We start from the raw sequence: 117,615 nt of genomic DNA on the forward strand, positions 1-117,615 counted from the left end.
ACGAAGCCGTCATTGGCTTGAAGAAGGTATCATACCGTCTACCTGAATGCATCCATCACCTGTTCCTGGATCTTTGAGGGGGGGGGCTAAGATGCTGCTGCGTTGGGTCGCTTCTTCTTCAGGCCGCCCCGTCACCCCCCGGGCGGGTCTTGAGCTCTCACGGCGCCTTGCAGATTTTCCGCGATGGAGGAAGGGAAATCTGGTCCTCCGGTCCAGATGTGCTTTTAATCCGGCGTCACATCTGCAGCGCGAAGAGGCTCGCTTGCGCCATTAGCAACCGGGAGCCCTCAGCTGGGATGGAGGAGAAGGACCAGCAGGAGGAGGAGGAGGAGGCGACACTGGGTGGGGGGGGGTGCGGTGGAGGAGGGGGGAGAAAAGCGCCCCGCTTGGCTCCAAAACAAGGCGTCTCTCCGTGTCCCCCACCCACGCGTGTTCCCTGCGCGTCAGCGGGGAGGGGCTCAGCCGGCACTCGGTGCCCGCCTCCCTCCTCCTCCTCCTCCTCCTCTTCTCTTCCTCCCTCCCCGCCCAGTGCCGGAGAGCCGGGATGGCAACGGAGTCGGCGGCCGCAGGGACAACCGTCGGAGGAGCCGCGGCGGAGAAGCCCGGAGCGCGGCGGGGCTGAGCAAGGTAAAAAAACACCACCCAGCCAGCATCAACCGGCGGGGGCGCCTCGGCTCCTGCCTCGGATTTGGCCGCCTGGCTTTTGTCCAGCCTCCCTCCCCTCTCTCCTTCCCCCCCCCTCCCCTCCTCACCAACCCCAGTGCGTGCGTTTTGTTCTCCGTCTGCGTGTGCAAAAAGCACTCCCCCCCCCTCACACACTTTGCAAAGACCACCCACCCCCCTCTTCCTTGCCCCTCAAAGACCCCGGGGGTCTCCCAGTTGCTCCTTCCGCTTTTCTTGCTCCTTCCCCCTTTCTTCCTCCTTCCCCCTTTCTTCCTCCTTCCCCAGGCCAGGTCGCCTCTCCCTAATTTCCATGCTGCCCTCCCCCCCCCCCACGTCTGACTAGCCTGCCCTGCCCTTCCCCCCCACTCCCCTTTTCCTCCTTCTCCCGACCCTCCCCGGTTGCAGGGGTTCCCTAGGGGAGCCCCTTCCCCACCTCTGGCTGGCTGGAGCCCTAATGTTATGTACAGGGGGATGAATCACACACACACACACACACATACACACACACTGCTGAATGACATCATTCTCTCCTTCCTCCCTAGACAGAAAGCTTTCCTCCCCCCCCCCCTTCCCAACCAGCCTGCCGGGCATCTTTCGGGTGGGGGGTGGGGTTAGGAGCTGCGTCTGGTTCCTTGGCTTGTCTGGAGAGCAAGACTGGGGGGGTTGTGAAGAAAAGATGGGGGGTCTGGGTTTCGTAACACAAAGGCAGCGGCGTGGTGGACGGGCCCCATGGCCAACCCAAAGAGCTCCATCTGCAGGTAAGCCAGTTCCGGTTCCCTCAGGGCTGATAGTTTATTTATTTATATTGTCGAGCATGTATTAAGCTCACAGATGCAGGATGATTAATAAATGAAATGGGTATGAATAAAGGGAACATTAGGACAGGGACGGTCTGCGCTTTTGCTAAGGCGCTTACGATGCACACCCCTTCTCTGCTCTACGCTAGCCGGGAAGGTTGGCAGGCCGATCATCTTAGAGACACGTAGCCCCCTTCAGTGTTGTGTCTTTGATTTGGGGCGGGTTATGGGATGTCTTGTCCTTAAAGGGGTGGCCGTCGGCCGGCAAACTCCTGGGCCAGAGGAGTTTTGTGAGGGAGCCTTGATCTTAAGGCTCTTCTCGAAGAGCGGCATTGCTTTGGAAGGGGCAGAGGAGCTGGCTTGGCACATTGCAGCGAGAGGCCGCGCTGATAGACATCATCCATCATGCTTTCTCTGCGGGTTGTTGTTGTTGTTGTTGTTTTAAAAAAATGTCACCACTAGCCAACGCACAAGGCAAAACCGAATCTTTCCACGCCTCATGCTGGGTCGAGCAGCTGGGTGGCACCCATGCGATGTGGTTTTGAGAAAGATGGGTCCTTGGGTCGGCGTTGTGCAAGCGGTCCGTTGTTTCCACGCAGGAACATTGCTACGGCGAACGGCTCTGCACTGCAACGTGGGGAGCCAGCTGGCGTTGACCTGCTTAGAAAATAGCTTTCTCTGTTGCTAAGAGTTTGAGCCAGCTCTCTCTCCTGGGCTTAGGCACGGAGGAGGCACTGGAATTAAGGTCAAATGAGGGCAGCTGCCAAGAAGGTGGGGGGGTGGAACTGTTGGTGGAATGGCAGGAACTCAGCTGGCTTCCCACAGGTGCCACTGAACAGGATTTGGCTAGTGTGTGTTGGATGGATTGTGTGAACCAAATCCGCTGGGTTAGGAAGCTCTCACATAGTTTTTTTTTTGTTTTTTGTTTAAAGAATGACTTACGGTTGGGCCAACACCCTCCGTCTTTGCTTCACACGTTATTATTTGGGAGAGGTTGTTTTGTTATGAACATGTCGTTTACATGGACATGGTGGCTCAGTGGCTAAGACGCTGAGCTTGTTGATCAGGAAGGTCGGCAGTTCGGCGGTTCAAATCCCTAGCACCGCATCACGGAGTGAGCTCCTGTCACTTGTCTCAGCTTCTTCCAACCTAAAAGCACATTAAAAAGAGGCAAGTAGAAAAATAGGGACCCCTTTGCTGGGAAGGGAACAGCGTTCCTCCATGCGCCTTCTGCATTTAGTCCTGCTGGCCACATGACCCACGGAGATGTCTTCGGACAGCGCTGGCTCTTCTTCAGCTTTGTAACAGAGAGGAGCACCGCCCACTAGAGCCGGAAACAACTAGCACGGATGTGAGAAGGGAACCGTCACCTTTACCTTACATGTAGTCCTCGATGTACGATCACAGTTGATCCCAACATTCCAGTGGCTAAGTGAGACATTTGCTAGCTGGGTTTTGCTCCATGTTACAACCTTTCTTGCCACCATTGTTAAACAAACCCACTGCAGTTGTGAAGTGAGTAATACAGTTCTTAAGTGGATCTGGCTTCCCACGTGGACTCTGCGTGTCAGAAGGTTGCAACGGGATCACGTGACTCCCGGGACGTTGCAACCATCATAAATAGGAGTCATTTGGTAAGCATCGAAATTTTGTTCGTGTGGCCATGGGGAGGCTGCAACAGCCGTGAGTGTGGAAAACGGTCATAAGTCACATTTTTTCAGGGGCGTTGTAACTTTGAACGATCACTAAATGAATGGTCGTAAGTCAAGGACTGCCTGTAATTGTGTCCTATTCCATAGTCAACCTACAAATACTTTCTTAGCGTCACACGAGTCTCCAAAAATAGAATATAGAATAGAATAGAATAGAATAGAATAGAATAGAATAGAATAGAATAGAATAGAATAGAATAGAATAGGAGGAATGGAATGGAATAGGAAAAATTAAATAGAATACGAATAGAATAGAAATAGAAATAGAATGGAATGGGATAGGATAGGATAGGATAGGATAGAATAAGAATGGAATGGAATGGAATGGAATGGAATGGAATGGAATGGAATAGAATAGAATAGAATAGAATAGAATAGAATAGAATAGAATAGAATAGAATAGAATAGAATAGAATAGAATAGAATAGAATAATAGAAATAGAAATGGCATAGCATGGAATGGAACGGAACAGAATAGAATAGAATAGAATAGAATAGAATAGAATAGAATAGAATAGAATATTAGAATGAGGAATGGAATGGAATAGAATAGGAAAAATTGAATAGAATAGGAATAGAATAGATTAGAATGGAATGGAATAGGATAGCATAGGATAGGATAGGAAAGAATAGAATAGAATAGAATAGAATAGAATAGAATAGAATGAGCTGGAAGGGACCTTGGAGGTCTTCTAGTCCAGCCCCCTGCTCAAGCAGGAGAACCTATACCATTCCATGAATGAATGAACGTTTTCTTCTGATCAGTCTTAACTCACTTCTACACACGAGCCCTATTGGGTGGGAGTAGTCGTGGGGGGGGGGGGAAATGTCCGTTAGGAAGTCCAAGGGGAACCTGGTGGTCTTTGTATGCCTTTCATTGAACTGACATCTCTATTCATTGACTTGAGTTGGAGGCCTAGCAGAACTCCCACTGCTATTGGCACCAGTTTCAGTGGCAAAGAGAGGGTGAATGTTTTCGATGCTGAAGTCTTGAACTGTAAAGGTGCGGCCCATTTTTCCCATAATCGCACCTTGAACTATCTGCTGGACTTTCCTCCCCTTCTCCTTCCAAAAGTAGATCTGACATCATCCCTCATTCTTTCGAGATTATATTTATTCCTTTGTGAATTACTCACATCCCACCTCTATTATTTTTTACACACACCCCCCGCAAAAAGAATCTCAAGGCAGCAAATATATCCAGCAAAACTTCCTTCTTTTATTTTCCCTACAACAACAACCCTGTGAGGTAGGTTGGGCTGAGAGAGAGGGACTGGCCCAGAGCCATACAGATAGCTTTGATGGCTAAATCAGGACTTGAACTCATGGTCTGGTCTCTCTGCTTTCTGTCTATCTCAGTGCCTTAACCACTACTAGATCAAACTGGCCGGGGAAGGAACATACTGTAAACAAATCTTTCAGATAACAGTTAGAAAGGGACCTTGGAGGTCATCTAGTCCACACACACACACCCCGCCTTAGCAGACCCTACACCATTTCTGACAAATGGCAGTGCAATCTCTTGATTGAACTTGATTGATCTATCTACAGTATGTAAAGCGGAAAAGATCGGGCCCACAGATAAAGGTCCAGTTAAATTGATTTATTGCTACTTATGCCTTTGCACAGGAATGTACTCAACGAACTGCTTGGAGTTAGATAAGGGTCAACAGAATTCAAGGGAGATTGGACGTATTGAGTTTGTGGCCATGGAGAGATTCTAGACTGATTCCTCTTTTAACTCCACCTGCAGGTCCTGCTATTCCTTCTCCCCCTCCTCTATCATCCATCCACCCACCCATCCATCCATCTATCTACCTATTTCCATGATCCATCTGATCTCCTCTTGTCTTCCTTACATCAAACCTGTCCCTCCTGCAACAAACCTGGTAAGTTCTTGGATAGGAGACTATCAGGAGACCCAAGGTCTATAGGAGCTGCTCTGCAGTGAGATGGGTGGCACATACATTTAATAAACAAAATAAAAAGGATTGATTGAGTAGTTGAAAAAAATAATCCCTTAAAAGTGATGGTTAATTCCTTCTACCCTGGGTGCAAGAATTAGGCTGATTACAGTCCCCATCATCAGTGGACCATGCTGGCTGGCATGATGGGATTTGTAATCCAACACTCCTGAAGGACATTGGGTTGGGGAAAAATAAGTTAGAGAGACGGTAAGAGTTCCTTCAATGTGGTTCGTGGTTTCATGGTAAAAACATGAAATGTTTTTAATGTCTTAATTGTAATATATTTTGAGAGATGGATGGATGGATGGATGGATGGATGGGTGGGGATGGATGATACAGACCGAGGGATTTAAACTCCTTAACACTAGTTCCAAAATGTTTTTGTTCTATGTTGAATGTCATTCTGATATCTCTTTTATGAGGTTAGAATTCAGAATTCCTGAGATTTACCATTATACATGTCTGTTACAGAAGCAGAAAAGCTAACTGGTACTTAGAAGCTCACCAAACATTCAAACCGGTTTTCTGACTTCTTTTGGAAGAGCAAGTTGCCATAAAAAAAAAAAAGAATATAACTGTGTTTTGCATTTCTGGCCATGTGAAGTGTATAGATCATTTGTTCAAAAGCCTCTCTTTGGATTACACATTCACCTTACGTTTTCTTTAAAGGTGCTTCCATAAAAAAAAAATACTATTCTTTAAAAAAAGCCTGATATTATGCAGTCTTGATAGAGGCAGGGGTTAAAAAATATACATGGATACATTGATAATTCCATTTTGTATGTTTTTAAAAGCTGAATGAGATGAAGTAAGCTGTTAGCTAGGAATCGCTTTGTATTTTAGTATTTATTTTTTAGTATTTATTTGATTTGTCAATCGCTTACAAGGTACAGGTATAAGAATAAATATAGTTTTTGAATACATGAGATAGATACTTATAAGAAAAATAAAAGAAACAATAGGACAGGGACGGTAGGCACATTGGTGCGCTTATGCACGCCTCCTACAGACCTCTTAGGAAGGGGGTGAGGTCAATAGTAGACAGTCTAAGATTAAAGTTTTTGGGGTTTGGGGAAGAAATCACAGAGTCAGGTAGAGTATTCCAAACATTGACCACTCTGCTGCTGAAGTCGTATTTCCTGCAATCAAGTTTGGTGCGATTAACCTTGAGTTTGTATCTATTGTTTACTCTTGTGTTGTTATGGTTGAAGCTGAAGAATTCATTTGCAGGTAGGACATTGCAATGTATGATTTTATATACTATATTTAGATCAGACCGGAGGCGGCATAGTTCTAGGTTGTCTAGTTCTGGAGTTTCGAGTCTGGTGGCATAAGGTATTCTGCAATTATGTGATCATAAATGCTCCCCAAAATTCTATTTTTCCCCTGTCAAATGGGCTTAGAACAGAGGCCTGTTTATTTATTTATTTTGTTCCTGAATTCTTATCACTTGAGGTCATAAGTGGCCTTGCTTGGGAGCTCCTGATTTTAACATTTATCTCTATAATCTACAGGCTTTAAATTTTTCCACCCTTGTGATTAGAAAGTTTTGAAAACAAGCCTGATCTGATAGCTACGGCTCAGCATGTTCCCGATTCTACCTGTATCTCAACTTTGTTGTAGTTTTGAGTAGGTTGCTTTTAAATTGTTTTCCGCCTCTGGCCCGAAGCATAGAGTTTCTTTTTATCCATCTTCTTTAAAAATTGACAACATGTGACATTTTTACTCTCTGGACATCAGAATTGGAAGGGACCTTGGAGATCTTCTAGTCTGTTTAGGCAGGAACCCCTATAGCATTTCAAACAAATGGTTGTCCAATTTCTTCTTCTTCCAGTGTGCGAGCATCCACAAGTTCTGGAGGCAAGTTGTTCCACTGGTTAATTGTTCTCACTGTCAGGAAATTTCTCCTAGGTTGCTTCTCTCCTTGATTAGTTTCCATCTGTTGCTTCTTGTCCTGCCTTCAGGTGCTTTGGAGAATAGCTTGACTCCCTCTTCTTTGGGGCAGCCCCTTAGATCAGAGGTCTCCAAATTTGGCAACTTTAAGACTTTTGGACTTCAACTTCAGCATAGCTGGCTGGAGAATTCTGGGAATGGAAGTCCACAAGTGTTAAAGTTCCCAAATTGGGGACCCTTGCCTTAGATATTGGAACACTGTTATTATGTCATCCCTGGTGCTTCTTATCATCAAACTAGACATACCCAGTTCCAGCAACCAAGGATATCAAAAGGAAACATCAAAACTATCATCAAAAAAGCACAACAAAGAATGTTCTTTCTGCAGCAACTCAGAAAGCTCAAACTGCCCAAGAAGCTGCTGATCCAGTTCTACAGAGGAATTATTGACTATGTCATCTGCACTTCTATAACTGTCTGGTTTGGTTCTGCAACCCAACAAGACAGACACAGACTTCAGAGAGTAATTAGGACTGCAGAAAAAAACAATTACTGCCAACCTGCCTTCCATGGAGGACCTGTATACTGCACGAGTCAAAAAGAGGGCTGTGAAAATATCTACAGACCCCTCACATCCTGGACATAAAGTGTTTCAACTCCTACCCTCAAAACGATGCTATAGAGCACTGCACACCAGAACAACTAGACACAAGAACAGTTTCCCCCCGAAAGCCATCACTCTGCTAAACAAATAATTCCCTCAACACTGTCCAACTATTTACAAAGTCTGCACTACTATTACTATTAATCTTCTCATCACTCCTTATCACTCATCCCCTCCCACTTGTGACTGTATGACTGTAACTTTGTTGCTTGTCTCCTTATGATTTATATTGACTGTTTCCTGGTATGATTTGATTTCTTATTGTACCCTATGACTATTATTAAGTGTTGTACCTTATGATTCTTGATGAATGTATCTTTTCTTTTATGTACACTGAGAGCATTTGCACTCAGTGCAAAGTTCCTTGTTTGTCCAATTCACACTTGGCCAATAAAGAATTCTATTCTATTCTATTCTATTCTATTCTATTCTATTCTATTCTATTCTATTCTATTCTATTCTATTCTATTCTACGCTATGCTACGCTATGCTACGCTATGCTATGCTATGCTATGCTATGCTATAGAGGAAGTCCATCCCCACTTCCTCAACCAATAACTGCTCTCATTCAGCCTTTTGCAAAGACTGAGGCTTGGAATGCCACTTTTCACCAACAAAATGATGATGAATCATGAACGGGAAACAAAAATTGCTATTTGCAGGAATACATATATACAAAAAAAAAATGTTTCCTGGCCTTCTGACAGGAAAAGCAATCTGTTGTTCTTTCCCAAAGTTGTTATGGTGCATTGTTTAGAAAGGATCTTTCTTTGCTTTTCTTTTCATTCCTTTTCTTTTCTTGCCTTTCCTCCCTCTTTCCTTTCCCCTTCCCTTCTTTTTCCTTTCTGTTTTCCTCCTCCTTTTCCCTTTCCCTTTTTCCTTCTTTCCCTTTCCTTTCCCTTCTCACTCCGTTATTCTGTTATTCAATCACTGGGTTCTAAGAACGATAAAGTGTTGTGCCAGGCAGAAGCCTGAAAATCCACGTACACCTCGCTATAATCAGTGACTCTAACCAGCCTAATTAATAAATCATGGTTGATGGTTAGGATTTGAGAGAGGAATCTGGAGAGCTGCAGTTTCTCTCACAATCGAAACATGTGAAAAAGAGTTGTGGAAATGGGTTACGTCTTGTTTAATGAAAAGAAGGACTAGAGGCGGCATGGTAGCAGCATTCCAATATCTCAGGGGCTGCCCCAAAGAAGAGGGAGCCAAGCTATTCTCCAAAACACCAGAACAAGAAGCAATGCGTGGAAACTAATCAAGGAGGGAAGCAACCTAGAAACAAGAACTTTCCTGACAAATGCGCACTGAAAAGAAAAACTAGGGGAAAACATGATAGTAGCAGTCCAGTTTTGGAGAGGATGCCACAAAGAGGGGGCGGGGGTCGATTTATTTTCCAAAGCACAAGAGGGCAGAACCAGAAACAACAGATGGAAACTAATCCAAGAGAGAAGCAACTTGGAATTAAGGAGAAACTTCCTAACAGTGAGGACAAATAACCAGTGGAACAGCTGGCCACTAGAAATGGTGGGTGTTTCATCACTGGAGGTTTTCAAGAGGAGACTGGACAGCCTTTTGTCTGAAATGGTATAGGGTCTCTTGCTTGAGAAGGGGGTTGGACTAGAAGGCCTTCAAAGTCCCTTCCAACTCTGTTATTTTATTATTTACACTTTAGTGCAATGCATAAAATAGGCTGCTGTGTTTGGAACGATGTTCCAAATGCTGTAGATTCAGAGCCAGTATTGGCCAGGGTGGAGTTCGGCTCCCCTGTGGGTGCCTGGAGGGGTGGTGGTACTCGGGACAAGTTGCCAGAAGAGAACAGGCGCCTTCAGGAGATCTCAGGAGAACTTCAACTTCAAGTCCCTCGGCCTTGTGCAACCCAGCAAACACCTCCAACCTTGTGAAGAAGGGGGCTGATGAAACGATCAACATTTTAAGAGGAAGAGAAGAGGACTTGAAAAGAGCTGATCCCTCTGGAGAACAGAAAGGGCTTTTGTGTGACGTGGAAAAATGTTCCTAAATCAAAAGGCAGCCTTAAGAGGGTTTGAGGTGTTCCACAGATGAGCCTCCGTCTTCCCTCCCTCCCTCCCTCCCACACCTTCTCAGGGCTCTTAGAAGTCAAGTATTCCCAAACACCCTTCTCTTTCAGCCAGTAGCTTCCTTGCAAAAGCGTCTCTCAGTCTTCACATTCGGGCTTGCCAGCAGCACTATAATTTCCCTCTGCTTTCAGTAGCAGAAGTTCAGATTATTTCAGGTAAGCGATCTATGGGTTGAGAGAGGAAGTGGAGATTTCGACACTTTCAGTCAGAAGGTTCGGGTGGTGGTTTTCCCCGTTTCAGCAAGAGCTAGTAACCTTGCCTTGTGTTTGCAGCAGGAATAAAGAGTGAATAGAGTGAATGCTATCTGTAGAAGAGAGGAACATCCAAAAACCCACCTGTGCAGGTACAGTACAGTATAGTGATGCTTCAAAACAATTTTTTCCTGGGGGGGTTCTTCTGACAGTGGAAACAGGACAGACAAAGAATATAAGTACAATGATTTGAATTGAGATGAAATAAATAAAATAAAATTAAGGAAGTTAAAAGAGGGGAGAAGCTATATAGAAAATGTAGAATAGTAATAAGATATGGAATGGAATATAAAAATGAGCATGGATTTGAATTTGAGTCTGTACGAAGAGATGTAACCCGGGATCATGCCGCTTTTAAAAAAGATGTTTGATGTTTTGTTTGTTTATGTTTGTTTTTAAAAACCAATAAAATTTTCAAAAAAATTTTTTTTTTGTTCCTGAGGGTTCTGCATCTGATCAACCAATATAATTGGGCAGCAAAATTAAATTTATCCCATTTAAGCCAGTGTTTTTCAAACCTGACAACTTGCTGGCTGTGGAATTCTGGGGAGTAAAGCCCACCCGTCTTAAAGCTGGCAACTTTGAAAAACAGTGGTTTAAATCATGCTGCCTTTCTCCCAAGCGGTCAAAGCAATCTCATGGAATATAATCACCAATAGTTGTAACTTGCTCGGTTTTATCTTTGTAAGATCTGTGGCTTACTTTATCGTGTGACTCCAACGAAGTATGGTTTTTTTTGAATAAGCCATGGATCAACGAACACTTGACTTAGTGTCGTGTGTGAATTTTATTTATACAATCATGAGAAACTAAAGGGGAAAAAGGCAGAGTTTGTGGCAGGTGGGGTGTTAGCGATATGCGCTGTGGGTATTAAAAAAGATACAACCATTGAGCTACCATGAATTATTGATTGATATTGATTGATTATATGCCATTAATTTGTTATCGCCTCCCGGTGATCACATAAATAGATTTTCTCCATGATGATCTGTCCCTAACTTGGTCCTTCAGGTCTTCCAATGGTGCCTCTGCCATCACTGAGTTCTTTCCCCTTGCTGCTATTTTTCTTTTTTCTTCTGATTCCTTCCATCTTTCCCAGCATCAGAGAACCTGGTCTTGTGTTCAAAGTTGGATAATTTGAGTCTTGTCATTTTGCACCTTGAGCGAGAACTCTGATTTGATTTGCTTGGTTTGGGCTTTTTTTTTTGGCTGTCTATGGTGTTCTTTGGCATCCTGTAACCATGTATTACACTAACCCCCAATCATGGTTTATAAATCAAAATGGCCAGTTTACACATTACAATTGTATTATGCAATAGGAACTGCTCCCCCCCCCGCTTTTTTTTTAACCTGACATGGATTCTGTGTTGATCAAATCAAGTAGGGAAGAAAGAACCTCATAATCTGTTTGGGGAATTACAGGTAGTCCTTAACTTACAACCATTCATTTAATGACAGTTCAAAGTTACGTGTCATGCCCCTGTTGGAGACTGACTCTGAGGAAGAGGAGGAACAGCCGACAGGGAATGGAAGTGTGGCTCCAGAGGTTGTGGAGGAGGCTAGGGAAGGGCAGAGGCCGGCTGGGCAGTCAGAGGAAGACCCAGGCCCATCCCCGCTCCATCCTTGGGCATGCAGGGAGGAGAGGATAAGGGAGAGACGTGAATGGCATGGTCTATGGGGGAGGAAAGGGCCTTGATCCCCTTCATGGGCTGCAGCTGTGAGAACGGCTTTTATGCAAGCCCTCTTCATCCACCTTCCCTGCATTACGTCTGCATTTAATGTGCATTATTCATCTTTGGTTCTTAATGAGACGATTGCAGCTGTTTAAACAAAGGTCTCTGCATAATTCATAAAGGTAATGGAATCCTGCTTTTCTAAGCGCGCGGTCTGGATCACAATTGTTTAGTGTTAAAACAGCCTGGCTCCTGAGCTTAAAAAAGAAATTGTGCCTTTTGTAGCCTGGGGTGGTGTTTGCATAAATCCTTAATAACCTTCTCTGGGCTCAATCTCAGGCACCTCCACATTTGACAGTTTTAAGATTTGTGGGCCTCATCCCAAGACCTGAGGAATTCTGCAAGTTGAAGTCCACAAATCTTAAAATTTAGTTTAGAGACCCCCTATTCTCCCACTTCAAGAAGGTTCAAAGCAGAGGTGGTATTCAGCCGGTTCTGACCAGTTCTGGAGAACCAGTAGCAGAAATTTTGAGTAGTTTGGAGAACCGGCAAATCCCAGCTCTGACTGCCCCCGCCCCCATCTATTCTCCGCCTCCCGAGTCCCAGCTGATTGGCTGGGTCTTCTTCTGTTGTCCTGCACAGGAGAATGGAGCTGGAAAGCAGGTTAGTAGGGTGGGGGTGGGGAATGGGGATTTTGCAGTAACCTTCCCCTGCCACACCTATCAAGCCATGCCCACAAAACCAGTAGTAAAAATTTTGAATCCCACCACTGGTTCAAATGAGATTTAACTTCCCTATTTTTTCCCCTCTAAGTTCCTTTTTCTCCAACTCTGCCCTTCCTTGCATGAGACAAAATCATAAAATTAGGTACAGTTACCGTACCTGCTTAACCACTGCCGTGGCTTACGACCATGATATGACTTATGATCATAAATAATGAACAACGTGTGACTCGGCGTTAAGATATATTAAGATATATATGGCTTGACTTTTGTGAACAGCCTTAAAGAATTGAGCCACATTCAAAGAAAGGAAATCATACAGATCTGATATGGCCTCTTTTCAAACAGAACTTTGTCCTTTGATGAGAACAAATAATATTTGTGTATTTCAACTTGCAGGGACAGTTCACTGAAAGTGACTCTTCTAGAAAAGCAGGATTTTAATAGCCATAAATTATGGCATTCACATACCTCAAAAGGCTCTTACTTTTGTCAACAATAGTATAACAGAGTTGGAAGCAATCTTAACCCTAGGCCAACAGTCAAGACCCAAACAATATCCCAATCAAGCAACTGGTAGCTTTCCTTCAGAAGTTGTAAGTGCTTCATCATTGGGGGGTTTTAAGAAAATATTGGGCAGCTATCTGCCTGAAATGGTATAGGGTCTTCTGCTTGAGCAGGGTTGGACTAGAAGACCTCCAAGGTCTCTTCCAGTTCTATTCTGATTGATTGATAGAATATAAATTGAGAGCAAACCCTACTCCTAGCATTGATGATATCACCTAACTGGGGGCAAGGACACATCTGCAAGAAAACCACCGAACCCAGAGAGCTCTAAGGACGCCACAGGTCAACCCTGAACTACAAATATTATCCGTTATCAGATTCCTTCCAAGGATGGTTCTGTTCCTAGTGGTTTTTTGCAAATGGAAACTGGATCAGAATCCTGTCTTGGCCAGTCTTCCAGAAGCACCAATGGAATTGTCCTAATGTCCAATTTTTTGCCATAACACTAATCCTCTGCAATTTAGGGAGAAATATACAATTGTGGCAGGCTTTGTTCCTCTTGCTACATCTTCAGCTTTGCCCTTAACATCTGTCAGGTTGGTATGCTTCACCTCTTTTGTCAACACAACAATGACCATCCTATAGGATCTTGGAGATGTTTCCTTTTGGTGGCCAACCTTACCCTTTGGAGATACATCTCCCTGAAACTCTTCTGACCCCAACCCTGCTGTCTTCTAGGAAAGTTTTGGCAACCTATATTTCTTTCTTCCCTGAGTTGAAGATGATTCCTGACCCTGCATCAAATAGGGAGCATTTTAATTATTTTGGTATTTCCTCTGTGTGAGCTGTTGTGTTCCTCTTTTACTTGGTTCCCTGGTGCATTTTCAAATGTTGGTACAACTGTTTGAGTTGCTTTGAGGCGAGACTGCTAAAAAAAGGAAATAAGTTAGCTGAAGGTCGGAAAAGGAGGGATGGAGGTTTAGTCGTAAGATCAATAAATAGGTAGGAAGGTTAGTGGGAAGAGATGGGCTGGTGGGCAGGTAAGCTGAATAGCAGGCAGGTTGCTTAGCAGATAGGTAGGCAAGTAGGTTGAAAGGTAGAGGGATAGGCAGGTAAGCCAGTTGGGTGGATAGGCAGGTAGGTAAGGTAAGCAGAGAAGTCTGACAGGTAATTAGATAGGGTGGCAACAGATTTCCAACTTCATTAATACTGTGGTAATTCACTTATGTAGTATAGTGTTTTGTTCTGCTACTACTGGTATAATGGGTTTAACAAATAAACCTATCCATAGCCAGGCAGCTTAGCTTAAAAGCAAAATTGCACTGCTTTGTTAAAAATTTCACAGTTAATTTAATTTAGATGAAAGAGCACTATAAGTTCTTTCTGTGTTTACCTCTCCAGTTTCAGAATATTTGAAGTGCAAATTGATCCATAAAGAGTAGCAGAGAGAGAAAAACAAAACTAAGGAAATATATAAGCCTGTTCTTCTGGCCCATAAATTATGCCTCTGGCTTGGAACACAGGCTTCCAGAAACCCTTGTCTTCCAAATCGGTAGGACTTAATCTCAGAATTCCTTAGGGGTGTGTTGAGATTCCGAGAGCCAAGAGTTACTCTGAAGAAGGACCAGCGGTCTTTTAATGTTCTTTCAAAGGAGAGGTGATGTTCCAAATGTCCTACGGTGTTTTTAATCTCTTTTTCTGGCAGCCAGACTCCTTTCTCAAGCTTAACTCCAGGTGTCCTGGACTTTTCAACAGGCCTCTCTTGGAAAAGAGATCAGTGGCTTGTTTATTTCACAGGTAGTAGAACTTTCCCCGTGGCATAAGGGATGTCCCTTTGATCAGGTTGTTTTCCTGCAGTCCAGAATGACTAGAACCGAGAGACCAAAGATGGCCAAAGACCCACCCACCCCATATCACCTCCAGATGTGAACACTGGATTGTGAAATGAAGATATGGGAGAGGAGAACGGTCTTGTTTACTCAGTAAACTTATAGCAATGTTTTCCAACCTTGGCCACTTGAAGTTGGCTGGTCTTCAACTCCCAGAATTCCTCAATTAGTTTGGCTGGGATGGAGAATTTTTGGAGATTGAAGTCCACCCATCTTCAAATGGACAAGGTTGAGAAAGAAAGAAAAGAAAGGAGGGAGGGAGGGGAGAAGGAAGGAAGGAAGGAAGGAAGGAAGGAAGGAAGGAAGGAAGGAAGGAAGGAAGGAAGGAAGGAACGGGCTCCAATCTCCAATTGCATGATTAGAGTTTCAGTGTGGGTCAGAAGAAAAGAAGGGAGAAGGAAGGAAGGAAGGAAGGAAGGAAGGAAGGAAGGAAAGAAAGAAAGAGAGAAAGAAAGAAAGAAAGAAAGAAAGAAAGAAAGAAAGAAAGAAAGAAAGAAAGAAAGAAAGAAAGAAAGAAAGAAAAAGTAAGAAAGGCTTCAATCTCCAATTGCATGATTAGAGTTTCAGTGTGAGTCAGAAGAAAAGAAGGGAGAAGGAAGGAAGGAAGGAAAGAAAGAAAGAAAGAAAGGAAAGAAAGAAAGAAAGAAAGAAAGAAAGAAAGAAAGAAAGAAAGAAAGAAAGAAAGAAAGAAAGAAAGAAAGAAAGGTTTCAATCTCCAATGGCATGGTTAGTGTTTCTATCTTGACTTAACTCCTCTGTCTGGACAATCCCCTAAAGCCGTGTTTCTCCACCTTGGGTCTCTTGAAGTTGGATGGACCAACTGCCAGAATTCCCCAGCCAGCCATTCTTGAGTGGCCAAGATCTTTATCTTTTTTTATTTATTTTATTCATTTGATTTGATTTGTCAGTCGCTTACAAGATAATAGGTATAAGAATAAAGATGAGTATGTGTTGTGGCTCGGATTCCTGAGCCTGCGTTGTTAGAGGAAGAGGACTCGGAAGATGAGGAGGAGGAACTGGGAATGCCTTCCTCCCCAGGACCTTCCTCTTCGGCAATGCCTTCCTCCCTGATAATGCCTCAGGTTTCAGCAGATAACCAAGAGGAACAGCCTGAGATTAATCAGGAGGAGGAACGGCATATCGGAGCAGCCTCTGACAGGGAATCAAGTAGACGAATGTTGGCTTGATCCTAGGCAGCGTCGTAGGAAGGAGTGTGATCAGAGAGTGAGCTGAGTCATTGAGACATACCCCACAGGGGATAAAAGTGGGTGTGTTTTCTCTGGAAGACTTTCTACGGGACAAAGTTTTACTTTTCTTTCAGGCTTGTGTTTTGTTTCTTGTGGTCTGCGTTGGAAGCTTTCGTGATTAATTCTTCTGGTTATCTTTTCGGACTTGGCAGGCAGCGTTTGTTAGAATGCCAAGGACATTATCTGTATAAAGGAATTAACTCTATAAAAGACCGAGTCTTCTTGCCTGCCTGTATTTGTTGGAGTTTGGACTCTTCATCTTTCTTGGAAAGGAGAAAGGTGAGACATAACAAGTATGAATACAGGAAATAGATATGAATAAATGGGGATAAAAGGACAGGGACGGTAGTCACGATTGTGCGCATGGTAGCAGAAATTTTGAGCAGTTTGGAGAACCGGCAAATCCCACCTCTGACTGGCCCCGCCAACCCCATCTATTCTCTGCCTCCCATTGAGTCTCAGCTGATCGGCTGGGTCTTCTTTGGTTGCCCTGCACAGGAGAACAGAGCTGGAAAGCAGGTTAGTGGGGTGGGGAGGGAATGGGGATTTTGCAGTATCCTTCCCCTGCCACGCCCATAGAACCAGTAGTCAAAAAAAAAAATTGAATCCCACCACTGGTCAGAATTTATGATGCTGGCTGGGGAATTCTGGGAGTTGAAGTCAACACATCTTAAAAGCAGCCCAGTTTGAACAATATTGTTCTCGGTGTTTTAGACCAGGGGTCTCCAAACTTTAGCAAGTCTAAGATGTATAGACTTCAACTCCTAGAATACCTCAGCTGGCTGAGGACTTCTGGGAGTTGAAGTCCACAAATCTTAAAGTTGCCAAAATTGGAGAGCCCTCTTTTAGAATTCCATCATGGAGGCTGAAGACATGTATAAAAATGATGCCCAAATGCATCAAGAAAGACATTGTCCAAACTGTTTCCCACTTTGCTTTCATTTATAAAATGAAAATGCTTTCAGTCACCAATCCTAGTCTCGGTGCAGATACATTAGCAACCAACTTTTAGAATTATAGCCTATGAGCATCATACATCACTTAAAATTGTGGTGTGGACTGATTATGATGATAATGGCGATGATGATAATTTAATAAGTTGGTGCACCTCCCGATTCCAAGCAACTCTGGGTGGTGCACAAAGTAAAAAGACAAGAGAAATAACAACATACAGTAACAATAAAGACAATGGAGAGGGAAAAAATGGAAAAATGTACCCACGCTACCAAGGAGTTTCAACCACTCTTAGAAAAACTTAGTTGAAGAGCCAAAATGCCAGTTGGGTGGTAACTGTATGGATCTTGGGTAGAATGTCATTCCAGAGAGTATGGATGAATGCTAGTGTCAGGATTCTGGCAGTTACCCCAATTAAATCATGACTCTCGAGCCAAACTTCCAAAACTTCAAAAGGATTTATTGGGAGTTAACATGTCCGGCACTGCCTGGGTGCAGCCGACTCTGAAAAATATCATTCATTGTCACCCTTGACCCTGGTTTTCCCCTCACCCCCTGGGTGTATTATAATTCATATTCTCCAATGAGACACATCCATAGCCAAGAGCCATCAATCATGCTTTCCAGTTAGAAGTTTGTGTGGCAGAAACTTTGGTCACCTAGTTACTGTCTTTGAAAACATTTATGGAATGCACTTTCAGTTTCCAAGCTGCCACGCTGCTATTTCAAACTACTTTCCGCCTTCCCTTTCTGTTGGCAACTCTAAAAAGACCATAGAAATATTTTATGAGTTGACAGCTAGCTTGGGCTAGAAAGATCCAAGGCTCCACTTGATCAAAACTGTGGAGGTGAGATCCATCTTCAGCCTGTACCAAGAACAACGTGAGTCAGTCTGGTGCAGCAATGAAAAGATCAGGCTAGAAACCAGGAGACTATGAGTTCTAGTCCTGCCTTAAGGACAAAGCCAGCTGGGTGATCCTTTCAAAGAGATGCTCCCTCTCTTTCAGCCCTAGGAAAGTAATGGCAAATCCAAATTCTCAAACCTTACCAAGAAAATCGACTTGAAGAGACCAAAAAGCGAAACAAAACCACGCCACCAAAGATATGGTGTCCATTCTCCAGATTAAGGACATTCCATAACCAGGGCACGTGTATCAAGAATGTGCACTCTCGGAACACTATATAGCAAATTCCTGGTCCATAAAGCATCTTCAAGAGGCCTTCGTTTCTACAACCTGGCTGTTAGGCAGACACAGTGGGGATAATAATCACTTGGTTCTGGTCACCTCATGTTTGGGCTACTGTAGCTCATTGTACATAGTGTCAGGGTTCCCAGTAATAACTCCACAGAAAGAAAAACTCCAAGGCAGACAAGTTCCTCAAAGAACAATTTTATTGGAGAGATCATATTGGCACAAACTGTGAAAACCAACTCCGAAAGTTCCCGCAGTTTTCACCTGATTATAAAAGGGATAGTTTCCCTTTTTCCCAAAACAATCAGTCACATTGTCCAATCAAAGTGATGGCTGGTTGCCTGGATACTGTGCTCCTCCTCTCTCCAGCCACCTGTTGGAATGTCCTTGGTTCCCACAGGAAACTATTTTGTTTTGGCTACAAACCCCCATCTAACTATGTTCTTCCTCCCTGTCTCTTCTTCACACTGTGGCAAATCCTGAAACCTTCCAAATGGCCCCAGCCAGGTTCACTTCAGAGTTGACACGTAGGGCTATCCTTGAAGATCCTCAAGAACAGAAGTCTCCAAACTTGGCAACTTTAAGAGTTATAGACTTCAACTCTAAGAATTCTCCAGCCAGATGATTTTGGGAATTGAAGTCCACAAGTCTTAAAAGTTACCAAGTTTGGGGAATCTGCTTAAGAATCTCAGAATCATCACATTGGACTCTGTCCATCTAGATACCTTTCCATCTCACATGGTGACCCAGCAGATGTATCTAAGAAGACCACAGAAAAGAAGACCAAGACTTCCTTACCTTAATTTTACCACCGCACTACGCCTAGTATGTTGAGGTAGACTGTCCCTGGGCCGTCAGCTGGAACCCGGTCATTAAGACCAGTAATCATTAACAAGGTGCTCCAAGAGAGAGCCAACTGTTGGGTATTACTTTGTCTATTATATTGCACATACTTTAACATGTTGTTTGAGTCTGGCTGGGAGGTAAGTGGTGCCTTGCATAATGTTTTACCTGCCAAATGCACCCACCTTAGCTCAAACAGCTTTTTAAAAATAATCAGGAAAGCTTGGAGAAATGCTAAATATATGTTCATATCTGATGTTTCATGTAACCAAAGTTCATGAGATGTTGATCAAAGACAGAGTAGTGGGAATAGTTAAATTTGCCACACCTGGATTCAGTTTTAATCTTGTGAAGATCGGGTTCTTTTTAGGATTAGATGTCCAGGGGACATTTTAACCTCAGTGCTGTTTATGGAAAAGTACTCACTCACAAGCACTTTGTTCCATAATCTTTCCTCTCTTTCTTCTTATCACATGTGTTTTTTTCTTCAAACACCTTATGACTGAACTTTCTTTGCTCTTCCGAGTTTGGTATTTGAAGCTGTTTCAGCTATGAAGCCTGTCTTGAACTCTTGGTAGTATTTACACATCACAATAAATTGTAGGCTGCTGAGCACATCTGAATTTTTCCATCCTGGTTCTTGAAGGTCGATGAAATACAAGTTTGGGATGTCAGCCAGAAGCAGAGTTGCTGGAGATCAGCCAGGTTGAAAGAAATCAAAGTTTAGAAAAAACAATGGGTTTCCAAGCCAAAACCAAGATTTTGGAACAAAGGTGGTGTTAAAGAAAGCAAGAAGAGGAGGAAAAATATTGTAATTTATCACCAGTGTCCAGCCTTGTAAGTTTGCAAGATCATAACTGTTGGGTAGAGACAATGTATATTCATGTGCACATACTCAGATGTTTCTCACACTAGCAATATCAAGTTCCTCCTACTGGAATTGTGTGGTGTTGCTTACTTTATTTTTGCCAGTTGCTTATGGCGGTGAGGCCGGCTTGTGTGCAGTTTATGGTTGCTTGTGAAATCTGGTGGTTAAAATTGCAAAGCTGAACTCAGGAGGAATTGGCTACAGTTAAGAACTTAGATGCGTCAGATGATTAGTTTTTGAAGGCTAACTGTATAATTCATGGGTGACTGTTTGGCCTTCTGAGTAAGAAAAAACGGGAAACAAAAGAGATCTCTTATTGGAGTAGAGGCAAAATAAGACTCTGTGTTCAGACAGAGTCAGTGCGAGAACAGATAATCTAACTGAAAGTACTATACAATGTTCTCTACTAGAACAAATGTAGCTTATGTGGAAAATGAATGCATTATGTGCTTCAGCCAAAACAATTGAATAGAAAGAGAAAATTGATTTCTGCAATGCACCAAGAGCATTTTTTCGTGTGTGTCAAATCCACAACTTAAAATTGCATCTCCTAATATTTAAAAAGTTTGAAATCATCCCACCATTAAATGGCTCTTTGATGGTGGACTGGCTTTGTAATTTTATCAATTCTGCTTTTCCACAGAATTTGAGAAAGTTGGTCCACCCATTCCAAGTGAAAAGATGGCTGTGTTACGGCAGTTTGGGCTTCTTCTCTGGAAGAATTACATCTTGCAGGTGAGTTGGTCCAGGGCCATGGAGAAATGAACAGAAAAGATATCCATAAAAATGAAAGGGTGGAAGTTAAAGCTTGTTGTAAGCCAGCCTTCTCGAATCTCCTCCAGATAGGCTGGACTTCTGTTCACCCTCAGCTTGAGGATTATGGGCGTTGAAGTCCAACACATCTGAAGAAGACATCAAAATCAAGAAGTCTGCTTATTTTTGATGTGCCTTCATTTTTGATCCTGGCTTTCATGCCACACGAGATGTTTTAACTATGGATTGTTGAATAAACGATTGGATTTGCCCAATGTTCTAGCCGCAAACCATAGTTCCAAGCCATAGTGCTGGTTTTGTTCACCCTGCTAAGCCCAACAAGCTCATATTATGGCTGAGCATAATCTGAGGGCTCTTGGGACCCTAGGAATCTTGGTTTGTCTCTCAGAAGTCTCCAAGGACTATCATTACATTGCAGTGTTTAATGTGACGAATGGTGAAAATTTATTATTAATTTATTATTATTAACGAAATGTTTTTTTTTCTTGATTCTTCCCAAAAGCTTTGAGAAAGCTTGCTTCTGCCTTTCTTGTGCAAATCCCTTACTTAACTCAAGATAGAAATCTTACAACTGATTACAAGTGTTGTATCAATCAACAATTGTAATATGCTAAAACCTTATTGTGTTTGCATTTGCGTAACCAATCTATCTTCCCCACCCTTTCCTCAGTTTACATTGTAAAGGGGCAACTTTAAGACTTTGTGGACTTGAACTCCCAGAATCCCCCAGCCAATGTGGTAGCATGGTTGACTGAGGAATTCTGGGAGTTGAAGTCCACAAGTCTTCATGTTGCCAGTTTGTTCTAAATCTAAAGCATCCCTACATATCAAATGGTGGGAAATGCTGCTCAGGAAAGCTGATGCCCCTTTATAAAATTTATAATTCGCATGTCAGACTATTGATTTTTTTTCTGTCATCATAGACCAGGGGTCCTCTAACTTGGCAACTTTAAGACTGGCTGAGGAATACTGGGCGTTGAAGTCCACAAGTCTTAAAGTTGCCAAGTTTGGAGACCTCTGTCATATCCAAAATTCAGATTTGTCTTTACACAAGAGTCCTAATATTTCAATTTTACAGGTTCTCTTAAACAGGCCTTTAGTAGCATGGGCAGAATTTATTGTAATTTATAACCTTATTTATCATTCTTATTATGCTTACTGCTGTTCTTGGTATTTTGACTCTGTCTAGACTGATTTGTAGTTTTTGAAAGGAAGTGAATATGCTGAGTCCTTTATCTCAAAAGGTTAAAAAATTTCAGACTTGTAAATTCCAGCTTGTTCATATTGCCTTTTTGTCCTCTTTTTTTTTGTTCTTAAAATATTCACTAAAAATATATTAAAAATTAAACCAAGCAGGATGTAAAGGCTACAGCAGTTGATCAATATTCATTGCCACTCAAAAGTGTGGAGGAAGAGGCGTTGTTAGCTTGACATCTAACAGACTATAGCAACAGTAAACTGAACCTTCAACAATCCATAGTTAAACATCTGCCAGTCAAGCGTGTCCACCCCCACATTCAAAGCTCCATTCCAACGTTTCATGCTCCATCATAGCTTCTCAGCCCAGTGGAACATTTTTGAGTGGGGAGATTTTTGGTTTCATAGAACGACATTATCTTGAAAAGGGTTGGTTTGTACATCAGCAAATCTTGGAATTTCCGCCAAGCCTGTTGATATACCCTCCTGAATACAGCTAGTCCTCGACTTACAACACTTCAAAGTGTTGAATAAGAAAAAAAACCCACCCCTCCCCATATATACTTAATGACAATATGATTCACTTTAATGGTTGTAAAATCGGATCCAGTCACGTGGTGCCTCAAGTTATGACCGCAGTGACTTACGTTGGAAATTCCAGTCCTTATGGTCATAACTCAAGGACTACCTGTGCACTGTTCCATTTGCCCACACACACACACACCCCAGAGCATTCTCAACGAATTAAGGGCCATTTTGGTCTTCTTGAACTGCGAACACCCAGTTGTAACTCCACCTAGTTGCTTTCGCCGAGCCTAACCTGCATCGTCTCTGTTTCCTTCTACAGAAACGGAAGGTTTTGGTGACGTTGATCGAGACTTGCCTCCCCTTGTTGTTTGCTGCCATCCTTATTGGCCTGCGCCATCGGGTCCATTCGGTCAATCACCCCAATGCCACTTTATACCACAGCAAGGAGGTGAATGAGCTGCCCAGTATCTTCCATCGACGGCATTTGGGCGTCCCCTGGGAACTGGCGTACGTCCCTTCCAACAACACGGCCGTGCAAAACATCGCCAAGAGGGTGGAGAAGGACTTGAAAATCGAAGGTCTGCACTTTGGCGCAGGGTAGTTTGTGTTCCAGGGTGTCCTCCTGGGTACGGAGGGGAGTCTCTGTGTGACGGAAGGGCTTCGCTTTGAGCTGACGGATTGAGTTTTGCAATGCTAAAAATACTGCAAGGAGTCAGCACAGAGTGTTGCAACGCTAGGAGATGCATGCACTTGAAAACAAGGGGAAGAAAATGGAGGGGAAAGCACCATCTGTTTCTCAGAATATTAGAATTTGGGGTCAGCCAGGAAAACCATTCTGATCTTCCCTTCCTTTCCTTTCCTTTCCTTTCCTTTCCTTTCCTTTCCTTTTCCTTTCCTCTTTCCTTTCCTTCTCCTTCCCTTTCCTTCATCCACTCTACTTTCCTTTCCTTTTCCTTTCCTCTTTCCTTCCCTTTAATTCATCCACTACTTTCCATTCCTTCTTTCCTTTCCTTTCCTTTCCTTTTCCTTTCTTCTTTCGTTCCCTTCCCTTCATCCACTCTACTTTCCTTTCCTTCTTTCCTCTCCTCTCCTCTTTCCTTTATCCACTCTACTTTCCTTTCCTTCCCATCCCTTCATCCACTCTACTTTCCTTTCCCTTTCCTCTTTCCTTTACTTTATCCACTCTACTTTCCTTTCCTTTCCTTTCCTTTCCTTTCCTTTCCTTTCCTTTCCTTTCCTTTCCTTTCCTTTCCTTTCCTTTCCTTTCCTTTCCTTTTGTTCCCTTCATCCACTCTACTTTCTTTCCTTCTTTCCTTTTCCTTTCCTCTTTCCTCTCCTCTTTCCTTCCTTTCCCTTCCCTTCATCCACTCTACGTTTCTTCCCTTCTCTTCTCTTCTGTTCCCTTCCTTACTCTTCCCTTCCCTTTTCCTTTCCTTTTCCCTTTCTTTTATTCTATTCTAAGTCATAGAAGCCATCAAGGCAGGAGAAGTCTACCTTACGCTTTGTAGATCAAATTCTGCATCTTGATTTCTACCCCACCCACCACCCCCAAGAAAAGCAAGTGAAATTGGAGAAAACATGAAATATTCATTGCAAGACACAGGGATAGCCAAAAGGCCTGTTACTGTAGCCTGTCTTTACCAGAGAGCTTCCACATTCATAGGCAGTCTATCGGTGTACAGGAACAAATGTACTGTTGCTTTCCTTGCCTGGCTTTCTGGTCTTCCAGAAGACCGGTTGGTCATGGTTGACTCATGGTTGGGTTCAACCAAGTCTACTTCCATCCTTCTCTAATTGGGTTGGCTGTTCTTACTGCTATAATACTTTATCTTAAATATGGATTCGCAAATAAGTTATAATTAGCTGGGTTTGCCATGGTATAATCCAATCTTTAGAATTATAGCATAGCTCATCGAGTGAAATCTTACTAAGCCCACATGGTCTTGGCAACCAACTCTCACTGGGAAAACATTGATCTCTTAGGATTTTTATGGCATACCACCTCTGGGCACCTGAGTCACCTTTTCCCACGTCCAGTTTAACTTATTCCTGCTTCACTGTGGACACCTCACTCTTGGCAACTTTATAATTCAGATAGTCCTCGGCTTATAGAAGTTCATTTAGTGGCTGTTCGAAGTTACAACAGTGCTGGAAAAAAATGACATGACTGTTTTTTCACACTTACGACTGTTGCAGGTTCACCGTGGTCTCGGGATCAATATTCAGGGGCTTGGCAACTGATTCACATTTATGACAGTTGCATACTTCTTTTGCAAACTTATAACAAGCAAAGCCAACGGGGGAAGCAAGATGCCCTCAACAACTATATGGCTAACTTTTTTTTAAACAGATTAACAGAGTTGGAAGTGACCATGTAGATCCTCTAGTCCAGTGGTCACCAACCAGTGGGCCAGGGACCACTGGTGGTCCATGCAAAAATTTTGGTGATCCGCAGAGAAATGTCACCCCCAAAGCAATTAATCCAGGCTGCACAGGAACACAAGGCTGCGCCGCCCACATGGCCCGCGGAAACACAAGGCTTGCATCGCTTGCCTTGCGAACAACATGAAGCAGTGAGGGAAGGGGGGGAAGGGTGAAGGGGGGGAACTTGCCTCATTCGCCCCACGCGCCTGGCCTGGCCACCGGGATGCTTCTTTCCGCTTCTTCTTCTGCTTTTGGCTGCACGCAAGGAAAGCGGATAAAGTCTTTGTTTCTCTCCCCAAACTCTGACAGAAATGAGTCTTTGGGACCCTGCAAGGCCTCCTGCTCCCAGAGGCTGCGCCAGCAAAGACTCATTTCTGGCGGAGTTTGGGGGAGAGAAAGAAAGACTTCTGCTGCTTCTGCTGCTTTCCTTGCATGAAGCCAAAAGTCTCTCTCTTTCTCTTTCTCTCTTTCTCTCTCTCTCTCCCTCCCTCCCTCCCCCTCTCTCGTAAAATTATGAGCTTGGTGGTCCCTCAGGTCCAAAAGGTTAGCGACTCCTAATCTAGTCCAACCTCCCCACCCAAGGAGGAAGACCCTACACCATTTCTGACAGATGGCGGTCCCGTCTCTTAGCAACTGGGACGATTCTCTTAAAAACGGTGGCAAGAACAGTTGCCAAAAGGGGGAAAAAAACCTCACCCAACCCTTAACAATAGAAATTTGGGGGGCTGAATTGTGGTTTTCAGTTGAGGATTACCTGTATTCCAGATGAATTCACGAGATTTGTGGGACTTCCCTGGAAGCCCTCTTAAGCAAAGTGCTTGGCCATTTTGGCCACCAAGAATCTGATAGTTGAGCTGGAGGTTGATTGTATTATTCCAGCTAAGCTGCTTGAAGTGACTGGGTGACGGTCAGTTGCAATGTGAACCTCTTTTGTTTCCTTTATTAATGTGGGCATCTCTCATTAAACCTCCCTCAGTTCACAGGGCTGGTTCTGCAAATAAGCAGTGGGTGAGGCCCATGAGGAAAATAAGTCATCCCTAGGTGAGGACATTGTTGAAAATATCAAGGTTAGATGGAGTAAGATTGGTTTCTGGTTGAGGAGCAAGCAGGCTCCTGAGGAGGACATCTACCATAGATCCAGAGATGCTATGGGAGATGCCTGCAACGCCTCCTTGTCAGTCTGTGTGGCACTGAATCTGTTTTTGATCCTAATTCCAGAGGAACGTTTTGGAGAAAGCTTATGGATGCAAAGATACAAGGCCATTTCCGCATATCTATGAACTAACTCGATACCCAGGCTTTGCTACGAAACTATGTGGCCGGGCTTAGTTTTGGGGGAGGAAAATAAGAGGTGGGGGAAATTCTGCCTCTGCCGACCAGCATCCCTCGGTATTCATCTGGCCAGCGTCCTGTCAGTGTGTGAGAGAGCTGAGGGCTGTTTGGAAACTGAAAGAGTATTTGCTGCGCGAGCAAGAAGTTATTCTTTTGAGTACACTTTTAACATCTTGCTTACCTGCGGAAGGTAGATTGTAATCGACGAACGAACCTGCCCGGGCAAGTCCGTGGCAGTGGAAGGAGCTATATTATGTCTTATTTTATCAAAAGCATGAAGGTTGTGACACAGAGGAAGTTTACCTTTGTAACAAACTTCCTGGGTTGTGAAGTGATGAAATCTTGTCAGTTTTTACCAGGTACACCAAACGAGGAAATGAACCCTGCAGGAAGGCTAAATTTATCTTTATTGCGAGGTTGGTTATGAAAACAAAAGAGTCTTGCAAAATCTTGTCCTCCCAAGCAGTCCTTGACTCACAACAGTTCATTTCGTGACTGCTCCAAGTTCCAACGGCACTCAGAAATGTGACTTAAGGAGCGTTGTCTCATACTTATGACCATTGCCGTATCCCCATGGTCATGTGATCAAAATTCAGAATGGGTTTCATATTTATGATGGACACAATGTCCCTGGGGTCTCCTTTTGCAACCTTCTGACAAAGCAAAGTCCCTGGGGAAGCCAGATTCACTTAACAACCGGGTTAATTAACAATTGCAGTGATTCACTTAATGACTGTGGCAAGAAAATTGGGGCCAAACTCACTTAGCAACTGTCTTGCTCAGCAGCAGAAATGTTGGGCTCCATTTTTTAGTCATACGTTGAGGACTATCTGGATACTCCAATGAATTAGGATGGCATCTGTTGAGCCATTTCCAAATACCTCTGTGATGACCCAAAGGGGCGTGGCACAAAGGCAACACAGTCAGATAATCAGTAGGAGTCCCTTTATTAGCTCCAACTTTGCCCCCAATATCCTGGTTAACTTCTGGCTAGCGAAAAACTCTCCCAGGAACAGCCTTTGGCTGCAGTGAATCAAGTCCAAAACGTGGTCAACAAAAACTGTAACTATAAGTCCAATCAAGGCAAGAGGAGGTAATTAGTCCGGCAGGACAGGAGCAAGAGTTCCAGATGTGAAGGCACAGCAATAACTCAACACGGTTGGGAGGACTCCAGGAATACAGATAACCAAAGTCAATACAAGATAAACTCACGTTTGTTCCCAGCAGCTGCTGCACTCAGCCTGTATCTCTTAAACTCTCTTCCCAGCTGTAGCTAATGAAGGGAATCAGGGCCCTTTCCTCCCCCGTAGGCCATGCAACCAACGTTGCTCCCTTCTCCGTTCCTCCCTGCATGCCCTAAGATGAAGACGGAGTGGGCCTGGTTCTTCCTCTGAACTCCCTCTCCCTGGTTCTATCTCTTCCCTGCTCTGCCCAGCCAGACTTTGTCCTTCCCCAGTTTCCTCCACAGCCGACAGATCCACACTCCCACTCCCTGTCAGCTGTTCTTCTTCCTCCTCCTCGGATTCAGACTGACAAGGGCATGACAACCTCCTTGTTCTGGACATAATAAAAAATGTTTCAGTCCCGTTTACTTGGAAAATACTCCCAGCCTATTTTCATTAAGGACAATCTGCGTTCCCAGTGCAATTACGGACTTACACGAGTTATTTATTTATTTTATTTCATTGATATATGGTATTTTAAATAAACCACCCATCTCCCTTACCGAGTGATTCAGGGCGGTGTACAAATATACATGGCTATTATAATAAAAAGGATTAAAAACAGGGAGGTGCTGTCATTTGTTTGCTCTGTGCTGGGTTGGGTTGATTATAATATTCCCCTTGGGGCCTTCTTTTCATGATACGATTTATGTTTTACTCTGTAGCTCGATGGTTTCCATCCGAAAAAGAGTTTGAACGCTACATCCGTTTTGATAACCATTCGGGCAACATACTGGCAGGAGTGGTTTTTGAGAACTGTGTGGCTAACAGCCAGGATCCCTTGCCACTCCAGGTAAGATGTTCGCTTGGTTGGTCTCTTCAAGGACACCTTCTCAAATTGGTGCATGAAATACGGTTGAAATACCTGTTGGGTGAACCAGATGAAAATGTAACATCCGGTGCGCCTGAACCAGTAGAATCCCACCCTGGGCAAGAAGTCGGGTGCAACTACTGAAGTTTTGACTACACCTTGGAGTATGTCACGGACTCTTCTTATGTCATTAACGTCAAGTCTGGTTGTGATTTGTCTCTGCAGGTTAGTTACCGGCTACGTTTCAAATACAGTCCTAGAAATGCTCCTCCGAGTGAGAGGACAGGATTGAACCCCAACCTGGATCGAGACTGGAACACCCATTACCTCTTCCCATTGTTCCAGCTGCCAGGACCCAGAGAGGCAAAAAGTGACGATGGAGGCACACCAGGTAATTTTTTTTCCCCCAATGGTTATTTTCTGCTGAAAGGTCATTTGATGACCCGGGGCACGGCACAGCGATAACACAAATAGTTGGCAGTTCAAACCGTCCCTTTATTGCACCAAATGTCCCCAAACACTCCCAGGCTTCTGACCAGTCCCAGAGCAAAGTGATGTCAAACCCTTGCGCACACCTCAAGCAGCCTCTGGCTGGCAAATAGCCCAGCCCAATGCTGTGTACCCCAAGGCTGCACGGCAATGAATCCAGCAGGGCAAATCAAGGAGTTCACAGGAAGCAAAGGATCCAGGTAATTAATGCAGAAAGCCAGGAAGAATGCAAGGACTCTTGAGAAGTTCAAACGACGGCACTCAACACTTCAGGATATCAGTGTTTGTTCCTGACAAATGACCCTCCCCACAGTGTATCCTTAAGTCTCATTCCCCAGGTGTGCCTTGTGAAGAGGGGCGGGACGCTCCTCTCCTGAGTAGCCTGCTCGGTCTATGCTGTTCTCGCCTTCTCTCCATGCTCTGTGCTCTCGGATCAGGAGGGGGTGGTCCTTGCTCCTCGCTTGAGCTCTGTCTCTCGTTCATCCTGCTCCTGTTCCTTCCTGTCTACAAGCTGTCCTAATCCTGAAAGGCCCTGGCCTGACTGGCCCCGCCCTTCCCCATTTTCCTCTGAAGCCAATGAAGCCACCGCTTAATCTCTGTTGGCTCTGGTTCCAGCTCATCTCCCCCCCCACCCCGCTCCGACAGGGGCATGACAGATCACCAGATCTTCAAGAGGACCTGGAAACACACAGAGCTGTTTTCTACTTCTGACTGGTCTTAGGTCTTTCACGTTCTGTGAAACATGAGATATTTTTTAACTGAAGGGTCTAAAATTCATGACCCTTAACAAGCCTCTAGAATCTATGCTGTCTACTGTCCTCACACCAAGGATCACTTTTGTGAAAGGCTAAGTTGGCATAAAATATGACAATGTGTCTCAAGTGGGCATCGAGGTTTGAATTCCACCCATATAGTTTTAGAAAGTGAATGGATATCTTTTGATGGTCTCTCAACCCAACATCCTTCACCATGTTGCTGTTTTGAGATAAAATGAACGTGTACAATGAAGCCACCTTGAATTAAAAATATAAATTTAATGAGGAGAACAAATAAGCCAATAAAGTCTTCAAAAACACTGAATCAATGAAGAGTCCTTCATACCTTGCTAGACTTCTGATGAGTCTGAGTCAGGATGATGTCATTTTTTTGGCAGCAGTATGAAAATGCATCCGCATATGCATTTTTCTGGGTTGTGACCTTGACTACTGTAGCTTATAGTTTTGATATTTCAGATGGTTTTCTTTCAAAATATTAACCATGCCTGATCCCACTTAGCTTCCAAATTTAGAGAAGCTTTATCCATACTAAAAAAAAAAAATCCATATACAATTAATTATCTTTTTAATTTCTAACCCCTGTTTCTGTTAGTTAACCATTGGTAAAACAAGCCCTATGTTAGGAAGGATTTTGTTTCTTCCTTTTCTTTTAAGTATTAGTCTATCCATCTCTGCACATTCTAATATTTTTTTTATAACACTTTCAACTGCAGGGATCTCTTCATTTTTCCATTGCTGTGCAAACACAATCAATGCATGCAAAATTAAAGATGTATTTCCTTTATTATACTGTTCTAAGAAGATACCCAACAAAAATATTTCTGGTTTATTACAATTGTTGATTGATAATATGAGTTATTATGTAATATAATTATATTAGCGTTTAGGAAATGGATGCACAAAACAAAAGTGGTAAACCAACAGATACACTGCTTGTAAATTTATGAAGAAGGATGATGTTTTTATGTTTTATGTTGTATGTTTTATGTTGTTTTGTTTGTTGTTAAAATAAAAAACTTTTTTTAAAAAAATATTTCTGGTTTAAAATCTATATTTTGCTTGATCGTTTTAGAGAAATCAGAGCAGCTTTATCAGGTGGGGCTACCTGTTGAAGTTCTGAATTGAACTGAGCTGACATGTTGCTCCTAATCAGTAATTGGATTTCTTTTGAAACTTGGCTCCGAGGCTCGTGAATTAATTAGGGCATCTGTTGGAACCTTGACAGCCACCTCTTTTTTACATGGCTTCCTTCTTCTTGCTTTGCTAGGGTACTTCCGTGAAGGTTTCCTTGCAGTGCAACATGCGGTGGATATGGCCATCCTTCAGTACCATGCCAACACATCTACTTCTGATCTTCCGGATCGGGTGACTTCTTCGAGATTCCACTTCTGGATTCAGCGCTTTCCTTATCCCCCTTATGACAATGACCTCTTCCTCATAGCCATTCAGAACCAGCTTCCCTTAGTACTCATGCTGAGCTTCACCTACACCTCCCTCAACATTGTCCGCGCTGTGGTGCATGAGAAGGAGAAGAAGCTGAAGGTAACGGAAGGATCTGCTCCGGGGTTTGGTAGGACAAGCCTAGCTGGTTGGCTACCCCAACCATGGGAGGAAATGGGTTCCTTGACGTGATGCGTTGTTGACGTTAGTTGTAATCAAGTCCATTTGGAATCTAGAACGCCGGCGCTTACCCTGAGAAATGTGGCATTTTTTTAAAAAAAAATGAGAAAAGAAAGAGAAAGAAGGAGCAGGAGAATAAGGGAGAAATCATGGTGTCGTTTGCAGTTAATGCTAAACTATGGTTGGTCTGCTTCTGTCTTGGTGTGATGGGCCGACTCATCTATGATGCCTTAAGGGTGATGTCAAAATAAGCAGAGTTTAACAAATTGCGCCTCAGAATTTGGTACGAACCAGGCCCTGAGGCTGCTTTGAAGAATGGCTTTATTTTAAGGCAGACAAAAACACCCACAAAACCTTAGTTGGCTTGTGGTAAGTGTGCAAACAGCTTTGAAAACCTAATGCGCCAATGGCTATATAAAAACGAGGAAAGCTCAGATGGATAATTAAAATAGGCGAATGGAATAGGGAATAGAATATAGCATAGAATAGGGTAGGATAGAATATGGAATGGGATAGAATATGGAATGAAAGGAATGGAATAGAACAGATTAGAATAGGGAATAGAGAATAGGGGATAGGATAGGATAGGATAGGATAGGATAGGATAGGATAGGATAGGATAGGATAGGATAGGACAGGACAGGACAGGACAGGACAGGACAACAGAATACTGGAATGAAGAGTAGAGTAGAGTAGAATAGAATAGAATAGAATAGAATAGAATAGAATAGAATAGAATAGAAGCTTTATTGTCACTTTAAACATAACCTAATCAGCATACATTAAAATGAGGTTTTGTTGCATTCAGCTCTCAAGATATAACCATTTTGTATATATCTACCTACACACACACACACATGACACAGAGAAAGCACAGTCTCGTCTGAATGTATACATATAAATGGCGAAAGAAAAGAGTTGACGAGACCTAAGGATCAAAGTGGTGCCAGACTCTAGCAGTCCTGCTATAGATACTCCGAAACCTCCTCTCAAAGGGGAGCAACGGAAACGGACCCTGGAGTGGGTGCGTGGAAGTACAGATGATAGGCGTTTGCTCCTCCCTGTTGCTTAGCAGGTACGTGTAATTCCATGTGGAATTTTGTGTCCCTAGGAGTACATGCGCATGATGGGACTCAGTAACTGGCTACACTGGAGTGCATGGTTCCTCCTCTTCTTCCTCTTCCTCATAGTGTCCATCTTCTTTGTGACCATCCTCTTCTGCGTCAAGGTGAGCATCCTCGTTTTCTTTCTTTTTTTATCCGACCCTTTGAAGAAGATATATAATATAAACAAAAACAGGCAGTCCTCGACTTCCAACAGTTCATTTAAGTGACCAAGATACAACGCCACTGAAAAAAAGTGACTCAGGACCGTTTCTCACACTTAGGCCCGCCGGCAACCTCCTCTCCATGGTCACGTGATCAAAATTCAACATCTTGGCAACTGACTCCTATTTATGACGGTTTCCTTGTCCACGTGGTGTCAACTAAAAAGATACTCCTTTGGTCTTTTTAGCTGCCAGCAGAAAGGGAGTGTGTGGGGAAACAGTGCATTCCTTAAGTGCCTAGATAATCGCCCTGGCAGCCCAAAGTGGTCGGAGCGCAAGAATATTACTGGAGAGCATGATGGATGACTCTTGGCTATGGATGTGTCCCATTGGAGAATACACATCCAGGGGATGGGGGGAAGACCAGGGTCAAGGGGGAAATGAATGGTGTATTTTAGCGTCGGCTGCATCCCGCTAACGCCAACGTGGTCACTTCCAATAAATCAAAGTTCTTTTCTCTGAGATGCGGCTAGAGACTTATGATTTGAATGGGGGTGGATTTCTTGGAGTCCTGACACGTGGATCCCCTTTTGCGACTTTCTGGCAAGCAGAGGCAACGAAGGAGCCGGATTCACTTAAAATAACCAAGTTATTAAATTAATAACCGCAGTGATTCCCTAGGAAAGGATGAGGCCTGAAAGAGTAGGAGAGCTTATTAACAGGCTTCCATTTTTTTTTTGCAGGTGAGCGAACAGGGGGCTGTGCTGGCCAACAGCGACCCGACTCTGGTCTTCACTTTCCTGGTGGTGTTTTGCATCTCAACCATCTCCTTCAGCTTCATGGTCAGCACGTTCTTCTCAAAAGGTGAGCAAGAGGGTTTCTACTATGGGCTTCCTGTTTAGGGTTTCCCCGTTGCCACACAATCCCGACTAAGCTGCCACCTTTCCTTATTATGTAAAAGTTTGTCTCTCGATAACTACGTGGATATTTTATTGATGTTACGGAAGGGATTTCCCTCCTTGTGTTGTGTTGTGTTGTTGTTTTCTTTCCGTGTTAGTCCTAGGAGTCTCTAGTAGACTTCCATCTGAGCATTAATCATGTTTGACCCACATTACTTTACCAGCACAGTTGGGATATAGACAGAGGCAGTATTCATTCCTGCTTACCTTATCTGAATGTCTAAACAAATTTTACTTGTCTTTCCAAAGCCAGAAGAGAATTGTGTTGTAACTTTAAAGAGGGAGGAGAGATAATGAATTTGTTTGCCACTGTTGTAAAGCAAAATGGGAATGCTTTCCTTTCCTTTCCTTTCCTTTCCTTTCCTTTCCTTTCCTTTCCTTTCCTTTCCTTTCCTTTCCTTTCCTTTCCTTTCCTTTCCTTTCTCCTTTCCTTTCCTTCTCTTTCCCCTCCTCCCCTTTCCTCTCCTCCCCTCCCCTTCTCTTCCTCTTTCCCCTTTTCCTTCCTTCCTTCCTTCCTTCCTTCCTTCCCTCCTCCCCCTCCTTATCTCTTCCCTTCTTCCCTTCCCTACCTGCACTGTCCTTTCTACTTCTTTTATCTTTTTAAATTTTTTTTTCACTTTTTATAATATTACTTTCATCTTTTATATGAAAATCTTGGAAACCAGAAGTATGGTTGTTGAGCATAATCCCAGAGGGTTATGAAAAGGGAACTGCATATTTAGTTTTACATATACTAACAGCAGCAAGGATTAGCTGTTGCAAAATTTTGTTAAAATGAACATATTCCACCAGATGAGGAGGTAATCAGAAAGATCCTAGAATGTGCTGAGATGGACAGATTAACTTTAAAAATAAAAGAAAAAGAAGAGTCAGAATACTATTTGACATGGAATACATTTTATGAGTGGCTTAAAGCAAGGAATAGAAGTTAGAGGAAGAAAAACGATGAATGTTCTTATTAAAAACGGGGGGGATACAGAACTACAATTGTTATAAATATTAAAAATATGAATGAGTTTAATAGAAAGAATGGGAACATTGTATGGGAATTGTAGTATTACTAGAGCTGTTAGTTTAGGTGTTATTATGAGTATTATTATTAGTAAACAGACAATATTTTTTACAATATTAGTTATGTTTCCTTTTTTTTTTTGTAAATAATATATCTGGGCAAAACGCTGTATTCAAAAAAAATGTTTATGAATAAAATCCCCCCAAAATATATAAATTAAAAAAAGAAGAAGTTAGCGGTGCAATGCAAAATTCCCCATCCCTGCTCAGAGTTGTCCCCTCCCTTTATCCCTCCTCCTCCCCTCTGCTCCAGCCATTCTGAGGTTGCCCCTGGTCTATCACAAATGCATTGGCTCTCCAAAGGCCACCAAGCCCCGTTGATTCTTTTTACAGTCAATATCCACTTTGTGTTTGCAGCAAATGTAGCCGCAGCTGCGGGAGGTTTCCTCTATTTTTTCTCCTACATTCCGTACTTTTTTATCTCCCCCCGCTACGACCACATGACTCACAGCCAGAAACTGTCGTCCTGTCTTATCTCCAACGTCGCCATGGCTATGGGGGCACAGCTGATCGGCATGTTTGAAGGGAAAGGTGAGCATTGCTTCCTTCAACATTGCCCCCCGCTCTGTAGGTTGGGTGCCAATGTCAGGAATATTATGCGTGTATGTATGTATGTATACAAAGTTGTCCAACTTGGTAATGTCAAATCCCAAAATTCCCCATCCAGCATGCTCTAAATCAGTGTTTCTCAACCGTGGTAACTTTAAGTTGCGTAGATTTCAACTACTAGAATTCCCCAGTCAGCCAGCCAGCCAGTCAGGGATGAATGGATAAATGATAGGTGGAAGACTGGATGGATGGATGGATGGATGGAGAAATGGATAGAAACAAAGATAGAAATATGGATGGATGGACAGAAGGACGGATGGATGGATAGATGGATGGATAGATGGAAAGAAAGATAGATAAGGTAAGTTATGATAAGGTGATGAGATGAGACATGTGTGTGTGTGTGTGTGTGTGTGTGTGTATGGATCTTTGGTTATTCAGGTTTTCTCCCGCGTAAGATTGGAAGTATCTAGGCAACATTTCGATGAAGTCTCATTCATCATCTTCAGGCTTGTGTCTTCGGCTCTGTGCTTCTCTGTGCCTCTCATCACTCTGAGAAGCACAGAGCCGAAGACACAAGCCTGAAGATGATGAATGAGACTTCATTGAAACGTTGCCTAGATACTTCCAATCTTATGCAGGAGAAAACCCAAATAACCAAAGATACTAATACCCGCGAGAACCTCAGAGAATATATATATATGAAATCCTTCTAGCATGCTATTTATTTGTTTTAAAAGTTTGCACTTCCAAATGTATATACTTTAAAAAAATTAATTTACATGGTTTTAAATTTTTAACTGCTTTTCTACTATTTATGGTCTATAAACTTCTCAGAGTCGGCTTATGGTGGAGATGGATGGCGTATAAATTTAATTAATGAAATAAATAAAGAAAAGTTTGTATTTTCCAGGCACAGGGATACAGTGGGGAAACCTGATGAGAGCTGTCAGTGTTGATGATAACTTCACAATGGCTCATGTGCTGGGTATGCTTCTCCTGGATTCTACAATCTATGGCTTTGTTGCTTGGTACATGGAGAACGTGTTTCCGGGAGAATATGGCATTCCACAACCCTGGTATTTCTTTGTCATGGTAAGCGTTGGGCCTCTCTCTCTCTCTCTCTCTCTCTCTCTTCATCTGCTCATCTATCTGTCTCTATCTCTATTTCTCTATCATCTATCTCTCTATCTAATATCTATGTACCTATCTACCCATCCATCCATCCATCCATCCATCCATCCATCCATCCATCATCTATCTGTTGAATTTTCATAGCCACCTATCTGACAAGACGTGAGTTTTTCCCTTCTCATATATGTTTGGGTTGATTATTTTAGCCGAGAGAACAAACCTACATTCCAAGCTGTGCGTTGGAAAAGGTACTTGCAATTTTAGCCGCCACTTTGTCAACATTGATATCTTGCGAAAATTTAAGCTGCCTAGATTTTATCCGTATAAAATAAATAAAAATTAAGAGACTGTCAACCAGGTTGAAGACAAATCTTCCTATAGAAAAAACTATCTATGCCATGGTCACTAAAAGTCAACACTAGCTTAATGGCAGACAATCTTAATAGACTATTAAGATTAAAAAATGCATTTTGCAATAATGTACAGTATTGGGGATTTGTGCACATCAGTGTTTGAAAAACATCTTTTTGGCTTTCTGTTTGGAAAAGTGGGTTTCACGGCCTTCAGAACTAGTTTTGCTGTCATTCACGAGGGACATTTCCTCCAGAGAGGAAGAAAACTTGTATACTTTCAAAAGAACCTTCTGGTATTCTTTCCTGGGTCACTTTTTTGGGAAAGGAATGATGGATTCTCTTTGTTTCTTTAGCCTTCTTACTGGTGTGGGAGCCCCCAGACTGTTCTGGGAAAAGAGAAGGAAGAGGAGGAAGACCCAGAAAAAGCCTTGAAGAGTCAATTCATAGAGGAGGAGCCTTCGGACTTGGTGTCAGGCATCAAAATCAAACACCTTTTCAAGGTGAGCTGCTTCTGCTGGTTGCTCCGCTTCTAAGTCCCAAACCTGTCTGTGTTTGTGGTGATGCTGGTTGTTGGGGAAGGTTTCTAATGGACAGGTGTGTGGCTCTCAGAGCACTTCCTAAGAAAAATAAACATGCACTTGTTCGAGCAAGATCAAACTTTGTAAAATCGTGTGAGATTTCCAGAAAAGGTAACAAAAGTGGCCTATTGGCAGTGAGAGCTGCAGATCTCCCGTAAAACTGGATGAGGATGTGCAAAGCTCCAGCGTTCCTTCAGAAAGGGATTCTTCTTCTTGCTTCTCTGCAAGACTCTGCTGATATAGGTAGTGTCAACTCGTAAAGCATTCCTATGCTTGTTTTTGAGTTGCCATAAGCACTAGGGGGAAAATCCTGAAGGAGCAGTACAGAAGTTAAAACCAGAAGTACATTCCACACTTATCTTACAAAGATTGTAGCTAGGCTACCGGATCTTCTGCCCAGGAAAATCTTTCATTGGATATTTGATGGATGATACCCAGCCCATGAAGGTGCTTCGTTGGAGAATCTGATTTATGACACACTGAGGGGGAAGGAGGGAAACAGGGTCACAGGTGACCATAAATCATGTGTGTCAGAGTTGGCTTCATACTGGTCAATGCTGACATGTTGCTCCTAATAAATATTTTGGATTCTTTTGAAGCTTGGCTCGAAGCTCATGATAGGGATATCGCCGGAACCCTGACAGGTAGTATCTGGAAGAGATTCCTGCATACATGTTACGGGTGCATCAAATGGGGAGGCACATGGAAAGATGTATGTCACATGAGGTGCCTCTCACGGTTTGCTCTGTATTCCTGACCCCCTTCTAAGCACTGATGATATTACCTAGTTGGGTAATCAAATGTCTTCAAGAAAATAACCACACTCGGAGAACGCTTAAGACCCCTCACTTCAACCCTGAGTTACAAATAGTCTCTTCTATCAGCACTTATCTATAAACAGAACAAACTCCACTCCCTTCTAGCTCTGATGATGTTTCCTAGTTGGGTAGTGAAATGCCTGCAAGAAAACAACTAAGTTCAAAGAGCAACAAGGACCCCACAATCCTCCTCCCTTCTCCTCCTCCTCCTCCTCCTCCTCCTCCTCCTCCTCCTCCTCCTCCTCCTCCTCCTCCTCCTCCTCCTCCTTTTCCTCCACCACCACCACTACCACCACCAGTCTGCAAATGCCAGTCCCTTCCAGCACTGATGTTGTTGCCTAGTTGGGTAATGAAATGTCCACGAGAAAACAACCGAGCTCAGAGAGCACCAAGGAGTGCATAGTCCTGCTCTTCGTCTCCTTCCCCGTCACTTCTTCCTCCTCCTCCTCCACTTCACAAACTCCGCTCCCTTCTAGCTCTGATGGTGTTCTCTAGTTGGGTAGTGAAATGTCTGCAAGAAAACAACCAAGCTCAGGGGACCCCTCACTTCAACCCTGAGCTACAAATAGTCTCTTCTATTGACACTTATATATAAACAGAGGAAATTCCACTTCCCTCTAGTATTGATGATGTTGCCTAGCTGGGTAGTGAAATGTCTGCAAGAAAGCCGCCAAGCCCAGGGAGCACCAAGGACCTCACATTTCAACCCTGAGCTACAAATATTCTCTTTAATAGGTTCAATAAGTGTTTTTGTGACCCTTCAGTCATTTGATTCTATGTGCCGTATAACTTGAATACTCCAGGGCATTTTTGCTGAATCTGTTTCAGAAAAAGGACCTTTATCTTTATCCTTTTTTTTTCCTTGCTTTTCTGCAGGTGTTCAAAGTGGGAAACAAAACCAGAGAAGCTGTGAAGGACCTGACTCTTAATATGTACGAAGGACAAATCACTGTCCTTCTTGGACACAACGGGGCTGGAAAAACCACCACTTTGTCCATGCTGACAGGTGAAGCTTGGACCTAGCTTGGATCTGGAATTCAGACCATATCATCATCATCATCATCAGATCTAGAGGTCCCGTATGAACAAAAGAAAGCACTATCTTTTAAATGGAGCTCTATGAAAACCTTAGCTTTAAGGGAGAGTAGGAAGCTGAGTTGGACCTACCATTGAGCAGCAAGCATGAAAAGGCAGAAACTTCATAGAATAGAATAGAATAGAATAGAATAGAATAGAATAGAATAGAATAGAATAGAATAGAATAGAATAGAGCAGAATAGAGCAGAATAGAGCAGAATAGAGCAGAAACTTCATAGAATAGAATAGAATAGAGCAGAATAGAGCAGAAACTTCATAGAGTAGAATAGAGCAGAATAGAATAGAATAGAATAGAGCAGAATAGAATAGAATAGAATAGAATAGAATAGAATAGAGTAGAATAGAGTAGAATAGAATAGAATAGAATAGAATAGAATAGAATAGAATAGAATTCTTTATTGGCCAAGGGTGATTGGACACACAAGGAATTTGTCTTGGTGCAAATGCTCTCAGTGTGCATAAAAGAAAAGATACATTCATCAAGAGTCAAGAATCACCAGGTACAACACTTAGTAATAGTCACAGGGTACAATAAGCAATCAAATCATACTAGGAAACAGTCAATATAAATCGTAAGGATACAAGCGACAAAGTTACAGTCATACAGTCACAAGTGGGAGGAAATGGGTGATAAGGAGTGATGGGAGGATTAATAGTAATGCGGACTTTGTAAATAGTTGGAGAGTGTTGAGGGAATTATTTGTTTAGCAGAGGGATGGCGTTCAGGGAAAAACTGTCCTTGTGTCTAGTTGTTCTGGTGTGCAATGCTCTATAGCATCGTTTTGAGGGAAGGAGTTGAAACAGTTTATGTCCAGGATGTGAGGGGTCTGTAAATATTTTCACAGCTTCTTTTTGACTTGTGCAGTATACAGGTCCTCAATGGAAGGCAGGTTGGTAGTAATTTTTTTGATGATGGGGTCATTAAAATATGATGATGAAGATGATTCTAATGTCTCTTAAATCTCCTTCTTCTATTGATTTATTTATAAATAATTCAGACTTTTATGACTTTTATGATTCTTATGTTGCCTGGAGTTATATTTCACCCTAAGCTGTGTCCCCTTTTTTTCCTTGGCTGTTTCTTAGGACTGTATCCCCCTACAAGTGGACAGGCGTACATCAATGGCTACGAAATCTCCCAAGACATGGTTCTCATCCGGAAGAGCCTGGGTCTTTGTCCTCAGCACGATGTCCTCTTTGACCACATGACGGTGGAAGAGCATCTGTACTTCTACTCTGGGGTAAAATTTTGGTCAATGTTTACTTGGACTTAAGGTTTAATTGGGCTTAGTTTTGGGGGAGGAAAATAAGGGGAAAAAATTCTAGCTCTGCCTACCAGCATCCGTGGGTCATCTGGCTAACGTTCTGTCAGTGTGTGAGAGAGCTGAGGGCTGTTTGGAAACCAAAAGAGTATTTGCTGTGTGAGCAAGAAGGAGACAACAAGGAGCCGGGGCGTGGCTTAGCTCAACTGTTCTGTACTAAAGCTGCTTGGTGCTGTGAAACTGAAACCAAAACTCCTCTCCTCTGCTTGTGTTTTGCATTTGGAACAGATTTCTTTTCAGGTGGGGAGGGGGAGTAGAACTCCTTAGCATCAGAGCATGTTAATAATAATAGTATACGAAATCCTAATGCTCTGATGGTCATTTCAAAAAATCCTTTCTTAGTGAGCCCCTAGAAGCCAAGGGGAACATAGGTGCCAAATTTCAAGTTTGTAGGCGTTGTTCAAGTTTTGGAGATTTTGTGATGATGCATGAGTGGCATTTTGCTTTTATATATATAGATGTATACAGTTTCCCAAAGCATAAACCGTAGTCACCGGCAACCAAAGGATAACCAAAGGCCCTTTGGAATAAAGGAAAGGGAAGGAGGGGCTTTCTAAGTGAAGGACACTTTAGAAGAAGCCATAGTGGGAAAATAAGTTTGCAGCAGTCATTAAGGGAATTTTGTGATCGAAAAGTGAGCTCATTAAAACCGGAAGTCAGTGCTGGTTTGGGGCAAAAACATCGTAAGAAACACAGTCACGTGACCACAGGACACTGGGAACGGTCATAAACGCAGGTCGTTGATGAGCTCTGGATGTGCAGTCACATGACTGCAACGGGGAGGAGGATTCTTGGGTTCCAGATTCAGGTCAAAACTCCCATTGTACGGTCCACTGTAACTTGGAACCTAGCACTTGTAAAACGAGGACTTCCTGGATGCAAGGCAGGGCTAGATGACCTCCAAGGTCGCTTCCAACTCATCTGTTAATCCCTAAGGCCAGGTTGAGACCTCACACCCTTTTTTTTTTCTTTTTTTTTCTCTTCCATCACAGCTGAAAGGATTTCCTGCTGAAAAATGCCCGGGGGAGATCACCCATATCCTGCACATCCTCAACTTACAAGAGAAACGGGGCACTTTGTCCAAGGCCCTTTCCGGAGGCATGAAACGCAAGCTCTCCATTGCCATCGCTCTCATCGGGGACTCCAAGGTGCGGCTCAGCCAAGCCCCTCACCCTGGTTCACCTGTGCAGGTGGTTCTGAGAGAGTCTGGTGGACTTGGTGCCTTTGCAGGGTGGATGGGGACCACCCAAACGGCAGAGGATGGAGTGGAGAGGTTGGGTGTCTCCACCATCTCGAGCTGTAGCTCTTGTTTTCCCATCAAGGTCCTTCTTTGTTTAAAATGTGAATGAAGGGTCACATTTTGTGGTACCTACGCCCTGCCATTTGGGAGGGTTGAACGGAGGGTGTGTGTGAACCTCCCGAAAAATTACAACAATCCTGGGCCCCAGACTAAGAGTGAATCATTACAGTGAGTTGGGTTCTTTGATTGAACAAGGGAGTTGAACCTAAATCTTTCCTCTTTTCTTTCTTTCTTTCTTTCTTTCTTTCTTTCTTTCTTTCTTTCTTTCTTTCTTTCTTTCTTTCTTTCTTTCTTTCTTTCTTTTTTCTTTCTTTCTCTTTCTTCCTTCCTTCCTTCTTTCCTTCCTTCCTTCCTTCCTTCTTTTTTCTTTTTCTTTCCTCCTTTCTTTCCTCCTTCCCTTCCTCTTTTCTTTCCTCCTTCCTCCTTCCCTTCCTCCTTTCTTTCCTTTTTCCTCCTTCCTCCTTCCCTTTCTCCTTCCCTTTCTCCTTTCTTTCCTCCTTCTTTCTTCCTTCCTCCTTCCCTTCCTCCTTTCTTTCCTCCTTCCTCCTTTCCCCCTTTCTCCTTCCCTTCCTCCTTTCTTTCCTCCTTCCCTCTTCCTCCTTCCCTTCCTCCTTTCCCTCTTCCCTTCCTACTTCGTTTCCTCCTTCTTCCTTCTTTCCTCCTCCCCTCCTTTCTTTCCTTCCTTCCTTCTTCCTTCCTTCCTTTCTTTCCGTCCCCCTTTCTTTCATAATAAAACTTTCATCTTCTCATTTTCAAACCATAATATCTACCACATGACCAAAATGAAAACAAAAGTGGATTTTTTTAGTCCACCTTTTAATGTTCGCATTCACATTCTTGATACAATGCATATGGTGGGGTCCTTCCAATAAGCTGACCTTAAACAGCCCAGGATGATAGAGAGGGGTGGCGAGTGGGGCTTTTCTCCCTTAGAAGGGGAATAATGACTAAATCAAACTACTTCAGGTTGCGTCCACTCCTCCCTCTTCCTTCTGGCTGTGCCGTTACGTCCACCACCTCTTTCCATTACGCTTCCCCAGTTCTCCATTCAAGACCTGAGAGGCTGGGTTCCAGCCACCTCGGGCCCACCAGATTGCAACCAATTCTCGACGCAACCCTAACCTCCCTCTTCTTTGCAGGTGGTGATGCTGGATGAACCTACCTCAGGCATGGACCCCGTTTCACGACGGGCCACGTGGGAGCTCCTGCAGCAGCAGCGGAGAACTCGCACCATCTTGCTCACCACCCATTTCATGGACGAGGCAGACCTGTTGGGCGACCGCATCGCCATTATGGCCAAGGGGGAGCTCCAGTGTTGTGGATCTTCCCTCTTTCTCAAGCATAAATATGGTGAGGAGATTCGACTTGGAATAATGTCACTGTCGCTTTGAATGCACACCAATCGGCATCCGTTGAAATGAGATTTCGTTGCTTGCAGCTCTCAGAGGGTCACCGCCTCCAATATACACTATATAAACATGACAAAATAAATAAATACAAAATTATGTATATACCCACGTATATTATATGAATACTAGCTCTATATCCGTGCTTCGCTATGAAACTATGTGGTCTGGCTTAGTTTTGGGGGGAGGAAAATAAGGGGAAAAATTTTCTGCCTCTGGTGGGTTGGTTTCCAAATGTTTCATGACCAGGATAAATAACATCTTCAGTGGAATTTAGGAGGTGTCAGTGTTCTTTTGTTTATAAGGGCTTCTGGTGTGGTTGTATCAAGTGACGGGTCAGGTGTGAGTCATCAGTGAGAGTCTTGTGACATGTCTTGTGATCGAGAGGTTACATCAGGTCAGGGTCATATAAGTTCTCCTTGAGCATAATTGGTAATTTTAAGGAAGTGTCCATATTCTTAGCAACAGCATGGAAGCGTTTTCCCATTGCTTTCTTCCAGAGAGTATTTTTTTGACTTCTGAGTCAATTCCTCAACTCTACATCCAATCCTGATGGAATTTTTCAAGTCCAACCATGGTTGGCTGTGTGTGGCCATCTCTTTAGCTCTGAAGGACATGAAAGTTAGGGGTGATGATGATCCCAAGAAAGCATCATCAGGCAATAATCCTTCTTCCTTTTCAGGTGCTGGGTACCACATGGTGATGGTGAAAGAGCCCTATTGCAACCTCGGAGAGATCTCCCACCTCATCTATCATTATGTCCCCAATGCTTCTCTGGAGAGCAACGTGGGGGCAGAATTGTCCTTCATTCTACCCAAGGAGAGCACGCACAAGTAATCCCACCCTTAATAACTACGGGGGATGCCCGGGTGGGGATTCAAGTTTGCCAAAGACTCAAAGTCTCAATGGAAGTGATGGGAGTTGGATTCAATTCACCTGGAGAACATGGAGGAGGCTTGAAGGAGGCCTCCTCCATTGTACCACCAATTTATCCCTTCAGTTTTGCTTGCATAATGGGACTTAACCATCTGTTGAACTCCAGTGCACTTCACCATGTCATAACCAAGGCCAAATTTGATCGTGGTTACCTCGGTCAAGGGCTCATTTGATTGAACCCAATTTCTGCACTCATCCTCTGCCCTGAAAAGCTCCGTGGGGTGGGTTTGAGGACCACGTCAGCCTTAAATGGAATTTGGTCGTATGGGTTGTCATATGTTGTGTGAACACACACAGCCAGAACTGAGTTTCCTAAGCTTTTGAACCTGATAGGCAGGGTTGAACAGAATAACAGGATAACAAAGCTGGGAGGGTCCTTGGAGGTCTTCTAGTCCAACCTCCTGCTAGAAGACCAGGTTATAGGTGCTCTCAGAATAGCTTAAAAGAATCTCAAACCATCTGTTTACCAGGCAGATGCACACACACACACACACACACACACACCCTCTAGCATTTCCCAATCTCTTAATTTTTGTCTTTTTTGACAGACAGGGCCAATTCCAAACAAAATTGTCACTCACTCTCCTTTTATTTTCTATGAGACCATTAGGCCTCTGTTATAGATAAAGATGACGGTAAAGGCTATGGTTTACTTCACAGCACATCTTCTCCTATATTGATTAAATTAATTACTAAGAGCCTCTTTTAAAATGAAGATTGTTACGGCTGACCTGAAGGGAGCTATCCATGGGCTTCTGAAAATCAACCTGGGTATGGCTGTGAATGTGGTGTCTGAATTCAAATCTTCTCCCTTACTTTTTCCTTCCAGATTTGAGGCTTTGTTCACAGAGCTGGAGTTACGCCGGGAAGAACTGGGCATTGCCAGTTATGGAGCTTCCGTTACTACAATGGAAGAGGTCTTCCTTAGGTAACTTTTTGATGAGCTTGCCAAGCGAGGTTGAAAGGTGGGCTTGTAAGATGAATTTGGCATGGGGTTGAAAGATGGGTTGAAAGGTGAACTTGGAAGGTGAGCGTGGGAGGTGGGTTTGGAAGGTCAGCTTGGAAGGTGGGTTTGGAAGGTGAGCTTGAAAGGTGGGCTTGGAAGGTCAGCTTGGAGGATGAATTTGGAAGATGAGCTTGAAAGATGGGTTGAAAGGTGAACTTGGAAGATGAGCTTGAAAAGTGAACTTGGAAAGTGAGCTTGGAAGGTGGGTTTGGAAGGTGAGCTTGGAAGATAAATTTGGCAGATGAGCTTGAAAGGTGGGTTGAAAGGTGAACTTGGAAGGTGAACTTGGAAGATGAACTTGGAAGATGAACTTGGAAGATGAGCTTGGAAGATGGGTTGGCCTTCTCAAGAGATCACATCCCATGAGGCTTGTTATGAGAGTAAAATTGCGGGGAGTGGGAGAAAGTAAAATTCTGAATTTGATCTTTCTTGAAGAGTTGGCAAGCTTGTGGATTCCAGCATGGACATCCAAGCCACCCAGCTGCCAGCTTTGCAGTACCAGCACGAACGGCGATCCAACGACTGGGCCACGGATGACTCCAGCAGCATGAGTGGCATGACAAACATGACCGATGACAGCGGGGCACTCATCACCGAAGATTGCTCTAACATTAAGCTGAACACAGGGGTGAGTCCCTAATACTTGCTTCCATTTGGTGGTTGGGTTCTTTTTTGGTGGAGAGAATAGCAAAGGGAAGACAGATAGTTCTCAACATACAACTACAATTGGGAGCAGAAATTCTGTGGCTAGACAAAGCGGTTGTTAAATGGGCCGCATCCAATTTGATGTCCTTTTGTTAAGTCAAACTGCAGTTGTTAACTAATCCAACTTTCCCCGCTGGCTTTGATTGTGGGAAGCTATCTGGGGTCACAAATGGTGATCACACAACCCTGGGATCCTGCAACTATTTGTAAATACATCCTGGTTGCCAAACACTTGAATTTTGATCATGCAGCCATAGGGTTGCTGCAATGGTTGTAAGTGCAAGGACCAGTCACAAATCACATTTTTTCAGTTCCGTTGTAAGTTCGAACAGTCGTTAAAAGAATGGTTATAAGTCAAGGACTCCCTGTGTTTTCGTCATGGTCCAAATTTTGAGGGGCGAATCCAGAGAACGGTTCAGTATTTGAAACAATCAGATACCAGCGGCAATAGAACTCATGATTTAAAATAAGGGGGGTTGCCTATACATTTTGATACCCTCTGGAGCCCCGAACTTGAAATCTGCAGAAATTTGGCAGCCTAAATTGCAGGAAGTCCTTGATTTATGATAGAAATGGAGCCCAGAATTCCTATTACTAACTAAGACAGTTGTGGAGTGAATTTTGCCCCGTTTTACAAACCTTTCTTGCCCCAGTTGTTAAATGAATCACTGCAGTTAGTCATCCATGGTAAAGTGAATTGGCCTTCCCCATTAATTTTGCTTGCCAGAAGGTTACAAAAAGGTTATCACGTGACTCCAGGACACTGCAAACCATTGTAAATATGAGCCGGTTGCTCCAAAGACTCTGAATTTTAATGCTGGCTGAGCGTGGCCATGGGGGGCGTGGCCTAGTCAGCCTCCTGCAACCTGGCGGGAAGGTGTTTTTGTCTCCCCGGACTCCGGAGGCTTTTCTTGAGCCTCCAGAAGGGCAAAAATGACCTTCCCGGACTCCGGAGGCTCTTTGGAAGCCAGAAACGGCCAGTTTTCAGCCTTCACAAGCTTCCTAGAGGCCTATTTTTCACCTTCCGCAAGACTCCGCGCACACCCTGCACTTACCTGCATCCAAAAGAGGCCACGTGGGAACTCCTGAGAGAGGAGGGGTGGAGTGGGTGGGGCCAGAACTTGGGGGTTCTCCAAACTACACAGAATCTTAACTAGGGGCGCTCCTGAACCCCTGCGAACTCCCAGCAGCCCAGCCCCGAGTAAAGGGGTTTGCAGAAAACTCACTCCCCTGTGTAAATCTCATCTTTTCTGCTCTCCTGTAGTTCTACCTCTGCTGCCAGCAGTTCTACGCCATGTTCATGAAGAGAGCTGTGTACAGCTGGCGCAACTGGAAGATGGTAGCAGCCCAGTTTTTGGTGCCTCTTATTTTCACTGCTTTTGCCTTGATCTCCGCCAAGACCTTCCCGGGACCGCAAGACTCTCCGTTGTTGAAGCTGACGTTAAATCCGTACGGACAAACCACGGTGCCTTTCTCCGTCTCCCAAGGCTCCAGTCTGGGCGAGAGGCTGGCAGCGCAGTACAGGGATGTGGTTGGTGCTCAGTGCCAGGAGCCGTTGGAGGTGGTAGGTCAGTGACAATCCAAAGTTTTCCTTCTAGAGCAGAACTCAGACACAAAGGGGGCGGGGGGGGGGGGTCCTTTGTGCTCATAAGAGGTCAGCCTTTCTAGGTAGACCAGATAGAAAACACAACCTGATGAGCTAAGTCTAACTTTTATTGTAAGGCTACATTAAAAAGAAAAAGGGGTACGGTGGCCTAGCAGGATGTTGGGGTTCTCATTTGGAAGATGGGCAGTTTGAGACCCAAGTGTCAGGGGTGAGCTCCCACCTAGCAGTTCGCAAGCGTGCCAATGCAAGTAGATAAATAGGTACCATTTGGTGGGAAGGTAGCCACGTTCCATGTGCTTCGGCATACAGCCATGTTGGCCGTATGATCACAGAAGCATCTTTGGTCAACAGTGTCTCCCTCAATTAAGAAACGGAGATGACAATCAACCCTTAGATTTGGGAACAACTAGACAGGGGGAACCTTTATCCTTTATCTTTACATCAAAAGAATCTAGCAAGTCTAAAAGTACAAATCTCCCACCATCTTCTTTGGAGTCTGAGACTCTGGGAAGCTTCACCCATTATGTAGCTGTGGGCTACGCCCTCTTTTATCTGGACATTCCTTTCTTTGTTTCTGTTTGCCAAGGTTTTTCTCACATATCATTCCTTAAGCCTGCCTACATCATCGCTTGACTGCTGTCAACCCCTCGAGGTAGACCAGACCAGGAAATCTGCTGCATAAGGAAGCTAAAACCTCATTTATTGAGAATGACTAGAACAACACAAGTCAGACTTGGCTAGGCCTCATCCCCTTCTTATCATCTTCTTTTAATGACCCCATAATCTCTTGTGGGGTGCAGTCTGGGTAACTGAATGGAGCTAGCAGAGTGTTTACTGGTCAGATGCCCTTCCTGTCACCAGTGTGGAGTTTTGTTCAGCAGATACATTTTCATTGTGCAGAGAAAGAGAGAGAGAGAGAGAGAAATATCTGTCTCTACCTAGGATTGAACTCCTAGCCTCCTGGTTGTGAAGCAAGAGCTCCACCTCTAGGCCACTGTACCACTGCCTCACCTCCTTCTTCTATTCCAGTAAACTAGAGAAATGTCTGCTTGAGCCATTTCTGCATGTCATCTCTTTGTTTTAGGCTTTAAAAAAATGCTTCCATTCCTTAGAACAAGGGTGTCCAAACTTGGCAACTTTAAGACCTGTGATATAACAGTTTGCAAAGATCACACAGCAAATGTAGGTTTTAATTTACTTTTACTGAAGCTGCTGTAATTTTGAACCACTGTTAAATGGACAGTTGTAAGCCAAGGACTCCCTAGAGTTCTCACGGTTAGACATTCCTTAATTATCACTCTATAAAAAGCTTCAAAGCCTTCAAAGTTTAAACAGCCTTCGAAGTTACAAAGGTGCTTTTTTTTTTTTCAAGAGGCAACTGGACATTCTGGTTTTTCTTTGAAGACGTTTCGCTTCTCATCCAAGAAGCTTCTTCAGCTCTGACTGGATGGTGGGGAAGGGAAGGACACAGACAAACCTCCAAGTGGCCTCAATGACCTTCTAAAAGGACGCAAATGACCAGCTGTCTGCAAGGAGTATAAATCCTTCCATTTCCCACCATCCTGTCAGAGTTGAAGAAGCTTCTTGGGTGAGAAGCAAAACGTCTTCAAAGAAAAAAAAACTAGAAAGTCCAGTTGCCTCTTGAAAAAGCACTTTTGGGACAACCATGACCTGGAGGACTGAGAATCTCTGTAGACCTTCAATGTTATAGTTTATGGCCCTTGTGGTTAGAAACATTAGTGTGGCCACATCCGCAATAAGTAGTGCTAATGGATGAAATGCAGGTACTAGTCAATGCGGGGGCCCTCTTGAGGACATCTTCACTCTATGAAATGGATGTCCTTTCAGGAGACTTGGAGGAATACCTCATCTCTCGAGCATCCGAAGAAGCCGGAGCCTTTAACGAGTACCACATAGCGGCAGCTTCTTTCCAAGAGACCTCGGACCAGATAGACGTCACCGCTCTTTTCAACAACCAAGCGTTTCATTCTCCTGCCACTGCGTTGCTGCTGGTGGACAATGCCTTGTTGAGGCTAATAGTGGGACCCAATGCCTCCATCACAGTGGCGAACTATCCGCAGCCTCGCAACATGACCGAGACAGCGAAGGACCAGCTCATGGAGTGAGTCCAAACTTCCTTTGTTTTTAATCTGTTTGCTTGCTTCGCGTATATCCCATCTGGCTTATGTACGCCCGTTCCTTATTTAGCAATCAAGTACCATTTCAAGGATCGGTATCAAGCAAGCTATCTCTGATTTCCCCATCCAGATCAATTGTAGTTCCACCAAAACTGAGATAAAATGTGTCAGGTAGCAATTTAAGAGCTGACCAGCTGATGCAATGATGTAACGATGGGAATGAGTCAGCAAGGTTTTGGGCTGTTATCCCTTTAAGAGCCTGTATAATAAAAAGAGGCCCTGTTAGGGCGTCTCTTTCTCTCTGTGTGTGTTCTTCCCTGCTGTAATTGCTGCTTGTTCGACCTCTGCCTAGAGTCCATGTATCTATAGTAGATATTCTTTTGTAGATAAAACCACTATTTATTATAAACCTCTGTTTGCTGTTATTGCTCCTGGGTTGTCTGACATAGTAAAGCTGACAAAATAGTTTCTGGACCTAACTTTTAAATGCAGTTTTCCAGCTAATGGTGCTTTGTCTTTGCAATATCCCGTAGAAGCCAGACAGGTTTTGCGATCGCCATTAACTTGCTTTACGGAATGGCCTCCTTATCCAGCACCTTTGCGCTCCTCCTGGTCAACGAGAGGGCCATCAAAGCCAAACACGTACAGTTTGTCAGCGGTGTTTACATGGTGAACTTCTGGCTCTCGGCGCTTCTATGGGACCTCATCAACTTCCTTACGCCTTGCACCCTCATTCTGGTGAGTCATTCCTGGATAGCCTGTGTCATGCAAGGAGCCCTGGGCGGCATAGTGGTTAGAATGCAGTATTGCAGGCTGGCTCTGTCCACTGCTCTCTGCCCTCATTTTACCCACCTCGGAAGGATGGAAGGCTGAGTCAATGTTGAGCCTGGAGAGAATTATACTGCCAAATTGCAGGTGGCCAGCAGGCAGCAGAAGTAGCCTGCAATGCTGCCTTCTAACCACTGTGCACCATAGAGGAAGAAAGGGAGGGAGGGAGGGAGGGAGGGAGGGAGGGAGGGAGGGAGGAAGGAAGGAAGGAAGGAAGGAAGGAAGGAAGGAAGGAAGGAAGGAAGGAAGGAAGGAAGGAGAAAAGGAAGAGCAATAGCAATAGCCCTTAGATTTTATGCTGCTTCACAGTGCTTTACAGCCCCCTCTAAGCGGTTTACAGAGTCAGCCTCTTGCCCCCCAACAATCTGGGTCCTCCTTTTACCCACCTCAGAAGGAGGGAAGGCTGAGTCAACCTTGAGCCTAGTGAGATTTGAACTGCCAAATTGCAGTCAGCCAGCAGTCAGCACAAGTAGACTGCAGTACTGCACTCCAACCACTGCGCCACCGTGGCTCATACCAAGTGAGCACATTAAATGATCCTTCTGAGTCTTAAACTGTAATAACCGTACTAATCATTTCTGTTGGTCTTTCTTCAGGTGATCTTCCAAGCCTTCGACATCAAAGCGTTCACTCAGGACAACCATCTCGTGGATATAATGCAGATATTTCTTCTGTATGGCTGGGCCATTATCCCTCTCATGTACCTCCTCAGCTTCCTCTTTTCTGTAGCAGCCACAGCCTACACCCGCCTCACCATCTTCAACATCTTCTCTGGCACAGCCACGTTCTTGGCGGTCGTCATCATGAGCATTCCCGGTAAAGCAATTTGGACTTCGTCGCTGTGGTTGAAACGTTTTCATGGCTTTGAGCCACCAAGGTTAACTTTGTTCTTCCCACCTGTCTTCTCTTCCAGAACTTGGAATGGTGGATCTTTCCAATATGTTGGATAAAATCTTTCTAATCCTACCCAACTACTGCTTGGGACAAAGTATCAGCAAGTTCTACCAGAATTACGAGTTCATTCAGTTCTGCACTTCTTCGTTCGAGTCGGTGCTCATCTGTAAAGTATTTAGTGAGTATCTTGGGCAGTTTTGAAGGAGACTATTTGGGACTCAGGGATGAAATGAAGGGTCCTTGGTGCTCTCTGAATTGGGTGGTTTTCTTTCAAATGACCCAACTAGGGAACATCATCAGTGCTAGAAGGGAATGGGGGATTTGTGGAGAGGAGGAGGTGGAGGAGAGAGGGAGTGGAGGAAGGATAGAGGAGGGAGGAGGAAGAGGAGGAGGAAGAGAATGACTGTGAGGTTCTTGGCGCTCTCTGAACACTGATGACGTTACCTACTTTGGGTAATGAAACATCTACAAGAAGACAATCAAACTCAGAGACCACCAAGAACCCCTCATTTTTTAATTAACAAGAGACTACTATTAAGCATGGCAGCTGTGCATTAGTGAGGACTTAGAATTCAGATCAGTGAAGGAACCTGGTTTTATCCCAAGCACACTCAGGTCTAGGTTCTCAGGTCTAGAGGCCCATTGCAAGTCAACATACAGTTGCTTTCATCCCACCAAGTAGACGTAGATGCAAAGTGTAGACACACTCAGAACATATTGATGGGTTATCAAGCAACTGAAAAGAGGTCAACTTTTAGCTTCGTTACCAAGTTCTCAGTCCCAACAGACCATTATATTAGATCGTCTGATGTAGTATATTTCTTAAGGTAAGTATTATGAGTTAATTAGGTGACACTGAATTAGGTTCAACTTCTGGTATGGACAAATGCCCACCATCCTAATCTTATTTAGTAATCATTCCAATATCAATCTCATCCATAGACCTTATCTATTATCTTCCCTTTCTTCCATTCCCCCGACTTTTTCAAGTGTAATTGTTTTCCCTAGTTCCTCATCCACTCTCCTCACCTGCCCAAAGGACGTAAGTATCTACTTGCTAATTGACCACTGAAGGAAGCAGTCAAGCTTTGTCCAGGATTGACCAATTCTTTAGAACCAGGTCATGGTTCTCTTGGGAACCATCCTGAAATCCATAGCTCAAGTGCATTTATCTTAGTTCTTTCGTTCTTTCTCAACTGTCCAGTTTTCATAGCCTGGCATTATCATAGGAGGGTTCATTGCTTCAACACTTCTGATCTTTGTTGCAATAGAAATGACTAACCTTCATAAAATAGACAAAGTCCACATGTTCCCTTGTCCGGGTGGTGATTTAAGAGCTGACCAGCTGATGCAGTAATATAATGATGGGAATGAGTCAGCAAAGTTTTTTGGCTGTTATCCCTTTAAGAGCCTATTTAATAAGAAGAGGCCCTGTTAGAGCGTCTCTTTCTCTCACTGTGTGTTCTTCCCTGCTGTAATTGCTGCTTGTTTGACTACTGCCTATAGTACATGTATGTATAGTATTCTTTTGTAGATAAAACCACTATTTATTACAAACCTCTGTTTGCTGTTATTGCTCCTGCATTGTCTCACTTAGTAAAGCTGTGCACCCTCTGACATCCTTGCCCCAAACCCAGCAACACCACCCATCTCAACCCCATAACTCTGTCCTCTTTGCATAATTGTCCCATACCCTTGACTCTCAGTTAGAAGATTGGTGGAGACTTCACCCATCGGAAGATTGCTGTCTCCTGAAATCATCCTTTTTTTGTCCTCTTCTCCTCTCATTCCTCTTCCAGATATCACCTACCAGACAAACTACTTTGCTTGGGAAAGCCCAGGCGTTGGAAAATACTTGACAGCTATGGCAGCTCAAGGGCTTTCCTTCCTTCTCCTGCTCTTTCTCATCGAGACTAACCTTCTCTGGAGAATGAGGACCATTGTTTGCGACATACGGCGGAGGCGGAAATGGGTGAGGCTTTCCTACCAAGGAATCCCTTCCTTGGCTGAGTCCTTCAGAGTTTCTCAATATTGCATGTAGATTAACTTTCTACCCAAATTTCTCATGATGTCATGGAGGGAGGAAGAAGGTGGCATCATCTGATGAAAGCAAAGCGAATTGTTGGCATCTGGGAATGCAATAACAATAGCGATAATGATAACAATAACAGTAACAACAACAACAATAACAATTGTTAGGAGGAGGAGGAGGAGGTTTGGTAATAATAAGATAAGGTTTGGTTCATTGACATTGACACGCAGCAAGAAAAAAAATCACAAAGTATTGGGACTTATAAATTGAAGTTGAGCAACTTTGGAAAAAGAAATCATGTGTTATCCCAATTGTAATTGGACCCCTTGGAGTAATACCTAAAGGGCTACCTCGCTATTCAGAAATTCTCCATTTATCAGACTTGAGTACCCTGATTCTACAAAAAAAACACCCTACTTGGAACAGCTTATATCCTCCGACGCTACCTTAACAGTTCCAAGGTCCTTGGTTAGGACTTGAGCTGTTGAGCTACCAACCAGCCCCAAAGGCTGTGAATCTCACTAAAGATTAAATAATAATAATAATAAAGTAATAATAATAATAAAGTAATAATAATAATAATAATAGTAGTAGTCTATTGTCATTGTACGTATATACACAATATACGCATACAATGAAATTCACTTAACACCCAGAGACCCAACACACACACACACACACACACACACACACGACAATCCCAAAACACCTCCCTACCCACCAAAATTCCCCATCCCCTAAAAACACGCAAGCATCCACACAACAGACCAAATAATGCTGTCCAACAGCTCACTGATGATGGTCCTTAAGTTCATTGTTAAGTGCAATTATAGCTCTGGGATAAAAACTGTTCAGAAAAACATGTCGTCTGAGTTTTAATGGTTCGGTATCTTCTGCCAGAAGGCAACAGTTTCACAAAGATTGTGAGCAGCATGGGAAGAGTCTGAGAATGTTGTGCGACTTCCTCAAACAGCGAGATGCGAAGATGTCATGAAAGGGCTGGTAGCTGGAGCTTGAAGATATCCTGGGCAGTTTTAATGATTCTCTGTAGAGCTCTGTAGGCCTTGGAAGACTGTTGAGTAGATCTCAACAGTCTTCCAAGAATTGCTACCTCAGTATACTATGGTGGGGGAAAGATTAAAACCTGTTGTGTAGTCATATTAAGTACAGGTAATCCTTGACTTACAACAGTTTGTTTAGTGACTGTTCACTGTGGTCACATGATCAAAATTCAAGATGTTTGGCAACTGACTCATATTTATGACGGTTGCAGCATCCCGGGGGTCATGTGATCCCCTTTTGCGACCTTCTAATGATCAAAATCAATGGGGAAGCCAGACTCACTTAACAACCGGGTTACTAACTGCAGTGATTCACTTAAGAACTGTGGCAAAGAGGTCATAAAATGGAGCAACACTCGCTTAACCTCTGTCTCACTTAGCAACATAAATTTTGGGCTCCTTGATTTACACAGTCCTTAATTTACAACCAACATTAAGCCCAAGATTTCTTTTGCTTAAGCGGGACAGTTTTTAAGTGAATCCTGTCCCAATTTTATAATATTTTGGCTATCATTGTTAAGAGAATTCACTGACGTTTTTAAGGAAGGAAGGAAGGAAGGAAGGAAGGAAGGAAGAAGAAAAGGAATAGCAATAGCACTTAGATTTATATATTGCTTCACAGTGCTTTTACAGCCCACTCTAAGCAGTTTACAGAGTCAGCCTATTGTCCCCAATAATCTGGCTCCTCATTTTACCCACCATGGAAGGATGGAAGGCTGAGTCAAAACTTTGAGCCGGTGAGAATCGAACTGCCAAATTGCAGGCAGCCAGCAGTCAGCAGTCAGCAGAAGTAGCTTGCAGTACTGCAGTTTAACCACTGCGGCACCGTGGCTCATTTGCTTGATTTTTCATGCCGTTCAACAGGTCATGCTGCTAAACCAGGTTCCGGTGCTTCCAGAAGACCGGGATGTTGCTGATGAAAGAAAGAAGGTTCTGGAATCTCCAGTAGCATCAATTTCTTCTCTGAATAGTCCTCTGGTGATTAAGGAGCTTACCAAGGTAGATGTTCAAGGTAGCTTCTAAAACTCCCTGTTATCGCTCACCAAAACCTCGTCAAAATAATGTAAACCACATTTGAAGCAGAGGTTCTGACCAAGTTCTGGAGAACCGGTAGTGGAAATTATGAGTGGTTCAGAGAACCGGCAAATCCCACCTCTGACTGGTCCCGCCAACCCCATCTCTTCTCTGCCTCCCATTGAGTCCCAGCTGATTGGCTGGGTCTTCTTTGGTTGCCCTGCACAGGAGAACGGAGCTGGAAAGCAGGTTAGAGGGGTGGGGAGGGAATGCAGATTTTGCAGTATACCTTCCCTTGCCACGCCCACCAAGCCACGCCCACAGACTCTGACTGGCCCCGCCAACCCCATCTATTCTCCGCCTCCTGAGTCCCAGTTGATCAGCTGGGTTGCTATTGGTTGCCCTGCACAGGAGAAGGGAGCTGGAAAGCAGGTCAGTGGGATGGGGAGGGAATGGGGATTTTGCAGGATCCTTCCCCTGCCATGCCCACCAAGCCACGCCCACCAAGCCACACCCACAGAACCGGTAGTAAAAAAAAATTGAATCCCACCACTGTTTTGAAGTACATACTTTTTATGCAAAAAAAAAAATTCCACCTGAAGAAATAGTAGATGGTTTTACTGGTCCCTGAAGTCTAGAAAGTAACTGTGGTTCTCCAGAAAAGTTTTACATATTTATGTTGTTTCTCCATAATGTTAATGTTAGACCCTTAAATCTCAGTATAAGCCATAAAGATAATAGAAACCTTCTAAACATAGAACTGGCTTTCCGTGAAAAAAGATTGGCTTTTATTTATTGATTTGATGTTCATCCTGCTTCATTCTGAGGCCAGCTCAAGACCGTGTCCATAGCTCCATGTTCGTAGCTTAAGGAAGAGAATTTATGGCCTCTTGGTTTCTAGTCTGATGCTTTAACCACTGCACCTAACTACCTCTCTACACTAAACTTTTTCTTGGATTATGGTAGGACGCAGGTTCTTTGTTGTTGGTTGAAAACGTTGAGAACCACTGGAGTGGATTCTCTCAACCTTGACAACGTGAAGATATAGGTGGACTTGAACTCTCAGAATTCAGGGTTCTGGGAAGTGAAGTCCATACGCCTTAAAGTTGCGAAGATGGAGAAATTTTACACTAGAGCAGCGGCTCCCGACCCTTTGGCTAACATGAATTTAACAAATTCATCAGTCAATTGCAAAAGGCAGCTTGACTTGGAATAGCTTACATCCTGAGATGACAACCACATCTATCTACCCCAGGTTCTTGGGAAGGACTTGATAGGTACACAAAAATGCCAAATCCAATCTGACTGTGCAACCAGCCACAGTAGCACATAATAATAAATGATTATTTATTTATAAGTCTACAATAATGAAGTAAATGATAATGAATAGTATTAGCAGCAATAAGGCCAACTTTGTGTGTTTTACATCTGCCACTGTTGGGTTTTTTTTCCCCACTTTTGTTTTTCCAGGTGTATAGTAGCAGGGATTCTTGTCTGGCTGTGGACAGAATCTCTCTTGCGGTCAGCAAGGGAGAATGCTTTGGCCTTCTGGGTTTCAACGGGGCGGGCAAAACCACAACCTTCAAGATGCTAACAGGGGACGAGAGCATCACATCGGGAGACGCTTATGTGGATGGACACAGCATCCTGGGCAATATCAAAAAGGTAACGGGAGAGTTGAGGCAGAGTGGCCTAGTGGCCTAGAGATGGAGATATTTCTCTCTCTGAGAGCAATGAGTAATTGCTGTGAACACCACAGAAGCGTCAAGAAGGGCATCCGGCCAGTAAACGCTCAGCTCCATTCAGTCGCCATGACCCCACCCCGAAGCAAGGGATTACGGGGTCATTAAAAAAAAATGGGGGAGTTGAGAACAGGCAACAACATGTTGTTGATGAAGTTGACAAAGTCATGGATTCCTGTTCTAGGTTAGATAATTCCAGTTTTGTCTTTGGGGGACCCTGAGGAATTTTTGCTGACAATATCTGCAGTGGGCTAACTCATAGGTCCAGGGGATTGAGTTCTCCAGATTCTGTAGTTTGCAAAAAGACAAAGCAACAGGTCAGTTGAGAGGAGGAGGAAATATCAGGTGTCCAAATCCTACTTCAGATTCATTTCTGATGGGGATATTGTGGCCCTTATTGGGAGATATAGGGAGACTTCCAAGCTTTGTTGGGAACTCCAAACCTTTGCCTTCAACACCTTTCAAAAATGTCTGGCAAATTGCTATTTTGACTATGAGAAGAGAAGAAGAAGCCATCTCTTTAGGATATGGTATTTAAGTAAATAAACTAAATTAAACTTGGCCTTCTGCATCTTTATCTTGACCTCTGTCCACCTCTGGGGGTGTGAATTCCAGCACATCATTCAAGGGCCATCTACAGTGGTTGGCCGTTCCACAACCTTGATTTGAGCTCAGTCTTGAGAAGCTCCCAGGAGCCCCAAACATCTTGGGGGCTAGGGAGATCCAGAACACACTATGTGTTCTCCTTTCCGGTTGTTGTTATTTCTTGGCAAATTCTAACCTCAAGCGCATTTCTCACAAGCTCTCAAAGAGCAGCACTGAGCATTTGGAAGGAAAAGACACAATTGCTAAGTGCAGTTAGGATCCTTCTAAGTGCTGGTTTTCTTGCTTACATGTCTACCTCAAGGAGAATAAGTGGGAATTGTCCCTTATTTGCACCATACTGACTGAACATGAGCAGTTTGTGGTTTGTGGTTGAGCAAGGACTTAAATCTGGGTCTTCTTGGTTTCACCTGAGCCCCTAATCTGGTTTGGAGGAGCATCCTGGGGGCTACTAGCTATGGAGCTAGTTGTCCAAAGTTCACCTCCATACGGAGAAACCAGGATAATTGGGACCATCACCGTCTCATAAGCAGGTAGGTTGGAGATGTTCTTCTCAACTTGATTTGATCTGCCTCCAGATCCAGCAGCGGATTGGCTACTGTCCTCAATTTGATGCACTTTTGGATCACATGACTGGAAGGGAGACCTTGAGCATGTACGCCCGACTGCGGGGCATCCCTGAACGCTACATCGGCAGCTGTGTGGAGAACATGCTTCGTGGGTTGCTCTTAGAACCTCATGCCAACAAACTCATCCGCACATACAGGTGAGAAGCCTTCTGAACCTCCTGCACTCATCCATGATGGGAGGTGGGATGAAGTGGGAGCAGGGGCTTTGTTTCATGATCAGAAATGTGCTGGTGGCAACTGGGTGTGGTCCCACCATTCGTGACCTTCCTCTTCTCTGTCTCTGCAGTGGTGGGAACAAGCGGAAACTGAGTGCAGGAATTTCTCTCATTGGTGGACCTCCTGTGGTGTTCCTGGATGAACCCTCCACGGGCATGGACCCTGTGGCCAGGCGCCTATTATGGGATGCAGTCGCTCGGACACGAGAGTGTGGGAAGTCCATCATTATCACTTCTCACAGGTTGGGCCTGTTTCTCTGTCTTCCATCACCTTGGGAAAAGATACGGATATCTGCCAATCTCTAGGCCAATGGTTCTCCATCTTGGCTGGTGCTTGAAGATCTGTGGACTCTTGCGCTTGCTGTTCTAACATCTACATCCTTCTCCTGCAGCATGGAAGAATGTGAAGCTCTGTGTACCAGGTTGGCCATCATGGTCAACGGGCAATTCAAGTGCCTGGGCAGCCCTCAGCACCTGAAGAGCAAGTTTGGCAGTGGATATACCCTGCTGGCCAAAACCCACTGTGATGAAGAAGGCCACGTAGAAGACTTCAAGGCCTTCGTGGAGAAGACATTTCCTGGTAAGCCAGCTTTGGGATCAAGCATGTCTTCCAGCTGCTCATATCTGACCAGCCTTCCCACCTACAGGTAGTCCTTAGGACCCGTGGCTTAGTTGACTATTCAAAGTTATTGATGGAACTTGCGACATTGTTTTCGAAGTTCCAACTTCATGCCCCCAGATCCTGTGATCACATGACCGCATTTTGGGTGGCCAGCAACCAACTTGCGTTTATGGTTGTTTATATGTTCAAAACTTGAGCACATTTGACAACATTTTTGCTGAAAACTGACATTTATTTCCGGTTTTTGGTAAAACTGGGCCATAGCAAACAATTGTTCATTTAATGACCATGATGGTGAGTTAAACAAGCCCAGAGCAACAAGATAACATTCAGAAGTGATTCAGGCAGGCAGTTCCCTGATTCCCTGAAGCATGAACGATTGAGAAGGTCCAACAGAATCAGCCTTGCAAGATGTGGTTATTAGAGCAAATCTGTAGAGAAGAGCAGGCACAGCTGGGGGAGGGGGTGGGGGAGTTAAGTGTGTCATAAGCTTAGAGTCATTACATTGCCAGAAACATCCAAGTTCAACCCCTCTTGATATTTTGTTGACTCTTATCTGGTGCCAATTTAGTATTGAACTTTAGTTGACTAGATTCTTGGATATACATTTGACTTGAGCAATAGATCTTGAACTGCAACTCAATGCATGGCCTTGATACTTTGCGCCTTTTTAAAATCTTTCTTGGGAAATTGATTTACTGGTCTAGTTCAGGGGTCCCCAACCTGGGCAACTTTAAGACTTGTGGACTTCAACTCCCAGAATTCCTCATCCAGAAATTCTGGGAGTTGAAGTCCGCAAGTCTTAAAGTTGCCAAGGTTGGAGGAGACCCCTGGACTAGTCTACTTAATGGGATTGACTGCATGGGACATTTGCAGTCTATTCTACTTATCGCAGAACATTTCATTGGGGCATTAAAATTCAGAGTGGCACCTGGAAGGCAAGGTAGGAAACGAGGACAGAGACTTTCAACAAATTATTGACCACAGTTAAGAACGATTGCAGTTTGATTTTGAGGGAATGTGGTTGTCTTGGGAAGCAGAACTTGGCTATATCTTCTTTTTTCCCTTTCCCAGAGAGTGTCCTGAAGCATGAACACCAGGGGATGGTCCATTACCACCTCACCAATAAGAACCTCAGTTGGGCACAGGTAAGGCTGGAGCAATGGCCAATGGGGGTGTACAAAGGCGAACATGGGAGGATCTAGAACAGCTCAACCTGTGAAAGCTAAGATCTTCAGTAGTGACTCCCAACTTCCTTTTCCCTTTTAGCCTTGATATCTTACAAGCTTCTAAGCCTTGGAAAAAGTATTCTGTTAATTACCCCTTTCTCTCCCTGTGTGTCTTGCATCTCCCAGGTGTTTGGGACACTCGAAAAAGCCAAAGAGAAGTATTGCATAGAAGATTACTCCGTAAGCCAAATCTCCTTGGAGCAAGTCTTTATGAGTTTCACCCGTTTCCAGCACTACACAGAAGATTGCGAGAAATGAGTCTTAAGTCTTCTCCAGCCTCTTTTGGCGGACTGACCTGTTGCCTATAAGATAGTCTATAAAGAGAAGGTAATTTATAGTATCAGCCATGTCTCCAACAACAAGAAGAATGGACATAGTCTCATTGGACAATTGGTACACCACTGTACTGACTTTATGAAGTTGAATGCGTGGGTTGTGTGGATGTGTTGTATGTCCATTTGTCTGTGTGAGGCATGAGAAGGAGGAGGAATGCTTAACCAACTTTCAAGGCAGCTGGGATGTCCTACCAACTCTCACTCCATTTTGATGACAATGGGAGGGCATAGCCTACTAACAGTCGTGGAAGCAGCTAACCCTGAATCCTGGGACAGTTCAGTATCTTGGATGCTAGGATGCTAGTTTCTTCTTCCTTTTCCAGCCTCCCAATCTCATCTTCTTGAGAAGTTTCCACTGGACCAGTGTTGGTGTCATTGGCCCGCCTGCATGTCCCCAGTTTTGGAGCATTGACAGCACATATTCACCCATGTGGTTGTGATCCATATCTATATGTTCAGGCAAAAAACTCTTTGGAATGAACCCACTTGTGGTCTTTTGGATGGTTTGCATCTTTTAGATGATGAAAAAGCAAATAAGTGAAAGAAGCAAGCCATTTTGAGCCCTACCTTAGATGGTATCCGGGAAATTGACTCTGCTCTTCAAGAACTAGTGAAGCAAGATTTAATATCTCCACTTTCTTGGTGAGAATTAGACAAGTTTGTTTTGACAGTCTTCAGCATCCATACTGCATATACCAGTATCCAAATCTCTTTTCTTCTGCTCTCTGAAGATCTCATGAACATCAGATCACAAGCAGCAACCATGAGCTTTCTCATTGCAAAGCTGCTTTTGATGCCATTTTCCCGGTCTGGGTGCCCTCAGGATGGATGTGGACTTCCAACTTCCAGGAGTCCCCAGCCAGCATGCCACTCCTGAGAACTCTGGACCTTGGTATTTGTACCTCTAGAACTCATTCAGGCCAAGGAAGTTGATTCAGAGAGATCGTCTTGAAAAACCCAAGAGTTTGACGTTCACATCAGCTCCAAATTGTTGTTAGCTGCCACAAGGTAGAACAGGAGTCTTCCAACTTGACAGCCTTAAGACTTGTGGGCTTCAATTCCCAGAATTCCTCCTCCAGTCATGTTAGCTCAGGAATTCTGTGAACTGAAGTCCACAAGTCTTAAAGCTGTCAAGTTTGAAGACCCTTGAGGTAGACGATCCATTTTGTGGCTATCTTATTGCCAGCTAACTCTTGTAGACTTTCTGGATTTGGCAATAAAGCCATAGCTCTGTTTCTGGAAATATAGAAAGTCAATGAATTCACCTTCAGTGAACCTTCCTTCCATCCATCTGTCCTTTCCATATCTGTATTCCTTCCTTCCTTTCTTCTATATCTGTATTACTTCCTCCCTTCCTCCCTCCCTCTACTTCTAAATGCTTCTGGAAGATGCTTCTAGACCATAATAAGTAAGCTTGGAAATGACAGTGGTTGGGTTTTTAAGGCAGGCCAGCTTCTCGGGCATCAGAGAATTACTCTCTGCACAATCCTTCCCTTCTGAGTAGTTCAGTCAAATGATGGTTGCATCTCAGTTTTCAGTTGTGGTTTCCCTTGCTGCACCGAAAGTGTGAGGCCAGAGTCCACAATCCATCTGCCAGTTGTGTCTTGCAAAAGAGAGCATTCTCGGGATCTAAAAAAAAAGACTTCCCGTGCTTTTCGTCTCTGCATAAAGGACTAGGGCTTAAACTCATGACAATTTGAATCAATGCAAAAACTCTTTGCTACTTGAATCAATCAATGACACATGGAATGTATATTATCTGAGCATCTGCACCTCCGTTAGTCAGAGGAGAATTGGAAAATATGTGGCACCAGGAAGGAAAGAACTAAAGGAACGCTCAGGTTTTGTTTTGTGCTATTTCTGAATTAATAGTTAACTTTTAGTTTGGGCTTCTGGTGCAGGTGTTATATAGTTTGTCCTTTAGCTGGTCTGTGCCTTTTGGTACTTGCCTCTGTGTGGAGTCTTATCAATGCAAACACACTTCTTTCTGTTAAGAAGAGCAGAACGCTGAACGCCCAGAAGCTATTTGACTTTAAAAAATCATCCTCTTTTTTGAAAATTATGTCAACTCTTTTTAACCATAATGTCAGTGTTCCAACCACTCCTTTCCCAGGTGCAGGATGGCTTGTCCTTGACTCAGAAGAAGAACGTTGTTCCCAGGCCGTAGAATGTGGCAGCGTGGAAGCTTATAAGTAAAATATGGCTTCCAAAGCTGATACATGCTGTATTATCTGGACCCGGTTTCTAAACAGACACGCAAAACTACCTATGTTCTCTTCACAAAGAACTTCCTTACGAGGTCCATTGAATAGCTTTAGATTTTTTTAAAAAAAGTGGCAAACCAACCATTCGAAACCCCACGACGGCTACAAGAAGCAGAGTTTGAAGGCAAGTCCAGAAACCCTTTTTAAAATTACACAAAGGAGCAAATCAGGTGGAGTGAGTCCTGAGTTTAGGACACTCACTCTGTCATTGGATGCGGTCGTGTTTTCCAACGGGATAGAAGGAAATCTGTGCTTCTAATTGTCCTCCTAGCCCTGGATACCAGTTGTTAGAAGCGATGATTTGGAATAACAGTTTGTGTTTCCTGTTCAACCTATAGGCCACTGTGAGATTTTTGATTGTTGCACGCTGCTGGTACCTTGTGTGCCTCTAGCAAGATTCAGTTGTATGGCTTTATTTATTTCAAACATTTGTATAGCTGCCCATCTTACAATCAGCTCTGGGTAGACCCCCCAATCAATTGGACTTGGTTACAACTAAGTCAGCAGAGTCTGCTAAACACCAACCAAGGCTATTTCAACAAGCGTTGTAGACTTCTCCTCCTCCTCCTCCCCCCTTTCCCTCTTCTTCCTCCTTCTCTTCCTCTTCCTTCTCCTCAATTAACCAGTGGAACAGCTTCCTTCCAGAAATCATGGGCACTTCATCACTGGAGTTTTTTAAGAAGAGACACCAGACAGTCATTTGTCTAAAATAGCATAGGACAGGTTCTCCTGCTTGAGCAGTGGGCTGGACTAGAGGACCTCCAAGGTCCCTTCCAGCTCTATTCTATTCCTTCTCCTTCCTCCTCTTCCCCCTTCCTCCTCCTCTTCCTCCTCCTCCCTCTTCTTCTCCCCTTCCTCTTCCTCCTCCTCTTCCCCCTTCCTCCTCCTCCCTCTTCTTCTCCCCCTCCTCTTCCTCCTCCTCCTCTTCCCCTTCCTCCTCCTCCTCCTCCCTCTTCTCCTCCTCCTCCTCCTCCTCCTCCTCCTCCTCCTCCTCCTCCTCCTCCTCTTCCTTCCACTCCTTCCTTCCTCCTCTTCCCTCCATATTTCATCCCAATCCAGGATCTTTAATGGCAGTCCTTTCCCATCAATGCAGGGGGCAAGGAAGAGAATCAATCCTGTTAGAAGAAGTTGAGATGGACCCCTCCTTTGTGGTCTGTCGGTAGATTGGGCTGTTTCAAGGGATTGGTAAGGCACCATGACAAGGTTGGAGGTTTTTTGGGTGGGGTGAGGGGTTTTTTTTCCTTTTTTCTCAAGCCGTGTGAGAAAGGCATCGGTGGGTGAGGCCCCTTTCTCCCTTGTGAAAGAAAGCCCCTCTGTTCTTTGATCCCCAAATCTCCTGCGGTCCAGTTTTCAGGGATGACCCATCTTCAGACCCACCGTGAGTTTGGGCAGCTTCGGTTCCTCCTTGGCTGCGGTCCGCAGCAGATGCACAACAGGAAGCAGTGTTGTGCTGCCCAGCAGAGGCTCAGCCAGAAGATTCCCGCGATCTTGCCCGTCATTGCAAGTGGCGTGGAAATATTCCTCCTCGTAGAAGGGCTCAGAGGAAGAACTCTTGACTTCCTTCCCTGCCCCCTGGGATCTCTTCAATGGGACCATCACTTCCCCCTCCCCGCAAAGGCGTCAGTGGCTTTGAAAAGATGATTACGGGGACTGGAGGCTAAAACATACAACGAACCGTTGCAGGAACTGGGCCTGACTAGTCTAGGGAAGAGAAGAACCAGGGGAGACATCAAATAGAATAGAGCTGGAAGGAACCTTGGAGGTCTTCTAGTCCAGCCCTCTGCTCAGGCAGGAGAACCTATACATCTCAAGACAAGTGACCGTCCAGTCTCTTCTGAAAAACCTCCAGTGATGGACATCAGTCTTCCAATATTTGAGGGGCTGCCACAGAGAGGAGGAAGGGGGGTCAAGCTGTTTTCTAAAGCACCCAAAGGTCGGACAAGGAATCATGGATGGAAACTGATCAAGGAGAGATTCAACCTGGAAATAAAGGAGGAATTTTCTGACAGTGAGAAAAATCAAATTGCCTTCAGAAGTCATGGGAGCTTCATCACTGGAGGCTTTCAAGAAGAGATTGGACCGCAAACGGTCAGAAATGGTGTAGAGACTCCTGCTTGGGTGAGGGGGTTGGACTAGATGATCCCTACCACAATTTAGCCACAATGGACCATTTTCATTCCCCTCTCGGTGTAAGGTTTCCGTTTTTCCCAAACGCTTGTTGCAAAATGTTCTTAAGTTGTCCACACCTGTTTTTTTTTGGTCATGGCTGATTGGTTAGAGTTGGTATTTTGGCTCACACTACAGTTCCCTTCCTCTTGCACAAGTCCCTGCATTTTTTGCACAGTGTGTGTGTGTGCGTGCGTGCGTGTTGGGCCTGTGCGTGCATGTTTGTGCGAATCCAGTTTGCACTCCGATTTCTCAGGTCTTGTCTTGGCATCCTTCGCAAGACGCTAGACCTCAAGTGATTTTTAGGTGAGAAAAGAGATTGGGGGGGTGGGGGGGAAATCCAAGGATTGGAAAGTTATTATTTTGTTTTGTTTTCCTCTCCGGCTCTTGGCTGTGTGAAATACATTGTGGTGGAACTTGCCACGGATTAAGCCACAAAGATGTCCATAAGCTATGATGGTTTCTAATGTGTGTGTGTCATTATTATTTTTTTTAATACGTTCACGTTTTTCTCTTCCGTATTTTGGCTTAAGTTTTAGAATTGGGGTTGGGCACTTTTTGTGTCTGCATGCCAAAAGGGAGTACTCGCTAGAAAAAAAAATTAAAAAGAAAAGGAAGGTAGGTCAAAAGTAGACAAGGGGTGAGCTCATTTCTCAGAGGTGTATGTCTGCTCACTCCGTTGCTCTTCTGTACCGAAATCAGCTGCAGTGGTGACATTTCCCCATCTCAAAACCAAGAAAATAAACTGGATTTTCAGACACAGAGACTCCCGAGTGTTTCTTACGCATGATGCACGTTTACCCTTGCACTACAGAGTGTCCTTGACTTAAAGCAGACCCTCCAGAGTTACGACGACACTGAAAAATATAACTTACGACCGCTTTTCACACTTGACACCTTTGCAGCATCCGCCATGGTCATGTGACCCAAATTGAGACGCTTGTCAACTGGCATGTATTTATGCCGGTTGCAGAGTCCTGGGGTCATGTGATCTCCTTTTGCAACCTTCTGACAAGCGTAGTCAGAAAGAGCCTTTTTTTTTTTAATCTTCCAGGACCTTAAACAAGAGAAGCTCACTATCAATGACCTTTTCGACATTTAAGAAAGTCAATGGAACTTGTTTTTCATTATGTTTCTCCAAAAGTTCCAGGAATGTCCAAAGCACATCTAGTAATTCTCCTTTTAATTGATTTTTAGGTGAAAATCCACAATGATTCTCATGAATAAACCTCCTGCAAAATTATTTTCAGTCTGACTTACAAGAGTTTTAGTGACCGCTCAAAGTTACGACGGCACTGAAAAAAATGTTACAATCATTTTTCACACTTAACGGCTGTTAAGATGCGTGACTTATATTTATGATGGTTGCAATATCCCAAGGTCACGCGAGCCCCTGTTGTGACCTTCTGACAAAGTCCTTGGGGAAGCCAGATTCACTTAACAAGCGTGTGACTAATGTAACAACTGCTATGATTCATTTAACGACAGGTTTTAGGCATCGCACCCATATTCCAATTTGCAAACTGTAACCACTCAGCATGGATGAATTTGGCACTCGTGAGCCAATCCAAGAAACCACGTTTAAGCAAACCATCATTTACCACCGCAGGCCAAGCCAGCCAAACACAAAAATACAGGTACTCTTTGACTTACGGCCACAACTGAGCTCAAAATTTCCTGTCACTAAGCATTAAGACTTTTGCCCCATTTTGCAACCTTTCTTTGCCACAATTGTTAAAATCAATGTCTGCAGTCGTTAAGTTAGTAACCTGGTTGTTAGGTAAATCTGGCTTCCCCATTGCAACTTCAAAAATGGTCATTAAGTGAACTGTTATAAGTCAAGAATTATCTGTATCCACTTATGGACAAAATGGATGCTCAACCCAGTTTTCCTGACCAAACTTACAGATGGAAATTCAACTCCTATTGGAAGGAGAGGACTGGTTTTAAGGCAGGGGTAACACAGCAGTTCTAAAGAGCACACAACCAAGAAGGAAGGACTCACACACACAACACACACACACACACTCTCCACGCATTTGCTGAAGGCATGTTTGGAACATGGGCTCCAGAAGGCTTCAACCCCCACCTAAGGCGGCTTGCTGGCAAGCCAGCATCTGACCTACTTTTCTCATTTAAATTTTGGACACCTCAAGGTTGAACCTGCACCCAGTACCTTTGCCCTATAAATGTGTGAACCCAGCCCTCCCCTGGAAACGGGTTTGTTTAATTCCAGGTGAGGATTTTGCAAGGCAAATGACACAATTCTTCCCAACCGTTTTTGGCTGGGCCTCTTCTGCTCGTGTATTGTAAATGCCAGCCAGGAAGGAAACTTGCCAGCTCTTCCCCCAAGAAGAACAACAACAGCAACAAAAAAACCTCTTAAATTTTTGCATGCAAGAACTGGTGGATTGGACTGTTGCTAAGAGCAACTGGAGGATTGGACAAAAGGACACCGACTGTGTTCCCACAACCCCCAAACCCGGGGTGAGATTCAACCAGTATGACAACTGGTTCGGTGAGTGTGCGCAGTGTTTGAAAACCACCGATTTTCACCTCTAAAACTCACCTTCTGCTGCACCTCCAGTCAGTAAAACAGCTGATTCGCACGGCAATCCGCTTGCGTCGCTTGCATTATGAACACCACGAGGTAGTGAGGGGAGGGGGGAAAGGGCGGAAGGGCGGGGAACTTGCCCCACTTGACCCGCTCACCTGGCCTGGCCACCGGGCTGCTTCTTTCCGCTTCTTCTGCTTTGGGATGCATGCAAGGAAAACAGCAGAAGCAGCAGAAGTTTTTCTTTCTCTCCCTCAAACTCCATCAGAAATGAGTCTCTGGGACCCTGCAAGGCCTCCTGCTCCAAGAAGCTGTGCCATTCTGGCGGAGTTTGGGGGAGAGAAAGACAGACTTCTGCTGCTTCTGCTGTTTTCCTTGCACGAAGCCAAAAGTCTCTCCCTCTCCCCCTGAGAATGGAGCTGGAGACAGTATCCTGCGATCCCAAATAAAGAATGATTGATAGGAAAACAGGGTGGAGAATTTTCCTGCAGGCATTTGGGGGGATTTTCCCAGGGTCTCTGGTCCGCGGGATTTAAAATTATGAGTTTGGTGGTCCCTGAGGTCCAAAAGGTTGGCGACCCCTGGACTACAGCTGGAGCGGGTGGGTGGCGGACCAACTAATCACCAGAACTACCGGTTTGCCCGAATCGGTCGTACCGGCTGAATCTCACCCCTGACCCAAACTCACCAACCCCACTTTTGGGCTAACCCTAAGCTAAACTCAACAACACTGGGTTATATTATTACATTAAGCCGTAAGTTTTGCAAAGCCTGTAGCTCGTTCACGCAAATTTAGGGGTTCTTATGTTGTCGGATTCAAAGCATGGAAACCCAACTCAGCTACTTCCTTGCAAAAATTCAGCGCACCAGAGACCAAAGACACTTCCAGACCTTACACTGGTCTAAATGTTGACAAGGTATGAACCAGGATGCTACACTAAATCTAAGCCTGTTGTGGCTTGTTCGCCCAGGTTTGGGGGGTGGGCCTCCTGTGCTGGGTGACCAAACTCACGGTCCCTCTTTGCCACTGGAATTCAAAGCTCTGGAGAACCGAAGGTACGGTGGCGGAGTAGTTAAAGTGCAGTATCGCAAGCAAATTCTGCCCACATCCTGGAGTTCGATCCTGACCGACTCAAGGTTGGACTCAGCCTTCCATCCTTTGGAAGTCGGTGAAATGAGAATCCAGATTGTTGTGGGCAATAGGCCGACATTGCAAACTGCCCTGAGAGTGCTGTAAAGCATTATGAGACAGTATATAAAGTCTAAAGGCTAGAGTGGTACGGTGGCCTAGAGGTGGAGCTTTCGCAATCAGGAGGCTGAGAGTTTGATCCTAGGTAAAGGCAGATATTTCTCTCTCTGGGCAGGAGGAGAATATATCTGCTGAATATAACTCCACATTGGTGACAGGAAGGGCATCTGGCCAGCAAACACTCCGCTCCATTCAATTGCCCAGATTCCACTCATTCAAAGATGATGATGGTGCAAAGTCTAAATGCTATTGCTACTTCCTGAGCCTACATTCGCCTAAACATTGACAAAGCTGGTCTTTGGATGTTTCTCTCTGAATAACTTGCAGCCCTGCCTCTCCTTGGCATTTCACTTCCCAGAGAAACGTCCTTGGGGAGGGAGGCCAATCCCCACACCCCACCCAAAAACTCCTTTCATGCAAGCTGAATTTGTGCCACTGGCAGGACCAGCGGTGTTTATTGTGAACACAGTCTAGGCTCCGGGGCCAAAATGGACTTGGTGCTGGGTGCCAGGCCCAAGGGAGGAGAAGAATGCCCCCTTCATCCACCCCTCCCTGGGCACTCCAGCATTCCCACAATTGCTGCAGGCTTCTTCCGGGGCAGTGGAACCTCTCAGCATTTCCAAGGCCAGCTGAGCAGCCAACATCTCTCTTTCCCCTTTATTTGTCCAGTCCTGGCTGTACTCCAAGGCGTCTGCGTTTTCTTAAGAGTGAAATTGAACATTTCTCTTGTGAAGCGTCCCCCTCCCGCCTTTCTCTTTAAGAGCCATTCTTGATTTTGGCCAGGAACTGTTGAGCCCACCAGTCTTCGAGATCAATGGGAACAAAATCTGAAAAAAAGGAAAAGAGGAAAGTTGGAATTTGCAAGGCCAGACACCCCCAGACACACACACACAAAAAAAAGCTGCTTAAAGGAGTTATTTCTTTCCACCAAACCTTCAGAGCCATGTTTCTCAACCTGAGCAATTTTAAAATAGGTGGATTTCAACTACCAGAATGGAGTTTTTCACTGCTGGCGGGGGGAATTCTGGGAGTTGAAGTCCACCCCTTTTAAAGGGGTGAGAAACGCAGCTTCAGAAATGCCCATGGAGATTCTCAGTCCTCCAGGTCATAGTTGTCCCAAAGGTGATTTTTTTTCCCCAAGAGGCAACTGGACTTTCTGGTTTTTCTTTGAAGACGTTTCACTTCTCATCCAAGAAGCTTCTTCAGCTCTAACCAGGTGGTGAGGAATGGAAGGATTTTACCTTAATGACCCTCTAAGATAACCTCGCACATAAGTGCTACTTGTTTCCAGCTCTACGGGGCAGTACTCATCACCGTTACAAAGCTGAGGAAGAGCCAGCGCTGTCCGAAGATGTCTCCGTGGTCATGTGGCCGGCAGGACTAAACGCCGAAGGTACATGGAACGCTGTTCCCTTCCCATCAAAGGGGTCCCTATTTTCCTACTGGCATTTTTATATGTTTTCCCAAACTTCTAGGCTGGCAGAAGCTGGGACAAGGAACGGGAGCTCACTCCGTTACGCAGCGCTAGGGATTCGAACCACCAAACTGCCGACCTTTCTGATCGACAAGCTCAGCGTCTTAGCTAGTGACCCACCGCATCCCTTCATGACCGTCTAAAAGGATGCAAATGACCAGCGGTCTGCAAGGAGTACACCTCCTTCCTTTCGCAGTCAGAGCTGAAGAAACTTCTTGGATGAGAAGCAAATGTCTTCAAAGAAAAATCTGGAAGTCCAGATGCCTTTGGGACATTGCTTCTGAAGTGATGAATTACAGCACCCACCATTCTTTCTTACCTTTATAAGCTCTATGCCACCTGGAGTCACTTTACATGGGAAATGGGTGGCACAAAATAACCAAATAAACACATTTAATATATAAAAATTATCTGGTATCTGGAGTGATTGGTTATTGGAGTTCGTGACGAACATAGTTCTCTATCCCTTCAAACAAGTCACAATTTTGAGCTGAGCTGCAGTGGTGCAATGGTTAAAGTGCAGTTCTGCAGGCTGCTTCTGCTGTCTGCTGGCAACCTGCAATCTGGCAGTTCAAATCCCACCAGGCACAAGAATCTCACCAGACTCAGCCTTCCATCCTTTTAAGGTGGGTAAAATGAGGACCCAACTTGTGGGCAAATAGGCTGACTCTGTAAACTGCTTAGAGAGGGACGTAAAGCACTGTGAAGCGGTATATAAGTCTAAGGGCTATTGCTATTGCTCTTCCTTTTCTCCTTCCTTCCCTCCCTTCTTCCTTCCTTCCTTCATTCCATGGTGCACAGTGGTTAGAAGGCAGTACTGCAGGCTACTTCTGCTGCCTGCCGGTTGCCTGCAATTTGGCAGTTTGAATCCCACCAGGCACAAGAATCTCATCAGACTTAGCCTTTCATCCTTCCAAGGTGGGTCAAATGAGGATCCAGCTTGTTGGGGGCAAATAGGCCGACCCTGTAAACCGCTTAGAGAGGGCTGTAAAGCACTGTGAAGCGGTATATAAGTCTAAGAGCTACTGCTATTGCTATTTCTCCTGTGTTGTAGAGTGCTGCTTCTCAACCTTAGCAATTTTAATATGGGTGGAGTTGAACTCCCAGAGTCCCCCAGCCAGCTTGCTTCTACTTGGATTTAGGGAGAAGCAACAGCCTGGCAAGGAGTCATTTCCCTACTGACCTTTCAACTCAGGGCTGGGTGTTTTCTCTGTGTACTGTATTGGGCCAGATCCACCATCTCCCTGCTGTCGACTGTCCAACTGCTGTTCCACTTGTTGCCAAGCTAGAAGCAAGAAGAAAAAAACATACAGGGAGCCCTCAACTTACAACCGTTCATTTAGTGAGCGTTCAAAGTTAGAACGGCACTGAAAAAGGTGACTTACGGCCATTTTTCACACTTACAATTGTTGCAGTGTCCCCCAAGGTCCCAGGATCAAAATTCAGGCATTGGGCAAGAAAGCTCGCAAAATGGGGGCAACTCAACTGTCTTGGCTTAGCAACAGGAATGTTGGACTCCATTGCGGTCGTTAAGTCAAGGACCACCCGTCAGATCCCCACGCTCCATAAAAATGGAAGTCAAAAAAGTTTGATTTGGCCGCCCTGCAGTTGTCTAAGTTTCATTTGTATCTTTTGACAAAGAACAGCCCATGGGGGCTCCATTGGTGCTTCAACTTCCTCCTAGAGCAAGGGTCTTCAAGCTTCACAGCTTTAAGACTTGTGGACTTCAACTCCCAGAATTCCTGAGCTAACATGACTGGAGGAGGAATTCTGGGAGTTGAAGTCCACAAGTCTTAAAACTGTGAAGTTTGAAGACCTCTGTCCTAGAACAAGGGTTAGAAACCGTAAACACTCAAAGAGCCACAAAGGTCTGACCGGAAGTCCGGTTCCCCCACTTTAGTCTCTCCTCCTAGCACAGCGTCCTTTTTCCTTTTACCGACCGGTGACAGGGAGCCGCAGCAAAGGGATGAATGAGCCACATGCGGCTCCAGAGCTGCGGGTTGCCGACCTCTGTCCTAGAGCAGCGTTTTTCAAACTTCAACTTCCAGAATCCTTCAGCCTGCGTGCTGGGAGTTGGGGGATTCTGGGAGTTGAAGTCCACACTTCTTCCACTGGCCACGCTTGAAGCCTTCTATCCCAGAGCCAGCCAGGAGCCAGCTTACCTTCGTACACAAACCGGACATTTTCTTCGTGAGCTATGGTGTAGTTTTCTTCTGTGGTTGTGGGGGGCGAGATCATCAACGGGGGTCTTTTTCCATTGACCCTGTTGAACACAAGCTTGGGAAGGGGGCTGCAAAGAGAAAACAGAAGAGGATTTGTGCTCCATTAGAAATACAGGTACTCCGGGGCTTACGGCCTGTGGGTTAATGGCTGTTCAGAGTTTGCAAAATTCACATGATCATATATGAAGATATATAAGATATAATACACCAGTTTCTGATCTTTTTTGTTGCTTTCTGGCAAAAAGCCATTGTCCATTTGGGAGAATTGGTTTGAACTTAACAATTGCGTGCTTTTCTTAACCACTGCGTGGTTTGGACTTACAACGGTGTGATTCACTCAATAAACTCCGTAAAAATGGTTTTAAAGTTGGGTTTGGACATGGGGGTGCCTTGACTTAGGACCAACATGACTTAGGACTGAAATTACAGCCTCAATTGCAGTCATAAGTCAGGGACCAGAAGCTAGCCAAGAAAACTGAGTTGGATTGTTTGGCTCAGTGAATATAAAACTTTTCCAGGGTTTTTTTCCCAGGAGATTTTATCAAATCCCTGTCAGTCCTGATCTGCATTCAACTTCTAGCAATTACAGGATGTCCTCAATGATTTGCACAGGATTACTGTTGCTAAACAAGACAGTCATTAAGTGAGTTTTGTCCCATGTTATGACCCTGTTTTGCCACAATTTAGCAATTGCGGTTGCTAAATGTGGGACTATCTCCAATTCTTTCATGAGCAGTAGCCAATGCTTTCTGTATTGCTGGCAAGATCATGGATAGGTTCATATACAGATCGTCCTCAACTTACGACAGTTCATTTAGTGACCAAAGTTGCAACGGCGCTGAACAAAGCGACTTACGACCATTTTTCACACTTACAACCATTGCAACAGCCTATGGCCCGGGGAGTCATTTGCAAAATTGGGTCTCACAGAGTCAGTGGAGCAGCTGGGTTCACTTACCAACCTATGTTACTAACTGGAGCAATTCACTTAACAACCATGGTGAGAAAGGTCATAAAACAGGGCAAAACTCACTTAACAAAATGTCTGGCTTAGCAGGGCGCATGGATATTTTAGAAGATGTTATGTCAGGGACGCTTTATTAACAGTATGGGAAAAAGGAAGGGAATATCATTATATGAAAAATACCAGACTGGCTATCAACAATAGAAGCATTTGCATATCAAAATGTTTTTAAAATGGAGAATATTATTAGATATGAGGAAATTTTAAATGAACAGGGTGAACTCCAAACAACAAAGCAAGAATAGAGGAACAATATAGATTGGTATGCATATTTGCAAATACATTCAAGGTATGAAAAGGACACCACGACTGCTGGGTTTTATAAGGAAATGATTGAATTAGATAAAATCTTAACAGGCACCGAAGAGAAGATGGTTAAAGCATTATAGGGTTATTTGCTAGGTGTGAAGTTAGAAGAAGAACAAGTTAAAGAAACAATGATTGCTTGTGGTCATAAGTAGAGAACCACCTGTATGAAGAAACAAGAAGAAAAAGAACAACCTGTTCTACTTATTGGCTGCGTATTTGATGTAACCGTGCCCGTGTTGTGCAACAACTCAGTCCACAAACAATTGTGAAGAAAATATATATATACATATTTATTTACATGGTTCACCATCTATCATCCAAGCTAATTCTTGCGCTGGCTGGTCCCAGGGATTTAACAGTCCATTTTTAATCTTTCCTAATCCTGAGTCAGATTAGTGAAAGAGCCACAATCTTTGGCACAGGACGGTGGGAAGATCTGCATCCCTCTTCAAAGGAGACGGATCGGAGCCCTCATAAAAGGGGAGTCCCTGGGTTTAAAAATCAAAAAGAATCACCCAGCAGATCGAAGGCGCCTCGCCTCCCACTCGCTCCTCAACAGGAACCATTTTGGAACTGGAATGGAATTTGCAGAAAATCAATTTGGAATTGGAGCTGGCAGAGTCAGACCCAATCGGGATTGGAATTCCTAAATGAAACTCTGTGTGTGAATCCAGACTGGAAGCACTTGTGAGAAAAAATGCAGAGAAGAGCAACCAAGATGATTAGGAGACTGGAGACTAAAACATGTGAAGAACGGTTGCAGGAACTGGGCCTGTCTAGTCTAGGGAAGAGAAGGACCAGGGGAGACAGGAGAGCAGCCTTCCAATACTTGAGGGGCTGCCACAGAGAGGAGGAAGGGGTCAAGCTATTTTCCAAAGCACCTGAAGGCCAGACAAGGAATAATGGATGGAAACTGAACAAGAAGAGGTTCAACCTGGAAATAAGGAGAAACTTTCTGACAGTGAGGACAATCAACCCATGGAACAGAAGTTGCCCTTGGAAGTTGTGGGAGCGCCATCACTGGCTTGGACTCCCACCTGTCACAAATGGTGTAGGGTCTTCTGCTTGGGCAGGGGGTTGGACTAGATGATCTACAAGGTCCCTTTCAACTCTGATTAACTGTTATCTGTTATCTGCATCAACCTTGGAAGCCATATTTTACTTGGAAGCTTCGAGGCTGCCACATTCAGTGCCTGGGAATTTGGGAGGGGGAGATTTCATAGAGAGGTGGAAGATTAGACTCAACAACATATTTTCTCAGAGAGTCAAGGACATGTTGTCCTGCACATGGAGGGGAGTGACTGGACGGATGTCTCCAGTTGGGGCGAAGATTTGATTGGGCCATGTGATGGACTGATGGGCGCCGGGGGGGATGGATCTTTGATTTCTCTTTTGGGAAGGGAAGACCCGGAACTCTCAGATTAGGGTTTTCCCAGATGTGCCAATATGACAACTCTAATTAAATGGACCTTTAAGAAAATGCTTGTCTCTGAATTTATTGGGGTGGAGGTTGTTAGTTGGAATGCTGACAGTAAGCTTGCCTGCATTGGTGCAAAGGAGAATTTTTACGAGCAAGCATAAGATTTCAGCCCACACTGGCATTTCTCAGACTTGAGCTCTTTTAAGTTTGAACTGTCATTAAACGAACAGCTGTAAGTTGAGAACTATCTGTATTCCTTGAATGAAGAGAGAATGAAGACTAATTCTACTCCTCTTGTTACCACTAATATTTGTCCTTTTGTTTGAGAATATGCAAGTCACTATTCTGGGATGCGATTCTGGACTTTGTCCCAGTTTCTAAGTTCTCTGGGGCAGGAGTCCAATGACACATGACCCAGATTCTTCCACCTGATCATACTTCCACAACATCAAGCAAGTCACATGTTGTTTACTCTTCCTTCCTAACCCTCCTCCTCCTCCTGTGTCCCATCCAGCCCTCTCCCAAATTCTCGTTGCAATTGGACACACATTTTTTCCAAGGTCAGTGGAACAAACGGTCATTGTAAAAAAAAAACGGTCAACACCAAAGCTTGAAAGAGACACCACAGTGAGAAATGCACAAGGTCTGATCGAAGGAGATCAAGTTACGCACCTATGCTGACGTGCGTCTGACCTCACTCTGGTGCCTTCCCTGGGCCAAATTATATATTTTATTAAATACACTTTGAGATAAAAGTCTTTCTTCGGGGGAAGAAAAACCTTCAGAGAATGAATTGCACTGTTTTCTATCCCCTTTCTATGCCTAAACATTGCAATGTCCAAATTTTGTTTTCCTTCACTCCATGAGGTCTAGAATCTTGTGCAAAAACAGAAAGAGGAAACTTTGCAAGCTGCCACTTGAACTACGTATATAATACAATGGTACCATAGTCTTAACTTTGTATTAAACTGTGATTGCTTAAACCATACCACATTTGCAGAGTGTACCCAAAAGCACGAAGACCAGTAGTGGGATTCAATTTTTTTTACTACCGGTTCTGTGGACGTGATTTGGTGGGCGTGGCAGGGGAAGAATACTGTAAAATCTCCAGTCAGAGGTGGAGTTTGCTGGTTCTCCAAACTACTCAAAATTTCCGCTACCGGTTCTCCAGAACTGGTCAGAACCTGCTGAATGCCACCTCTGATGAAGACATATCCTGGATTAGTAGCTCACAGTGGCTAGGCTTATACGACAGAAATTAGACAATCATATCTTAGTTTAGTTGCACCAATTCAGCCCACAGGATTCCTGTATAGTCCAGCATATTCTTACCAATGTAGACACCTAAAGAAAACTATGGTTCCCTTAACCATGATCGACTCTGTCATTCAAATGCAGCCAAATGAATTTATTGCATGCTCCTCCACCATAAAGTTGCTGTTTGCGGCAAAACGTAATTTCTCTCTAGTTTTAGCATGTAATTCATATTTTCAAATTATTTTCTGGCTTAGGATCTTGGTTTTAAGAGGTAGGGGGCGCATTGGGTTAGTTCATGCTTTCGCAAACTCTTCCTAGCCATAAAATGAGTTAATTTTGTTACATCATTGTTGTGCAAACGCTGCTATTAAGTAAAGAGAGATTTATGAAGCAGTTGTTGGACTCTTGCTACATAAGTAAACACAGCAGGGCAATAAATTATATAGACCAAAAGGAAGATAACTTTGTCAATGGAAGGTTGAGTATCTCCTAAGTAGATGGATATAATGTCAGGGTCTTACGTAAAAGTCTTTTATTTTAGCAAAGCTGTCGCATCACTCAACAACACATTTCATTTTCAAGCAGTTCAGCTATGGTGAGTTCTACTAGTCCTGTCTTTGGCATGAAACCAGCTAAGGTGACCTTGAGCCAGCCGCTTTCTCTCAGCCCTAGAAAGGAGGCAATGGCAAATAGCTTCTGAAAAATGCAGCCAAGAAAATTGCAGGGACTTGTCTAGGCAATGCCAGAGAATCGAACACAATGGAATGGAAGAAGGGGGGAAAAATACTTACAATGGCTGGGTTTGCCATTGGTAAACTGGTATCCAACTAGCTAGAAACTAAACAAACACTAATTGGACTTCAAGATATGTGTAACACAAAGTAATAATTGCTTTGCGACATAATTTTTTTCCCCTAAAGGCTGGGAAATATTGTCTGTTCTTCCAAGGTCCCTTTGGGGCGTGGAGAAAGGATTTTTTAATCCAATTCAATTTATGATCACCATCTATTCTATTCGATTCGATTCTATTCTATTCAGTTTCCTAGTATGATTTGATTTCTTATTGTACTCTTTGACTATTATTAAGCATTGTACCTTATGATTCTTGACTCTTGACAAATGTACCTTTTCTTTTATGTACACTGAGAGCTTATGCACCAAAGACAAACTCCTTGTGTGCCCAATCACCCTTGGCCAATAAAGAATTCTCTTCTATTCTTCATTCCTATATCTATATTCCATTCCATTCCATTCCATATCCCATATCCTATTCTATTCTGTTCTATTCCATTCTATTCCATATTCTATTCTATTCTAATTACTCCAGGACATAAATATGAGTCAACTGTGAAGCATCCAAATGTAAATCAAGTGTCCATGGGAATGTTGCAATGGTCATGTTTGAAAAATGGACATAAGTCACTACTTTCAGTGCCATTGTAACTTCAAATGGTCCCTAAACAAACTGCTGTAAATTGAGAAGTACCTGTGCAGTATTACAATTGTGTAATCAAACGTAAAGACTGATGCTGTTGTGCAATGAAAATGATGGTATCAGGTGAACTCAAGGGCGGACCCATTTCTCACCACAAACAAACCCTACACCTGTGGGATTATTTTTTTAGCCATGAAATAGTTTTAATACTCAATATGCTATAATTTACCCCAGATTACCCAAGATGTTGTGTTCATCGAACTTACAGTGCCCAATTAAATGAACAATTAATATTATGGCACGACGATGAACCTGCTTCAGGGGTTTTCAAACATTTTTCAGGCTGCAGAACCTGTTTAAAATGGAAATAAACAAGAAGAAGTTTCCTAGATTAAGAGGTGAAGCTTGAATCTTGCACAGATAATCCTCAATTCACAATCCTTCGAATAGCGACAGTTCAAAGTTACAATGGCACGGGGAAAAAGAGTGACTTGCAACTAGTCGTTGCACCTATGACTGTCGTAGCATCCTCACCATTACGTGATTCAAAATTTGGGGGTTTGGCAATTGTTATATAATTTACAATGGTTGCAGCATCCCAGAGCCAATTGTGAACAGCTGGCTTCCCACAATCAAATGGCGGGGGAAACTGGATTTCCTTTGCAACTGCGTGATTCACTTAACAACTGGAGAGGTTTGGATAACAACTGTGGCAAAAAAATAAAAAGTTGCACAATCCAGCATCAACTCACTGAACAATTAGCCTTGCTGGACAGTGGAAATTCTGGTTCCAAATTGTCATAATTCGAGAAACATTTGTACAAAATATTTGAGTGAATATTTTTGTTTCACCCTTAGTTCTTCCGAGCCCACCAGTTCCAACACTATTTCCAAAACTCTGCCCTTATTCAGACAGACAGAGACTTCAGAGGATAATTAGGACTGCAGAAAAAAACAATTACTACCAACCTGCCTTCCATAGAGGACCTGTATACTGCACGAGTCAAAAAGAGGGCTGGGAAAATATTTACAGACCCCTCACATCCTGGACATAAACTGTTTCAACTCCTTCTCTCAAAATGACGCTATAGAGCCTTGCACACCAGAACAATTAGACACAAGAACAGTTTTTTTCCTGAAAACCATCACTCTGCTAAACAAATAATTCCCTCAACACTGTCCATCTATTTACAAAGTCTTGCATTACTATTATTATTAATCTTCTCATCACTCCTTATCACCCATCCCCTCCCACTTGTGACTGTATGACTGTAACTTTGTTGCTTGCATCCTTATGATTTATATTGACTGTTTCCAAGTATGATTTGACTGCTTATTGTACCCCATGACTATCATTAAGTGTTGTACCTGATGATTCTGGACTCTTGACAAATGTATCTTTTCTTTTATGTACACTGAGAGCATTTGCACCAAGACAAATTCCTTGTGTGTCCAATCACCCATGGCCAATAAGGAATTCTATTCTATTCTGCTTAACACAACAGGATGAAGAGTCAAGATTGCATTTCCACTATAAAAGGTAAAAGCACATCCGTGCTAGCTGTTCTTGGCTCTAGGGGACGGTGCTCATCTCTATTACAAAGCCTAAGAGCCAGCGCTGTCTGAAGACGTGTCCGTGGTCATGTGGCCAGCAGGACTAAATGCCTTCAAAGGCACACGGAGAGCTGTCTCCTTCCCTCCAAAGTGGTCCCTATTTTTCTACTTGCATTTTTTACGTGCTTTCGAACTTCTAGGTTGGCAGAAGCTGGGACAAGTAACGGGAGCTCACTCCGTTATGCGGTGCTAGGGATTCAAACCACCGAACTGCCGACCTTTCTGATTGACAAGCTGAGCATCTTAGCCACTGAGCCATCATGTCCCATTTCCACTATAGGCTGGATTATAAACCACAGTCTGTCCTTGATTTACAACGGTTCATTTAGTGGCCATTCAAAGTTACAACGGCATTGAAAAAAACATCACTATTTTCACAGTTACAACCTTAGCAGCATCCAAATTCAGAGGCTTGCTTGGCAATTGGTTCATATTTACGACCGTTGCTGTGTCCGGAGCTTGGCGACCCTCTGAGTAGCAAATTCAATGGGGAAATCAGATTCCGTCAACAACAGATTTACTAACGTGTCAGCTTGAGTGACTCACTTAACAGGTGTGGCAAGAAAGGCTGTAAAATGGGGCAGAACTCACTTAACAAATGTCTCGCTGAACCATAGCATTTGGGGGCTCCCTTGTGGCCGTTAAGCCGAGGACTGCCTGGATTCAATTCCAGTTTAGTGCATTGCTGCGAATCCAAGCAGACAACATGTAAACCCCAAAGCAGGTCCATGTTTGATCAAAAGAGCTCTGCAATCAGCCATCCAACTAGAATGGTCTCATCTTGCTTATTTATTAGAACTTGTCAAAGAAAACAACAGAAGTGGAATAAAAGAATAAAAATACAATGGGACAATAGGCACGTTAGTAGTGCACTTAGGCACTATGCCCCCTCTACTAACCATTTAAGCATGACATAAGGTCCACGGAAGCCAATTTGCGACTGAAACTGTGAACATTTGTAGGTGAGACAACTGAACCAGGGAGAGCATTCGCCAGCCAGCATCTACACCTCTTAAAAGCTGCCAAGGTTGAAAAACACGAGTCTAGAATTCAGGGGTCTCCCAACTTGACAGCTTTCAGATTTTGTGGACTTCAACTCCCAGAATTCCTCCTCCAGTCATGTTAGCTCAGGAATTCTGGGAGTTGAAGTCCACAAGTCTTAAAACTGGGCCAAGTTTGAAGATCCTTGGTCCAGATGCTGGCTGGGGACATCGGGGAATTGAAGTCTACCTGTCTTAACCATTAACTTTCAGAACATCCCTTTTTGTCCACCAGGGAAGGTTTCCAAGCCAAGTACCTAGAAGAGCAAAGGCTCTGTGTGTGTGTCTCTGTGTGTGTGTGTTTGTGCCTGTGTGTCTGTGTCAGTGTCTGTCTGGGCACCCAGAGGAATGCAAACGAGCCCCAACCACCCAGTACTCAGCACCTCCTCCCCACCCAAGGAAGGGGGGGGGCATTCCACAGGTTTAGCAAGCCTCCTTCATAGCCTGTACTCCCACACACACACACACACACACACACACACACACACCCTTCCCCTCTGCCTTTGGCCCTTCTCTAGTCTAGGGTAAAGGCTCCCTCCTGGCCCCCTCCCATCTCGTGACGTCCTTTGACGTCACCCGCCTACTCCCCCCCCCTCCCCTCTCCTCCAAAGGAGATTCCCCTCCCTCCAGGCGGGCACGTGCCGGGGTTGTCCTTGCAAGCCACGTGGCTCGGCGGGGGCGACCGCGGCCGGGCGGAGGGGGTTTGGGAGCGCCCACCTACCCCCTCTCCTTCCCCCACCCCACCCCCCAGCCCCCTCCTCCTTCCCCCGCCCCTTGGGAGCCATGTGGCCACAAGGACAGGAGCAGGCAGGCAGAGCCTTCCGACCAAGGTCACCTCCACTTCCCTTCCGGGAGGCTGCCTGTCAGCCGGTCCGGCCAAGAGACACCCCCACCCCCGACCCTCCCCGCCCGGGCCAACCAGTCCCGGCCCCCTGTGCTCGACTCGTCGCCCCCTCCCGATCCCGGGCCAGGTGGAGCCATCCCCCGGGGCAAGCCGAGGCTGCAAGGTCACCGAGGCACCGGGGACGTCCTCTCTCGCTTTGCCTTCGCCGGCCGTGGCCGAGCCTGGGACGGACACCACCACCCCCGCGCCCCCTCTTCCTCCTCCTCCTCCTCTTCCTCACCTTGCAGGAGGCCACGAGCTCAGCTCCGGCTGCTGTTGCTGCTGCTGCTGCTGCCGCCGGCATTTCAGGTCGACCAGTTTGCTCTCCACCTGCTGCGTGGGACCTGCGGGGCCAGAGAGAGAGAGAGAGAGGCACGATCCGTAACACCTGGGGCCTGCGGAACGACCCGAGACTTGACGAGCCCGCCCGTCCTTCCTTCCTTCCTTCCTTCCTTGGGGGAGAGGAGTTGGAAGGTGGGCTGCTGCAGTTCAGGAGGAGAGGCGGGGGGCGCCTTTTGCAGAAGGAGCCGAAGAGAAAGAGGGGAGGCGCGAAGCTGGGAGGTTTCCCCAAGGGAGGGGGGATCGCGACTTCCCCGGGCTGGCCGGGGAAGATGGGCATGGTCGTCCAGCGCAGCGCAGCTGCAGAAGGAGGACCGGGGTGAAGCCCACGTTCCTTCCTCCTCCTCCTCCTCTTCCTCCACGCCTTACCTGTCCTCCTCTGCGTGGCTAGCTTGCTCGGGCCCTTGGTGATGGTGTACATCATCGGCGTCCCTTCCCCGGAGCAGGCTGGCCAGGCGTCGGACGCGCGCACTCAAGCCTTCCCGATCCTAAGGAAGGGCATCCAGCTGGCTGCGGGGCATTTCCCGGGAGCCGGGTTCGAAAGAGGCTCCTCCCGTTGGGTGGAGGGGTGGGGGGGAGGAGGAGGAGGAGGGCCGCCCCGCCTCTCGGCCAGAGTCCCCGACCGCTTGCAGCAAGGGACCCAAAGGCGACGACCGCGGCCAGAGAGAGAGAGAGAGACTCTTCCCCCCACTGCGCCGGCCTGGAACTTTTAACTTGGGCCGGCCAAGGCGCGAGTCCCCTTTAAGGCCGCCCAGCCCAGGGCCGGCCAGCCCGAGCTGCCTCCTGCACGCCCCCCTCCGTCCCTCCCTCCTCGTGGCTGCGCTTTAAAGGCGCCGCGCGCCTTTTTGGCCGGGACTCCGGGCTTGGGTTGCGCAAGGGAGGCGCCGACTGGGAGCCTTGCCTGGGTCGGACTCCCGTGACGCGCTCCCACGTGTGCCGGGCGATGGCGAGATGAAGAGGTGCCCGGGGGCGGCCGCCGGTTGCGGGGTCTCCTGGGTGTCACCTTGCAAGGAGGAAAGCGCGCCCAGGTTGGGTCTTATCACAGAATCACACCGTTGAGAGGGACCTTGGAGGTCTTCTAGTCGAACCTCTTCCCCCAGCAGCAGAACATCCTATACCATTTCCAGACAAGTGGCTGTCCAAGTCTCTTAAAAAAAAAAAAAAAACCTCCAGTGACGGAGCATCCGCAACTTCTGGAAGGCGACCCATTCCACTGATCAATCAATCAATCAGAATAGAGCTGGAAGAGACCTCAGAGGTCATCTAGTCCAGCCCCCTGCTCAAGCAGGAGGCCCTACCATTTCAGCCAGGTGGCTATCCAGTCTTTTCTTAAAACCCTCCAGTGATGGCGCACCCACAACTTCTGGAGGCCGGCTGTTCCGCTGGTTATTTTTGTCCTCACTGTTACGAAGGTTCTCCTTCATTCCAAGGGTCATGGGACACGAACACCAAAAGATTTCTGGAATGTTCTTAAAGCAAAGCCATTCGCCTTAACTTAAAACTATGACTTTTTCAATCGCCATAGCAATTGACGTGTTTGTACATATTTTGATATAATCGCCAGTCTCTGCTTTAGTGAGCACAACAACAAGGGTAGGAAAGTTGGTGCTTTGGAGTTTCACAGGCTATGGTTCATAAATGAAACAGTGTATGTATTTATTTCTAAGATTGGTAAACTAACTTATTCCAGAGGGTAAAAAATAGCAAATATGAAAATAAATATTTTTTTAAAATGCAAAGAGTAAAACATACTGTGTTAAAGCGTATATGTGCTATTTATTAAAGGTACAGATAAGATACAGATACAGATAATCAGAGTTGGAAGGGACCTTGTAGGTCATCTAGTCCAACCCCCCGCCCAAGCGGGAGACCCTACACCATTTCTGACAAATGGCAGTCCAATCTCTTCTTGAAAGTCTCAAGTGATGGCGCTCCCACAACTTCTGAGGGCAAAGCTGTTCCATGGGTTGATTGTTCTCAGTGTCAAAAGTTTCTCCTTATTTCCAGGTTAAATTTCTCCTTGTTCAGTTTCCATCCATTTTTCCTTGTCTGGCCTTCAGGTGCTTTGGAAAATAGCTTGACCCCTCCTCCTCCTCTCTGTGGCAGCCCCTCAAATATTGGTGGATTGATATCATGTCTCCCCTGGTCCTTCTCTTCCCTAGACTAGCTAGGCCCAGTTCCTGCCTCCAGTCCCCTAATCATCCTGGTTGCTCTTCTCTGTACTTTTTCTAGAGTCTCAGCATCTTTTATAATGTGGTGACCAAAACTGGATGCATTACTCTTGGTGTGGTCTTACTAAGGCTTTATAGAGTGGTATTAGTACTTCCCTTGATCTTGACTTGATCTTGGTCTATGTATAACTCTGTGTGTGTGTGTGTTTATGTGTGTGTGTGTGTGTGTGTGTGTGAAGTTTTCACGGGTACTTACATGTATGGTATTCAGCTTTGTTCGGGTATTTTCCCATGTCATTATAGTTGTGCTAATGACGTGGGAAAATACCCGAACAAAGCTGAATACCATACACACACACACACCCACACCCCACACACCCCTATATATATATGCATGCCTGATGATGGCAGATGAGATTATGCCGAAACGTTGTTACAACTTTAAAAGCACAACTACAATGATGTGGGAAAATACCTGAACAAAGCTGAATAAAATACATATAGATATAACTTATATACATACATTTATATATACAGTTGTTGCCGTGTTATATCTTTTCGTTTTGTTCCATGTACTTTGCAACAAATGAAGGATTGCTTCTCAACTTTGACCATTTGAAGAGGTGGGCATATACCACACTTGCTGCTGGCAGGATGTATATATTGACCCTTTACTATACCCATCTGCCATGCCCCTGTTGGAATCTGATTTCGAGGGAGAGGTGGAACAGCTGACAGGGAGTGGGAGTGTGGCTCTGGTTGCTGTGGAGGAAACTGGGGAAGGTCACAGGCCAGCTGGGCATTCAGAGGAAGACCCAGGCCCACCCCCTCTTCATCTGAGGACACACAGGGAGGAACAGATAAGGGAGGAATGTGAGTTGCGTGGTTTATGGGGAGGAAAGGGCCCTGATCCCCTTCATTGGCCGCAGCTGGGAAGACTGTTTAAAAGGGCAAACTGCGCACGGCAAAGTTTCTGGAAGCAAAGCGTAAAATTATTCTGGTTTGTCAAGTCTTATCTGAGTTCTGGTGTCCTCCTAAGCATGTGTGTTTTGTTATCTTTTGACGTCTTCAATCCCTTATCCTGCCCTGTCTTGTTAATTGCTGCAATGTGGTTTGTGTTGGTTTTTTTATTTATAATTTATATGTACTTTGAGTTCAGATGGAATTTCTGGTTTTGTCTTTCTCATTGGTTTCGTTTTTAACAAAATGTGTTGTATTATGTATTGTATATATATATATATATATTAATCTTTAATAAAGTTTATTTTTAAATTTAAAAAAAGGAAATGTTAATCGCCAGGGTTAACGCTCATGAAATTGAGCGTAGCTCAGTTCAATAACCTTCTTGCTTAGCAGCAGAAATTCCAATTCCAGCTCAGGTCGTAAGTAGAGAACTACCTGCCTTCGAAACACATCTAGCTGGTTCTACCCCTTCAGTTGCAGAGAAGAACTCCAGAGAGTTCTCAGAAAGGCAGTATGGTGTAATGGTGAAGGTGTTAGCCCTAGAAAGCAGATGGTGAGTTCTGGTCCCTGTCTTTGGTGTGAAAACCAGCCGGGTGACTTTGGGCCAGTCCCTCTCTCAGCCCAACCCCTTCAAAGGGTTCTTTCTGTTGGGAAAATAGGAACAAGGGGCCTTAGGTATGCTCTCTGCCTTTTATTTAAAAAAGTAAAGTCAGTACAAAAATATAAAAACAATATTAGTTTTATATGATTGGTTTATACAAATAATAAAAGGCGGGATAAAAATCTAAATAATAACTTAAAAAAGGCAAATTTGGGGGAAAGTTTAAATTTCTTCTTGGTAGCTCTCTCCCTGATAGTAAAGCAGCTGTTTTCTTCATTTTGCAGAAGCTAATATTGATGCCAAAGAACTTTTAATTTTTCAGTCCCCGATCTTTCATTTAACTGTAGACCAAGACATTTTAAAGTTTGAGAGTGAAAGCAAGGCCCTTTCTCCCCTGTGCTTTCTTTTGGAAAACCAAAGTAGTCAGTTGTTGTTTTTAAAAAAAATAGTTTTAATTAAAGGTTTTATAAAGAAAATTAAACACATACACACCAACTACAAAAAGCAGGAAAGAGAAGAAGGAAGGGAGCGAGCAAGCAAGGGAAGGGAGGAATAGAAGGGAGGGATGGAGAGAGGAAGGAAAAGAAAGGGAGGGAGAAAGAAAGAAAGGACAGAAAGAAAGAAGGGAGGAAGGGGAAGGAAGGAAGGAAGGAAGGAAGGAAGGAAGGAAGGGAAGGAAGGAAGGAAGGAAGCTGTCCTTGGTGATTAATAACTTTGCACATTCTGTTTCTAAACAACAGTACTACAGGGATTTGATTTCACTCTTGCATCTACCATGGGTAATAATATGAACCAACTTAGCTTAAAAAGTGTTGAAAGAATTCTTAGGTTGATAAACACATGAGTGCCAAGGGAACATTATTAAGTCCATTCCAAAACTGTAGCACAGCCACAACTCAAGAGTTTGTTCCTTAACAATAATAATAAAAGAAGAGACGTGTTTGAAAATGTTTCCTTGGGAGAAACCTAGCGTTTTGTCCTTAAAATACACCCTCCAGGTGGCCAAAGTCCTTGCCCTGCTACAAACCGATCTTGCTTAAGTTAAGGATTGACCTACAAATGGATTTAATGTCTGGGTCATAGGTGAGAAGAATGAGCTGGAAGATTATCTTGGCGAATGGACAGGCTCTTGCTCAAATCTGCGTTCTGCTTTGCAGCAAGAGAAGATGAACCCAAAAGAGATTCACAAAAAAAACCCGCCTCTCCATAAGTCAAGAATCCTTGACTTAACAATCGCAGTTGGGACCAGAATTGCAACGGTTCCCCAGGCCCAGCCAGCATGCTCAGCCACTGCAAAGAACAACAGGAATAGAATTTAGAATAGAAATAAGAATGGAATAAAAATAAGAATGGAATAGAAATAAGAATAGGATAGAATTTAGAATAGAATTAAGAATAGAATAGAAATAAGAATGGAATAGAAATAAGAATAGAATAGAATTTAAAATAAAATAGAAATAAGAATCGGATAGAAATGAGAATAGGATAGAATTAAGAATAGAATAGAATAGAAATAATAGAATAGAATTAAGATTAGAATAGAAATAATAATAGAAATAATAATAGAATAGAATTAAGAATAGAATAGAACTAAGAATAGAATAAAGAATAGATATAATAATAGAATAGAATTAATAATAGAATAGAAATAAGAATAGAATAGAACTAAGAATAGAATAGAATTAAGAATAGAACAGAAATAAGAATAGAACTAAGAAGAGAATAGAATTAAGAATAGAATAGAAATAAGAATAGAATAGAATTAAGATTAGAATAGAATAGAATTAAGAATAGAACAGAAATAAGAATAGAATAGAATTAAGATTAGAATAGAAATAAGAATAGAATTAAGAATAGAATAGAATTAAGAATAGAATAGAATTAAGAATAGAACAGAAATAAAAATAGAATTAAGATTAGAATAGAAATAAGAATAGAATAGAATAAAGAATAGAATAGAACAGAAATAAGAATAGAACAGAAATAAGAATAGAAATAAGAACAGAATCTGCAAGGGAGCTTAGAGATCTTCTAGTCCAACCCTCTGCTCAAGCAGGAGAAGTATTTCACTGTTTCAGACAAGTGATATGTGTCTACAAGTGGTAGACAATTCTGCGCCCAGCTGTCCGCTGGGGAATTCTGGGTGTCCGCTCCTCTTCAAGAGGTCAGGGATGAAAAATCCAGCCTTACCGCACGTCACTTGGTTTGCTGCTTTGCAAGAATTCATCCTCGCCTTCTTCAAGCTTCGGGACATCGCGATGTTTAATGATTGCACGGAAAGGAAGGAAAGGCCACCCGCGAATTTCAAAAGGGTTTGAACAAAGCTTACTTCGCCAGCTGCGCCGCTGGTGTAGTGGTATCATGCAAGATTCCCATTCTTGCGACCCGGGTTCGATTCCCGGGCGGCGCACAAGTTCCTTTTTGTGTGTTTCCTTTTTAACCTTTTGCCAAATCCGTCTTCTTTGCAATGCACCACCGCTTTCACCCTTTACCGCGTTCCCACGCCTTTCCTTTCATCCCGGGGCTCCTTCCCTTGCAAAAGCGTGCACATTTCATGCCGGTTTCCCTTTGTTGCGCCTGCACTCCTCTTAAAAGAAATTGCAAGAAAAGAGCTCTCTTGCAGATTTTTGGAGAAGAAGACAGAAATATCTGAACAAGCATCACCCATGTCTGAGTAGGCTGGTGGTTTTTTTCGGGGGGGGGGGTTGCAACCCACATTTTTCAGAATGTCTTCCAGGAGCACCTCCTGCGGCCAAAGAATGCCAAAGCCTCCTGAGGACTAGCGCCTTGGCTTCTGAGTCCCATGTGCTCCCCTTGCAACACAGGTTGTTGTTTTTTTAAGGAAAACCTAGAAGCATTGGTAAAGTTAGTCCCCATGGCATAGATCAAGGGTCTTCAAACTTCGGCAAGTTTAAGACTTGGGGACTTCAACTCCCAGAATTCCTGAGCTAACATGACTGGAGGAGGAATTCTGGGAGTTGAAGTCCACAAGTCTTAAAGCTGTCAAGTTTGAAGATCTTTGACGATCTATCTATCTATCTATCTATCTATCTATCTATCTATCTATCTATCTATCTATCTATCTATCTATCTAGTCTTCAAACTTAAGCGAGTTTAAGACTTCTGGACTTCAACTCCCAGAATTCCTGAGCTAACAGGACTGGAGGAGGAATTCTGGGAGTTGAAGTCCACAAGGCTGCCAAGTTTGCAGACCCCTGGCACAGATCAAGACTCAAGGCGGGGAGGGGGTGGTTGGCATGTCTTCCACTCTCTCTCCCCCCCGCCCTGAAAGGCAAGGACCCGCCTCTTCAGCTCCAGCCCATAATAACCAGAGACGGTCCTCGCCCCCGCCCACCCCGCTGCCTTGTGGGAAGCGTAGTCTTTCCTGCTTTGGCGTTCGTCCGTGGCAAGGAAAGGGAAAGGAAGGTGGGCAGAGGAGCAGCTGCTGCTGCTGCTGTTGGTCCCCGGGGCATCCGGGCTGGTGGCGGCTCCGGCTTCTTCAGCTTTCCTCCTGCGCGCGTCCCTCGCCTCCTGCGCCCGATCCCGGCTGGGTTGGGGACGTGGGCTGCGGGGGAGAGCCATGAACCGAGGCTTCGGCTCGGCGGCGGATCGCAACAAGGAGCCCATCCTGGCCGTCCTGCGGGGCTACGTGGGGACCCGGCCGGGCGTGCAAGCGCTGGAGGTGGCCTCGGGCTGCGGGCTGCACGCGGCGCATTTCGCCCAAGCGCTGCCCAACCTGGAGTGGCAGCCTTCCGACGTGGATCCCCAAGCCCTGGCGAGGTGAGGAGGGGCAAGGCAGGGTTAGGCGGGTGGGCGAAGCCCCCTCTGGGCTTCCCCTGCCTTGCTTCCCACGCTGGCGGGCTCTCCCCTCTCGCCCTTAGACTTCTATACCGCTTCTATACAGGCCTCTCTAAGCTTATTACCTATTAATTCCTAATATTACGATTACCCCCCTCATTTGACCCACCTCGGAAGGAGGGAAGCTGAGTCAACCTTGAGCCTGGTGAGAATCGAACTGCTGGCAGTGGGCAGAGTCAGCCTGCAATGCTGCATTCTAACCACTGCGCACCATGGAAGGGAGAGAGGGCAATAGCAAGAGCCCTTAGACTTATATACTGCTTTTTGGTGCTTTCCAGCCCTCTCTAAGCATTTTACAGAGTCAGCCTCTTGCCCCCAACAATCTGGCTCCTCATTTTACCCACCTCGGAAGGATGGAAGAGATTCCACCGATGCCTTCTGCAACATGGGCGTCAAGCTATTCTCCAAAGCAGGGCTCTCCAACCTTGGCAACGTTACGACTTGCGGACTTCAACTCCCAGAATTCCTCAGCCAGCATGCGCTGGTTGTAAACTTGCCAAGGTTGGAGACCCCTGCTCCAAAACACACCGAGGCCAGGAGAAGAAGCCATGGGTGGGGGAACTGATCCAGGAGAGAAGCAACTTGGAACTAAGGAGAAATTTCCCTGATAGGGAGAATAACAGAGTTGGAAGGGACCTTGGAGGTCTTCTAGTCCAACCCCCTGCTTAGACAGGAAACCCTACACCATTTCAGACAAATGATTGTCCAATCACTTCAACAGTGTTGTTGAAGCATTTACAACTTCTGGAGGCAAGTTGTTCCATTGGTAAATTGTTCTATTTTATGGTGGTCAACAGATTCCTCTTCCTCTTTCTCTCTTTGTAGCATCTCAGCGTTTATCCAAACGCTCCAGCTCTCAAATGTCAAGCCGCCCATCTACCTGGACTCCTCCCAGAGCTGGGAGACTTGGGGAGGCCTGCGCCCGAATTCTTTGGATCTCATCGTCAACATCAACATGATTCATATCTCAGAAATGAAGTGCACTCAGGTGGGCAGGCTTGACTTTCAAAGTTTGCTCAGCCATAAATCCCTTTCGGCTCGCCGGGATCGAGGCTGGACCTCAGTTGGTTTTCGCTTTGGGCGTCTCCGGATTAGGTGACACCAGTGTAGAATAGCAAAAAAACAAAAACAAAACCCCACAAAAAAAAAAGCCAGAAATCCGGTAGCACTTTTTCTGACGAGCAAATTCTATTCAAAGGCAGTTGCTTTCACAAGTCAGGTGCTAAGAGAAAGGGAGCAGCAGACCTGTGAGTTTTTGCCACGTAGGCGAATGGGGCTCTCTTACAGGTTAACATACAGTGAAGCTTTGTTTTAACCAACTTCATAGTAGGGAAGCTTGGTGTCCCAGTTAAGGCACTAGGCTTGAAAATGGGAGAAGGTGAGTTCTAGTCCCATCTTAGGCACGAAAATTGGCTGGGTGATTTTGGGCCAGTCACCAAGTGAGGGTGAGTTCTAGTTCCGCCTTAGACATGAAAGCCGGCTGGGTGACTTTGGGCCAATCACCAGGAGACAGGGAGTTCTAGTTCCGCCTTAGGCATGAAAGCCAGCTGGGTGAGTTTGGGCCAATCACCAGGAGACAGGGAGTTCTAGTCCTGCCTTAGACATAAAAGCTGGCTGGGTAACTTTGGACCAATCACTAGGAGAAGACTGAATTTGAATCCCACTTTAGGCATGAAGGTCAGATGGGTGGACCTTGCCTCACCTCTCAGCTCTAGGATGGAGGCAACAGCAAACTTAATAACCACAGCAAAACAACAACAAAAAAAGATTGTGACCCTCCTAGACCTTCTTTCCAGAACTCATGGCTTCTCCCTTCTTCCTCTCTTGGCTTCTGTTTGTGCAGGGTTTGTTTCAGGGAGCTGGAAAACTACTCAAACCCAAAGCAGTGATGATCACCTATGGAGTAAGTGTTTTGCTTCGGGATGTTGTACGTTTAGTAATCAAAAAGCATCGGGAGATTAGCTACTCCTGATTCTCCCAGGGCCGATTCAAGGTGAAATAATCTGGTTTTGGAGCTTGGCATTCTGCCTCGCCATTAATGAAATTATTTAAATTGATTTCCTTGCTTCTATTTTTTCTTTCGAGCAGAGATTTCCAAACTTGGCAACTTTAAGACTTGTGGACTTCAACTCCCAGAATTCTCCAGCCAGCGTAGCTGGAATTCTAGCATAGAATTCTGGGAGTTGAAGTCTTAAAGTTGCCAAGTTTGGGGACCCCTGCTTTAGACCGGAGGGCATGGATGCTCTCGATAAGGGAGAGACTCCCCACTCTGTTGGAGGATGACTTTATCTAACAATTTGTGTTGTTGTTGTTGTTTTGCTTCTGTGCTCCATAGCCCTACGCAGTGAATGGTTCCATCACTCCACAGAGCAACGTGGATTTCGATTACAGGTTGAGGCAGAGGTGAGCAATGCAGAGCTTGACCAGGGGGGTTAGGTGGGAGAAGTGGAGGGAGGGAAAGTAAAAAAAAGTCAGGAGGGCAGTACAACTACGCAGAAATAGTTTTTAGTTTGCAGAATTATTTTTTTAATAGAAGGCTAATGATCTTCCTTCCTTCCTCTTCTTCCTCCTTCTCTTTCTATTTTCCTTCCTTCCTCTGCTTCCTTCTTCTCCTCTTTCTCCTCTACATTTTCCTTCCTTCCTCTCCTCTTTCTCTTTCTTCCTTCCATTTTCCTTCCTTCCTTTGCTTCCTTCTTCTCCCTTTTCTCCACTTTCTCCTCTCCATTTTCCTTCCTTCCACTCCTTTCTCCTCCTTCTCCTCTTTCCATTTTCCTTCCTTCCTTCTTCTCCTTCTTCTTTTTCCATTTTCCTTCCTTCCTTTGCTTCTTTCTTCTCCTCTTTCTCCTCTCTATTTTCCTTCTTCCTCTGCTTCCTTCTTCTCCCTTTTCTCCACTTTCTCCTCTCCATTTTCCTTCCTTCCACTCCTTTCTCCTCCTTCTCCTCTTTCCATTTTCCTTCCTTCCTTCTTCTCCTTCTTCTTTTTCCATATTCCTTCCTTCCTTTGCTTTTTTCTTCTCCTCTTTCTCCTCTCTATTTTCCTTCTTCCTCTGCTTCCTTCTTCTCCCTTTTCTCCACTTTCTCCTCTCCATTTTCCTTCCTTCCACTCCTTTCTCCTCCTTCTCCTCTTTCCATTTTCCTTCCTTCCTTCTTCTCCTTCTTCTTTTTCCATTTTCCTTCCTTCCTTTGCTTCTTTCTTCTCCTCTTTCTCCTCTCTATTTTCCTTCTTCCTCTGCTTCCTTCTTCTCCCTTTTCTCCACTTTCTCCTCTCCATTTTCCTTCCTTCCACTCCTTTCTCCTCCTTCTCCTCTTTCCATTTTCCTTCCTTCCTTCTTCTCCTTCTTCTTTTTCCATATTCCTTCCTTCCTTTGCTTCTTTCTTCTCCTCTTTCTCCTCTCTATTTTCCTTCTTCCTCTGCTTCCTTCTTCTCCCTTTTCTCCACTTTCTCCTCTCCATTCTCCTTCCTTCCTTCCACTCCTCTTTTCCCTCCTTTCCGTTTTCCTTCCTTCTTCTCCTCCTTCCTTCCTTCCTTCCTTTCCTTCCTTCCTTCCTTCCTTCCTTCCTTCCTTCCTTCCTTCCCCTTCTCTTTTTCTTTCCCTCCCTCCCTCCCTCTCTCTACCAGCAATCCATCTTGGGGACTCAGGGACGTGGCTGTCCTGCAACAGCTTGCTGAAGCCAACGGGATGCGGTTGGAAAACATGGTAGGCTGAATGGAGAAAAGTATCCCGTTCTGTTTAAAACTGGAAAAGGGACACTTTTAACTTGGGCTGCAGTTTTAGTTCCAGTTTCAGCTTTCCTGTTTTAAGTTTTAGTTTTGCTTTGGTTTTAATTTTGCTTCAGATTTACAGTTTTTTTTTTTTTGCTTTGCTTCAGTTTTATCATGTTAGCTTTACGCTTTTAGTTTTAGTCTTAGCTCAAGTTTTACAGTTTTAGTGCTAGTTTTACAATATTAGTTTTCATCTGGACAGGGGAATATCCCAAAGTCAAGATGCCCCTTGGTTATTTTGATCAACCCCTGCAAAAAAAAAATCCCTGCCTGAATGACACCCCTGTGCAGCCTAATTTCTACCTGCAATTTCACCGGGCAACAGCCTCTTCCAATTTGTTAACTTTTGCCTAAAAATAAGCTGAGCTTCTCTCTTATACGCTGACCAATCCTTTGTCCAGCTAAATTCTTTGGACTCCAGCTCCTTCTGCTGATCTCTGGGTGCCCAATGCCTCCTGGTTCCTAAGAGGGGTTCTCTTAAAGCCTGGCATCAATTGCAATTTTATTGCCTAGAATAACCACAAGAGTTTCTGCTTCCAGGTCGACATGCCGGCAAATAACAAGTGCCTCATTTTCCGCAAACACTAAGTCGCTGGACTGCTGTCTCCACGAAGGAACTTCATGGACCACTTTGAAATTCTACGGAAGTCTTCTCCCTTGGCAGGATTTCTTCTGCTGAGCTCTGCTTCTTGACACATCCACGAGGAAGTGCTTATGGGGTATTGGGACCAAGTGCCATCATCAATTCATAACTGGGGGAGAAAAAAAACTTTCTGCAAGAATTGTGGTCCAACAGAGATGGTTGCTCTTGACTTTCTCTGGTGGACAGAGAGTATGCTAATGGCTCTTTGGAGTTGGGGGCTAGATGCTTGCATCCTTGGACAAAGGAGAGTTGGAGGACCACTGTTGTTCATGCAATGGCTTGGCCAGTGTGGTCATGCACTTATCTGCCTTGGGTATTAATGCTTTAGAATCAGTTTTGGCTCCTGGGTTATGGCACTCGCATCACAAATTTAGAGGCACCCCTCCAGCTCAGAAACAGGGTATGTAAACATATCAGGGTACATTAAACTCAGTTAACCAGACCGTCTCCCTAATTAAACCTCTGGTTAACCAGCTGCATGGTAGTTTGGTAGTCCTCCATAACAAACCCTGCTTGGTGGATTCGGAACACTGCACATTGTAACCAAAGTTTGAAATCCTGGTATTTCAAATTCAGGATGCTTTAAAAAGGTCTGCGGGTTTTGATTTGGGCAGCATGGTGAGCCGCAAATCCTGGTTAATACACGACGGCTGGGATTGGGAGGTGGACTGAGCGATTTTGCTGGTTGTGATGAGGTTGTGGCTTTGGAGAAAGGTTATGAGTAGAGGCTTCGGAGTGGCAATTTGGGAAGAATGCCTTAAGACAGGGCAACTTGTGGATTTCAACTCCCAGAATTCTCCAGCCAACAGAATTCGGAGAGCTGAAGTCCACAAATATTAAAAGTGGCTGAAGTTACATGCTCTGGCTTTAAGAAGTCTGGAACGTAATTTTTCCTCCTAAGTTACTAAAATGTTTGCCGTTTATTTCAGCGGAAGGGAAAATCCACGACTCTCTAATTTGCATGTAGAATACTCTCTCCCTCTAGTGGTGATGTGTGGCATATCCATGTTTCTTTAATTATTTGGGTGATGTGTGATAACCCTCAAAAAATAGCCTCGGCTAAAAATCAAGGTAATGTCAGCTTACATCATCTGTGTTGCATTTGGGTGCAAATAAATATAACGTTTTGGCATTCCTACACGAATATCCCTTGGTTGTTATCCAGTTCACTATCTACAGTGGAGCCATTTGGAAAGGTAAATCTGATAGTGCGTCACCAGGGGGCAGTATTCGATCACGTTTGTCTGGGCTCAAAAGCTAAGCAGGGTCTGTCCTGGTTGCAACTTGGATGGGCCTTCAAAGAACTCTAGGGCTGTAGGGAAACCGTAAAACAGCTTCCAAAATGTGAAATAAAACACTTCCACACACCCACTCAATTTACATAGTCCTCAACTTAAAATCTGTCACTTAGCAACTATTATGATAGGACCCCCCCCCAAAAAAAAAGTTACTTATGACCTGGTTCTGAAGTTCCAGTGGCCACACACAAACACACACACACACACACACACAATCTTGCAGTATATGACAATATTATAGGTGCTTAGCAACCAGTGCTCGTTAGGGCCATTTGCAGCACCTTAGAGTCAAATGACCATGATTTATGATATTTTTTTATCCCCAGAAATTGGCAATTGCCCTCCTAGGAAGGGCTAGGAAACTAGTCCTCAAGAACAGTGATAATTTGTCTAAGGAAAGAATTTGCCACCCTGAAAGGATTTTTTAAAAGAGCGTCCATTTGACCTCCACTGTAAAATTGAGAAGAAACCTGGTTTGTTGGTTTAATTAATCTTCATTTCACAAAGATTGGAGCAGCTGAGAAGGGTGTACAGCAGTGGGACCTAGTGGTTGCAGTTAAGTTACAGCTCACACAAAATCAGACGGTAGACTGATACAAGCACTGGCCAGCCCTCCTCATAGTAGAGTTCAGATTGTGACAGAAAAAAAACACGTATTTTTAAAAATAAATAGAGCTGGCCTGGACTGAAGATGGGAAATGTAGATTACCCTTCATCAACTGTTTTCACCCAGCACATTAAACCAGGTCACTTAACAAGCCTACTACAACAGCCCCTCTGTGGATGGAAAAGGGCACCAGGTCATCGGTTCATCTTCCCACCCGTCCTTCGTTTCTATGACAACCGTAAGGATGGCTCTGCCTTTGAAGAGGGGGGCGGCGTTTCTCTTGCCTGTTCTACTTTCCCTCCCCTCAAGCCCACCTTAGTCCTGAAACCGGTTGAACAACTCGCAGGTCTTCTTCTCCAGAAGCTCATAAATCTTCTTGACCCGCTTGTCGTTGGCAGTCCGGACATAGCTGTTAGGGTCAAGGACAGCCATGCCGTCGTGAACTTCTCCCATGATGATGAGAGGCCCATCCTCCATGGTCATGTTGGGACAGGGGCAGTTCCAGTCCATGTCGGTCAAGGTGACTTCCAGGTACTTGATGTCGAAGAACTTGAGGCCCATCTTCTCATCCTTGAGGACGTCGTCCAGCGCAAAACGGGCGATCCCGGAATCTTGATCCTCGATGATCTCCATCAGCCGCCCCACGATGGCGAAATCGCTGCGGCAAAGGCTCAACACCATCTTGCTTTTCAGGCGACATGCTTTGCACAGCAAGGTCTTGGGGAAGGGACAGGTGTCCTCGCAGCTCTCCTTGCTGTCGAAGTTGTTCTCGTTGCCCTCGCAACCGCCGTAGATGAAGGAATGGCACTGCTTCATCAGGTGGTTGTAGGCCCAGCGAGGTTCCCAGTTCTTACAGGGTCCTTGCACCATGGGGAGGGTACACAGGTTGACCGTGCTGCTGACGCAAGCCAGTTGACACTCCTCGTAAGTGTTGAAGCGGTTCTGGTTTGCTCCGCAGCCACCGTAACGGAAAGTCACACAGGAGCCCTTTTTGGAGTCAAAATACCAACGGGTTTGGTAGGCCTCACAGTCCTGGGTATCGGGTTCCCGCAAGCATTCTTCGGGCGGGAGTTTCACCGTGCTGGAAGCTCTCGGTTCTCCTCTGGCATGTTCTTTCTTGACCACCGAGAGTGGGAAGTCTGCTCGCAGGAGACCGGCAGAATTCCTGGCAGTACACGTGTAGATTCCAGCATCTTCTGGCTGAGCATTGTAGATGACCAACTGCCCAATGTTGGTCACCACCATGTTGCCATACATCTGATCGGGCCGCATGATGAAGTTCTCCTGATGGTCGCTTTGCTTCTCCCAGGTGATGTCAGGACGGGGACGCCCGCTCACATCACAGTGGAAGCTCACGGTGCCCCCCACGTAGACAAGCTGGTGGAAAGGGTTGTTGTAGAGAGCCGGAGGGATAGGCAGCTCCGGAGAGGCCCCAGGGGTGGGGTGAGTGGTGGTCTCCACCGGCACCGGGCTAGTATTGGGCCAGGTAAAGATATACTTGCATGGCACCACTGCCAGGCTGATGCCCCGGATACAGGCCTCGGCATCCATGTAGCACTTGTTGTAGTAGGTGAGTCCATCAGAGGCGCAGGTGAAGTTGGGTTCCTTCTCACACCTGTCCTTGCACTTGCAGACTGGTTGCCCATCCCAAATATCACAGTCCGAGCCCTGCTGGGTACAGACAAAGCTCTCGCAGGTGGCTTCCTGCACCTGTTCCAAGGAAGAGAGGCTTCCATCGGCGTAACGGGCAGCCACGCAACTCCGCAAGCCGCAAACGTTGGTGCAGCATTTCTCAAAGCCTTCGCAGTCCTGTCGAGGAAACAAAGGCAGGGTGTTCAAATGCAAGGCTGCTGCTTCTCGGGAGGTTTATCACACAGGTGGAACATACCTTGTCTAACAAGTCTAACAAGAGTCTGCCTGTTGTAATGGTTGGTGCAAGCCCATGGTGCTAACCCGCTACTGACCAAGGTTTACAGGATTGCATTATGCTGGTTTGCTAAGCATTCTGGATATTTCAAACAGCACAATAAACAGCAGCAAGTTTGGACTTAGCATATTGTACCAATAGAAGCTATGAATGTCTATAAATGTATGTGCGTATGAATGTACACTGCTCAAAAATATAAAGGGAACACTTAAACAACACAATGTAACTCCAAGACAATCACAGTTCTATGAAATCAAACTGTCCACTTAGGTAGCAACACTGATTGACAATCAATTTCACACACTGTTGTGCAAATGGAAGAGACAACAGGTGGAAAGCAGAGGCAGTTAGCAAGACATCCCCAATAAAGGAGTGGTTCTGCAGGTGGTGGCCACAGACCGCTTCTCAGTTCCTATGCTTTCTAGCTGATGGTTTGGTCACTTTTGAATGCTGGCGGTGCTTTCACTCTAGTGGTAGCATGAAACAGAGTCTACAACCCACACAAGTGGCTCAGGTAGTGCAGCTCATCCAGGATGACACATCAATGCAAGCTGTGTCAAGAAGGTTTGCTGTGTCTGTCAGCATAGTGTCCAGAGCATGGAGGCGCTACCAGGAGACAGGCCAGTACATCAAGAGACGTGGAGGAGGCCGTAGGAGGGCAACAACCCAGCATCAGGACCGCTACCTCTGCCTTTGTGCAAGGAGGGACAGGAGGAGCCCTGCCAGAGCCCTGCAAAATGACCTCCAGCGGGCCACAAATGTGCATGTGGCTGCTCAAACAGTCAGAAACAGACTCCATGAGGGTGGTATGAGGGCCCAACATCCACAGGTGGGGGTTGTGCTTACAGCCCAACATCGTTCAGGACATTTGGCATTTGTTAGAGAACACCAAGGTTGGCAAATTCGCCACTGACGCCCTGTGCTCTTCACAGAGGAAAGCAGGTTCACACTGAGCACATGTGACAGACGTGACAGGGTCTGGAGACGCCGTGGAGAACGTTCTGCTGCCTGCAACATCCTCCAGCATGACCGGTTTGGCAGTGGGTCAGTAATGGTGTGGGGTGGCATTTCTTTAGGGAGCCGCACAGCCCTCCATGTGCTCACCAGAGGTAGCCTGACTGCCATTAGGTACCAAAATGAGATCCTTAGACCCCTTGTGAGACCATATGCTGATGCGGTTGGCCCTGGGTTCCTCCTAATGCATGACAATGCTAGACCTCATGTGGCTGGAGTGTGTCAGCAGTTCCTGCAAGACGAAGGCATTGATGCTATGGACTGGCCCGCCCGTTCCCCAGACCTGAATCCAATTGAGCACATCTGGGACATCATGTCTCGCTCCATCCACCAATGCCACGTTGCACCACAGACTGTCCAGGAGTTGGGGGATGCTTTAGTCCAGGTGTGCGAGGAGATCGCTCAGGAGACCATCCACCACCTCATCAGGAGCATGCCCAGGCATTGTAGGGAGGTCATACAGGCACGTGGAGGCCACACACACTACTGAGCCTCATTTTGACTTGTTTTAAGGACATTACATCAAAGTTGAATCAGCCTGTCGTGTTTTTTTTCACTTTAATTTTGAGTGTCACTCCAAATCCAGACCTCCATGGGCTGCTAAATTTGATTTCCATTGATAATTTTTGTGTGATTTTGTTCAACTATGTAATGAACGAAGTATTTAATAAGAATATTTCATTCATTCAGATCTAGGATGTCTTATTTTTGTGTTCCCTTTATTTTTTTGAGCAGTGTATATAAAAATAAGAGCTAACTCCACTCCCTTCTAGCACTGATGATGTTACCTAGTTTGGTAGTGAAATGTCTGCAAGAAAACCACCAAGCTCAGAGAGCACCAAAGTCTCCATAGTCCTCCTCCTCTTCCCTCTCCATAAACCCAACTCCCTTCTAGCACTGATGATGTTACTTAGTTTGGCAGCGAAATGTGTGCAAGAAAACCACCAAGCTCAGAGAGTACCAAAGTTTCCATAAGTCATAATTGTACTCCTCCTCCTCCCTCTCCACAAACCTGACTCCCTTCTAGCACTGATAATGTTACATAGTTCGGTAGCGAAATGTCTGCAAGAAAACACACCAAGCTCAGAGAGCATCAAGGATTTTACTTTAGCAATGTTGTGTGAATCCAGCCACTACTTAGCTTCTCTTGCTGCTCCAAATCATAGTTCCCACATTTGTGTCTTGCTGAATGCTTGCTCACCATTGACTGGGTTCCCGTTACACAGCCTTAAATAATTATTTTTAAACCACACATCAGGGTGGATTTGACCATGTTGGCTGGCTGGGGGATTTTGAGAGTTGGAAGTCCACAAGTCTTCAAGTCGCCAAGGTTGGACATGCCTCATTCTAGGCAATTCTACATCTTCCCCAAGCAAATGCCCAGGGATCGATAAGAAACCCCCCAGCCCAGTTTACAACCAGACGTTTGATCCTTAACACACCGCCGACAAAGATCCATTTTCCTCTTCAGCAGCTGCTGTTCATTAGAAGGAACCTTCTCACCTCCTGCCCTCCAGCGTGGACACACTTGCTTTGGGTCTCCGTTTAATTCCTCCCACCCGCCCGCCAGTTCCACCACCTAAAGAGCCTCACCAGTTGCTCTGTGGCCGAATTTTTAATCCAGTAAAGCCAGGGAGGGGTGTGATTTCACCCCACTCCACAACTACGCGGTGGCTTTTTGTACGCTTTCCCGAGCTTGCTTGTAATCGCTAGTTTGGGGAGAAGGAATGTGGGAGAAACACAGAGCTGTAGAAGGCAAGAGGACTTTCTCCTGGGAGTTGACATCTGGTCAACCCCACAGACGACTCCGAAAGGGTTTTGCCACTGCTTCCACCCCCCCAAAAAAATTTCCCTCACTTCTCATGGGTGCCAGCCCTTAGGTGGGCAGTTTCAAAAACTGAGCAGTATTTAAAAACTGAAGGAAAAATGCCCTCTTTGGTTTAAGTATGAAGTGCGTATCTTTCGGCGCCCAAGAAAACCACCGTAACCTTCTACGAACTCTGATAAGGAAGCCTGTCTCCGATACAAGGTTAGAAGAGAGCTTATGAAGGCTACTGACTTGACACAATCAGGGCGAATTCACTCAAGAATCCTGATTCGGTCCGGGGAGCCGAAGATTTGCCTGAATGTCTAACAGGAGGCCCCCAAACGACCTTACTAAAGGTTTACACGCTCCTTAAAACGAGGCTGGGAACGGAATAGGGACGGAACACCTCCCTCCTCGGAACATGGTCAAAGCTCTTGTCTTTTGTCATCAAAAAGCAAATTGGAGCTACAGAATCCCAGTTCCAGTGAACCACAGAAGGCAGTTGGGGTGGGGGAATCTACCCAGGATCTGCTCAAAATCCATTTCTGGGATCCGTTAAGGAGCTTCCTGAACTAGAGATGCGCGAGGCTCCGCTGTCCAGCTGATGCACACTTAAAATCCACCCCAAAAAGGTCCAACTTGGAGAGAATCTTTTCACCACTTCTGGGTGAGAAGCTGCCCTGTTCACCCACCCCCATCTTCTATCTTTACCCCTCCACACACACACACACACCCCTTCATCTGTGTCTTATGCCCCCCCTTCCTTCCACCCCCCAAGAACGACCCAAGCCTTCTGCTCCGTCCAGACTGGAGATGCGCCCGGGGAACAGCGCCCGCTGTGTGCGAAGTCTCACCTGGTCGGTTTGGCACTCCCGTTCACAGGTGCTCTGAGCGTCCACCCAGAGGTTTGGGTTCAGCTGGTTGGGACACATCCCCAGGTGGTTGGTTCTGATTGGCTGGAGGCTGGCCCCTTCTGCCAGGATGGGGAGCAGAGAGAGGAGAAGTGAAGGCAGCATGGGGTCCAGATGCAGCCCTGATCTTCGAAGCTTTCCCGGGCAGCCTGCTGCCTTCCGTCGCTTCCCTGTAGGAGCCCAGAAAAGCATCCGGCTGAAGCAGGCTCCTGTAAACTATCTGTCTCTCTCCCTCACCCTACCAGGAACAGTCTTCCACTCTGCCCTGTGTGATAGACAAAACAATCACATTTGCAAAGAGAGGAGGTGGAGGGGGAGAGAGAGAGAGAGAGAGAGAAGGAGAGAGAAAGAGAGAGAGAGAGAGAGAGAGAGAGGAGGTAGCAGTCTGATGAAGGAGACACCCAAATAAAAATAAAAAGTGCTACTTTCTCCCCCCCGGAGAATCTTTTCATCTTCTCAGCATCCTTCGGGTCTAGGGTCCATGCCAGGCAGTGCCCCGAAACTCGCCGGGCCTTTCCCAAGCCAGCATCTTTGACACAGGATCACCCTTCACAAGAACTGCCTCCCGTTTTTTTTCCAACTTTCACCCCAGCACGATTTCTTTTGTCTTTTCTCTTGTCTCTTCCTCACTCAACAGGGTCTTCTCTCTCGAGTGCAATTGTCGTTGTTTGCAAACAACCACCACCACTGGGGCGGGGGGGTTTGTCGGGGGGCAGAGGGCTGGCTCTTGGATCCGGATCACGAGCAAATCACCCAGAGTTGCGTTGGAAAAACAACAAAAGCATAAACCCCCCAAAGGAAATCCTTTCTTAAGATTTGGGGAGTAGAATTTTGGGAGCATCGGAAACCTGGCCAGCTGCTAACAGGGTTATAAAGCTCTTCTGTTTGTGTGTGTGTGGGGGGGGGGGGGAGCAGAGCAGGAGGAAGAGAAGGAGGAGGAGGAGGGGGGGGTCTGTAACCTGAATCTTTCCTTCTCACCCGTGTCTAGGATTTGGGAATAGAAAAGAAGCTGACCTCAGATGCTAACCCTGTCTGGGTTGACCGACTGAGCAAACACGAGCAGAAGATCAAAGTTGGGGGAATGAAGGAACCTTATGGAGCCCTCTGGCTTCCCAAAAAGACAGCAAAACACACACACACCCTTTCTCTCTCTCTCTCACGCACACACACACAGAAGGAATGGATTTTTTTGAGATGAGAGAATATCAGAAGGTCTCCTGCCCCTGAGGAACGAGGCTGACCATAGGGAGGTTTGGTCAAGACGAGGCCTCTGGTACCACTACCTGGGGGTATTTTTTTACACGGGAGAAGCAGGAGAAAGCCAAGTCTCCGAAGCCAAGTTGGTGAACATCAAGTTTCAGTGCCAATGATAGACATTTAGCTGAGAAGGTGGTAGGTGATGGAAGCGAGGAATGTCTAACTTCCTAATGATGGAAACCTTGGTAGGGATTCAGGAGGAGGAGGAGGAGGAGGAGGAGGGATGAGCTGAAGAGGGGTTGTGCACAAGAGATGCCCTCGCAATCTGAGCGATTTGGAGTCAGAGAATAACAAGAGGTGGGAGGGACCTTGGAGGTCTTCTAGTCCAACCCCACCCCTTCTCAATCAGGAGACCCTGCACCATTCCAGACCAACGGCTGTCCAGTCAAGGCCTCCAGTGATGGAGCAGCCACAACTTCTGAAGGCAGGATCGAAACTGCTGGCGGGTCGGCAAGAGTTGGCCTGCAATTCTGCATTCTAACCACTGTGCCACCGCGACGGCTTTCGATCAGAGTTGGAAAGTTGCTTCACACAGGGGTCTCTGGCGATGATGAGTTGATTCTTGACTCTAGGACAGGGGTTTCCAACCTTGGGGACTTTAAGCCTGGTGGACTTCAACTCCCAGAATTCCCAGCCAGCAAAGCTGGCTGGGGAATTCTGGGAGTTGATGTCCACCAGGCTTAAAGTCCCCAAGGTTGGAGACGCCTGTTCTAGTGTCCACCAGGCTTAAAGTCCCCAAGGTTGGAGACCCCTGTTCTAATGTCCACCAGGCTTAAAGTCCCCAAGGTTAAAGTCCCCCAGGCTTAAAGTCCCCAAGGTTGGAGACCCTGTTCTGATGTCCACCAGGCTTAAAGTCCCCAAGGTTGGAGACCCCTGTTCTAATGTCCACCAGGCTTAAAGTCCCCAAGGTTGGAGACCCCTGTTCTAATGTCCACCAGGCTTAAAGTCCCCAAGGTTGGAAACCCCTGTCCTAATGTCCACCAGGCTTAAAGTCCCCAAGGTTGGAGACCCCTGTTCTGATGTCCACCAGGCTTAAAGTCCCCAAGGTTGGAGACCCCTGTTCTAATGTCCCCCAGGCTTAAAGTCCCCAAGGTTGGAGACCCCTGTTCTAGGACACCCGTCAGCTTAGCTGGAAGACCAGAGAAATGACTAGACCTTTTCTCCCATATTGTGGTGCGCAGCAATCAGGCGTCGTTCCGCAATGGAATTCCTCCATTGCAAGGGCTTTCCAAGGGTACAGTTGTGGCGGTCTTGCAATCATTCACGCGTAGAGTTGAAATCCTGTTGCAAGCCATTCTGCAACGACATTGGTTCAGCCCAGATTGGGTGGGCATTGGCTGAGGTCTGTATGCCAAGGGACAGAAAGGGCCTCCTTAGTTGTGTCTGTGTGGGTTTGTCTTTGTGTGTCTTTGAGCCTCCTTTGCCCTTTCTACTCACCACGATTGTGACATTGGCCTGTAGCCCCGATTTGTAACAAGCCCCTCCCCTTTTATTTCCGGCCCCACCCCATTCATTGGAGGCCCCTTCCTCCTCCTTGCCTTCTAAAATCAATCCTAGGATGTCTATGGAGATTCTGTTACCCAAGTCATGCTTGTCACAAAGGTATTTTTCCAAGAGGCAACTGGACTTTCTGGTTTTTCTTTGAAGACGTTTCGCTTCTCATTCAAGAAGAGCTGAAGAAGCTTCTTGGATGAGAAGGGAAACGTCTTCCAAAGAAAAAAGTAGGGTTGCCACTTGGAGAAGCACCTTTGGGACAATCCTAGGACCTTCAAAAGAAATGGGAAAAGGAAAACCCTTTTATTAGGTCTAGATATGCTGTCGGAGAGGTACAAAATTTCCTAGGTGCAGAATTTATGATGGAAAAAACGGATGCCTGTATCTGAATCTTGGAATACCTGATTGGAAAATGTTCTTAAATCAAAATGGAGTGACATGATTGCAGAGTGTTCCAGTATCTAAGGAGTATCTAAGGAGAGGGGTCAACTTATTATGCAAAGCACCTGAAGGCAGAAGGAAAAGAAGCCATGGGTGGAAACTAATCAAGGAGAGAAGCAACTTAGAAATAAGGAATTTTCTGACTGGCAGAACAATTAATCAGCGGAACAGTTTGCCCCGCCAGATGTGGATGCTCCCATCACTGGAGGTTTTCAAGAAAAGACTGGACAGACATTTGTTTGAAATGGCACAGGGTTTTTCTACTTGAGCAGGAGTTGGACTAGAAGATCTCTAACTCTAACTCTCGAACTTCCAACTCTGTTTGGGTTAAATATAAGGTTGGGCAAAGCTAATGGATTTTCTTTCGACCTCTGAAGTCTTCTGGGCCACCAAGGGTGGCAACATATTCTAGCAAGAACAAGAGTCAAATCAGAATGACAATAATTGGAAGGGACCTTGGAGGTCATCTAGTCCAAGCCCCTGCTCTCACCGGAAACCCAATACCATTTTAGACAAATGGTTGTCCAATCTCTTCTTAAAAACTTGCAGGGTTGCAGCATTCACAACTTCTGGAGGCAAGTTGTTTCATTGATTAATTAATTAGTAGGACTGTATATTACTATTATTCTCATTCTTCCTATTACCTATCTCTTCCAACTTATAACTATAACCCTGTGGCTTGTATCTTTACCATTTATATTGTTTTATTTGCTCCCTGGTATGATTTGATTGCTTAGTAGTAACCTATGACTATCACTAAGTGTTGTATCTTGTGATTCTTGATGAATGCATTTTATTTTTTCTTTATGTACACTGAGAGCTTATGCACCGAAGACAAATTCCTTGTGTGTCCAATCACATTTGACCAATACAGACTTCTATTCTATTCTATTCTATTCTATTCTATTCTATTCTATTCTATTCTATTCTATTCTATTCTATTCCAATTCCAATCCATTCTATTCTATTTTATTCTATTCTAGTTCTGTTCTATTTTCTATTCTATTTTCCATTCCATTCCAATTCCATTCCTATTCCAATTCCAATTCCCATTCCTATTTCAATTCCATTCCATTCCATTCTATTTTATTCTATTCTGTTCTATTTTCTATTCTATTTTCCATTCCATTCCTATTCCAATTCCAATTCCATTCCATTCCATTCTATTCTATTTTATTATATTCTAGTTCTGTTCTATTTTCTATTCTATTTTCCATCCCATTCCAGTTCCATTCCTATTCTTATTCCATTCCGTTCTATTCCATTCTATTCTATTCTATTCTAGTTTTCTATTTTCTATTCTATTTTCCATTCCAATTCCAATTCCAATTCTATTCCTATTCCTATTCCAATTCCATTCCATTCTATTCTATTCTAGTTCTGTTCTATTTTCTGTTTTATTTTCCATTCCAATTCCAATTCCATTCCATTCCTATCCTATCCTATCCTATCCTATCCTATCCTATCCCATCCCATCCCATCCTATCCTATCCATTGTTCTGTTAGGAAATTCCTCCTTAATTCCAGGTTGCTTCTCTCCTTGATTAGTTTCCACCCATTGCTTCTTGTCCTGCCCTCAGGGGCTTTGGAGAATAGTTTGGCTCCCTCTTCTTTGGGGTAGCCCCTGAGAGACTGGAAGACTGTTATCGTGTCGCCCCTGGACCTTCTTTTTGTTAAACTAGATGGACATGGGGTGTGTGTGACATGATAGTGGTGTTCCAGTATCGAAGGGGCTGCCACAGAGAAGAGAGGGTCGAGAGGGGCTCACAAAAGGATTGGGAAATCCTCTTGTGAGTTTTGTTAAGCTTCTCAAAAGCTGTCATGGAAAAAAAAAAAAAAGTCTAGCACCAGGCAGTACACTGAACAGTTGGTGGAGCTAAAATAAATCCTCCCCGAGAATTGTGTTGCTAGGAAGAAGAATCAGCCGGCAAATTTTGGACCCACAGGTTGGTGCTGTCCGTAACCACATCTTTGCCAGGAAAGGCCGGGAACCTGGACATTTCAGAAGTGCCTTTAAATTTTAATTGAATTGAATTTAAACCCCTTAAATGTGAAAAAGAAAGAGTTGTGGACTCGAAACACACAAACACACTCTTTGCCATCTTAATAGAAGCAACTGCAGAACTGCAGCAAATCAGAATTATTTGGTGAACCTATTTATGCATTTATTATTGATGGATGGGATTAAAAAAAATTATATAGCTGCCCGTCTTTGGGCGGTTCCCAAAGATTGTTTTAAAAAAAACTCAAAATGTTTTAAAAACTATACAGCACACATGAAAACAGAACACATTAAAAACAACAAAAACATGGCACCACTCCATGCTAACAGACCATTATCTAATCTCCCAATGCTGAATTGAAATCTCTCTCTCTCTCTCTCTCTCTCTCTCTCTCTCTCTCTCTCTCTCTCTTTGCACACGTGTGCATATGTGCATTCAGGATACCATCGATTTTTATTCCCACAGAGGAAGGGAAACGAAGTTGTTACCCATAAAGAGCTGACTATAGTCTATAACAGAAGGGAAAAAAGCAACGTGAAGCTAGGAAAAATAGTCTGTGATCTGCTTTAATTATAGCAATTTTTAATTGTAGGTGTCACATCCTTTTCTCCTTCCTTGCTATTGTGCGTGTTCTAATCCGGCGTTTCTCAAACTCAGCAACTTAATGGCAGATAGACTTCAATTCCCAGAAATCTCCAGCCAGGATTTCAATTCTGGGAATTGAAGTCCACGTGTCTACTGGTTGACAACTTTGAGAAACTCCGTCTTACTCCTTTGTAAGTCAAATGGTCCACCCCAACTTGTTCCTTAACCTAAATTGCTCAGTGCCACGGGGCTAAATTGAACCCATAAACCAGATGTGTGTCAGATTTAGACTAAATGTCACCCCAGTCCTTTTCACACCTCTTCTGTTTGTTCAGCTGTTGACTTCTTTGTCTTCTTGAGAACATAGGATCCTAGGAAGGGAAGGGATCTTGAGGTCTCCTAGTCTATTCCCTTTACTTAGGGCAGGGGTCCTAATCCCATACAGGACCAACGGTTGTCTAGACTTTTTTTTTGAAAAACTCCAGCAATCCCAAATTCAGGAGGAAGGTAGCTGTCACGGTCAACAAAATTCTTCCTTGTTTTAAGTTTGGATCTCTCAAGGTAAGGCATCCATCCCATGGTTCTTGACTTAACCCTCCGGTGCTTGGGAGAATATAAGTCAATCCCTCTTCCATGGGATTTCCCCTTCATCTACCGTGGTTCCCCGAAAATAAGACCCTGTCTTATAATTTTTTGCCATCAAAAAAGGCACCAGGTCTTATTTTCGGGGGATGTCATCCACTGACTAACCTTACTTGTGTGTGTCGCCCCTGGCCTCCTTTTCGCTGTCAGGGGCCTTCAGGAAGTTCTTCTATAGCCGGCAAGGCCTTCCTGAAGGTCTCTGCAGACGATAACAAGAGCTCCGGATCGACCCAGAGCTTTGTTATCAGATACAGAGGCCTTCAGGAAACTTTACCAGCTGCAGAAGAAATGGGCCGGCAAGGCAGATGTTGGGGCGTGTGAGACTTGGCTACAACTGTCCAAAGGTAAGTAGTAGGGCAGCTCCACCCCCGCATCCCCACCCTAGCTTAATTTTTACCCATCCATTCTGGGATCTTAATTAGGGCTTATTTTGGAGGTAGGGCTTATATTGGGCACACATGTAAAAATCAAGCTGGGACTTACTTTCAGGGTAAGGTCATATTTTCGAGGAAACAGGGTATCATGTATCTGGCTGAGGTTGGTTGATCTGACAAAAGGGAAGTACAATCAAATCAGATTAATACTTGGAATAAACCAAAGCTGCACAGGATCCAAGAAACCATTCAGAGATGGTTCCATCAAAAGCCAATCTCAACCTGGAGAACTTCCTTTTTAGTGGGTTATGAGGTTTGGGGTGTTGATGGGTCAGCATGTGACCCTTAAAAGCTGAAAACACTTGAAAAAGTCAAATTGGAAAGCCCTGGTTGAGAGCTTCCTCCTTCCTTCCTCCTTCCTCCTCCTCCTCTATCTCCTCCTCCTCTTCTTCCTCCTCCTCCTTCTGCTCCTCCTCTTCTTCCTCCTCCTCCTCCTCTTTCCTTCTTCTTCCTCCTCCTCTTCTATCTCCTCGTCCTTTATCATCTCCTCCTCTTCTTCCTCCTCTTCCTTCTTTCTCATCTTCTTCTTCCTCTTTTTCCTCCTCCTCCTCCTCCTCCTCCTCCTCCTCCTCCTCCTCCTCCTCCTCCTCCTCCTCCTCCTCCTCCTCCTCCTCCTCCTCCTCCTCTTCTTCTTCTTCTTCTTCTTCTTCTTCTTCTTCTTCTTCTTCTTCTTCTTCTTCTTCTTCTTCTTCTTCTTCTCTTCTTCCTCCTCCTCCTCCTTCCTCATCTCCTCCTCCTCCTTCCTCCTCCTCTTCCTTTATCATCATTTCCTCCTCCTCCTCTTCTTCTTCTTCCCTTCCCCCTCCTTATTTTTCTCCTCCCCCTCCTTAAATGGGATAAGACACTTTCCTTTATTGGCCAAACAAGGAGAAGAGGTCCAATTTATCATTTTTTAAAAGAAAATAAAAATAGTACTATTACGTAAAGGAACAGAGGAAAAATTAACACTGGTAGTCCTTGACTTACAACAGTTCACTATACCACCATTCGAAGTTACAACGGCACTGAAAAAAGTGGCTTATGGCCATTTTCCATACTTATGACCACCACAGCACCCCCATGGTTCACATGATTTACATTCAGATTAGAAGCTTGACAGCTGCCTCACATTTATGACAGTTGCCGTCTCTTGGGATCAAGTGATTCCCTTTTGCAACCTTCTGACAAAGTCCATGGGGAAACCAGGTTCTCTTCACAACTGTATTACTAATTTAACAACTGCAGTGATTCACTTAACAAAGGAAAATCGTGAAAATGGGGCAAAACTCAGTTAATCAATTTCTCACTTAGCAACATAAATGTTGCACTCAATTGTGGTCATAAGCTGAGAAGAGATACAAGTACGAATGTAAAGGAATACAAAGAATAGATAATACAGATTTAAGAGAATCAAACTTAATGACACTCTCCATGGCGTTCAAAAAACTCAAGCCACAGTCAGGCCATCAAATCGCCACCCCTTTCTTACTCACCCGGTGACAGGCACGAAAAAGGGGCGGGGCTTCAATGACACCCCTTCATCTTATGAACGCTCTTGGCTTGTCTCTCTGTGCCGAATGGGTGAATTTTCTGAAGGTGTCCTTTGGGGGAACGACGACAAACAAGGATGCCTTGGATCCAATCCTGGTTAAGGAATGTGTTTTCAGGACCAGAAATAAACTCAGCGCCTTCCTCGCACATCTACAAACATCCGCAGCCTCAGTGCCTCCAACCTCTGCCAGCTTCATTTCAAAGGGTCGGCTGGTTTGAACAAGAAAACCCAGCCACGTGTCGCTATCATGAAACAACTGGGATTAAAAAACCGCCCAGAGATATTTCATTAGATCTTTTCTGCTCTCCGCCTCTCCCTCCGAGGGGAAAAAAAAAAACTTTGTCAGGAAGGAAGGAAGGAAGGAAGGAAGGAAGGAAGGAAGGAAGGAAAGAAAGAAAAAGAAAGAAAGAAAGAAAGAAAGAAAGAAAGAAAGAAAGAAAGAAAGAAAGAAAGAAAGAAAGAAAGAAGAAAGAAAGGAGGGAGGGAGGAAGGGAGGAAGGAAGGAAAGAAAGAGAAAAGGAAAGAAAGAAGGGAGGGAGGGGGAGAGAATGAAGGAAGGCTGGAAAGAAAAGAAAGGAGGGAGGGAGGGAAGGAAGGGAAGGAAAGAGAAGGAAAGAAAAAGAAAAAGGAAGGAAGGAAACAAAGAGAAAGGAAGGGAGGAAGAAAAGAAGGAAGTAAAGAAAGAAAGGGAATGAAGAAAGGAAAGGATGGATGGATGGGTGGGAGGGTGGATTAATAGGAGGAAGGAAGGAAGGAAAGAAAGAGAAAAGGAAAGAAAAGAAGGGAGGGAGGAGGGGAAGAGAAGGAAGCAAGTCTGGAAAGAAAAGAAGGGAGGGAGGAAGGGAAGGAAAGAAAGAAAGAAGGAAAGGGGAATGAAAGAAACAAAAAAGAAAGGAAGGAAGGAAAGAGAAAGGAAAGAAGGAAGAAAAGAAGGAATGAAGTAAAGAAAGAAAGGGAATGAAGAAAGGAAAGGATGGACGGGTGGGTGGATAGGAGGAAGTTAGGAAGGAAGGAAGGAAGGAAGGAAGGAAGGAAGAAAGAAAGAAAGAAAGAAAGAAAGAAAGAAAGAAAGAAAGAAAGAAAGAAAGAAAGAAAGAAAGAAGACTCGGCATTTTCCAAATGTTTGACACCTGGAACCCCAAAGGTTGGCCACGAAGGAGAGAGACCCAGATGTGTCCCTGGGTCTCTCAGCCAACCAGTTCCTCCGTGACATCCGGTTCCTCCCTGGCGGTGGAGAGGAGGCGATCCTGGGATGCCTCTCGCTCCGGGGCCCGGGAGATCAAACGCCAGGAAGCCGGGAGTTGTCAGGGGCAACGTTTGTGTGGAACAGCAGCCCCGGCTTCCCTCGGAGAGGCCCTCTGGCTTCAGGAAGCAGCAGCCGCTGCCTCGGGCGATTGATCCCGCAGTCCCCCGGCCACCCCTGGGGTGACCCCGTCACCCCACCAAGCCAGGAGCCTCCCCTGCTTCCCCCAGGAGAGAGCCAGCCAGGCCAGCGGGCGGGAGGGCTCCTCCGTATCGGGATGGATGGCTTCCAGATGGGCTGCATCCCGATCCCCATCATCTCCAACCGGTCCAGCCAGGGTGTAGGCTGGGAATGAGGGGAATTGGAGTGCAGCTCATCGGGATGACATTTACAGGTCATCCTTGCCTTACCACCCTTTAGTGACCTCCTCTTCCCTCCTTCTTCTTTCCTCCTTCTCCTCCTCCCTCCTTCTTCCTTCCTCCTTCTCTTCCTCCCTCCTTCTTCCTTCCTCCTTCTCTTCCTCCCTCCTTCTTCCTTCCTCCTTCTCTTCCTCCCTCCTTCTTCCTTCCTCCTTCTCCTCCTCCCTCCTTCTTCCTTCCTCCTTCTCTTCCTCCCTCCTTCTTCCTTCCTCCTTCTCTTCCTCCCTCCTTCTTCCTTCCTCCTTCTCCTCCTCCCTCCTTCTTCCTTCCTCCTTCTCCTCCTCCTCCTTCTTCCTCCTCCCCCTCCCCCCTCCTCCTGTTCTTTCAGCTTGGTTGTTTTCTTGCAGACGTTTCCTTACCCAACTAAGTAACATCATCACTGATAGAAGGGAGTGGGGTTTGAGGAGGAGGAGGAGGAGGAGGAGGCGGAGGCAATGACTGTGGGGTCCTGGGTGTTCTTTCAGCTCTTTATTTTCTTGCAGACATTTCATTACCCAACCAGGTCACATCATCAGTTCTCAAAGTCAGTGGATTTGCTCTCTGCTTATATATGAGGAGGAGAAGCTGATTTTTTTTTGGGGGGGGTGTCCTTGGTGCTCTCTGAGCTTGCTTGTTCCTTGCAGACGTTTCATTGCCCAACAAAGTAACATCATCAGATGGGCGAGTGGAAAGCAGAGAGCAAAGGGAGGGGAGTTGGAATCCCCCCCCCCCATTGGGTCTCCAGGCTAATTTTCAGGGCGAGGTCTTCGGGCCGTGCAGAGCGAAAGAAGGTTGGGGACAGATCTTACCCTAGCGAGGTTCATTTGTTCCAGCAGGGAAGGCTCTTCTTTAGTTTCCCAACAGTTAAGATTTCTTTTGACCGACGGGATTTGAGGGAGGCCTTCTCTGCTGGCACGGAGGAGAACGGGCCTGCCTTAGCAGGACGAGATCATGAATGGCTTGTTCAACTTGGACGAGTAGCTTCAGCTTCAGCGCTCCCACATTACTACTACTGTTGGAGGACCGCAAACTGTTCCTTCTGGAGTGTTCTGAACTTCTGAAAATATCGCGGGCCGCCAAACTGCTTTCTTTGGAAACTGGGTGGCTAATAAATCACCGCAAGGCCCAGAATAACTAGCCATCAATTCAGTTCCTCTCTCCTAAAAGATCTGCCAAGTAATAATTTGCTTTCTTGCAGCTGGTCTTTTGCAAGGGGGGCGGGAGGGAAATAGGGCTGCACCAGGCAAGCTTTGGAGAAGGGGGAGAGCAAGAATTCAGCAGCAAATTTCATCTTTAGGTTAAACCCCCACCCCACCCCCAAGATCGTGACACCCCCCCCCCTCGAGCACAGGAAGACATCTGTCTGGAAACAGAATGTACAACACCCGTCAGTCATTTACTCCTGCTGTTTGTTTCTTAATTGCACCTGAAATTACAATCAACGCCTGGAGAGGAGAGAATCCGTGCAATTGTTCGTTGATCCTTCCCAATTTTGGATGGCGGTGGGTGTTTTTGTTTTGAGAGAAAGCAAATAAGCACGGAAAGGTTTTTTTTTTTTCCCCCTGTATTATTCAATCCCTGGTTTGGCTTTTGCCTTTGACCTGATTGATGGGTGGTTACTTAACTGGGAAAGAGCAGCTTGAGGGATGAAATTCTGTCGGAAGAGAACAGATCCAATCGACCGGCTCTCTCTCTCTCTTGGGTTCCCGGTTGATCAGCAGGATGAGAAAAAAGATCAAGAGGGAATAAATGACTTCTCTACTCCTAGGAAGGAGACAAAAGGTTCTCCTCCAAAATTGAGCTTGTATGGCAATATTATCTTGGGTAATAATAGCTGGATTTGGGCAAGGTTTGAAATTTTATCTTGTCGAGTGAGGGGCAATCTGCAGTCCTTAGAGCACCAAGGCTGTTCTAGATGTCTTTTTATACAAAACTACCTGTGCTTTGCTACGAAACTATGTGGTCGGGCTTAATTTGGTGGGGGGAGGAAAGTAAGGCTGGGGGAGAATTCTGCCTCTGTCTAACAGCATCTATTGGTATTCATCTGGCTAGTGTCCTGTCAGTGTGTAAGAGTTGAGGGCTGTTTGGAAACGGAAGCAGTATTTGCTGCATGAGCAAGGAGACAGCAAGGAGCCTGGGTGTGGCTTAGCTCAACTGTTCTCTACTAAAGCTGCTTGGTGCTGTGAAACCGAAACCGAAACTGAAACTCCTCTCCTCTGGTTGTGTTTGGCATTTGGAACAGATTTCTTTTCAGGTGGGGAGGGGAAGTGGAACTCCTTAGCATCAGAGCGTGTTAATAATATAGGAAATGCGGATGCTCTGATGGTCATTTCAAAAAATCCTTTGTTAGTGAGCACCTAGAAGCCAAAAGGAACATACGTGCCAAATATCAAGTTTGTAGGCTTTACGGTTCTGGAGATTTTCTGAAGATGCGTGAGGGGTATTTCGCTTTTATATATATATAGATGTATAGTTTCCCAAAGCATAAACCGTAGTCACCAGCAAACAAAGGATGACCAAAGGCCCTGGAATAAATGAAAGGGAAGGAGGGGCTTTCTAAGTGAAGGACACTTTAGAAGAAGCCATAGATCTAGTGGGGAAATAAGTGTGCAGTGGTCATTAAACGAATTTGTGGTCAAAAAGTGAGCCCATTGTTCACGATGGGACGTTTTTGCCCAAAACTGGAAGTCAAGTGCTGGTTTGGGGCAAAAACATTGTAAGAAACACAGCCACGTGACCATAGGATACTGGGAATGGTTGTAAACATAGGTCATTGAGGGGCTCTGGACACCTAGATGTCAAAAGGAACTTACGTGCCAAATTTCAAGTTTGTAGGCTTTACGGTTCTGGATATTTGGTGATGATGTGTGAGGGGCATTTCACTTTTATATATAGATAGATAGGAGGACTCTAAAATGGAATTCTAGATTTATGATTATCCTGGAAAAGATCTAATAAACCATCAGGTCTTTTCAGATGCAACAATAAACTGAAGGACACCATGATGTACACAAACATTACATGCTCAGATTCTGGTCCAGCCAAAAGAAATGGAAAACTTTCCCACCTTTTTGGAAACTATAGGTAGCCCTTGGCTTAGGACTATTAGTTTTAGTGGCCGTTTGGTTACAGCGGCACCAAAAAAAGTAACGTACGACAGTTTTTCACACTTACAGCCATTGTAGCATCCCCAGTCACGTGATCAAACTTTGGATGCTTGGCAACTGGCTTGTATTTATGACGGTTGCAGTGTCTTGGGGTCACGGGATCCCCTTTAGTGACCTTCTGACAAGCAAACTCAACGGGGAAGTCAGATTCACAAACGTGCTACTAACCTACCAACTGCAGTGATTCACTTAACAACCGTGGCAAGAAGTTATAAAACGGGGCGAAGTTCACTGAAGAACTGTCTTGCTTCACAACAGAAATGTTGGGCTCAATTGTGGTTTGTAGGTTGAGGACGCGAAATGACCTGTAGTCGTTTTCTTGTATTGGGAGAGCTCTTGGTTAAGTGGTAGGGTACGAGGTGGCTCAGTGGCTAAGACGCAAAGTTTGTTGATCAGAAAGGTTGGCAGTTCGGCGGTTCAAATCCCTTGCGCCGCGTAATGGAGTGAGCTCCCATCACTTGTCCCAGCTTCTGCCAACCTAGCAGTTCGAAAGCAGGTAAAAAATGCAAGTAGAAAAATAGGGACCCCTTTGGTGGGAAGGGAACAGCGTTCCGTGCGCCTTCGGTGTTTAGTCATGCCGGCCATATGATCACGGAGACGTCTTCAGTGGCTCTTCGGCTTTGTAACGGAAATGAGCACCGCCCCCTAGAGTCGGAAATGATTGGCACGTATGTGTAAGGGGAACCTTTACCTTTTGTTAAGTGGTGGCTTAGGTGAAAGGCTGAATTCTTCCATCCTTTTGTAGCATTCTGTGTGAACTGGATTGCTGTGGTTTGCTCAACCAGCCATGCTTTTAAAAAAAAATGTGTCTCTCCCATTAGTACATCAGGAAAATCTCTGAACTACCATCCCTTTGAAGACAAATTTGGGCATCTATTTTGACCTGTCCATAAGACCTTGTTCACACCTGGGGCGTAAGTGTACAACAGAATCTGCCTTTTGGTTGTGTTAAATGTTGGACTGATTTTTTATCATTTTTCCCAGTTTCTTTATGGTCTGTATGTAATGTATGTGTCTTGTTAGCCAGCTAGAGTTCTGTATTTGATACGGACCGGCATATAAATATCCTAAATAAATGAGTAAATGAACCAATAAACAGAAGTCATGTCTACCGTATTAACCTAGTTTAGCGTTACCAGTACATGTTATTTGGGTCATTACATTTTTTTAACAGGAGCACTATTTGAGTTTAGAAATAGAGAAAGACTTCTGAACTTTCAAGATTTTTATGATGGACAAATTACTGGTCAGTAACTGAAATCTCATGTAAGATTGTGAAATAAAACACATTGCATTAAAAGAAAAACCTTTCCAGGATGTCTGTCTGTAGCTCAAATGGAAGAGTCCAGAGATTACAAATACCCTCTGCTCCACTTCAGCAACAGAGCTGTATATCAGTACGGACTGGATAAGCTGCGTCATTGCAGGAAATTAAAATATAATTTTGAAAACTATTCAAAAACACATCTTATCTGTCCTTCTGCTGTGTAACACACAGCGTCACAATCTTGTCCCATCTAAAGGAAAGCTCCATAACTTGGGATAGTGATAAAAATGTTTTCGAAGACTCACTTATCTTGTAAGGTTTGTAAGTGTCTGCATCACTAGATGTTTTACTAAGCGAAGAGATTAAAGACTTCGTAAATAATCAGGCACAATTTGACCATGGTATGATAACAAGGCCTGAGATGGGGTTAAGAAAGAGGGCACGAATTAATGGCTGAAAGGAAAAGTATATGGCTTCTACATTATGCTACTATATGTTCCGTAAGAACGAGGATACAAATCAAATTGTGAAAGTGTAATTCTTTTTTTCCTGAGAGATTTCTTAAATTTAAGCGGTTATTTTGTCTAGCAGTTAAGGCACTAGGCACAAAACCAGAAGGCAGTGCGTTCTAGTGCTGCTTAGGCACAGAAGCCAATTGGATGACTTTGAGCCAAGCACCAGGAGATAGTGAGTTCTAGTCTGAGGGCAACGAACGATGGAGAGCAAAAGAAGGGGACGGCAGAGAAGGAGTGGGCTGGATGGAGTCACTGAAGCGGTCAGCCTGAGCTCAAATCGACTCTGGGGAATGGTAGAGGACAGGAAGGCCTGGAGGAACATTGTCCATGGGGTCACAATGGGTTGGACACAACTTCGGAACGAACACCACCACCAGGAGATAGTGAGTTCTAGTCTCACTAGGCATGAAAGCCATCTGGGTGACTTTAGGTCAATCACTAGGAGATGGTGAGTTTTGGTCCTGCCTTGGGCACAAAAGCCAGCTGGATCTTTTTGGGCCAACCACCCAGGACAGGAAGTCCTGGAGAAATGTTGTCCACGGGGTCGCCATGGGTCAGAGATGACTTTGCAAATAACACCACCACCAGGAAATGGTGAATTCTAGTCTCACTAGACTTAGGTATGAAAGCCATCTAGGTGACTTTAGGTCAATCACCAGAAGATAGTGAGTTCTAGTCTCACTAGACTTAGGTATGAAAGCCATCTAGGTGACTTTAGGTCAATCACCAGGAGATGGTGAATTCTAGTCTCACTAGACTTAGACATGAAAGCCATCTAGGTGACTTTGGGTCAATCACCAGGAAATAGTGAATTCTAGTCTCATTAGACTTAGGTATGAAACCCATTTGGGTGACTTTAGGTCAATCACCAGGAGAGGGTGAATTCTGGTCCTGCCTTGGGCACAAAAGCCAGCTGGGTCTCTTTGGACCAACCACCCAGGAAACAATGCGCCTTAGGCATGAGAGCTGACTGGGTGATTTTAGGCCAGTGCTGCTGTCAGCCCATCCCACTTCAGAGGGCTGTTGTTTTGGGGAAAATAAGAGGAAAGGGGTATTACCCATGTTTGTTGTCTTATTTCTAAAACCAAGAGAGGATTTTTTTTTTTAAATGCCTGCCTTCTCTCTTCGTCAACACAGCAGTTGTAGTACTAGAAGACACTACTTTCTAAAGATGCTGCAAAACAAAACATAGTGAGATCAAGCTGTTGTTGTTGTAACTTTCCCAGGAAGTTCTTTTCTGAAAAGTTCCAAATAAAATC

The 117,615-nt window shown here is 44.8% G+C and overlaps 4 protein-coding genes and 1 non-coding gene across 7 annotated transcripts; 3 read left to right on the forward strand and 2 right to left on the reverse strand.

Moving 5' to 3' along the window:
• Positions 1-530: 530 nt before the first annotated feature.
• Positions 531-61,112, forward strand: ABCA3 (ATP binding cassette subfamily A member 3). 3 transcript variants are annotated; one of them, XM_026704180.2, is made up of 31 exons: positions 531-627; positions 20,586-20,677; positions 22,761-23,019; positions 28,086-28,213; positions 28,457-28,622; positions 30,764-31,038; positions 32,228-32,344; positions 33,127-33,247; positions 34,771-34,944; positions 35,876-36,057; positions 36,803-36,949; positions 38,722-38,851; positions 40,030-40,184; positions 41,258-41,413; positions 42,705-42,915; positions 43,654-43,804; positions 44,737-44,835; positions 45,349-45,541; positions 46,883-47,186; positions 49,073-49,346; positions 49,896-50,100; positions 50,787-51,006; positions 51,104-51,262; positions 52,884-53,056; positions 55,042-55,176; positions 56,662-56,856; positions 58,115-58,302; positions 58,452-58,622; positions 58,773-58,960; positions 60,077-60,150; positions 60,358-61,112. In XM_026704180.2, exons 2-31 carry the CDS (start codon positions 20,624-20,626, stop codon positions 60,487-60,489), a joined length of 5,136 nt encoding a protein of 1,711 aa, XP_026559965.1. In that variant the 5' UTR covers positions 531-627; positions 20,586-20,623; the 3' UTR covers positions 60,490-61,112. The 3 variants fall into 3 exon arrangements, with proteins under 3 accessions (XP_026559965.1, XP_087768590.1, XP_087768589.1); XM_087912464.1 differs by having other exon boundaries at positions 535-627; positions 34,865-34,944; XM_087912463.1 differs by lacking the exon at positions 531-627 and adding an exon at positions 1,290-1,421.
• Positions 61,113-69,221: 8,109 nt separating this feature from the next.
• MCRIP2 (MAPK regulated corepressor interacting protein 2) lies at positions 69,222-82,637 on the reverse strand. The gene is made up of 5 exons (XM_026704179.2): positions 82,186-82,637; positions 81,719-81,821; positions 72,436-72,563; positions 71,457-71,558; positions 69,222-69,626 (listed from the first exon to the last, which is right to left on the reverse strand). Exons 1-5 carry the CDS (start codon positions 82,238-82,240, stop codon positions 69,556-69,558), a joined length of 459 nt encoding a protein of 152 aa, XP_026559964.1. The 5' UTR covers positions 82,241-82,637; the 3' UTR covers positions 69,222-69,555.
• A 5,253-nt stretch (positions 82,638-87,890) lies between these two features.
• Positions 87,891-87,961, forward strand: TRNAG-CCC (transfer RNA glycine (anticodon CCC)). The gene has a single exon. It is a non-coding gene; the product is annotated as a tRNA-Gly (tRNA).
• A 982-nt stretch (positions 87,962-88,943) lies between these two features.
• METTL26 (methyltransferase like 26) lies at positions 88,944-94,953 on the forward strand. Its single transcript, XM_026704178.2, has 6 exons — positions 88,944-89,331; positions 90,235-90,397; positions 91,253-91,312; positions 91,745-91,812; positions 93,029-93,107; positions 93,713-94,953. The coding sequence occupies exons 1-6, from the start codon at positions 89,132-89,134 to the stop codon at positions 93,758-93,760; spliced, it is 618 nt and encodes a 205-aa protein (XP_026559963.1). The 5' UTR covers positions 88,944-89,131; the 3' UTR covers positions 93,761-94,953.
• Positions 94,954-95,573: 620 nt separating this feature from the next.
• Positions 95,574-101,688, reverse strand: WFIKKN1 (WAP, follistatin/kazal, immunoglobulin, kunitz and netrin domain containing 1). The gene is made up of 2 exons (XM_026704176.2): positions 101,323-101,688; positions 95,574-97,529 (listed from the first exon to the last, which is right to left on the reverse strand). Exons 1-2 carry the CDS (start codon positions 101,569-101,571, stop codon positions 96,036-96,038), a joined length of 1,743 nt encoding a protein of 580 aa, XP_026559961.2. The 5' UTR covers positions 101,572-101,688; the 3' UTR covers positions 95,574-96,035.
• Positions 101,689-117,615: the final 15,927 nt, after the last annotated feature.

Source organism: Pseudonaja textilis, chromosome 14, assembly GCF_049901715.1.
Source record: "Pseudonaja textilis isolate UNSWEBS1 chromosome 14, rPseTex1.2, whole genome shotgun sequence".
NCBI classification, from domain to species: domain Eukaryota; kingdom Metazoa; phylum Chordata; class Lepidosauria; order Squamata; family Elapidae; genus Pseudonaja; species Pseudonaja textilis.

What these genes read in the sequence shown, in the direction of transcription:
- ABCA3 (XM_087912463.1), top strand. Translation starts at nt 1,340, where the DNA reads ATGGGGGGTCTGGGTTTCGTAACACAAAGGCAGCGGCGTGGTGGACGG. An exon ending in ATCTGTACTTCTACTCTGGG is followed by an intron (nt 40,185 to 41,257) that starts GTAAAATTTTGG and finishes CTTCCATCACAG; the next exon opens with CTGAAAGGATTTCCTGCTGA. An exon ending in GCTCATCTGTAAAGTATTTA is followed by an intron (nt 51,263 to 52,883) that starts GTGAGTATCTTG and finishes TTCCTCTTCCAG; the next exon opens with ATATCACCTACCAGACAAAC.
- METTL26 (XM_026704178.2), top strand. Translation starts at nt 89,132, where the DNA reads ATGAACCGAGGCTTCGGCTCGGCGGCGGATCGCAACAAGGAGCCCATC. An exon ending in CAGTGATGATCACCTATGGA is followed by an intron (nt 91,313 to 91,744) that starts GTAAGTGTTTTG and finishes TGTGCTCCATAG; the next exon opens with CCCTACGCAGTGAATGGTTC. An exon ending in GGATGCGGTTGGAAAACATG is followed by an intron (nt 93,108 to 93,712) that starts GTAGGCTGAATG and finishes TTCTGCTTCCAG; the next exon opens with GTCGACATGCCGGCAAATAA.
- MCRIP2 (XM_026704179.2), bottom strand. Translation starts at nt 82,240, where the DNA reads ATGATGTACACCATCACCAAGGGCCCGAGCAAGCTAGCCACGCAGAGG. An exon ending in AGCTCGTGGCCTCCTGCAAG is followed by an intron (nt 72,564 to 81,718) that starts GTGAGGAAGAGG and finishes TTCTCTTTGCAG; the next exon opens with CCCCCTTCCCAAGCTTGTGT. An exon ending in ACCCAGCCCTGAGTTGAAAG is followed by an intron (nt 69,627 to 71,456) that starts GTCAGTAGGGAA and finishes CCTTTTTTTCAG; the next exon opens with ATTTTGTTCCCATTGATCTC.
- WFIKKN1 (XM_026704176.2), bottom strand. Translation starts at nt 101,571, where the DNA reads ATGCTTTTCTGGGCTCCTACAGGGAAGCGACGGAAGGCAGCAGGCTGC. An exon ending in GGGAGTGCCAAACCGACCAG is followed by an intron (nt 97,530 to 101,322) that starts GTGAGACTTCGC and finishes TTTCCTCGACAG; the next exon opens with GACTGCGAAGGCTTTGAGAA.